The 113,402-nt window shown below is 43.5% G+C and overlaps 10 protein-coding genes and 1 long non-coding RNA gene across 25 annotated transcripts; 8 read left to right on the forward strand and 3 right to left on the reverse strand.

The window, feature by feature from the left end:
- The first annotated feature begins 501 nt into the window (after nt 1–501).
- On the forward strand, nt 502–16,934 carry LOC135248871 (sterol regulatory element-binding protein 2-like). 3 transcript variants are annotated; one of them, XM_064323888.1, is made up of 20 exons: nt 502–957; nt 2,071–2,535; nt 4,364–4,518; nt 4,899–5,051; nt 5,502–5,789; nt 6,187–6,301; nt 6,838–6,962; nt 7,938–8,136; nt 8,942–9,117; nt 9,628–9,877; nt 10,119–10,288; nt 10,431–10,605; nt 11,156–11,273; nt 11,669–11,778; nt 12,055–12,187; nt 12,293–12,455; nt 13,373–13,549; nt 14,038–14,152; nt 14,873–15,009; nt 15,572–16,934. In XM_064323888.1, exons 1-20 carry the CDS (start codon nt 867–869, stop codon nt 15,782–15,784), a joined length of 3,528 nt encoding a protein of 1,175 aa, XP_064179958.1. In that variant the 5' UTR covers nt 502–866; the 3' UTR covers nt 15,785–16,934. The 3 variants fall into 3 exon arrangements, with proteins under 3 accessions (XP_064179958.1, XP_064179959.1, XP_064179957.1); XM_064323889.1 differs by having other exon boundaries at nt 503–957; nt 4,899–5,045; nt 7,935–8,136; XM_064323887.1 differs by having other exon boundaries at nt 504–957; nt 7,935–8,136.
- A 7,361-nt stretch (nt 16,935–24,295) lies between these two features.
- LOC135248608 (TRIO and F-actin-binding protein-like) lies at nt 24,296–33,310 on the forward strand. The gene is made up of 13 exons (XM_064323432.1): nt 24,296–24,687; nt 25,714–25,770; nt 26,695–26,763; nt 27,021–27,110; nt 27,450–27,559; nt 28,285–28,474; nt 28,525–28,653; nt 29,017–29,242; nt 29,764–29,887; nt 30,533–30,800; nt 31,385–31,501; nt 31,665–31,751; nt 32,187–33,310. Exons 1-13 carry the CDS (start codon nt 24,682–24,684, stop codon nt 32,346–32,348), a joined length of 1,635 nt encoding a protein of 544 aa, XP_064179502.1. The 5' UTR covers nt 24,296–24,681; the 3' UTR covers nt 32,349–33,310.
- A 285-nt stretch (nt 33,311–33,595) lies between these two features.
- On the reverse strand, nt 33,596–36,147 carry LOC135248873 (essential MCU regulator, mitochondrial-like). Its single transcript, XM_064323890.1, has 3 exons — nt 35,917–36,147; nt 34,621–34,760; nt 33,596–33,856 (listed from the first exon to the last, which is right to left on the reverse strand). The coding sequence occupies exons 1-2, from the start codon at nt 36,139–36,141 to the stop codon at nt 34,623–34,625; spliced, it is 363 nt and encodes a 120-aa protein (XP_064179960.1). The 5' UTR covers nt 36,142–36,147; the 3' UTR covers nt 33,596–33,856; nt 34,621–34,622.
- Nucleotides 36,148–37,779: 1,632 nt separating this feature from the next.
- LOC135248874 (putative RNA-binding protein Luc7-like 2) lies at nt 37,780–45,199 on the forward strand. The gene is made up of 10 exons (XM_064323891.1): nt 37,780–38,447; nt 39,144–39,238; nt 39,397–39,495; nt 39,728–39,838; nt 39,936–40,079; nt 40,880–41,056; nt 42,504–42,670; nt 43,271–43,300; nt 43,414–43,563; nt 44,324–45,199. The coding sequence occupies exons 1-10, from the start codon at nt 38,387–38,389 to the stop codon at nt 44,559–44,561; spliced, it is 1,272 nt and encodes a 423-aa protein (XP_064179961.1). The 5' UTR covers nt 37,780–38,386; the 3' UTR covers nt 44,562–45,199.
- Nucleotides 45,200–46,562: 1,363 nt separating this feature from the next.
- LOC135248875 (polymerase delta-interacting protein 3-like) lies at nt 46,563–52,877 on the forward strand. Of its 3 annotated transcripts, none has more exons than XM_064323893.1 (10): nt 46,563–46,722; nt 47,255–47,355; nt 47,675–48,105; nt 48,732–48,791; nt 49,054–49,098; nt 49,508–49,741; nt 50,213–50,290; nt 50,653–50,782; nt 51,210–51,276; nt 51,672–52,877. In XM_064323893.1, exons 1-10 carry the CDS (start codon nt 46,658–46,660, stop codon nt 51,895–51,897), a joined length of 1,437 nt encoding a protein of 478 aa, XP_064179963.1. In that variant the 5' UTR covers nt 46,563–46,657; the 3' UTR covers nt 51,898–52,877. The 3 variants fall into 3 exon arrangements, with proteins under 3 accessions (XP_064179963.1, XP_064179964.1, XP_064179965.1); XM_064323894.1 differs by having other exon boundaries at nt 48,735–48,791; XM_064323895.1 differs by lacking the exon at nt 46,563–46,722 and adding an exon at nt 46,874–47,013.
- Nucleotides 52,878–54,061: 1,184 nt separating this feature from the next.
- On the forward strand, nt 54,062–57,410 carry rrp7a (ribosomal RNA processing 7 homolog A). Its single transcript, XM_064323896.1, has 7 exons — nt 54,062–54,183; nt 54,951–55,093; nt 55,806–55,931; nt 56,021–56,144; nt 56,291–56,385; nt 56,676–56,886; nt 57,186–57,410. The coding sequence occupies exons 1-7, from the start codon at nt 54,123–54,125 to the stop codon at nt 57,269–57,271; spliced, it is 846 nt and encodes a 281-aa protein (XP_064179966.1). The 5' UTR covers nt 54,062–54,122; the 3' UTR covers nt 57,272–57,410.
- Nucleotides 56,381–59,686, reverse strand: LOC135248877 (uncharacterized). The gene is made up of 2 exons (XR_010328512.1): nt 59,500–59,686; nt 56,381–58,974 (listed from the first exon to the last, which is right to left on the reverse strand). It is a non-coding gene; the product is annotated as an uncharacterized LOC135248877 (long non-coding RNA).
- A 4,297-nt stretch (nt 59,687–63,983) lies between these two features.
- On the reverse strand, nt 63,984–69,450 carry mb (myoglobin). Its single transcript, XM_064323897.1, has 4 exons — nt 69,315–69,450; nt 65,341–65,426; nt 64,808–65,027; nt 63,984–64,551 (listed from the first exon to the last, which is right to left on the reverse strand). The coding sequence occupies exons 2-4, from the start codon at nt 65,421–65,423 to the stop codon at nt 64,414–64,416; spliced, it is 441 nt and encodes a 146-aa protein (XP_064179967.1). The 5' UTR covers nt 65,424–65,426; nt 69,315–69,450; the 3' UTR covers nt 63,984–64,413.
- Nucleotides 69,451–73,185: 3,735 nt separating this feature from the next.
- serhl (serine hydrolase like) lies at nt 73,186–82,029 on the forward strand. Of its 7 annotated transcripts, none has more exons than XM_064323902.1 (15): nt 73,186–73,377; nt 74,131–74,207; nt 75,920–75,991; nt 76,735–76,878; nt 77,030–77,143; nt 77,531–77,572; nt 77,764–77,783; nt 77,938–78,012; nt 78,212–78,321; nt 78,542–78,621; nt 78,858–78,892; nt 79,195–79,271; nt 79,762–79,846; nt 80,158–80,300; nt 80,676–82,029. In XM_064323902.1, exons 1-15 carry the CDS (start codon nt 73,361–73,363, stop codon nt 80,680–80,682), a joined length of 1,098 nt encoding a protein of 365 aa, XP_064179972.1. In that variant the 5' UTR covers nt 73,186–73,360; the 3' UTR covers nt 80,683–82,029. The 7 variants fall into 7 exon arrangements, with proteins under 7 accessions (XP_064179972.1, XP_064179978.1, XP_064179976.1 ...); XM_064323908.1 differs by having other exon boundaries at nt 73,187–73,377; nt 75,927–75,991; XM_064323906.1 differs by lacking the exon at nt 74,131–74,207 and having other exon boundaries at nt 73,187–73,377.
- Nucleotides 82,030–82,182: 153 nt separating this feature from the next.
- LOC135248882 (small integral membrane protein 45-like) lies at nt 82,183–85,130 on the forward strand. 2 transcript variants are annotated; one of them, XM_064323910.1, is made up of 3 exons: nt 82,183–83,568; nt 83,991–84,048; nt 84,198–85,130. In XM_064323910.1, the coding sequence occupies exon 3, from the start codon at nt 84,202–84,204 to the stop codon at nt 84,406–84,408; it is 207 nt and encodes a 68-aa protein (XP_064179980.1). In that variant the 5' UTR covers nt 82,183–83,568; nt 83,991–84,048; nt 84,198–84,201; the 3' UTR covers nt 84,409–85,130. The 2 variants fall into 2 exon arrangements, with proteins under 2 accessions (XP_064179980.1, XP_064179981.1); XM_064323911.1 differs by having other exon boundaries at nt 84,201–85,130.
- Nucleotides 85,131–88,879: 3,749 nt separating this feature from the next.
- Nucleotides 88,880–101,365, forward strand: septin3 (septin 3). Of its 4 annotated transcripts, none has more exons than XM_064323898.1 (10): nt 88,880–88,990; nt 90,838–91,059; nt 91,969–92,097; nt 94,281–94,362; nt 94,821–94,958; nt 96,105–96,222; nt 97,076–97,171; nt 97,540–97,636; nt 98,600–98,651; nt 99,057–101,365. In XM_064323898.1, the coding sequence occupies exons 1-10, from the start codon at nt 88,960–88,962 to the stop codon at nt 99,193–99,195; spliced, it is 1,104 nt and encodes a 367-aa protein (XP_064179968.1). In that variant the 5' UTR covers nt 88,880–88,959; the 3' UTR covers nt 99,196–101,365. The 4 variants fall into 4 exon arrangements, with proteins under 4 accessions (XP_064179968.1, XP_064179970.1, XP_064179969.1 ...); XM_064323900.1 differs by lacking the exon at nt 88,880–88,990 and adding an exon at nt 88,997–89,141; XM_064323899.1 differs by lacking the exon at nt 88,880–88,990 and adding an exon at nt 89,876–90,033.
- Nucleotides 101,366–113,402: the final 12,037 nt, after the last annotated feature.

Here is a 113,402-nt window from a genome sequence, read left to right on the forward strand (position 1 = left end):
GAGAATATCGTAACATGCTCACTGTACATCCAGACCACTTAAGTGTTAATGCGTCTTTTATTTTAATTTTATTTTGATCTAGTGAGACTGTTTATAGTAAATGAATGGATCTTGTACAAACTCTGGAGCTGTGGTTATTCAGACAGAACAATCACGTTAATTCTGATTATTTTTTCACCAAGGAGTCCGGAGTTTCATATTAACCAAGGCAGGTTTTTTTTTTCTTTTTTTTAAAAAACAACTATATTTTGAGAGGATTTTTGCAACTTTTCAATAATCTCAGTCTCTGTACATCTACAAAATCCTTCGCCAGATCTATTCTCCTTTTGAATTAAAAATTTTGCCTTTGGAATCAATGACCTATGGATACGACACATTTATATAATTCAACCAAGTGCTAATATTTTACAGCCTCGCCTATTTAACCAACCAGTTTCAGATACTCCCATAGTTTTCGGTGTTCAGCAGTCGGAGCTACGTATCTTTCAGAGGGCCCTAAGTAGCACTGAGTGACAGCAAAATCAAAATGACTTTAATCCATGACGTACAGTCAGACCATGCTATCGGGAGCTTTTCGGTTGGATGGTAGTATCCGGTCGTATGACAACAACATGCACGCTTAAACCAATCGAGAACGCTGCTGAAGTAAATGTTTGTAAGTTGCGTCATTGACGGTGAATCAAACGTGCTTTTCAAGTCGTTGCAAAGGTGGAAATGGGTCCTGCAAAAAGTCTCGGAATGTTCACTGTTTTCTTCCCAATGGGACACGTTTCTTAAAACTCAAAGACCACACAGACTCACTCGGCGCTGTGCCAGATCTTAATGTTGTTCTGAAAAGAAGTATTGGATAAGAAAGACGGGCGAAGATGGATGGTGGCGAATATTTAATGTCAGCAGAAAACATGGATCCGACGTTGTCAGAACTTGGAGTGGAGTTTACTTTAGGTGACATTGATGGTGAGAGATTCCGTCAGCGTGCTCGACCCGTCACTTTGCAGCTACAGTCCTGTCAAGTGTACTGTGGTGATTTCGACGTAGGCTGGCTAGCTGTGCTTTCGGTTTGTGGACGTTAGCTAGCTATCGAACGTAGCGCAACATTTCCTAGATGGCTGGACAGAAGTTAGTTATACTAGTCACAGTCTATGGTTATAGTACTTGCATTCATTTGGTTGCTAAGTTTCCCTCGCTAGGTTGGTTGTGGTGACCAAACCGATACTGAGTTGCACAGTTCTGGATGAGCGTGGTTCTAAGGATATGCAGCCTATTGTTTGTGCTTACTAGCTATCGTTGTGAACACATAATGTAACGGTAATGTTCAAACTAAAAATATGCCTTAACTATACTTACATAACTTGCTTTCTGGGTTATTTGTTTAGGTCACAGGCTGTGAATCAATGAGCTTTCAGTAAACTGTTGTGCGATATTTTTCTTCTGGCTGTTTCTCTGTTGGAGTTGCTAAATTAATCAGTGAAACTAACAGTATTCATCTCTATCACACCAGTTCCCCTTTCCCTGAGTTGCACAGACGCAGTGTGTGGCAGTAATACATTAAATATGTGAAATCCGCACATGACCGACCAAATGGAGTTAACGTTAACTTAATTGACTCTGTAAAATGACCCCCATAACAACCAGTATGGTAGACACAAAATTAAAACTTTTTTGATTTTGAGTATATCATATTTGATTCTGATTAATAGTATATAGCTGCATTAATTCTGAAATAAATATTATAGTGTAGTTGATTACATTGATTCTGACCTTGCTCTGTTCAAATGTGTGTGAGTTCAAGGCTGCCGTTATCATCACTACTGTGATACTGATACATTCTTTATCTCCCTGACCTGATGTTAAACTGTGTCAGTCTGCTACAGTATCGATGTTGTAATCCACAGCAACATATGCTGAAATGTCCAAAGCCAACAACACACCACAGCCAGATTTATTTCTTTTCCTGACAACTTGTTCAAGCATTTATTGTCAATGAGTCAAACATTGCAAAAAAAAAAGAAGAAAAAAAGTAATTTCTGTCTAAATCATCTGTGTTTTCCTGTCCCTGTTCATTTACAGAAATGCTCCAGTTTGTCACCCACCAAGTAGATGACCTTTTAGAAGACCAGAATGCACTGGGTTGTGTCCAAGGCAGTGGGCTGGGAGCCCTGCAACAAGTCTCTCAATCGCCAGCACAGACCTTCCAAACCAGCCCCTCTGTGCACACCCCCCACACTGTCCGCCTCACTTCCCCTCAGACCCCCGCCCGAGTGTTCTCTGCACAGCCCCACCCCCGCGCCCCACCCCTGCTCCAGCCAAAGCCCTGGCCCGTCCCACAGGTCCAGGTGCAGCAGGCCCAGGTCCAAACTCACGTCCTGCCCATGAGCTCTCCAGGCCTGCCAGGCCAGGCCCAGGCCCACGGTCTCCCGGTGCAAACTCTGGCCCAGAGGGTGCTGTTCACACCTGGCCTGACCAGCGGCTCCCAGTCCCATTTCATCCACAACTCCCTCATCTGCCACCAGAACCCTGCGCCTGGTTTCCAAGGTGAGCTATGGATCCGTTATGAACATATGTATGATAGGCAGGCATGTATGTACAGTAGGTGTAAATCCTCTCCGAATTCATTGCACTAATTGTTTGAATTCAAGTTAAAGTAGTTTTTTTGCTGTTTGTATAACATACATTGTACCGTTCTTAGTCACATACTTATTGTATGTCGCTTTGGATTAAAGCTTCTGCCAAATAAATGTAATGTAATGTAATGTCACATGTCTCTCATTATTTCGAAGACATTTAAGTCACATGAACAGCTTAGGCAACATACACAATCAATACAGTACAGGAGTTAATAAAGCTCTGTGATGTCACTGACTGAAGAACCGAACTGCCTCAGGGTAAAAAAAAAAAACCTGTTCCTGCATCTGTTTGGGTGAACGCTTTGCTTTGCAGTACCTGTCTATCCAAGTAACGGTCCCAGCGGTAGCGACTTCCTGATGGGAAGGAAGTAATCGGGCTGTTGCCCAGATGCCCAGATGGTTAGCGTTTGCTGCTGTCTTCTGGGCTCTTCTGGAATAAACGTCACCTACGCGTGGCAGCTCTCTACCAATAATTTTGCGCTGTTCGCACAATGTTTTCAACCAATTTTTGTTCGTTGTTAGAAACATTTCCATACCATACCATTATGCACCCAGTGAGAACGCTCTCCATTGTAGATCTACATTACATTATTACATTACACGCATTTAGCAGACGCTCTTATCCAGAGCGACTTACACAACTTTTACATTATATCCATTTATACAGCTGGATATATACTGAAGCAATGCAGGTTAAGTACCTTGCTCAAGGGTACAACGGCAGTGTCCTTGCCCAGGAATCGAACCTGCGACCTTTCGGTTACAAGTCCAGTTCCTTACCCACTGTGCTACACTCCATCTATAAAAAACCGACCAATGTCTGGGTAGCGTAGAGGTAAAAGCACTCGCCTACCACCGCGGAGACCAGCGGTACTTCTGGCTCGGTCAGACGTTCCTACGAACACAGTTGGCAGTGTTCGCGGGTGGGAAGCCGGTGAGGTTATGAGTCCTGATCGTTGCATTAGCGACTCCTACTGGTTGGTCGGGGCACCTGTTCAGCAGGGAGGGAATCTGGGGGAGATAGCGTGAACCTCTGCACGTGTTACGCTCTCCCAGTGAAACTCCTCGCTGTCAGGTGAAAAATAACTCCACAGGTATCGGGAGAGCCATGTGGTAGTCTACACCCTCCCCAGAACAACAGAAGGATAGTGCATCAATCAGGACCGTGATACACACGGGGAATTGGTGTAACGACTAAATTGGGAAAAAATGGGAGCAAAATGGCAAAAAAAAACAAAAACGACCAATGTCTTGGTGGTTACACCGAACATCTTGAGGCGTCTCAGAAAATTAAGCTGATGCTGGGTCTTCTTGGTTGAGTGACTATTTGAGATCCCTAGAGGTCTGAATTCCTAAGAATTTAAAACAGGCCACTATCTCAACATTAATTCTGCCCCATTAATTCTGTTAGGTATGCGCTGTTCTCTCTTGTGAAATCACACATTAATCTCCTTTGTCTTAGTGACGTTTAGATGTTATTGTCTCATTCAGTGAGACTTGCAGCCTCCTTTCTGTAAATTTGTCATTTAGCTGAAGCTCTTATCTCAGTTAGTGTCTTACATAACAAGAGGGTGCATCCAGTTAAGTTATTCTGAATATACGTATATGCTCCCACAATTTGTAGAATAAAAATAAAATATCTTTTCCAGGAATTTGTTATTTAATATGACCGTGAACATGTTTTGATTGTATGTTAATGTGGAAAATGTTTTGTATGTCTTATATGCTCTTCACAGTCCTCCAACCACAGATGCAGAATATTGTGACCTCACCCCACGTCCAGCCAATGGCATTTCAGCATCAGAGTGTCCTGACGCCATCGGGCCAGGCCATCCAGACGCTGACCACAGCCCAACCGGCAATGCAGGCCATGTCACCACAAGTCCAACAGGTCCCTGACAGTTTTGCATCATGACACCTTTCTGTGATGCAACACTGTTGCAATGCCCGTATGCTGAATATTCCTCAGATTGGACAGTGTGCAAACTCAAGAAAAGGCGAACATATTTGACAGGTGTTGAGCCAGAGAGGCTCAAGTCTGTAACAGGGAGTATGTATGGAGTTTGACCTTAATATAGTCCTATTTGTTATTGTTGACCTCTCAGTCAAACCAACTTTACTTTTCGTTACACAGAACTCCTCGTCAACTGTCGTCATCTGACATAATCGTGTTGTTGTGAATTCGGCCAAAAGCAGCGCAAAGCATGCTGTGCATTAGGCCTGTACATTTTGGGAGCAGATCCAATCTGTCTTACTCCCTGTATTCTGCAGATTCTGATCCACCAGCCCCAGATGATAAATGCAGATTCCCTGGTGCTGACCACTCTGAAACCCAATGTGACGCAGGTTCTGTCCAGCGTGCAGAACCCAACCGGTATCGCCGGTTTCACAGGCCCCATCCAGACTTCTGCCCTGCAAGTTCCAGTATGACATCATCACTTTCTCCGCACCTCACACTGGATCTGCTCAGATTGCTGTCTTGTGTCTTGCCTACTGTGTGTTGCCATTGTGTGGTCATCCATTGCCTTCTGGGAAATATAGTACTTTTTTATTCCTGAGACTCATATTCTACACTTCTGTGAGTCACTCTGGATAAGAGCGTCTGTCCTCTATTCTTCTCTCAGAATTTGGTCAGGATTCAATCGACAATTGTCCATAACTTTCACACATAGTTAAATTTGGTAAGTTTAGAAATGAAAGTTAAAAGAAAAAAGTTGTATTAATCTGGAAAAAAATTGTTGCCTTTACTTTAACATTCACGGCAAAGGAATAGTATTCAATTGAATCCTGGCCTGCATCTGTCTTTGCTTCATGTGTTTAATAAAATGTCTCTCTTCCTCTCCCACCCCACTCCCACCCTTTCCATCCTCCCAGACCCTATTTGGTGGCAGTGTTCTAACCACCATGCCGATGATGATGGGGGGCGGAGACACGGTGCCAGTCAATCAGCTGTCTCAAGGGACACCGCTGTGCGGGAACATGGCGTACATTGGACAGGAGCAGGGGGCGGGCTTAGGGATGGGGATGGGGATTGTGGCGGGGCCAGGGGTGAAGGAGGGAGAGAGCAGGTCCACTCACAACGTCATCGAGAAGAGGTACCGCTCGTCCATCAACGACAAGATCATGGAGCTGAGAGACCTGGTCATGGGCAACGATACCAAGGCAAGTTGGGATGGGCGGGGGGTTAAGAAGAGTGAACATAGCAGGGCAGAATGTGGGTGTGACCTAATAATAACTGGTACCACAGTGCCATTATTCAGTTGCATTACATTACATTACAGGCATTTAGCAGACGCTCTCATCCAGAGCGACTTACACAACTTTTACATAGCATTTTACATTGTATCCATTTATACAGCTGGATATATACTGAATTTTGGTTAAGTACCTTGCTCAATGGTACAACGGAAGTGTCCTACCCGGGAATCGAACCTGCGACCTTTCGGTTACAAGCCCAGTTCCTTACCCACTGTGCTACACTCCGTCTGTTGCAGTTTATTATGCTGTAGATTTGGAGTTGACATGGTTTCTTTTGCCCCCGTGACTCCCATCTGTGTAGATGCAAAAGTCGGGGGTTCTGCGGAAGGCCATTGACTACATTAAGTACATGCAGCAGGTCAACCAGAGGCTGCGGCAGGAAAACCTGGCCCTCAAGGTGGCCGGCCGGAAGAACAGTGAGCGTACCTTTTTTTTGTTCTACTTCCGAAACTTACGTCCCGGGAAACGGTCCGGAATAGCATGTAAAATATATTTCAGGAGCAAAATGTTTACAGGAAAGAAACAATTCGGACCCTTTGTGTTTTACAAACACACTTCATATACCCTTATCTGCTGTGATCAGGTCCATGGGTGTGTGTGTTAGCGCAGTTCACAGCTGGTGAACCCTGGTTCTGCGTTGGCTGGTCGGGGTTCTCTCCATTACAGTACATTACATTACATTACATTACAGGCATTTACTGTAGCAGACGCTCTTACAGCAGTAATTACATCACAGGCACTTAGCAGACGCTCTTACCCAGAGCGACTTACACAACTTTTACATAGCATTTACATTGCATCCATTTATACAGCTGGATATATACAATTGAAGCATTGCAGGTTAAGTTCCTTGCCTAAGAGTACAACGGCAGTGTCCTACCCGTGAATCTAATCCGTGATTTTTAGGCTATACTACACTGCTCTACCTCTGTCTGTGTGTGTCTCTCTGCAGAAGGGGAGGTTCACGGGGCAGTGACGTCCCCCCCAGCCTCCTCCTCAGGCTCCAGCTCCCCCCGGAGGATCTCCCCCCCCTGCACCAGCGCAGAGTCAGAGAGACCCCTGCTGGCACAGGAGCAGGTGAGACGCCACACAACCGCACACCCCTTACCACCCCTAACCCCTTATCACCCCTAACCCATCCCACCCCTAACCCCACACACCCCTAACCCATCCCACCCTAACTAACACACCCACCCATCCCACCCTAACCTACACACCCCTAACCCCTTACCACCCCTAACCCCTTACCACCCCTAACCCTTCACACCCCTAACCATCCACACCCCTAACCCTACACACCCCTAACCCATCCCACCCCTAACCCTACTCACCCCGAACCCCACATACCCCTAACCCTACACACCCCTAACCCATCCCACCCCTAACCCTATCACCCCTAACCCCACACACCCCTAACCTACACACCCCTAACCCATCCCACCCCTAACCCTACACACCCCTAAACCCACACACCCCTAACCCATCCCACCCCTAACCCATCCCACCCCTAACCCTACACACCCCTAACCCATCCCACCCCTAACCCCTTATCACCCCTAACCCATCCCACCCCTAACCCCACACACCCCTAACCCATCCCACCCCTAAACCTACACACCCCTAACCCATCCCACCCCTAACCCTACACACCCCTAACCCATCCCCCTAACCCTTCACACTCCTAAACGTTCACACCCCTAACCCTTCACACTCCTAAACGTTCACACCCCTAACCCTTCACATATAACTTTTCAGTTATACACAATAGATATGTTTCAGTGGTCAGAATACAGTGCCATGAAAAAGTATTTGCCCCCCCTTATTGCATATTTGTCACTGAATGGTTTCAGATCTTTGGACAACATGTAATATTAGTCTAAAAGAACTGGAGTAAACACAAAGCAATACAAAAATTTCATTATAATAATTTACATTTTAATAATTATGATACTTAAATGATTTTTTTTTTACAGTCACAAAAAAGTATGTTTTCTGTATTTCTTCTGTCTCTCTCTCTTTGTATCTGTCTGTATCTCTGTCTCTCTCTAGAAGAGTGAGCCGGACTCGGAGGGAGTGATGGATCGCTCTCGTCTCCTCCTCTGCGCTCTCACCATCCTCTGCCTCTCCCTGAACCCGCTTCCCTCGCTCCTGGGGTCCAGGGCCCCGGCTGGGCCCAACTGGAGCTCAGTAGAGACGGGACACGGACCCTCCAGAACCACGTTTGGCCTACCTGGCCAATCCCAGAACCTTGGTGAGCCTTGAGTCAGTCTTTGAGTGCAAATTTTAAAAATGGCATCTAAGCAGAACAACTGGTATGTGTATGGTTTTATGTTTTTCATAGGGCTTGTTATGGATTTTTATTAAAGATTTACATTTTGGTTCTTGGTCAGTATAGTTTAAACATGTACTAGAGCATTAGTAATGTTGCATATATATTCACTGGTCCGTGAATGTTGTTTGGCAGGCCTGGTACTATTGCTCATATAGATCAGGTGAAGTCCCTCTGGATAATAAGAGCATCTGCTAAATGTATGTGATGAGATGTATTGTAGCCTGTGTCCTTCCTGTGTGTGGTGTAGAGTGTCGCCAGTGTTTGTCACTCTCTGAGTGTAGTATGATTACGGTATCGCTCGGTTCTGACCCCGCTCACGGTTTGGACCCTGCGTGTGGTTCTGACCGGTTCTGACCGGTTCTGACTGGTTCTGATTGGTTCTGACCGGTTCTGACTGGTTCTGACTGGTTCTGACCCTGCTCTGACCCTGCGTGTGGTTCTGACCGGTTCTGACCCCGCTCACGGTTCGGACCCTGTGCGCGGTTGTGACCGGTTGTGACCGGTTGTGACCGGTTCTGACCGGTTCTGACCCTGTTCTGACTGGTTCTGACTGGTTCTGACCCCGCTCACGGTTCGGACCCTGAGTGTGGTTCTGACCGGTTCTGACCGGTTCTGACTGGTTCTGACTGGTTCTGACCCCGCTCACGGTTCGGACCCTGCGTGTGGTTCTGACCGGTTCTGACTGGTTCTGACCCTGCTCTGACCCCGCTCTGTTGGTCTCCAGCGGGCTGGCTGTGGGCGCTGCTGCCCTGGGTGGCCGCGTGGGCGCTGAGCTGCGTGGGGGCGCTGTGGGGCTGCGTCCGGGTGCTGTGCCTCTGGGAGCCCGTCACCCCGCTCCACTCGCCCAGGTCCGTCTGCTTCTGGAGGCACTGCAGGCAGGCCGAGCTGCAGCTCCACAGGGTGAGCACGGAGCTGTGCGTGTAATGGACACCCTCTGCGTTCCTCTTTGTGTCTCTAAACTCTGTCCGCACCTTTTTATTTTGCTCCTTTTTTTTTTCCTGCTCTTGATTTGTAATTATGTCTTTGTCAGGGTGGTGGCAATTCTCTAGACTTTCTCCTTTTAAGGGTGCTCCATGAAAGGCCTCACTTTTTTCCCGTTCAGATTTTGCGTTTGATTGATTGCCGTATCCAGGGAAACCCTTTTAACCTTACTGAAGGCAGTGCAATTTACACATAGAAACCAATCAAGTGCAGTTCCGCCTATAGTGTGCATTTACCTACAATTCAACACCCATTTTCCACACTGAAACACAAATCTCAAGGGTTACAGGAGGGAAATGCTGTCCAAATCAGCATCATCTGATGTGTTTATTTATTAATATCATAATTGTCCCCCTATCTCTCCCTCTCTCTCTCTCTCTGTTTCTCTCTCTCTCTTTCTCTCTCATTCTTTCTCTCTGTGTCCTGCAGGGTGACTACGCAGCTGCAGCTGCCAGCCTGCAGTCCTGCCTCTCTGACCTGTCCAGAGAGCTTCCGCTCTCCTCATTTGACCTCGCCTGCTCCCTCTGCTGGAACGTGATTCGCTACTGCCTGTACTGGCCGGCTCCACTGCGCTGGCTGGGTCTGCAGATTGGAGGGGGGCGCGAGGGGGAGGAGTCTCAAACCAGTTGCCGTGACGCTTCTCTCGCCTATCACAGGCTCAGCCAGCTACAGCTTACGGGTGTGTTCACTGCTTATTTCAGTTTGATGAGTGGTCAGGTCAATACTTTATGAGATCTGAGCACCATGTTATAAGTCTATGTGGGTGGAAATGCAGCACTGTGGTCCTCTCACTTGAATTTCCAAGTTTACATGTATATTTCCAAATTTACATATATATGTATATTCGTACTGTCCTAGTTGCAGAGTGTGTGCATGCGGTGTGGCAGTGCTGACTCCTGTCCTTGGTCCGGTGTGTTTAGGGCACCTGCCCCAGCACAGCAGCCTGTGGGCTCTGTCCCTGTCCCTCAGCGCGGTCAACCTGAGCGAGAGCGCCCGCGGGAGGGTGGCCCCGGCCCTGAGGACTGAGATCTACGCGACCGCGGCCATCGCGCTGCGCTGCGCCCTGGGGCCCCGGCCCCTCTGCCTGCCTGTGAGCCTCTTACTGCCGCTGCGCTTACGGAGAGACCCACACCTGCCACTGCTCCACACTTACACTTTCTACCTCTCTCTCTCTTTCTGTCTCTTCCTCCCTCCCTCCCATCCGTCTCTTTCTCACTCTTTATCTCTCTCAGGGTTACCTGCTGAGCTGTGCAGAGAGTGTGGCCTTTTCCTCTTCAGACAACACTCCGCTCCCCGATTGGCTGCACTGGCTCTTTACGCCACTGGGAAAGTGGTTCTTCCTGAGTTGTGATTGGTCCGTGAAATTCAGTAGCCGAGAGGAGGTGTACACTTCTCAGAGAGGACCAGGTGCTCGCTTAACGCAAGTGAATGTGAATGTGTGCTGTTTGACATGTCGTCTAGGAAGCGTGAAGCTTTGTCCTAATAAATAGCAACAGTGCATCCAGTTTTCCTGGCACTGATTGTCCATTTTGACTGGTGATAACTAACATGAAGGTCTGAGCTTTCGCAACTTTTTTTTGTTGTTTTTGAAGCAAATTACTCCCTCCTCCTTACATCTGTACGCATTTAGATTTTTCAGAATTCCATGGGAAGCTCCTAAGTAACACTTAAGAGAGTGGCATTGCTGGCTTTTAGTTTCAACCAATTACCTTTGTTTTAGTTTTCTGACAGCTCTACACTGGTTCTTCTCCTTGAGCGCAGTAAAATCTTTAGGATACACTTGCCATCTGCGGCTGTAGCTGGAGCCTATGCGGATGTAAGGTAAAGATATAACCCAGGTGAATTAAATAATTAAAGGCAGAATTTGGCACGGAGTCCTGAAACGGATATGCCCTCGCTGCTCACCCCTGCCGTGATTGGTCGATGTCAGGCTCTGTCCCTCTGTGTGTGTGCCCAGCCGACCCCATCGCCCAGCTGCACGGCTGCTTCTGCGAGGAGCTGCTGGAGCGAGCCGTGCTCGCCCTCGTCCAGCCCGCGTTCGGAGGGGTCCCGGACGCCAGGCGAGAGGACCACAGGTACGACCCCCCCCCCCCACAGCGCGGTGCTAATCTCACCCGGGTCAAATACGTGTTTGTTTTGGATTCAAATACTTTTCTGCGCTTTACTGAGCTTGACTTGCGGCATTGGAACCTATGAAATACTATCAAACAGGGCAAACACGGCCTTCTGGTTCTCTTGGCAGGCTCAGGCGCACCAGGAAAGATCAATAGAGCGCGGGAAAGTATTTGAATCCAAAACAAATATGTATTTGACCCTGGTGTGGTGTTAATGCTGTACTGAGGGAACCCAGCTCATGCACACAGATCCCTATGACAGCGCAGTGCCTGCATGCTGTCTGCACTTAACGCTGCCTTATGGTTATGTTAGAGCTCATGCACTGAACCCCTCAAACGTCCTGTTTACCTGTTAGGGAGTTTGTGGGTGCCATGGAGTATCTCCAGCTGTTGAGCAGCTGTACAGAAGACTCACTCTGTCCCTCTAGCCCTGTCCCTCACCCAGCCAATCACAGCTCTACTGCAGGTACTGTACAGTTACCCTCCAATCATGTCCCTGCCACATGTCCGGCGGGCTCAGTCTCTGCGCTGTTATTGGCTGTTTCTTCAGTTGTGTGTTTTTGCATGTTGCTTTTGCGACACTGCTGACTATACATCCATGTATAGTCAGCAGTGTGTTGAACACTTCCTGGCTACAGTAGGCTATAAGGCTTAAATATTTTTTGTAAAAGGAATACGTCTCTTTTTAAAACGATGTATACATGTACATGTACACCTGTCTCGCTGTCCCTGTTTCGCCCAGTTGTAGACCCCGTGTGTCGGTGGTGGGCGTTGGCCCTGAAGGCAGCCGTCCATTGGCTGCAGGGTGACGATGCGGCGGTGAGGTCATTGCTGGCTGAGGTGGAGCTCATGCCCAAAACCCTGCGTGCACTGAAGTTAGTATTACTGCAGGTGCGGTGTATGTCTGTATGCCATTGCTCCAGTCGTGGACGTGGTTATTGATAATCTCTGTGTTCACTCTGCTCCACCCTGTGCTGCAGTCACCCTTTGCCCAAAGCTGTGCAGCAGCTGTGCAGGGCTGTGGATCTGAGTCTGGAGGGGGAGGGGGCCCTGGGCTGCCTGTCCCACTGCGACCGGGCCAGCGGCCACCTGAGGGCCAGCATCTCTGTGAGCCACGCCCAGCCAGGGAACTGGCTCACCAAGGTGCGCATCTAACACTGCTGTAATACAACGCTGTGCATGCTGAACAGGCCTTCCTGTACATGCTGTGCTTCATAGTGTTTCATGAAACAAACTTCATACTGATACACATTACATTACATTTAGCAGATTCTCTTATCCAATAAATGAGAAACAGGACTGTACACTCACACAGATACACACACACATACACATGCACACACACAAATGCTCTGGATAACCTTGTAGTGGTTACTGTCAAGGGTTTTTATCACATTCCCTACAACTCCTGTGAGAGGGTTTGTACATGTGTTTCACACACACACTGTAACAGTACTAGTCAGCAGCGTGCATTGCCGTGGATTGGCTGTGGATTGCCTGTGTTTGACGGCTGTGTGTGGATTGGCTGTATCAGACGGCTGTGTGTGGATTTGCTGTATCAGATGGCTGTGTGTGGATTGGCTGTGTTAGACGGCTGTGTGTGGATTGGCTGTTTGTGGATTGGCTGTAGATTGGCTGTGTCACATGGCTGTGTGTGGATTGGCTGTGGATTGGCTGTGCTAGACGGCTGTGTGTGGATTGGCTGTTTGTGGATTGGCTGTAGATTGGCTGTGTCAGATGGCTGTGTGTGGATTGGCAGTGGATTGCCTGTGTTTGATGGCTGTGTGTGGTTTGCATGTGTTAGATGGCTGTGGTGTAATAGCAACCCAGTGCAGTGTACCCACAGCCTCCTCCTTCCTCACCCACAAAAACCTCATGTGCAGCTAGTCCTGAGCACTTCACTCTGCTCAGTAACATGTAGAGTTCCCCACAGGTATGCAGTTGTCTTCACAGACACTGACACTGTAAACCGACTAAACAGAGTATCATTTTCACATACACCGTGTACTGTGTCCTAACCCCCCCCCCTCCTCACTCTCCTCAACCTCTCTCAACCCAAGGGGGTGGAGCTCCTGGTGTGTGACCTCTTGCTGACCCTGAGGACCACAGCGTGGCAGCGAGGAGGTGGCCCCGTTGGTGAGCCTGGCCCCGCCTCCGGTTCCCAATTGGCTGGATTTCAGGCGGACCTCAGCTCTCTGCGCAGACTGGGACAGTGCTACAGGCAGGCGCAGCATAAGGTGCTGTATGGCCCCTCCCTCGCTCCAATGACATCATCACTGACATTAGCACTAGCATTAGTATTAAACTGACAATTATAATAATCACAGTCTAATTGTAAGGATTGTGTAACTTATGGCTTATTTTTCTTCAGTGGTAGGCCACAGTTGGCCCTGTATTGACAGGGATGGGGTGGGCTTATATTGCCATGGATGATTTGAGAAGCAGAGCTGATTATAAATTTGAGACTTCAAAAGGCAAATAATTTACAAAATATACATAATGGACCTTTATTTTCCATTATAGATAGCTAGTCAGCATGCACTCTTAATAACATTTCAGTGTCTGTATTATCAACCAGTCCGGTACCGAACTCTCAAAGTACTGTATTTAAGTACTGGTGTCTCCCTGAAAGCTTCTTTCAGCCTGGCTGTGATGAAGCTGCCCGACAGGCACAGTAAATGGATATTCATGTTGATGGCGAGCCTGGCCTCCTCTCCTCCCGCAGGTGTTCCTGCACGAGACCACGGTGAGGCTGATGGCGGGGGCCAGCCCCACCCGCACTCACCGCCTGCTGGAGCACCGCCTGAGACGCCGCGGACCCCGCCCCGGGGAAACTACAGGTAACCCCCCCCCCCCTCCTCCTCCCCCGTCACCGCCCCAGGGAAACTGCAGGTAAACCCCCCCGCCCCTGTGACCACTCCATGGAGACTACAGGTAAACCCCCCTCATCACAGAGTGCATTATCACAGTACTACTAAATATAAATCACAGCGATCGCAAGCTACAGGAAAACACCCCCCCCCCACCCATTACAGGGTGCGTTATCACAATAATACTAACTACAGTGATAGCAAATTACAGGTGAACAACCTGGAACAGGGCTGCTAATCACAGCGCTAGCAAAACTACAAGTGCGCCCCTCAAAACAGGGTGAATGCTGGCAAAACATACGCAGGTAAGAAGACACCTGTGAAAGGGCTGCAAATCGCAGTGCTGGTGGAAAATCAAAGTTCCGGCAAAATAGCCCTCAGCAATATCAGTAACAGGGCTGCAAGTCACCACGTATGCGGAACAACAGGTAACTCACCAATAACAGGGCTACAAACGTTGCTCTATATAAAGGGTGCCAGTTAGAGCTCTGTGACTCTGTGATTCTCACCCTGTGTTGTCTGTATCCATGGTAATGTGTACAGTGTTAATGCCTGCAGTACAGCCACTGACCTCTGATGCGTCTTCCTCGTTGTCCCCGCACCCGTTTTCCTCCCTGTTCCGTCTCCCTAATCCCTCCATCCTCCTAATCCCCGTGTCCTCCGTGCCTCCTGGATTCTCCCTGTCTCCAGGAGAGGACTGCGTGCCCGGGGAGAGGGAGAGGGCCCACGCCATCCTGCTGGCCTGCCGCCACCTGCCCCTGCCCCTGCTGACCCCCCCGGGGCACCGCGCCCGCCTGCTGGCGGAGGCCAGCCGCACGCTGGAGCGGGTGGGGGACCGGCGCTCTGTGCGGGACTGCCAGCGGGTCCTCCTGAGGCTGAGCGGGGGAGCCACCATCGCTGCCTCCTGAAGGGAGCGCATGCATGCACGCACGGACGCACGCACACACGCATGCACGCACGCACGGACTAGCACACGCACACATGCACGCACGGACAAGCACACACGCGTATGCATGCAGGCACGCACGGACGAGCACACACACGCACGCACACTCGCATGCATGCACACACGCACGGACTAGCACACACACACACGCACGCACGCATGCATGGACGAGCACACACATGCACGCACACTCACATGCATGCACGCACACTCACATGCATGCACACACGCAAGCACACACACGCATGCAGGCACACACATGCACGCTTTCACACAGGCACACCCACGTGCTCACAGACTGTACACACGCACACACACACACACACATATATGCATGCATACACTTGTGCACGTGTGTTAGGGGAAAGCCTCTGTCGCCGCGTTTTGCAATGAATGAGAGAGTCAGAGGTTTAGGCCAACGCAGGTTTCCAAATCTATTACAGTATACTCCACGTATGCAGTCAGAGATTCCAAGCAAGATTGCACACTCTTGGGTTACGGATCAGCTGAAGTCCAACTGTCTGTATGCCAGCCGAACCACCCGCCACTCTTATGGTTATTTCAGTGGACCATACCAGAGTCGGGCATCTGCTGGTTTCCATGATGTTTTCATCTTCCACACGGGAACTATTTCCAGTTATGTTGTTGGGTCTTGATTATTAACCCTTTCCCATACATGCACATATTACTGTGCAGGAGGCTTAAGAAACCATTTGTAGTACAACCTGTGTGAAGCATTACCAAAATGTATTATTTAACTGTATATTATGCATCCAGGGCTGTACATCTATTAGGAGCTGACTCTGGAGAAACAAGTTGCACTGAACATTTGCCGAAGTGTGCTGAAAAGCTGAATTAGCATTTATTCACTGAACTGTTACACCCAGATAAGCTTGGCACTGCGTATGTGACGTTGTATGTAGAAGTTAGTGAAAAAGCTGAAATATTTGAAACTTGAAACTGTAAAAACTGAAATGTTTTAAGGACGTGTAATGTTGGCCAGATAACCAGCTCTATCCATCTAAAAACGGAGAAATGAGGAAAAAAATTAAAGAAAAAAAAACATAATTTGATGCCACAGATTAGGTATGGAGCCAAAAAATAGCCAGGGGTATGCTGCATGATGTAGATTTGCAAAGTAGCGGTTTACAAATGACCTTCATTCACAAAAATGCTCAGAAATGACTGTTATCATGTTTTAACTTCACTACAATGCACTGCATGCGAGAAGTAATGCACTGAAGCACTGGTCTGCATTGATCTCAGAGATTGTCTCCATTCCTTATTCCTGCCTGAGAGGTCATGCTGGCAGGAAGTGTGTGTGGTGTAAATATGTACGAATGAAAGATGAGCTTTAAGGGTTTTACTTAACCTTTCCCTGCTGCTGCTGTCTGTATCAAGGGACCATTCTCCCAGTTCTGATTTCTTTGTTCATATCTTGTTTGTCTTTTTGTTCTGCATGAAATGTTTTTTTTAATTTTTTAAATAAAGGCATATACTTAAAAAAAATATATTTTATCACGACTGGCATAAAAGCAAGTACATTTACACAAGCTGATTGATACTGGTATGCATTTTTGTATTCCGATAATGTGTATTTTCTCATTGTATATAATTCTCATAACAGCTTGGCTTATTTGCAGTACCATCATTTATTGGTTTCTCAGTCTGTTGTCAATAGAAACAGTGATGTTATGAAGTTACAGAGCAGAGCCTCTGTACCCTTATGCCTCTGATTTCCCTGTGTTTGCAGGTTCTGATCGCATTGGTGCTCTTTCTTTATTAATAAAATAATTTTACAAACCATTGTGAATTAATGACATTTATTTACAAAATATTTTATTTACTGGATTGAAAATTTGGAGAATTGAGCAATGGCTTGTTTGTGTGAACTGGATGGTGGACCACAACAATACTGTACCGTCTTACTGTATGTGTACAGTCTGGCTGTTCAGCCACTGTGGGAGGTACCTGTATGTTTTCGTAACATTTGTGTGTATTTTTACATATAATCTGAACTTGAATGCCAGTGAACAAACACTGTGGACAAAATGTGTGTTTACGTGAATTGTCTTGCAATTTCAGGCACACATTTGCTTGAACAAAAGCAGCATTTTAAAGACCGAATAATTGGCTGAAAGAAGATACTGATATATTAAGTTAAAATGGTAAAAGTGAACAGTGACTAATTAACTGGCCATTTGTTAAAAAGAGTGTGGCACAGTTGTAACTATTGAAAATTTTGCAGTTTACCATTCTGGGCAGTGGTGACAATGTTCACTCTGGCTTTCAGCTTTGGCTTTTCAATTTTTGGGAGGTTTTGTTTTCTAAGTGAAGCATTTATTTATTTTAGCTATGTATTACCGTGGTGTGCTACCACGGTAAAACACAGCTGTGATTCATGAGTGTATGACCCTCTGGATGTGCTCTGCACAATTCCAGACCAATAGTTTTTATTCTCCCTTCTAGTGTCCAAGCCCCCTGTACCCCAGGTGTACAGCAAACAGAACCTCTGTGAAGAGCTGCTAGATAAGAAGGAGCCAGAAGCAGGCATTGCACAATATTTTCTGGAAATGAAAAGTGAAGGAAACATGGCATTTGGGGACAAGCTCCACACAGATGTGGCTGAACGTTTCCCTGCCTAAGAAGCAATTGACCATGTTGTGCGCATGTGAGATTATGGTACATAGAAACAAAGGCTGTTTGATAAAATGAGTGGGGCCACTAGATTTCAGGAGGTAACTAGTAGATATGCTGTCAAAGAACATCAGAACTGCATATCTACACACAGTGTACACGGTGTACAGTGGATAGAGAGAATGAATGAGAGCCTGTGGCCTCATGAATAATTAATAGAGAGATCATTTACAAAGCTTTGAGAGTAGTTGGTAATGTAATGTAATATGCGCAGGCAGCACACACACAACCTCCATGCAATGAATTTCTTAACCATGATGCAGTAGCAAATATTCTGAAGATGTCATGCTTGATAAAGAAATATCCAGTAAGAGGCCAATAGTCCACTTTCATATTTATTCCTACCACACAAAAATAATTTTCACAAAAACAAAGTTTAAGAATGTAGTTCAGCCATGGTCAGGGAAAGGCATTGTTTGGGGGAAAACGTGTTTTAAAAACGGAAGGAGTTTCCATTTGAATAAATGCAGAAAGACATAATAATTAGGAATTTACCTTCATTCAAGGTTTAAAGAAAAGAGGAAAGGAATCGACTATCGTCCGTAAGTGATAGATGAAAGAGGGACCAAGCAGTGGATAAGAAGGGGTGGAGCCATGTTAAAGTTTCACGAGCCAGGCCATGATCTAGATTAGGTTACAAACGTGTAACCCTAACCGAACGACAAAGAGAAGGAAGGAGAAGGAGGAAAAGACGAGTTGAAGGGGATACAGAAGGGGAACAGTGTGAGATCTTTGGATGAAGTTGTCTTGGCAATGGATTTCACAGAGGAAAACCAAGACCAGTAAACAGGTTCATTTAAAACTGTAGATGTGATTTAAAAAGTAATATGGTGGTCTGATGATGCATATGTGATTATGTTACGTAGAAACATCATAGAAAGGAGCAATACCTATAATTATACCTGTGAATGCTGCTGTGTTGTACTTTCCCTGATGACTACTATACTGCTAAATACCTCCAGTGTGATTCAAACATTTATCCATTTGGACTGTTAAGTATATTTGCATATTTCTGTATTTTGACTATAGCAGTCTTTGCGATTAGGTGATATAATTACCATCCTAGAAAAAACATAACGTAAACTTAGTTTGATCATTCCGGTTATTTACGATTGGTCAGAAGTGTCGTGTTTTCCTGTTCAGGAACAAACGGACAGCCTCTGGCTAGTGAGGGACGACTGTGGCATCAATGAGCATGAAGAGAGCTCTCTTGTTTACAGCTTGGCAATAGTAAAAACCACAGCTACATTGCAACAGGGTAAAAGTCCTTCTTTGTACACGGAAATGCTAGTCTTGTGTTGCCTCTTCTCTTTGTAATGGCTGATGCTGTGTAAGAATATGATATTTTGCATTCGACCTTTGTCCATCAGTGCAGTGTACGTATGCATTGTTTTTTCTTTGGTGAATATTGCATCAAGCAGTTTTTTCCCCTCCCAGTCACATTTCTTCACTCTCTCCACATCACTTCTCCTATTTGTATACCCCTTCCCTATCAATCCATGCTCCTCCCTTACCCCCTTCCTCAATTTCTCTATCCCACACCTTACCCGACACACTCTTACTTGCTCTGCCTCTTGTAATACCTCCGCACTGGCCCTTCTTTTCTTTCTCCATCTCCAATCCTGATTCCTCGGCCCTTATCCATCTCCCCAACTGCTCCTTTCCCCGTTGGTCTCTCTCCCAGTTCTCAGGGTCAGTGAATCTACCCTGTGTGCAGCAATTCCATTGGCCCACAGGAAAACTAACCGCCCCTCCAGGACAAAACATTTAGGCCGACCATGACTCGGCTGGACCCCTCTCCTCACAGACTGACCCCCCGAGCCTGGGGTGAGGAGTCCAGGGGCAGGGAAAATTCCAGCAGACACACAGGTCAGGGAAGTGAATTGGCGCAGGTTCCGTTGGTCTTATTTATACACTACATGGCCAAAAGTATGTGAACACCTGACATCCAACATCTCATCCAAATTCATGGGCATTAATATGGAGTTGGTCCATCCTTTGCTGCCATAGAAACCTCCACTCTTCTGGGAAGGCTTTATACTAGATGTTGGGGCATTGCTGCTGGGATTTGTTTCCCTTCAGCCAGAAGAGCATTAGTGAGGTCGGGAACTGATAGGGTGATTAGGCCTGGCTCGCAGTTGGCTTTCCAACTGATCCCAAAGGTGTTGGATGAAGTTAAGGTCAGGGCTCTGTGCAGGCCTGTTCTTCCACACAACCATTTCTATATGGACCTCACTGTGTGCCTGGGGGAATTGTCATGCTGAAACAGGAAATGGCCTTCCCCAAACTGCCGGGGAAGCACAGAATCGTCTAGAATGTGATTGTTTGCTGTCGCATTAAGATCTGCCTTCACTGGAACTAAGGGGCCTAGCCCAAACCATAAAAAACAGCCCCAGACCAAAGGGTGTCCAGATAGTTTTGGCCATATTGTGTATATTTTCATCCCACCATGTTCTCAATTTGGAATGGCTCATTAGTGAACCTCTACTATCCAACTGGGAGATCACAGACAGGCATGTGCTCTCCGCTGAAGCATGTGATGTCAGCTGCTGCTTCTTATCACACTGTAGTATGAACATTTGGGCTTGCACAGACATGAGTTGGAAGTCATTTCATGTGCAGTTCAGCAGCACCTTCACTGTTATAATTAATTATAAAAATCACTTTTCACCTAGCAAAGAGGGTTCCAGAAATAACTAAAATGGATTCCTTTATGGAGACAAGCCAAAGAATCTTTTTTTTTTTTAAATGTGGAATGTTTTCAGTTATATCAAAGCCCAGTTATGGTGCAAAACTTCCATTCAACTGAAAAAGAATCTGTGATGGACAAATCATTGATCTCAATGACACTCCCTCATTTGCATATATTTCTGTTACTTCTATCAATTCCAGCTGCGCGGGAGAAGGGAGGTGAGAGTGGGTATCTTTCCCTGAAGAGGGCAGAGAGCAGAAGTTCCCTTCGAGAGAGCAGTCCACCACCACCTTATCGACACAGAGAATTAGGACGCCCCCTCCCAAGCACTCGTAGTCCAGAGCCCAAAGCCTGCATCCCTTTCAGAAACCCTGACCTTGGGGTCCCCTCCAAGAGGCGAAACTCGGATTCAAGTAATGAGCCGCTGCTGACAAGTCCGCCAAAGTACTCGCAGCACTCAAATTTCAGACGGGGCCCTCGCTCTCCAAGTCCTTACACTTCCAGCCCCTATAACACAAGCCCCACCCTTACTCGCTCCTACTTGTACTCTCCATCCAATCACCAGTCAAGACACTCCAGCTCATCGCACAGACGAGGTTCCATCCTTTCTCCCTCCTCTTCTCCATCTCGGAGCCCCTCCCCGTTCCGACACAGTGAATACTCCAACTCCTCCTGCAGGAGACATTTTGACTCTGAAGATTATTCCCAGGGTCGTGGTCGGGAGTACAGAAGCCCCTCCCAACACTCATATGAGCGGGGTTTGGATTCCGAAAGGCTGTATAAAAATCTCAATTCCATTGCCAGCTCCGCTGACTTCAATCAACGGTCCGGCTCCTCTGCGAACTGGAAAAGCAAAGCCGACATGAACGGGTACCCACACAACCGTGGCCGAGACAGCCGAAACCCCTCCCCATCCAGACGGGGCTGTGACACACCCAACCATCCCCTCCAGAGCAAAACCTCAAATAGCAACTCCAGATGCGATTTAACGGCATCTTACTCCCAGAGGTCCCGGGACGGTCAAGCTAAGACGGACCCAGGCCATTCAGCAGGGTCCTGGGGTGGATCCCCCCGCTCCCCCTGCAGCCCTGCCCTCTCCCGGGGATCCTCGCCACACAGGAGGGGCCTGGACTCTCCCCCTTCCCGGCGTGTCTCGGAAGCCCGGAGCCCCTCCCCAGAGTACAGGAGGTCATCCTATCGCAACAGAAGCCCCTCCCGTCGAGTGCACGGGCACACGTCCTCCCAGAGTTCCGTAGAGTCTGAGGCCTGCAACGTCTCTGGGGGTTCGGACACGGCGGGCTTGATGGAGGAGTACGTTGTGATGGCAGACATCCCCAAAACCAAGCCCATATACCTGAAGGAAGGACCAAGGCCAAGGGGGAAGTCTCAGAGTCACAGGACAGAAGTGGAGGAGATTCACAAGTCATCCAGGTATAATGGAGAATGAGAGGGCAGCGTGAGCTAAGGGAGTAGAAAAGGGGACAGAGTAAAGTAGGGTACAAAGGTGTGTGTGAGAAGGAAGGAGCTGGAGTAAAGAGGGTCTTGATGTTACTGTGATGTCGTTTCCAGTCAATTACAGCCAAGTAGTCAGTATAGAAATATCCCTGTTCTCCGCTCTCCTTATTTTGCCTGCTCTCTCCTCTTTGAGGTACTCTCACACAATCGATGGCCACAGGGAGCCGGAGGATTCCAGGGAGCGAGGGAGAGGGAGGGAGAGGGAGAGGGGGAGAGACAGGAGGGAAAGGCTGGATGTGGATCGTGGGAGACGACCTCGAACCCAGTCCACAGTTTCACATCACTCACAGGTAAATGCACTAGCAGCACAGAAACACTGAGCTGGGAAAACTGTGAATTCCAACACATACAATCACGCTACACTCAGAGACATTACATTCCAGGAGACTACTACTCCTCAAACGTATGTGCTACAAATATACTCTTTCTACATTGTGATGCATTCAACAACTGAGTGAAAAATATGTTATGTACTATAGCTTAATACATGAAATACTCTTTATAGCACGATTCCTTGCATTATAGCTATATCTCTCCATAAGACTCACAGCACTATATAACCCGGTGTGATTGATTGACAGCATTCACAGAAATCCAGCCATCACCCGGGAGAAGGAGTCAACCCGCTGAATGCACAGCAGCCCCCTGGACACACCCAGACACAGGTCCAGCTGTGTGACACTCCTGGGTGGCCCTGCACTTCTCCATCTCTCTGTCTGGTTTTTCTCCTCTGTCTTGATGCCTGCCGTGTTGACCTCATAAACATCTCAACTAATGTTCTGCGGTCGCATACAAGCATCTGAATGTGTCTGCCTGTGTGACCTCCAGCCTTTGATGTTGTCTTAACACAGAGTACGTCCCAGGTGGACAAAAGGACAGTGAGTCTGTCCTCCAGCTACCGGACCGATCTCTCGGCGGAAACCCTCAACGAAAAGGCATGTTACCTCTGTCGTGAATGGACCTTTCTGCTGTGTTTCTGTGGGCCTACTGAGGTGTCTTTCCTCCGCTTTTTTTCATTCATCAATTTTTGCGATAATAGACATAGATATAATCACATTTTAATATGTGCTCGACCCACGCTTGTGTATTTGAGTCTCTTCTCGTGTGGCCACCTCTCTGTAACTGCCTGCTGCACTACATAGCATGATCACTTCAAACTCTTCTTTTACTCTGAGTCACTCAGTATATTTTATCTATTGATTTTCCTGTCACTTCTCAGAAATCACATTCATTCTTTAAAGCGCCTACAAATAGTTTGCAGCGGAGTTTGGAAGCATGAATCAGCATATGAACTTCAGCTGCAGAAAGAATCAGTAGAACTGTACTATTAGTTGTGTTTTTAGGCATGATTAGCTTCAGACCATCAACAGTGGGCTGTGATGTGAAAGTTACCACAACAGCAGGGCAATCTGAATTCATGCTGAATAGCTAGTAAATTTCTTATTGACAGTGGGGTACAATATTTATGGTAATAACACTTAATTAATGTCTAACTTATTTAAAATAAATAAATAAATAAATAAAAACGTTATTTTGCCATTTGTAATTAAGGTAAATAAGAAAAGAGCCACTACAATACAAAAGTAATTTTGTTGATATTCCATTAAGAAGATGATTAGTCTGATTATTCTCTGATAACATTGAACTCTCAGTTGTTTTATGGTTGTATGGTCTGCTCCCACTCAGAGAACTAAATAAAAGAGCAGAATCCAGCACAATGTAGTGACTCACTGGCTGTCGGACATGTTGTCATCACTCAATGACTTTCACTGACACACATCTCGCATACTCCAGACTCCTGCATGCATGCCCTACGGACATGATTGTGAATGTGTTTCGTCAGTATATTGGGCAGGGCTGTCTGGGCTTGTGTTCAAAATTCCTGAAGTCAAAGCCAGAGAGCAGATGGGGAGGATTTTTCATCATCAGCAAAACTATGTGGAACTAACACATGGGGGGGCAAAAAGAGCTGTAGCTATTTCTCATTTAAAATGTCAGTTAAAAGGGTTCCCTTGCGTTGGAAAAATACTTTAATTTAAAAACGTTTAATCACAAAACGAAGCCTAACTATGCAACTTTCAAATGTGTTGAAATGAATCATTTCCTGATAATCGATCTTCATAAAGGAAAGGTTTTAACGTCAGTCTTCTTAAAAAAACAAACAAAAAAAAAACAAAAAAAAAAAAACAGCGCTGGTTAGGGGTCGAAACCCCAAGTGACTCTTTCGTTGGTTTTATGCGATGTTTGCAGTCGTTTACTTTGAGGACCCGCCCAGGAAGTAGACAGGTTTTGACGAGAATGGCTCGGTGTAGAAGTTGTGAAAGAGAGAAAGAATGCACGTTGTTGTTCGGAAATGCAGTGCTACCAGTGCGTCGGTTTAACACAAGTTAACTGCCAGATATTCCAAGCAAAAATGAAATCCTAAACACCTGGGGAAACCTGTTAGAATGACAATTACAGAACGAGCCGGGTGATATATTTCACCCAGCATTGCAATGTCAACGCGGAGCAACCAACCTGCAGAACGCCTGACAGTGCCACCTTAAATTCCCGCTTTATTGTCGATCCAACATTTGACTAATCATTATTTCGCTATGCTATGTTTTGCTCCTCTTTCATCTTCTGTCTGACGGACCTGGTCCTACAAACATGACGGTAAGTCAATTAATATGCGTCGATACTTAAAAGTGATAACCTGAATTGCCTATATCGTCAATAAAATTAACCGACTAACATAGCCTAACTACGAGTTTTATTTTGTTTCCAGTTTTTTCATGCTGTAGCCTACTGTATTTTCAGTTCTGTTCGAAATCGTGTTGCGGGTGGATGGATGGGTGTGTTTGTGTGGTTACTGGTTGGTTCAAAGCTGGTACAGTTTTGCATCCTCCACCTGCCCCCTCCCGCCTTGTTTTTGTTGTCTACGTTGGATTTGTTAGTGTATGAATGTAGGCTACAGGGTATCGTATGAAGGGGTTATGTGTCTTAACGTGTCGGCTATTTGGCGAAGCTCTGCACACATCAGACGCATTTAAACCACTCTTTCTTACCTATTTTAAATTTACACCCTCCTCTCCAAAAACAGGAAAAATGTCAATGTTAGACAGGAGACTATTAGACTATTATACTGTCAAAAATGTTTATAGGGGATTTTTGTTAGTTAGTCTCTCTGGTGGGCAAAGAAGAAGATAATGACCAAGTAATCCCAACCTTAAACTAGTATTTTTAGCTGTGAAGTGGTTTCCTGTAAGTGTCCTATCTGTTAAATCCTGGGTGTGTTCATCTCTACTGTGGTTTTCACACTTCTTTATCGTTCGCCTTCTAATTTAGTGTAAACGCACATAGCTACATGCACAGTTTGTGCTTTGCAAATTCTCTGGGCTGGATACATGAAAATTGCATGCAAAACAGTCTAGTGAAACAGGTGAAATAACAATGCTACAATGATCAAAAATGGCTCGTATTTGTCACAATGTGTTAATCACATTCACTTAAAGCATGGAGTAAAGTGTGCTCAGTCAAGAAAGAATCAGTACTAACAATTTCATGGTGTAATCATGTAAACGACAGTTTGTCATTTCTGTGTGTTTTGCATGTTTTTCACCAATGTCATTTGTTTAGCTGCTCTTCCAGTTGGTTGATTAAAAGAGAAAAAGCCATCTTGCATTTACTTCTCCCCTACAGCCTGACCTCCTTAACTTTAAGAAGGGATGGATGTCGAAGCTGGATGAGGATGGAGAGGTAATGGGAACTTTACTTCTCCTTGGTTCAGAGACATCAGCTCTGAAATTTTGAATTAAAAAAAAATCTAATTGGATCCTTTTGAAAAGTGAATTCAAAAATGAAATTCTAAACCATTGCAGTTACAGTTGCTGCAAGTTGTTTGAAAGGTGTATGTGTCATTTATTTTAAATTTACAGTACAGACAAAAAGTATTAGGCCATCTGTGGTTTTTTAAAAGTTTAAGATTTCCAGGTGCAGTGTTCAGTACACACTCAGAAGGGTCTAGCTGATGGGCAGTAATGTTATCAGGAAACCAGAAAGAAAAAAGATAATAACAGAGGCAGAAGACAAATAGCTTGTGGTGTCTAGCAACAGAAACTGTCGAAAAGCTGCACCACAACTACAGGAAGAACTGGCTTTCCCTGGCTATAGTGAAATGGCAACTACGATCTGCTGGTCTAAAAGGATGTGTATCTGCCTTTTCCTAATCTTTTTGGTCCAGTGTTGATGGTTGATGGTAAAAATAGTAATGATATGGATGCTATGTGAGTATGTAATATTCCATGGCACTGTGGTTTCTGGGCAAAATTAGGTTGAATTATTTTGGCTATATTTTTATTCATTTGCTAATGAAATGCCTGTATCTAGTTCATACTGTCTGTTGCACAGCTGGATATTCATTATATCAATTCAAAGTTGTGTTTCCTTCCTCGAACATCCAACCACGTTAGCCCTGCCTTGTACTGATTCTTTCAGCCTTCCAGTTGCCTAACCTTCAGCACGTCCTGCCTTTCTTTCAGTTAACTGGTGTGAGTACAGACGGTGTAGCCAGTGTTTACATACCGGGGGTTTTCTGGTGAAAGAGGCTGGTTAATTCTCTGAGTGTGAGCAGAGTGAGGTGAGGCTTTGGTGTGATGCAATGTTTCCTGTGTGTCATCGCAGTGGAGGAAGCACTGGTTTGTGCTAACAGACACCAGCCTGAGGTACTACAGAGATTCAGAGGCAGAGGAGGTAAGATCAATCTGGTTTATTTTTACAGCTCTTTGCTGAATTAAACTGATGTAAGTGCTGGTAATTTACTGAAAGCAAGCATGTTAAATCATGTTTTGGTCTTTTGTCTTTTAGGTATTTTTGTGTGGATGTGATTTGGCAGTTGTTGTTCCAGTCAGATGGTGTGACGGAGAGAACTCTGAAGTTTATCGTTTCAATATAAGTTTGTAATGGTTTTTATTTTATTTCCTTCTTCGTCACTGACTGTCATGTCCCAGAAAGATGATCTGGATGGAGAGATCAGCCTGCTGTACTGTGTGAAGGTTTCTGAGTGTGATGTGGATAAGAACTATGGTTTTCAGATAGAGGTATGCACTATTTTTAATACAAATTTAAAAAAGAATCGTTTGGTATTATTATTATCATTATTATTATTGTTATTATTGTTGTTGTTTTGCCCTGACCTTGGACAGTTTACAGAGGCTTTTGCAAAGGGTATGTTAAAAAAATGCGAACAGAAACTAATCAAGTGTACTGCAATCTGCTACATGCAAGTATGCATGCAAAGAAACAGATGTGAAACATAAATCCAGAGGACAGAGGAGGAATGCAAGTGCTCACTCCTGGTCCTGTGTATCCTATGTGCATTTACTGCATTCAATATCAATATGAGCATCAGTATCTCTCTCACACATGCATGAACCCAGACACAAGAGGCAGTGTTCACTCTGTCAGCGGTGACCTCAGGAATCAGGAAGAACTGGGTTGAAGTCATTACGAAGACTGTACTGCCATGCAGCTCCCCTGACATCACACAGTGAGTGCACACTTACATTTCCCCTTCTGTGCACACTACACTTACCTCACACAGTGAGTGCACACTTACATTTCCCCTTCTGTACACACTACACTTACCTCATTCAGTGAGTGCACACTTAAATTTCCCCTTCTGTACACACTACACTTACCTCATTCAGTGAGTGCACACTTACATTTCCCCTTCTGTACACACTACACTTACCTCATTCAGTGAGTGCACACTTACATTTCCCCTTCTGTACACACTACACTTACCTCATTCAGTGAGTGCACACTTACATTTCCCCTTCTGTACACACTACACTTACCTCATTCAGTGTGTGCACACTTACACTCTGTCTTCTGTCCACAGTACACATGCATCACACAGTGAGTGTACACTTACATTTTCCCTTCTATATACAATACACTTACCTCGTTCAGTGAGTGAATCTTCATTTCCTTCTGTAACACAGTACATTTCTCATTCAGTGGGGACACTACTTGTCTTCTGTATAGAACATGAACATGTGATGGGGTACACTTTCGAGTTTCCTTTCTATACTATCAATACATTAGCCTGTTCCGTGAACTTAGCTTTCACTTCTCTGTTGTCATAGTTGCAGGATCACATCAAATGTACACTCTGCCTTCTTACCGAAAGTGTTCTGTGGCCCAAAGCCTTCCTTTACTGCAGACAAGGCCGTATCCTGGCGAAGCCTCGCTTCCTCCTCTGTGTTTAAGGCGATCCCGGGGTGGCCCGGGTCAAGGCGACCCCCTGCACGCCCCGCCGCCCAACGCCGTCCGCGCGAGGGCGACTTGGGGAAGGGCCCGTGACAGCGCGACAGCAGAGCGGCCTGGAGGGAGCAGCAGCCGCGGCCAGGAGGGGAAACTCGAGAAGGGCAGGCCGCCCAGCAGCCCTGGGAGCGCCGTGGTTCAGGAGGAAGCTGGCAGCTGCCCCGCGCCCTGGACCGGTGCTGAGAGGGCTGGTTAGAGGAGGACGTCGAGAAGAGGTGGGCGGAGTTTGAGAGGCGGCCCCTGAGGGAGGCGGAGTCACCACCACTGATGGTAACCCTTGGAGACCATCCAGATGATGAGGCGCTGCAGAGAGAGGTAGTAAGAAGAATTCATTATTTTTCTTTATTTATTTTTTTGGGATGAATTTTACCAATTTTTACGGTTTGAGAAATGGGAAATAAATGGATTATGGTTGTTATAAGTAATTAATTTCTGAATTTTTATGTTAGAAAACTACACTGTCCAGTCAGCAGACCTATTCATTGAATAATTCCTTTACATATAATTGATAGCTGCAACATGCCATTTCTCCCAGGATTTTGACCGTGACATTACACAGGTCCTGAAAATGGTGCAGTGTGCCCATAAGCATAACATTCAGGGGCTGGAAACCGTGCAGCCAGTCCTCCTACAGAGGGTTCACCGCATTGTTCTGTGTTGCTCTCTTTTCTCCACTAGGTGGAGACTCTAAGGCAGCAGCTGGCAGGTCTGCAGAGTGATGGAGACGTGGTGGAGTGTGGACAGTGTGGCCCGGGGGCCGACTGGGGCCGGAGCCTGGAGGTGATGGAGAGGGCCCACAGACAGGCGCTGGAGGAGCTGCAGCAGCGGCACGACCAGGAGCTGAGGGAGCTGCAGAGAGAGAAGGAGAGGCTGCTCCGCGAGGAGACTCAGGCGACTGCCCAAGGTGCGGGAGAGAGAAAGAGAACTAAAATGATATTTTTACTTATAAATCTTTACTCAAACGTCTGATTGTCTGTAATGTAGATGCTTTCATTGTGACTGTTTATTTATATTGCATGTATATGATGATTGGGAAATATCAGGCCTGTATGTGGTCCAGGAAATAAAGAATATTTGAAATTGAGTGATAAAGAGAGAGCGATAGATGGATTGATGCCAGTGGAGAGAAATCAGAAGATGCAGCAGCTGGAGAAATTCTATCACTTGAAAATAAGATATTTTGAACGACATTTACAAATTTAGTGACAATGGCAGCCTTAGGCTTTGTGTGATTCAGCTGCTGAGTAACAGGAGTCACCAGAGGGCGCTAGGAACCCTCCAGTGTCCTTTCCTTCAGCCTTGCATGTACACAGTTTTAGCATTCACACGCACATACACACACAAAAGATCGTGTGACTTGCAGTGCAGTTGGCTGTATTATAATGATGATGATGATGATTATTATTATCATGCTTTCCCACACAGCGATGGAGGCATTGAAGAAGGCGCACAGGGAGGAGCTGGAGCGGGAGATAGAGATAGAGCAGCTGGGGCGATGCGGGCCACAGACTCACAAGAGCACAGTGGTCTCACAAGCAGCCTACACACTGTACACATGACACACCTGAGCTACACACACACTACTGTACACAGTACCACCACTGAGACTACCAGCCCACTACTGTACACATGTACACACGAGACTACAGCCCGAGCTACCTACTGTAACATGTTCCACACACTGAGACTACCACCACACACTACTGTAACATGTGACCAGCACTGAGGACAGCTCTCAGCACACTACTGTACACATGTACCACACACCGAGACTACAGCCCTGCAGTCTACACTACTGTACACATGTACCACACACTGAGACTACAGTCCTGCGGCCTACACTACTGTGCACATGTATCACACACTGAGACTACAGCTCTCCAGCCTACACTACTGTACACATGTACCGCACACTGAGACTACAGCCCTGCATTCTACACTAATGTACACATGTACCACACCCTGAGACTACCACCCACACTACTGTACACATGTACCACACACTGAAACTACAGTCCTGCGGCCTACACTACTGTACACATGTACCGCACACTGAGACTACAGCTCTCCAGCCTACACTACTGTACACATGTACCACACAACGAGACTGGAGCCCTGCAGCCTACACTACTGTAGGATATGGTGCAGATATGGGATAATTCATGCTACATGGTACTGTTTTTTTCTCAAGATGAGTCTGTTTGTGTGTGTGCGTGCATATGCGTGTTTGTATGAGAGTTTGTGTGCACACGCGTGCGTATCCGCTCTGTACGGAGTGTGTTTCTCTGTGCCGTCCCCTCAGGTCAGAGACCCTGGGCCTGCAGAGGGAGCTGGACGACCTGTCCGAGAGGTACTCCCAGAAGTGCCTGGAGCTCAACAGGGCTGAGCAGAGCAACGCAGAGCGGGAGAGGGAGATCAGCCGCCGGGAGAGAGAGATGGCCCAGCTGCGGAGGGAGAACCAGGTAACAGAAGCTTAGCTGAGGGGCAGCATTGTGACATAAGCCTAGGTCTTATGTAATGGAACTGTACTATAAGACAACGATTTTTAATATCATTACATTAAAAGCACAAATTTAGCAGATACGCTTAAACAGAGAAATTTACACTACCTTTGCACTTTTTTCATAATACCCATTTATACAGCTTGAAATATACTGTTAAGTACCTTACTCATGGGGACATGTCCTACTTGGGAATTGAACCTGCAACCTTTTGGTTATAAGCCCAGTTCCTTCACCATTATACTACACTATTATTTTGTCCCACAGTTTGCGGCACAGACAGTAAAAACAACCTTGAAACAATGACAGTCTTAACTATTTCCATAGGTCAATCATCCATCCATCCGTCCATTCATCACAGCAAGAACATATGGTAGATTTATGGGGTGTATCAAATTCTTAAACACAAGAAGTGTAATCTGTAGATGTGTGTGCAGCCTTCTATTGGTCAGACATTGAAAGGAGGAAGACTTCTGCAGTGCTCAGCCTCATCAGTCATCACATGGGTACTGGGTAGCATGGCCATTTATCCCTGTCATTCCCAGGAGCTGGAGTCTCGTCTGAAGGATGAGATTAGTCACGTGAGCCCTTTCATCACCGGTCAGGGGTCAGGGGTCAGTGTCTCCCTCAGCAGCCATGAACTCAGTTCCTGTGACCTGGAGGTAAGGTTTACCTGGTGGACAAGTTAGTAAAAACTGTATACTACCCTCAGGTGTCTCACACCATTTTGCTAACATTGACACCTGGTGGTATTGTGCAAGTGTTACACTTGATACAAACATTTTTGGAATGAGTGAAGATCCTGTTCTTTGTGTTGTGATGCAGATGCTACTGCGAGTTAAAGAGAACGAGCTGCAGTACCTACACAGGGAGGTTAGCTGCCTGAGGGATGAACTACATTCTCTCATTAAGGTAACTGTTTGGTATGTATGTGTGTTTGTGTGTGCATACCATTTGTTTTGGAGACTGATGGATGAGACGAATATGTATGTTTCCCCCTGATGTGAAAACAGTGCAGAATGCATTTTAACTTAGTATATTAGCATGCGTAGGCCTACTGCTCATTTTCAGTCTTATGGCAGGTCTGTAGGTTTCTGAGGTTTGATTTAGAAAATACTGTTGAGCAAACAAGTCGTCAGGTTTTATTCGTTTCGTAACCAGCCCCCAAAATCAGCCAAGCATTTCTAACATTTTTCCTGTTTGAAGCCTGCATTCTGCCGTAGTGATGCTTGGTTTCTCTGGTGCTCATTGCATTGAGCGTTCAGACTCCCCCTCACACGTTTCGGAGCCGTGGCTGAGCGTCCCTGCGGTTTGATGGTACCTTCCACTCTCCCCCCCTTTGCTTAGGAGAAGCGGTCGGCGTGCGACCGATACAAGGAGGTGTACACGGAGCTGGGCCGGATGAAGAGCCGCAGCGAGCAGGAGATCGAGGCCCTGAAGGAGCACCTGAAACTGGCCATGGCCGCTCTGCAGGAGGGGCAGCAGCTGGAGAACAATCTGGAACACTGAGACGGGTGGGGGTGGGGGTGGGGGTGGGGGTGGGGGGGGGGGAGGGGGAGGGGGAGGGGGAGGGGGAGGAGGAGGGGAGGAGGGGAGGAGGAGGGGAGGGGAGGGGGTGCGTGCCGGGGAGTGACTGACAGAGAACAGAGGTTTTTTAAAAAAAAAAATTAAGATAATATATTCATCGTTTCTGTTTTGGTTCCAATTTAAAGCCTGTTGTCGTAGTTAGCCTGGCAGAAAGACCACCTCACCAGATTGGAGCAAGATCCTCAAAGACGAGAAAACACCCTTAAAAATAAATGAGTATTGATTGTATCAGCATAACAAGCACAGATTCAGCCTTTCCATGGCATATAACAGAGCAGCGCTATGTTAGAAATCTAGATGTAAGATTTTTTTATGCTTCAGAGCCATTGCAGTTTTTATCGTTTTTATCTAGCAGCAGTAACCCACTTCCAAAACATTTTTGCACGGTACTGTCAGAAATGTATAAGTGTACTGTGTGCATACACCGTAAGGGACAGCTATTTATACCAGGAAATAGTTTCTGTTTCACTCATTATTTAAATGCTGGGTGTTCTGCACTTCCTTTTGAATGAAAGCAGCTCTAGTTCATACTGGAACAAGGACTACTTCCTGCTTCATAATAAGTTCATGGAGTTGAGGATAGAGGCTCAACAGAGGCCTGATATTTTGGATTTACTGTAAAATGGATTTAATAATAAATAAAAATGGTTGCTGTATACAGTGAAAGGCATTTACTTTACAGCTTGGATCTCGTATACAAAAATTATGTCATAATAGAATAAACTGTAAGAGACCTACCAGTTCCAAATTTATGTAAACAAATAATTTCATGGTACCAGAAAAGCTATGAATTCATAAGTAATTTCACTTTTAGCTAACCTGTTTGATTTATCATTTCATTATTTATTTTATTATTAAACTACTATTATGACTTTTTTACTCTCCAGCCTGCGGTGTTCTTGATTGAAAAGTATCATGGTCTTGTGATCGATTACAAAAAGGTTACTTCTACTGTAGCCTTTTGTGTTCCATTAATTGAATTTTAATTAATTTCGTGTTTTTTGACAAAAGAATTTCACATTGACTCCTCCCAAATTCTTTAAGGTCACCTGTCCGTCATTTCATTAAAAAAACCATCTCCGCCTAACTTCTCCACTGTACACATTTTCAATCCAGAGACGAAGCAACATTTCCACAGAAGAAAGTACTGCTGAAGTAAAGCACACACATACAGACACTCAGACACACTGGACATAGTTTTATTCGGTAAAGCTCTCTGTACATGCCATAGAAGGAGGCCTAAGTGGCACCGGCCAAAAATCCCAGTTTCCCAATAACTGGAAAAAATAGGAGAGGACCATGGGAACGGAACAGTGGAGATAAATCTTAGGAAGTCAAAACCGTCGTTGATCACTGTCGAGTTCTCCCGTCTTTTGTCCCTTTTCTTTTCTTTTCCTTTGCTCTGCTTGCCATCATTACTTCAACAAATGCTGTTGGGGCAAAATAAATCACAGTCAAAGTACACCTGAAACTTTTGAGAGTTAAGAATAAAGCAGATACAATGAAGGGAGAACACATGGAGAAAAACAGTGAATAAGGCTATCAATGAAACAAAGGTATACACTATGAATAAGGCTTACAGTGTAACGTTTAAATATACACTATGAATACACTAAATTGAATACAAATATACACTATGACAATTACGTTAAGATATTCACAATAAGGCTGACAATGATGCATTTCAGAGGGGTATGTCTTGTTATTATAAATTTGCTATAAACAATCAAGATGTGATAAATTCAACAAGAACATGGGACTGCAAGTTCCAGCCATGCACTTAACTCCCGGATTTAGTAAATCAGTCTTGACTGAAATTATTTAGCTTTGCCAAAACCAACAATTAAATGTGGCACCCAGGGTGTTTTTCGGGGAGGTGCAGTTCATTTATTGGGTGTGGGAACCAACCCTGGGCTCCCACTCAACATTACCAAAAAACTAAGCCTTTTGGCAAGGCGGTACATGCCACAACAAATGGATTATTTACAGATGTCATGCTGGTTGACAGGTGTGGCCTACAATAACAATAACAGTATCTACAATACAAAACCATATATTTTCAGTGTGGCGCTTCAGTAAAACATTTGCACAACCCTATTGCATCTGCGGGGCATTTATTTACATGGTATAAAAGACAATTTTACTTGCTGTGGGTGTGATAAAAGGAAAGAGCTCAAGCGTCGGACAAACTCACGTTCAGTCGTCGTCGTCGTCGTCCTCGGGGACAAAGATATCGTGCTCTTCCAGCAGGGCGGCGAAGTTCTTGCTGATCAGCGTGCCCACGTACAGGAAGGGCACGACGACAATGGTCATGCGGATGAGACCAAAGGAGGTCTGAAAAACAGCCGGCAGAGGACACTTTAAGGATGCAAGGTGCCCCATCTAACTTCAGCTTAGGTAACCAAACCCTCAACAGTTGTGCTGATGTAGGTTGAGAGTGGAAGGTACCATCAAAATTTAGTTTACACATTTGAATTACTGTCTAAGACCAGCATTGCCAGTCTTAAGGTTTTTACATTTGACACCATTAAAGTGGAGTGCACCCCCATGAACCTGAAGCATTTAAAAAGTGCAATGAGGAAACAAAACAGGAGCATGTTACAGATTCATAAATTATATTCATAAATTTTATTTTTAAAAAGCCAACATAATGGATACTTCTACAATTTTAAAACATCCTGACGTGACACCTGAAGGGCTGAGGCGTTTATCTGAACCCCTGGAAAACACCACAAGGTTCAAAATCACCCGGGAGAACAATCATTTGGAAAACGACTTCACAGAACGTTCTGCAGCCAATTACAGAGGAGGAAACATATCCCTTGATTTTCAGGTTTAGCTTCGTTTAGGGCGTGACATTCAGCATGCCTGACATTAATATAGGAAGTAAATGAGGCTAGTCCTTCCACTTGACTTGATAGACAATTTGTCCCATGCAAACGGTTTGAGAATTTGATTTCAAAGCGGGATTGTGGTTTAGGCTACTCGTCTGTGTCTAAATATAAACGTTAGCTGCCTTTAAATGATAGAGGCACGTAAGGCTAATTTGGAAAAAGAGTTACTTATTTTTATTATAAACGGCAAGTCGCCAACTGAACGCACAATGACTGATAACAGAGAATGGGTTAGAGTTTTATTTAGTCGAGGTCTAGGACAGTAACTGGATTACTAGAAATAACGTGTTTATTATTAAGTGTTTCAGACTTAATTTCTCCCCTTATCAGTAGGCAATGCATTCACCAGCCACATTCCATTTTTCGCCTTTCTGTCCACGCGATTGCCTCTTCCGCCTAAGCTATATTTATAAATAGGCCTATCTAATATTTATTTTTTTAACTGTTAAATTTAGCCAAAAATCGGAACTAGTTGATGAGCCAGGCCGTCCTGGATCATTGTTATCCGCAATGTTACCAAGCCAAGGTATGCCGTTTGCATCGAAATAAAAATGTGTCACCAAGACCAATTCGTTTTGTCATGCACAAGAACTTACTTTAACAGGCTTAGGGAGAACGGCGCCCGAAGACGTTGTAACTGCATTTCGAATCGAAACCTTTGTGCCGGTGTATTTAATGTGATGAGTCAAAACCCGGGTGTTTTTCAACACAAAACGCCTTGAAAGGCTGCACACAGCCGACGCCATTGCCATCTTCCTCCGCATTGAAATAGAAAATAAACAGACGGTAGGTGGTGGGCTTGAGCCTCGACCACAAAGCATGTCGGTGCGAATGATATCATTTGACGAGAATGAAATTGTGTAATTACATAGGCCTATACAATGCTTGTGAACACTTCTATTTTCTGCGGCGGCAAAACCTTAAAACTGTCACATCATGTCTAATAAATAAAAATTGATCTTAAAATACATTATTAAGAATAATAAACGATGTCACTGTGTGGTCAGCCATAATTTTGTGTTCATTGGTTGATTTGAACAGACAACGCAGGATATATAATAGGAATCTATGTTTCATCATAGAATAAATGTGCCTCTCACACACATATCTGGGTTTCCTTTAGGCCTACTACTCTCTTCCTGACTTACAGTAAAAGCTCACCTATTCTGTCTTTTTTTTCCTCAGCTGTTACTTTCTCTCCAGCCATCTTATATCTCATCTTCTCCTGTCCTCCATGTCCTGCCATCATGAAGTTTACTTGCCCTGCATCAATGTAGCCTACTTTCTCCCTTTCTCCATTGTGGGTCTATTTATCTTTCTCAGTACATCTCGGTAATTTAAATTTTCATCCTCACTTGCATGTTCTTCACGTTATGAGTGTTTTCCATCTGAATTTAAACATAAATATTCATATGATAATCATAGAAACTAAGCGGTTTCAACCGCAGACCGTATAAAAATAGGTTTCAACACGCGTATCAAAATGCATTATTATTGACCAGAGGTCAGAGGTCAATATAAAATAAACTTAACAGTAAGGGTGACGCATTGCTTCTGTCTGTGCTGACGATATGATTACATTATCGACTGTACATGAGAGGGATGTTCAGTTTCTTTAAATTGCTTTAATTACCACACTGCTCTCTAATTTTAGTGACTGTGTCTCCAGAGGGTAATGCGGCTATTATAATTATAGGTGACAGATTTTCTGACGCACACACTGGATTTTGCTAGCGTATTAAATACGATATCTAGACAATGTATAGAGTATACGAAACTAATTAAAATTCAATTAATTAATCGAAAAATGCCCAAGACGTTATGTGGAGATTTTAAAATGTATTAATTGAATCTATTCATTTCCTGATTTGACTGAATTGAAACAGAATTCGCCACAGGCCTTGTATATGGTTTTGATCAGTTAATGTTAATCCCAAATTCATACACCAGCAAATCATACAATTTGCAACATGCATACAATATAAAAGGTTGGTAAAATATTTATGCATGTGTACTATTTTTATGGACTTGAGCAGTACTACTAATGTTTTTTGGAACGAGCAGTTGATCTTTCTGAAGTCCCATCAAGAAAGCACTGACGACATTTGATGTTAAACAGGCAATATTTCAATTATGTATGGTTAAGCATATAAAATTCACATCTATCCACCGGGTGAATGGCTATGCTGTTCTAAAGCTATTTATACATATACATTTTAATAGTTTGGCTGACATATTCAGAAGATGTAGCGTACAATATGTTTTCAGCATACAGAATTTTCAGCGATACAGTGTATTTTTCATTGTGATATGTCTAAGAAATTTAATGGGCACAGAAATGTACTGCCCTCAAAATACTTTTGACCGTATCTATTTTCAGATCTATCCTCCACCACAGTAGTTGGCGGTGTTCAAGTGTATCCTGGAATATGACCCCGTAAATCCACCGAAGAAGACAAAGAAACTGTCGTAGCTGTCTTCGAGCCGAGAATGAGGAGCTCTTCCCTGTACTCCAGAAGGCTCTCCGCGGTATCGACGATAAGGAAGCGTCGAGCACTTCTCTTCGAGATTTAGGGCATCGGGAAAGATAGCTAATTAGCTATCTAGTTATATACCAGATATAAAGCCATTCATGAACAAATTTAAATTATTATTTACGGGAGGATGTGAGAAAACCCCGGCTTCAACAAAGTTCATTTTCTGTATTCAAGAATAAAGCTTTCTTAGTTAGCTGGCTTGCTAACTTTTGATAAGCTAGCTAGCTACTCGCGCCAACCTGCTTTCACTTTCACACTGAGCTGTACATTATGGCCAGCAATGCACTCAAATAGATAGTTGAGTTAGCTGTGCAGATTTGAGAAATATACATTTATATAGGTGGGAAAATAGGATCTGTTAATTTATTAAGTGAGGCAAACGTGGACGGCTGTAGCTAAGTAAGCTAACCAGTTAACATTAGTTAGTTGGTGCTTCATAACAGAAAACTTATCAGTCCGCCACAGAGGCCTGTCTGGTGAGGGAGTGTATTGTGTATGTATTCTACCGGCGTGGTCTGTCAGTGGAAAGATGTCGGCTCAAGCGCAAATGCGAGCAATGCTAGACCAACTAATGGGTACCGGGAGAGATGGTGAGTAGCTAACAGGAAAATGTGTGAAATAGTTCAGAGAACTTGACTTTGTTAGCTGGCTATCTGTACATACCGAGCGCCGTCAACGTCGTAAAATGTAGCTAGCTAGCTAGCCACGTTAGGTACTGCCACAGTGTTACTCGAGTACGCTGAAGTTATCTCGGAAGATGGCTAGCTCAAAACGTCCTCATTTAAGACGTAATTTGCTGTTAAGCATACCCAAATCCGAAGCTAAATGGCGACGTTAGACCAGCCTAACTGCTTTCAGTTCCGTTTCATTCAGTTGCAACTTGATACCTGGCTAGCTGGTGTGTGCAACACTACATTTAGACTAGCTTGTAGTCTAGTAGTAGTGGTAGTACGAATGTCATTTACGGTCATCGCGATCGATGCTACAGTTATGCGTGAGTAAGTTATAGTATATAGCACTGTGCTGTACAGGTTTCAGGTTTTATGATAGGTGGAACTGTGGAGTTGGGCTGCTGCCACTGGCAACTTTACTCTGTGACTGACTGTCGACCGAGGGTATCGATCATTACAAGCGTATGAATGAGCATTACTTCTCACATTCAGGGTGGTTTGCTTGTCAGTGTTTCTGACTGTTCCGCGGCCCATGTTGTATTGGACATACGCGCTGTAATTTTATTTTCACCGGCGTCTTGTTTTCTCGTTTACCGATTTGTTTACTGGTTGCAGGGGACAGCATGCGGCAGAGGATCAAGTTCTCAGACGAACGAGTGTGCAAAAGTCACCTTCTTGACTCCTGTCCTCATGACATACTTTCAGGCACGGTTAGTAGACTGCCCGACCACTGTGTGACTATTAGGCCGAGTAGGCTTCTCATTATGCTAATTGCCCTGGAATGCGAGCTTAGTGGGTAGCTGAGACAGGGGGATGCTGTCTTGTCCGGGGGTAGTGTACATGCTAACGTGGTGGGTTGATATTACAGCGCATGGACCTGGGGGAGTGCGTGAAGGTCCACGATCTGGCTCTCAGGGCCGACTTTGAGATCGCCTCCAAGCAGCAGGAGTATTTCTTCGAGCTCGACGTGAGTTACAGTGCCCGCTCTTAACTCTTGCCCTCTGTAACACTTTGTGTTACCTCGTCTGTTACTGTGTTTTGTTCCATGCTGCGTGTGAGTCTGTCTGTCTGCTGCTGCTGTGTGGTCTATCTCACGTGGGCCTTCTCCGCGTGTCCGTGGGCTCGCTGCACGTCAGCCCCCCTCTCTTTGGCGGCGTAGCCGTCGTGCTGACCTCTGACCCCCCTCCTCTGTGTGTCAGGCCGCGGAGCACCTGCAGTCCTTCATCGCGGACTGCGACCGGCGGACCGAGCTGGCCAAGAAGCGCCTGGCCGAGACGCAGGAGGAGATCAGCGCCGAGGTGGCGGCCAAGGTGCGCCCGCGCCCGACCCGCCGCCGCGCGGCGCGCCCGCCAGGCCCGGCGCGCACGCCGCCTTCACCCCTCTGCCTGTCTGTGTGTCCGTCGCCAGGCGGAGCGAGTGCACGAGCTCAACGAGGAGATCGGGAAGCTCCTGGCGCGGGCCGAGCAGCTGGGGGGCGAGGGGAACGTGGACGAGGCGCAGCAGGTGCTGGAGAAGGTGGAGAAGACGCGAGCCATGAAGAGAGAGGCGGAGGTGAGAGGCGTGTCCTTTCCTTCCCCCCCCACGGCTTGTGTGGAAATGTATATACCGGTGGTAACTAACCAGCCCTGCACCTGGAGATCTAGTAATAAAGAGGCAATCCAGTCAGGGAAACGCTTCACACTAGATGCAGTTAAAGGGTCTTAACTTCTGCAGAGAGACCACGTCTGCCTAAAAAATCAACAGCGCTCTAAAATGTATTGTTCACAGCTATCCTTTATAACTGTCCTGGGAAGGCTGTGCAACCAAGGAGAACCCCCTCATTAGGTAGAAAAGTAAAACTTATTTTCCCACTGTCCAGCTGCAAACTCCCTTTGTGCTTTTCGCTCCAAGCCTGTAGGAGTTGGGGATTGGCCCCTGCTTATGATATATTAGCACCTGACAAACGATTACTCAGCCAACCCTTATTGGATGAAAAATAACAAGTGAAGCTGAATAGGTCAGAATACATCTTAATATTACCTGTCAAGTAAACTATAGCAATTACATGGATAAAGCATGTTAACCCTTCAAAAGAACGGAATCTCTCATGTAAAATGTATAGTAGTTATTACTGGACAATAAAGAGGCTATTAGGATTGCGTCTAGGTATAGACAGAATCATGTGATGCCACAGTGTATTGATTCACTCGGTGTTCTCTTCTATTGAAATGCATCACAAGCAAGATGCTGCGTATACCTGGACACTCATGGAGCCAATAATACTGTCAATAATAGTTATGAGCACTCCCGTGTTCAGCTGTTCTATCAATATTAATGAGTTGTGTCTTATTCTATGTATTTTTTTCCCACAGGATATATATAGAAACTCAATGCCAGCTTCCAGTTTCCAGCAGCAGAAGCTCCGGGTCTGTGAGGTTTGCTCCGCCTACCTGGGTCTCCATGACAATGACCGTCGCCTTGCTGACCACTTTGGCGGGAAGCTGCACCTGGGCTTTATTGAGATCCGTGAGAAGCTGGAAAGACTAAGGGTGAGTGATTTCACAGTGACATCATGGACCTTCTCACTGTATGTTTTTACTGCACGTACACATGTCTGACAGTACCAGACCTGGGTCAAACGTACTTGTTTTGGATTCAAATACTTTTCTGTGCTCTATTGATCTTGCCTGGTGGAATTGAGCCTGCCAATACGACTACAAGGCAGGGTTTGCACTTTTTGAGAGTATTTCATTGATTCCAATACACCAGACACGATCAGAAAAATCATAGAAAAGTATTTAAATCCAAAACAAACAAGTATTTGACCCAGGTCTTGACAGTATATAGGATAGTTTGGTACGTTACTCTCTTTATATGGTGACCATGTTTCACATTTGCGTTTGTTAATACAAACTATTTCCATTTATAACTAATGTGAATCATTAATTCATAAAACTTCCTCCACTGCTAAATCTAGCAGGCACTGAGAGTTTAAACATTTTAACTGAATATTGGCCAGCATGTTTACAAGTATGTGTGAAGATAAAGAAACCTGGATTGGGGTTTACAGTGATGAGTTCTGTACATTAAATAAAGTCAAAATCGACCGTTAGAAAGTTTCTAAAGGTATCTGACTATCTGTCTATATGTCTATAGACAGATTTTTAAAATCTAATCTGTCTGTTAGCCTGGACAGACCTAAGACCTGCTGCTGTAAGCCCCAGAGAACAACTGTTGAGCCTGTCTTTGACTGCAAAACAATAGTCTTCAATCTGTAATCCATCACTTCTCTAGGACAGTTCTTCCTCTGACTCGCCCTTCCTCCCTCTCCGGCGAGATTTAGAACGTGGCATTTAATTCCTTCCTTAGCTGCGCGCTTGTCGCGGTCGCTTATCCGAATCTGCTGCTTGTCTAATTCCGTTCCGCCCCGCGCCGCTAGCTTCGCAGGCTCCCCGCGGCAGCGTTTGATCCGTTCACGTCGCTGCTAATGTACCGTGTCCCTTTGTGCCCGTTCAGTGTCCTCACACTCCCTCAGATAATCCTCCGTGGGCAGGCAGCCCGCGCTGCCTCGCTCCTCTCTCATATGTAATAATATTTATCTGTCTCCTCCTCCTGAGCCTCTGTCTTTCATTAGCTGTCATGGCTGCTAAAAATAGACACATAAATTTTAATCCCTGCTGTCATCTTTTGCGCCAATTAGCCCATTCTATTTTTATTTCCCCCACTTGCTTAACTCAGTTGAGTTGTGTGAATTTTCCAAAGGATTTTGCAGCAACGCGGTTTATCGGAAATGTTTGGAATTAGTTGCTCATTGATTTAAGTTGCGTTGTAATTCTAATTGTTTTCCTTGGAATGAATTTAACTTCAGTATTGTGTGCTAGAGATTGTTTATTTTACTCCGCTTAGAGCCTTGCACATTGTAAATAAACTGAGTGCATTTTCTTAATGATGTGATTTTAAGGATGTAGTAATTTTCTCTCGTTTTGTCTTCAAAAGAAAGCAGTTGTCGAAAAGCAGGAGCGAATGCGAATGAGAAGACGGGAAGAACGAGACCGAGAGGAGGAGAGAGAGAGACAGAAGGAGTGGGAACTGGAGAGGGAGAGGGAGCGCGAGAGGGAGAAAGAGCGTGAGAGGGAGAGAGAGAGAGAACGAGAGAGGCGGAGGTAAGCTGTAGAACTCGTGGTGCACACTTGTGTGCTTTAGAGAATCGAGGGTAAACATCCATACCTGCTGATGCATTGATTTTTTCCACCAGTTGCAACATGCAGCAGCTCACCAAAAGTTCCTGTTCTATTTGAAATATGATAAAAAAATATTGTGTATGAAAAATAACCTATAAATTACTGACCATGTTTCTATTTTCCTGCTCAACCTGTATAGTTTGTTTTACTCTAATTGGCTGTTTTCTGTTATGCTTTTCTTAATTACGTGGCTAATCTGAATTAAAATGGAGTCTGTGTGGTAATAGATACTGGATACTGTTGCTGTTCCACTGCTTGTTATGTAAATTCTGAGGAGGTTCTTTGTATAACTTGAATTGCCGATCTTCGATTCAGATGATTGAAATTTTGTTCAGGTTAAATGCCTACGAACTACCAACATGATTTAGGTCCAAATCCAGCAATCCCCCTCAGGTAGTAATCAGGCATTTTGTAGTTTTCTGTATAGAAACTGTTTGAAGTTGAAGCGTAGATTGCTGCAAACTAGATCTCTATTCAGCTTTCATTCGGCTGTGTTTAACTTTTTTAAAATGATGTTTTCAGAACAAGGTCAAGAAGTGGAGAACGATACAGGTAATGCAGAGATTACTCCTATGCAGTGTCAGTTGTTCTCGAGCAGTGTCAGTGTCTGTGATGGCAGGCTGTGTACACTGCTTGTGTACATTATTTTCATTTTTCTCTCCTAGGGATGGTGGAAGCTCGTCCTCCCATCACCCTCGTCGCCATCATTCCTCCCGTTCCCGGGAAGAGGGAGGAGAGAAGGATAGAGAGAGGAGGCACAGGCATAAAGAGAGACATCGTTCACGTTCCCACTCCCACAGGAGCAAGAAGAAGAGGTACAGGCCTTGAGAGTAGAATATTGTTATAGTGTCTCTGCCTCTGCTTCTGTTTCTGGTGTCTGTGTGCCTGCCTGCCTGACTATCTGCCTGCCTGTGTGTGTGTGCATGTCTGTGTGCATGTCTATGTGCGTGTGTGTGTTGTAAGGGAAATATGAGAAATTACTTATTTTACATATTTATTCGCTTTTATGTAACCTTAAGAAATCATTTTAAATTGCTTTTCTGTCTATCTGAGAATTATTGGAAGTGCATAGCCCCTCCTGCGCATGTTCCTATTCTCCCCAGAAAGCTGTCTCTGTATTTCTCCATTGTTTTTAGTCACTGTGACATGATAGCCTTGAAGAAGTCAGAACGTGTGTGTGTGTGTGTGTGTGTGTGTGTGTGATAGCACGTTCTCCTCATGCACTAGAATCCTCATTATTCTCTGTCCCACATTAGTTTTTCTATTAATACTCACGCTTGTGTTACGAAACAGAAGTTTTTATAACTTCAACTTTTAAAAAATGATGTCAGCATGCCATATGACCCAAGGAAAATACCAGTAGTCTAAATGTCACATTTGTAAACGTGTTAATCGGCAAAACTGATAATAAAAACAGGTTCTGTGTTGTGGGTAACTGTAGCTATCACAACTGAAGAATCGCGCAGCGTTAACTGTCATGTTGCTTTGGGTCAAGAACAGGCACTGCCATTTTGGCTCCTTGGGTTTTGCGCAACCTGGTGATGTCTGTTTCTTTTCCCATCCTCGTCCTTCCAGAGACAGATCCCCACACCCCCGCGAGAGGGAGCAGTCGCCGTCCCAGGACAGAGGGAGCGAGCGAGTGATGAGGGCGGGAGCAGACTTTTGGAGGGAAGGCGAGCGGACGGAAAGGGAGAGGTCCGCCTCCCCGGACATGGCGAGGGGGAGGGACGTGCCGCGGGAGAGAGAGCGGTCGCTGTCGCTGGAAAGAGAGCGGCAGTCCAGCTCTGAGGAGAGAGAATCCGGGGAGATCTAGAGCCACTGGCAGCTTGGAGGATTGTGCGGGGAGTGGGGTTGGGGTGGAAAATAGAAGTGGGGGAAAGGGGGAGATGGGAGAAGGAGCTGTGTGAAAAACGTGTAGTTACACTGTTGAGAGGAGGAGGAGGATAAAGTGCAGTGCGGAAAGATGGGGAGGGAATTAATTCACTGGAGATGGGATGAAATGAGATGAAGGCCCTACAGGGCTGTGGAGGGAAGGATGTAGCTCAGTGTGTGAGAGGCAGAAAGTTGTACCTCCTATCCCTGATAGTTTATTTCATATGGAACATATGTTTCTTTTGTTTGTTTTTTTACTATTATTGTTGTCCTTTTTCTGATCCCTTTTGAAATATAACATGAATCGTTTAGTGGTTGTATAGAAAGGAATTTGCGCACATGGACGTGAAATCCTACAGACAGGGATCCGATCCCCCAAAGTGTAGAAAACCAATCACAGCCTGATTTATAATGATTCAGAATTGCACTGCACACATACGAAGACCAGCACACATTAAACACACAAAGGCCTGGACAAAAACTTGTCTCGTACACAGACACACACACGCACACACTTTTGGGGACCCTGTATTTGCCATGGTCTATACCAACTGAATAAATGTTCCGCTTCCATTATAACCCTCAGACTCTTGTCTTCCTTGTTTGGTGACGACTGCTGTGAGTTCCGAGGTTGTGAATGCTTGAATGTGCATGCGCTGAACTTTGTCATATTTTAATTTGACACATTTCCATTTTGTTAAGAAGCACTGATGCGTACTTGTTTCTTAGATCTTCTCTGCGTCACAAAGGTACTAATAAATGTGGAGGGCACTGTAAGTTGCCTGAATGAACTAGCCCCCCTTGTTTTCCCTTATATTTTAACTATTGCCTCATCCTACAGTCTGCTATTCCTGGCATACGGCGTTTGTGTTGCTTGTTTGACAGGGTGTGGCTACACATTCAAACAGTAGCAAAGTATCAGTTGCTGAAGGGAGTGGAGGGGCAGGCTTGTAAATCTTGTTCTGTGATGTTTTTTCACTGTGCAAGATGAGGTCGGGTTAGGGAATTCACACAGTGTTTTCTTCGGCAGTGATTTGCCTGACCCAGCAGATACACTTTCCCAGTGGAAAGTTTGTATTGATTTACCTACTGAAGGTTGTATCGATGCTACATTTTATTTATTAACCTTTATTTAGCCAGACGAGGCCCATCAGGCGAAAAACCTCTGTTGCGAGGGTGGCCTGGCGAAAAGCTCAGCAGGACAGTAAAACAAATTGGCAAGTTACAACCAAGCAATAAATAAACAACATAAAGTCACAATTTGAATCCTAGGTGAAAGCAGATATGGCTGTCACGTATACAGTGCTCATTCAGAGCCTTAAACTAAGGAAGAGACACTTGATCTGAGGGTCTCTCGCAGTGCATTCCAGGAGGAAGGTGCATTGTGGGAAAAGGTGTATTTGCCCATCTCCATTCTCACTTTTGCTACAGTGCATTTCGGCAAGGACTGTGAGCGGAGATAGTAACTCTGGAATGGTCTTACCTAATTAGAGCATGAATATGAGTAATAAACTAATGACAGCTTTATGTTGAAATACAAACTGTACAGTACACAGCCTCCTAGTATCTAGAGAAGTCCAATGCACCATGGCACATAAGTCACAGCAATGAGTAAGTTGTTTGGTATTGATACAATGATACAATGTATCCAACAACTTAATGGTACTAGAATAGGTGTGCATATAGATCACATTGCCAAAATCTAAAACAGTACTTTGCACAAGATCCTTTCTTACTGCAAAAAACAGAACCTGTTCTTCAAATAAAGACCCAGCTTAAATTTCAATTTTGTTTTAAGTGTTATTTAAAATTTTTTAATCAATAAAAATCCCCAAACACATATAACCCGAAAACCCTTTCAAACTGGGTGGCCAAAGAAGGTTTGAATCTGCAAGTGGCTCTCCACTTGTCTGGGTAATTTCGCTCTCTGAATATAGGCTATGAATCGCCTATTTTGACCCAGTACGGCCACCATCACATACCCAGCTTCTCCCCCTATCTTGTAGTTGCGTCGCAAACACGTTGGAAGTGAGTAAGATGGCGGATCTTTCTTTGGACGAGCTCATACGCCAACGCGGCATAAGCACTAGAGGAACAGCCAGGTAAACAAATTTATAATGTGCGATTTTGATATGGTGTGAACGCTTTGAAAGTGAACACTGAGCGGTATGCTGTGATTGCTCAACAATTTCGTAAAACGAAAACTAAACTAACAGCCCGCCCCCACCGTGTCGCCCATTGGCTGGCGGATTTTGAAGCAACCTTGCGATTGGTCTATGCTTGTGAAGTATCCGAAGCATCCGGTTTGTTTAGCCAACGTTCTTTGTAGCTACAGTTATTCATATTTTTGTTTTAAATGGATTCTACAGTTATCAGTCAGACCCACGGGAAAAGTGTGTATAACTAGCTCGCCGGCTAAGGGGTAAAACCCCCCACAATTGTTCGATATATAAAAGTTCTGTATATAGTCAGGAGTATTTCACCATTTAATTATTTTTGTAATTCTATTGTTTCAGTTGTTCAATTGTTACACAAGAATTTAGAATAACAGTTTTTAGAGAACATCAGTAATGTCTAAGCCATAAGGCACTGCTATAATTAATATTTTTCTAATGAATTAATAATTCTTTTCAGACCCATATTTAGAAAGGCCACAGGAGGCGTGGGAAGAATGTTTGATGCAAGACAGAAAATTGGAGCAACTGAGATCAGGCAGAGAACTGGTGCCGGGGAAGGTAAAGCATCCAATTAACATTTTGGGGGTGGACTGTGGATTGTATTGATTGCTGACTGAAAAGTGGCTTAAATCAAATTCATGTAACTCTTGCTGTATTAACCTCTGGACAGCCCCGATTTGGATAGGTAATCATTTGCAAAAGGTGGGGCACTGAAGTATTTGATCCGGAAAGCAACTTGCCCAACCTGATTACTTTCCCCAAGAAAACCCTGCAAATATTGCCTCTGTAGTGCTGTGTATTCAATACAATTGTCTTCACGATATGTGTAGTACTGCAATAGTGTTACACCCGTAACCTCCCGTGTCTGTCTTTCTAGGCTTTCAGCTGAAAGATGCTAGGGAGAAGCTTGTTCAGAAAGATGCCCGTTTTAGGATTTTTAGAGGAGGGCCCACCGCGGGAGGTGTTCAGGACGCCAGGCAGACGATAAACTCACGCAAACAGCAGCTGGGACAGAAGCAGCTGCGCAGCACGCCGCAGTCACAAGCCCAAAACTCCTCACAGGGATTCCTGCAGACGCAAATGCCTCAGACACAAACTGTCAGCCAAAGCAGTAACGTGGTCGTGCAGAGCTCTGTGAATGTGAACTCAGCTCAGGGATTAACCACCAGAGGAGGGGCTCTGGGACACGGAGGCGGGCCAAGTAAATTGATGGATGCCCGTGATAGGCTTAGTCTAAAGAGAAGCATTGCAGTGGCCTTACCCACTCCTGGGTCACCGTCGCCCCTCAAGATCACCAAGACCATCCAGGTAGGATTGGCATACGGTATTCATATTGCAAGTTGCAGTCACAGTTGCAACCATGTACGAAATATTACAACTTTAAGATTATGTTAATTTGTCCAATTATGTTTGGTCCCCTAAAATATAAAAAGTGCTGTAAGTGTAATTTCTACACAGATGTAAGTACTGCAGTTTAACAGTCTGACTGCCTGCAGTTTAACCTCTTATTCATTGTTTCATTTCAAATCCAATGTGATGGAGTGCAGAGCCAAGACAACAAAAAATGTGTCACTGTCCAAGTACTTACAGACTACACTGTATCTATGTACTTATTGATAATGTACATGTTTTACAAGATTTTTCATGCCTAGAAGTACAGATATAATAAGTAGTATAAAATACAATCTATATGCATTCCTGTAAATGAGCACAGCAATACTGTGAATCAAAGTAGCCAGTGTTGTCAGGGTTCCCTCCTGCAGTGTAAGTGAAAGCAGTAGTTCTGTGTTCCAAAATGGAACCTTGATTGTGTCCATGGCGACTGGCTGGGGGTTCCATGGCTTACCGCATGATTTCTCAGCACATTTAAGTTAATGCTACTTATGAAGTCCCCGGTGGTCTCACCCTCTATATTCCACTCCTGTTTATTTTAGCAGAGGCCGGTTGGAATGACGAGTGGAGTCCGCATCACCGTTCCCAGCAGGGATACCCAGGTGGGCTGGCGGGGTCTTTTTGAGATTAGAGGAGAAGAAAGTAAAATCGAGGTGTTGGTATGTGTGTGCCTGTCTGCATGCATGTGTGTGTGTGTTTGTGTGTGTGTGTGGGGGAGAATATATAACAGAAAGCAGAGTGTTTAGTTATGGAAGGTAGAGAACCCTGTCATTATACTTTGTAAAGTTAATCAGGAAAATAACAAACAATTTGTCAGTGAGTAACTTCTTTTGTAAGCGTTGTTTTCATGGTTGTCTCTCTCAGTCTCTCTCAGGTGAGGATGATGTCATCCCCGGTAAACAGATGAAGGTCAGTACCACCAAGAGGTTGCTTACGTAGCCTCTCATATGAGTGATGCTGTTTCTTTTTGCTTACTGAAAAATAAAAATGTATTTTAATGTCACTGTGCTACCTTTAACGTATTCAGAAGCTCAGTAGTATTATTCAGCCCTTTAAGCTTTAGTGTCTATTGAGTGAAAATGTGAGATTGAAGCAATAAGTGATGTAATTATGATGAGTTTGTACAGGTTGATACTAAGAGTATTCTCATGGAAGGTCAAGGAAACCTTAGAATATAATAATGAACCCCTTGGCATGTTTGTATGTCCACTATACAACCATACTGCATCGCATTGTATAAATACACTGTCTTTGCGAACATACATCAGTTACCTGCTGCAGCCATATTCACCCCAGTATCATTCTGCCTCTCCAACAGCCTGGAGTTCCTGGTTCTCTCTTTTCTGGCCCTATCACCAAAGTTGTCAAAAACGACAGCTATACTGCACCCCGTCCTCCTGTGCCTGAAGCCCCCTCCAGGCCCACCCCTGCTCTTCCAGCAACCCGTTTCGCGCCCTCTGTCCTGAAGGCAGTCTCTCGAACCCTGGCCACCGGACAGGCACAGCCGGGAGGGGGTAGTGGGGATGCCAGCTCACATCCGGCGACTGTACAGGTGTGTACATGTGTCTCCTCTCCATGGGTCTACACTATTTGTCACCCATCTATCAAATATAAATGTAGACTCAAGTAGGAATGCTGCCCCGCCATAGACTACAGGTGACACCTGCGACAGGTTTCCTTTGGTAATCAAGCAGCTCTTAAAACACTTGTCCTTGGGGAGTGTCCTTGGAATGTGCTATTTTCCCCAAACAATAGCAGTGCCTTCATTGTGCCACCAGGTGGCAAAATATCAATAGGCTTCAATATGGACAGACAGTACAGTAGTTAGAGCCTCTAAATTGTGCCTGTTCTGGTTGCTTGTGTAGTTCATGCCAGATAACTGCCGTTAAAAGTGAAAGAACCTTCACTGCCAGTTTTGATTTTGTGAGGTTCCTCATGTTCCGTCCTCTGTTTGTCTTCCAGTTGAGGTTGTAACGTGTATTCTTCTTGTATGCCTGTTGACTCTCCTCTCATCGTTTTCCAGCCAGCTTGCAGTCCCCTGGAAGGGACTAAAATGACGGTGAACAACCTTCATCCACGCGTCACTGAGGAGGACATTGTGGTGAGTCTTTTTCTGTCTGTATGTAGCTGTTTTCACGGTCGAAAACGTGAAAAGTGGGTTTCCTCTACTGTGCAGTATCATACAATGTCACCTTAAATATCTAGATACTATTCTAGATGGATACACTAGATACAGGTCTATAATACACTAGGATTTGATGTAGCCAACTCATTTTAAATTTGTTCTGATTTTTATGCATGTCATTTAACAATTATTGTTAAACTTCATTTTTTAGTCATGTTGTTTTTAAACCAGTAGATGTTTAATACCTGTCTGCTGCTTTCAGTGGAGGTGGCTGTGAGGTTGGCTGGGGGGTTGCTTCTTACACTAACCGGCGTGTGTGTTGGTCTGTGTCCTCGCAGGAGTTGTTCTGCGTGTGTGGCGCCCTGAAACGGGCACGGCTTGTCAAGGCTGGGGTCGCGGAGGTGGTGTTTGTCAGGAAGGAGGACGCTGTCGCAGCGTACAGGAAGTACAATAACCGCTGCTTGGATGGTAAGCATCAGGAGGAGAATACTGGCAGAATATGTGTGAATAATAGTTATGCAAAATATTTCTGAAAAAATATTGAAATGCATTTCAAGTGAAGTTATTTGCATTTCCAGAGTAGGAGTTCAGCTCCGAGCTGCGGTTGCATTTGGGAACCATACAGGTGTTTGTGTACAGAGCTTGGAGGCAGGTCTACAACAACCAGGGCTGCACACTCTCTCAGAGGGGTAGTTGAAGGCCAGAATTATGAAAAGGTGTTCAGAGAATGCTGAACTGGTTTGGGGCTGGTTGGAATCTGAAATGAGTGAGAACAGAAAGGCTGTCCAGTGCAGGTGGTATTTTACTGTGTACTCTCTGTAATCTGTGGGTAAAAGTGTTGAACAGAATACAGATGTTTGAATGCGTTGAATTGTAATCGTCTCCCTTCCTGCAGGTCAGCCAATGAAGTGTAATCTTCACATTCAGGGAAGCGTCATCAGCTCAGACCAGCCAATCCTGCTGTGAGTCTCCCATGCCTCTCTGCCTCTGTCCCCGCATTCATGCCCTTCCTTGCACACTTGTGTCTGGGGTCTGTCTGCTTGTCTGTCTATCTGCCTGTCTGTCTGTCTGTCTGTCTTCCTGTCTGCCTGTCTGTCTACCTGCCTGCCTGGCTGTCTGTCTGTCTGTCTGTCTGTCGTCCTGTCTTCCTGTCTGCCTGTCTGTCTACCTGCCTGCCTGCCTGCCTGTCTGTCTTTCTCGCTCTGTGTCTCATCCCGTCTTCTGCTTACCTCTACCACGTTTCTTTCCATCCCTCGTTCTGTCACTTGCTTTGGGCTGCGTCTCCTAACGAGCATCCCCAGCGTGCGTTTCCTCCGGGTCTGTCTTCCACTGAAAGCCGCTCTTGTGTCTTTGACAGGAGGTTGAGTGACAGTCCAGGAGGAGGAGGAGGAGGGGCTGGGGGAAGAAAGGAGGGACGGGCGTCCTCTCTCTCTCGCCCCGACGCCCGTCCCAGGTCCTCTAAGCCCACGCCTGAGGTTGACCCCCAGACCATATTAAAGGCCCTTTTTAAGTCTTCCTCTCACACTGCCACTTCCACCCAGTCCGCTAAATCGCAGTCAGCCGCCTTTAGCATCAAGATTTAACACACACTGCCGTTAACACTAAACGCACACGCACGCATCGGTACTCAGTGACACAGCCTATACCAAAGCACACATTGCTCAAGAGTCATTTATTATATGATTATCCAAATGTGGTGCTGTAATACACATGGTCCTGTAAAAGAGTGATTGTGAAGAAAGTTTTATTTCATTTTAATAATTTTTGGAACCTTTTAGTTTGTGTCTTGGTATGGACAAAGGATTTGTTACAAGTAATTGGAACTTTTCAGAATAGTGTTCTAGTTTATTCGCAGACATGTTCAGAGACATGTTTGCAGCCAAGTGGCCTGAAGCCTACAGCTCATGTTTGCATCTCTTCAAATTTTTCACATTGAATGCTGTTGAGTTTTGAACTGTGACTGTTCATGAATGAATTTCACGTTTGAAACAATACATGTGCAGACAAGACTGGCTTAACAGTCCAAATGAAGCCATCCTTCCATTCTGTCCCTCTACTTTTTTTGTTCAAAGTTTATCTCCTTTTCTTTTTTCTTCTTCAAATGGCATTCGTTTTGTTTTATAGTAACAAAGCCCTTTATTTGCAACTCAGCTCACAATGGTCTTTCCTTCAGTGTGCTAACAGGCAAAAAGGTCCACTAACATGCCACAGAACGTTTAGACCAGACCAGCGAGAACCACCGAAATGAATGTATGTGAAGTTACGCTTTTGTTTTGTAACTTTGCTGCCCTGAAACACTATTTCTGTGTATTTCTGACCTTGTTCCCAGTTACTGTGTTAGGGGCTGCATGTTTTTGGGGATTGTTCAGGTGACTACTTTAACTTAACCTTGCGATGTTGCTATATTTTAATTAGTTTAATACCCCTTTATTCTGAGGTGTAAAGTGAGGTGCAGCTCGTTTTTGTCTACACATTGCTCGGGTGATTTGTTTTGGTTAATTGAATGGGCCTCTGAATGAGTGTGAAGAAATTCTCCAATAAACGTTACTTTATAGAAAACTTATATTTTTAGTGTTTTGTCTTGAATGCGGTCACTTGCATTTCTCTTTCTCTCCCTCCTGTGGCAGCTATTCTCACGTCTAGAGCCACTTACTGTATGGATATCTGTTGTGAACAGACATACTTAAGAAATGAAGTTGTCAGTCAACAATACATACACAATACACGTATGCTGCAAGCAATATTTGTTCCATGAAAACATTTTTAAAGCCAGTTTTAGTGTGCCTACTTAACAGGAAAGTCAACTCAATGAACATACATTGCCAATACTTTCCTCTCAATTTCAAGGTAATTTTTTTTTGGTGATTTCCCCCCCCCGCCACACCAAATAATCTGCACTTCACTGTTAGAAATACAGTTATTAAATTAATTGACATCTCTAGTAATACATCTTGGCCAGAACATCATATTTCTTTGTGTATAAATATACCAATATCGGTGTGCTCCATTGCATATAATTGATGTTACAGTTTCTCTGTCTTTGATGTTCCTGTGAATTTAGCAACCTGTCAAGCTGTGTTGCTTTAAATACATTGGAGGCTAGCAAACTGCCTAATGCTACAAATTTCTACCCTTATTAACAGTCTTTTTTTGGCTAATTGTCTAGCTTGTTACAGTAGCAGGTGACAAAACGTCCCCATCGGTATTTTGAAAGGCTGTTGGACGCAGGTTTAAGGGCCACATTTTTGTTCATTTGCTTGTTTAAAAAGCTATGAATGTGAAATTCTTGTTAAATACGCCAGCTTTACAATGAGGAGACTTGAATCAGGTAATGGAGTAATGAGGCTCGCAAAGTACTCTTAGGCCACATTACTGAATCACAGAATCAAGCATGGCCACTAAATTGGTTAAACTGCAAACTGTAAAAAAAAAAAAATAGAAAAAGAAAATTTAATATCTACCACAGTGTGTACAGGGCCTATTTTTATACAGTCTATGGTATAAGGCCTACTACAGTCATTTGCAGCCATGTTGCCTTTTACATTAGACCATTGAACATTGAATTTATTTTTTATTTTTTGCAAATTGTACTGGTTTTGCAAAAATAAAAAAACGTCACTGAAAATTGAGATTAAAAAACACCGACTCACAGAGAAGATTTACTGCTTCTAACTTGCTTGTAATGTCTGTTATAATGTCATTCTAACTTTAGGTGGCAGTATTTCCCCTTTCTTTTGCTAAATATGCGTTCAATTTTAAGCGAAGAAAATGATCACTTCCGGTTAATCTCACATGCGATACAGTCAAGATGGCGCCCTCCAAGGCAAAGCGCTCACGAGAACCTTGTGTTATTCCAGGGGGATTTACAGGTAAGAAAATCGGTAGTCGTTCTCGCTACTAGGAATTTAGATAACGCCAGTTTTTTAGTTAACTAACAAAGTCATTGAGAGCCAGATAAATTGCAGCACGTTGTTGCTACACATGGGAATTTAACATAATCCGACTCCAAAGTGCTAGGATCTGTAGTGCTGCCTGGAAACGTGACGTTTTACTGTAAATAACACATTAACTCGCTAGTTCGGATATATTTGTTTTAGGTATATACTATGGAAATAGATGTCGTGTTTTTAATGAGGTGTAAATAAATTACATATGCATTACGCGGTCCGTTATGGCTAAAAACTTACAGACGTGGTCAGTAACGCAACTGCCCCACGTTTCCTCTCGTTCTCTCTTGTGTGGGATGCCTGTGGTCACTATTCCTCACCTCATATGTACATGGCCACCGATGTTTAAGGTGGACATCCTAAATAAGACTTCTGAAAGACAGCGCTAGTGTGGTTTGAGGCCAGAGACAGGCACAATATTCAGTTTATTGATGATGGTCACAATAAAACCTCTTAAAACATTTGCTACTAATGTTAGTTTTCAAGATGCTCGAGGTCTGCCATTGACATCCAGCAATGCCAGTGAATGTTAGTGGTTTGAAAATACAAATTCAGTGCGGAAATGTCTTTAACTGTCTCAACTGTTTTTAACTAAACAGAGTAATCTCACCGTTCGTTTAGATTGACCTATGTGGGTCAGGCACTCTGCGTTGTTTTAGAATGCTTACTGATTTAAATCTCTCTTTCAGTGCTCCCGCTGAAGTTCAGTACGGACAGCGTCAGCTGCCACAGTGTGTGTGTAAAGGAGCACAGAGTTCGGGCCGAAAAAAATACAAACAGACCGCTTGACAGGACGTTGTTTGCGATCAACATTCCACCATACTGCTCAGAGGTACTTCATTTTGGTTTATTCTGTTAACAAGACTGGCGCTCAGAATATAGTAGCATGGTGCCTATGCTCTGGGCTCTGGGCTTTGCTTCCCTGTCAGCTGTTCTTTTGATCCGTTTTTATGATACTGTCCTGTACTTTAGAGATGATCCTTTATTAGTCCCACAGCAGGGCAATTTGCAGTGTTACAGCAGCAAAGGGGATAGTGCAAATAGCAAGGAGAGTAAAAAAAATATAATAGATATAATATATACAGACAATATACAAACAATGCACAGTTTGGTACACTTTATATTGCACATGAGTGGATTGCACCAAAAAGTGAGTGGGTTGCACGTGAGTGGTGTGTGTGGTCTACTAGGAGCAGTGCTGATTATAAAGTCTGAGAGCAGCAGGAAGGAAGTCAAAAAGGTCCTCAGGAGTGCCCCCCGCACTCCAAAAGACCTGAGTCTCCTCAGCAGATAGTCTGCTCTGTCCTTTCTTGTACAGTGCATTTGTATTGTCAGTCCAGTGCAGTGTATTATTCAGGTGAACACCCAGGTACTTGTAAGATTTCACCATCTCAATGTCCATTCCCTGGATGTTCACTGGTATGGGAGGAGCAGAGTGTTTGCACCTTCGGGAGCCCACCACCAGCTCCTTGGTTTTCCCTGCGTTGAGCTGGAGGCAGTTAGCGCTGTGATGTGTTTATAACTGCCAGTCTTCTCTTTTGCAGGCGGTGGTGAGGGACCTGTTCTCGCAGTTTGGGCCGATTCAGTCTGTGGAACTGAGGGAGCGGCCCGGTACCGCCGAGCCCGCAGAATCAAAACTGTCAAGATATTTCACACCAGCACAGAAAGAGGTAAAAACATCCATAAGGAAATCTGCTCTGTGTCTGTGCTCCTCTTTTGTGCACCGAGCAAACGCCTCCCTCTCTGTTCTGTCTCTCAGGGATTTAAAGTAGGTTACATTGTTTTCAAAAATGGCTCCGGTGTGACAGCTGCCAAGTCCCATCCCGCTGACGCTCCACTGGTCGTCTCCACAGAACAGCGGCCTGTCAGGACAGGCTTGAAGAGTGAGTGTCGAATGCTGTGATTTAAGTGTGCTTTTTGATCTGCGGAAGATGGTGTTCTTATACATTTTTGAGAAATGTACAATTTTTATTATTGTATTATAGTGATGTCTTGTTTGCTTTCTCATTACTTTTTCTTTCCCTTTAAGAATGGATACATCAGTACAGTAACTCGTTAATTCAGCCAGACAAGCTTCAAGCAGACGTTGACCGCTTCATGCAAGAATATGACAAAAAGAAAGAGGTCAGCCTTTTATTTTGTCTTTCCGCCTCTATAATTTTCTATAATTTTCAGCCCTGGATTTTCTGCGGTTGAGCATTCACATATTTATGCGCAATTTTCTTTTCCCTGTCTTTCGTGTGTGTATGTGTGTATACTCAGTTGCTCCACTGAAAATTCTTCCGTTCAAATGGGCTTTGAAAGTTACAACTGTATGCAAATAAATGGCACGAATATGGCTGTGAAGTTGAACTTCAATGTAGATGGTTATACACACCACTCGTTTAATGTGTTGACCACTGTCTTTGGACCAGGAGTCAGAACAAAAGAAGAAAGAAGCAGAGAAGCAGCAGGAGGAGGACGAGGAGGGTTGGGTGAAGGTCACAAGGGGCGCGCGAGGGAGCAAGGCCCGCCCTCACAGCGAGGCAGCCAACCAGAAAGCTCTGCAGAGGGAAAGCAGGAAGAAGAAGAGGAAGGAGCTGCTTAACTTCTACACCTGGCAGCACCGAAACACACAAAGAGAGCGTGAGTTACCAGTATAGTTGTAACTTTCATGTGAAACTGACATATAGATGGTGGAGTAACACCCCATCAGTTGCAGTTTGCAGATGATGTAAGAAATGAGACTAAGGGCATGAAATAATTTACTTTTATGAACTTTTCTCCTGCAACAAATATTGAAAAAAAAAAAAAAAGTTTAATGTTAAGGTGCAGACTGCATACTGTATACTGCATATACTATACCTGCATATGTCACTTTTTCAGTAAGCCGAAGGTATGTAAGGGTGTATGCGGTATTAATACTTTGTCATTCTCCTTTTCAGACATTGCTGAGCTTAGGAAAAAGTTTGAGGAAGATAAACAGAGGATTGCAGTGCTGAGAGCACAGAGGAAATTCAAACCTTATTGACTTGGTATCCCATAATCCTCTGCTTTTCCATCTGCACCGTCTTTTTTTCCAGAGCTACCGGTTGTCCCTGACTTACTAACATTTACTGTGTGTCAGTGCATGCTATCCTTTATATTAAAATGAAATAGGAAAAAATTCATTTTCTTTAGTATTTTTTTCTAAATGTTTAAAAAAATCTGCTAACTTGTCCCAACGCTGTGAAATCTTATCCCTTGATCTGAATGTCTGAATGATATCTTTTCATGACATGGCAGTTGAGTATGAAACCCCCTTTGGGCGGTAGAGGCCTTGTTCGAGAGCACAATAGAAGTGTTCCTCCGGGACTTTAACCTGCAACCTTATAGCCCCCACCTCACAGTCGTAACAGAAGAAGGAACTGTTCATGAGAAGGATTTTCTTTGAATATCCAGGACCGCCAGCCTAGGGCCACTGTTCAACATAGAAACCTACAGTGCTGTGAAAAAGTATTTGCTCCTTCTGATTTCCTATATTATTGCTTATTTGTCACATTGAACAGATTCATATCTTTAGACAAAATGCCATTCCTAACAAAGGAAAGTTGAATAAACACAGAACAAAAAAAATAAAATAAAAGTTCATTAAGGTTATCAAGTTATTAAAGTTATTAAACATTTTAAAGTTATCGAACACCCATATCACCAATGTGAAAAACTAATTGCCCCCTTGGTTACTCAATCCACTAATTAACCAAATTGGTCCGCCAAGGAAAACAACTGCAGTTGATGACTGAAGAAATCCTAAGAACTGTGAAGAGAAACCCTAAAACAATGATAAGTGACCAGCAGTCTCCAGGGGACAGGGGTGAAAATACCGTTAGTCACCATTTGAGTTCCACCACCTCTCACCAGCAGGAAGACTCTGAAGGCCAGTTTAGAATTCACCAAAGCAGACTGATATGAACCGGAAGAGCTCTGGAAGTTGTGTGGACAGATGAGACCAAAATAAACCTTTACCGAAATGACAAAAAGCTGAAAGTGTGTAGAAAGGAAAGAACAACCCATGCTCAAAAGCACCTCCGCATCATCTGTGAAATATGGAGGTGGTATTGGCCGACCGTCTTCAGATGTACTAGGTTTCACCTGTCGGTTGGTATGTAATTCCCCTGGTTGACCAGAAGATGGAACCAGTGAGCAGAGAGTTATTGCAGCAGAGAACACTTAAACAGTTATTTTTTGTATTTTATTTCATAAGATAAATATAATATTAAGGGTTTAAAACATGGTGCAGTTGAATTAGCATACAAGTAGAGGAGACTAAAAACTCTCTTTTTTACTTTGTCCTATTGACTGTCCTGACCTGTGTATTTTGCACGATTAATAAGCATACATTTTTCTAATGTATTTGCATTATCATAATTATGTCAATATTATGTTATATATCTCAACCTTTTCGTAGGGATTCAGATGATTGAGTATTAAGTACACAATGGGATCATAAAGGTAAACTTTATAAACTTCCTGAAAATGTTTGTTTTTTTATTTAAAAAATTGAGCTCACCTCAAAGCACCTCAGATGGTTAAAACCGAAAAGAGAGTCGATGCATATGAAATAAGTGCAAACATGAAGATTACTCAAAATCACAATACATTAACTGTTGAACAATGCGGCGCATGTACTCATCACTGTCGGGTGAAGACAGACAGTTCCCCAGTGTACCCAGTGGCGTCTGTGGCCAGGACTCACTGGAGGGTCCCATGGGGGGGGGGGGATACGAGGGAATGCAAAAAAAAGAAGAAATATTTCATCTTATGTTTAAGGTTACATTTGGGTTTCCAGTTGTTTTGGATACTGCTGCTATTTCAGCCAGCAGTGTCATTGGCTGAGTGGGTTGATATGCTTTCAAAAGCACAAGAGTTTCTGCTTGTGTTCAAGGCTTGTGACTTAAAAACGTTGCCAACAACCGGTGCCATTTTCCCTGGTGGAAATTCCTGCTCGGTTCCAGCCTGGTTTTAAAGTGGTCCAGCTGGTTTGGGCAAGCTGACAGCAAAATGGTTGAGATAGCAACCGTGCTGGCAAGACCGTGTCCAACTAGTGGGCCAACTTTGCACAGACAACAGATCACCAAATTCTAAGATGCTATCCAGCTGGAGCAGAAGCTGATCCCAGCTACAGTCCATCTTAGGCTGGCAGCTGGACATTCCGCCAGTGCGTATTGTGCTTTCAGATTGAAGCAAAAAAAAAAAAAGATTTAACAGGAACGTACATACCTCCATCAAATGAATCCCTGTAACACATTGTTCTAGTGTGTCCTGGCCCAATAGCAGCACTGAGCGTGCCCACCTGTCACCGTCCCAAATACACAACAGAGCTCACTCTCGCGTCCTGACTGCGCGTATTCTTTAAGTTCATTTTGACATTTTGCCTTTAAAACGTGTTCCCCTCCCTGTGTCTGTCCAGCCCTCCCTGCCCTCCCTGTATGACCTCTCTCTCTCTCTCTTTCGCTCTTTCCTCACACCCCCACACCTTTTGACTGAGTATGCAGAGCTTCTCGTGACTGATACTGGCCACTGGGTGACCTTTGAGTTAGTCATTTGTTATATTTGGATGGAAGTTGAAGTTGCAGCCAAATCGGTTGTGTACTGGTGCTCACATGCACGCACACACACACAATCATGCAAACAGTTTAACAAAGGGAGATGTGATACATACTTGCATGGGGTACACACACTAATGAATGGATCATCAGATTGTGCATTGATATATACACTTGAATCACTTTGTCTTGTTCCTATGCAGACTGCAGTTGTAATTGCTGTCTACGTTTTATCAGAGAACCTCTTAAGAGGCTTCTTGTGTTTCAAAAGTGTGAAGAATGCATGCATTATAAATGTAAGTATGGAAGTTTGTGCAGTTGCTTTTATTTTTGAAAAAACAAACCAACCAACAAACAAACAAAAAAACTAGGATATATCCAGAATTATTGTTCCTCTTTTTAGAGTAATTGTAGTCCTGATGGTAATGCACCGTGGCAGTATCACACTGTACTAAATTATTCAGCCCGCATTGACTGGCAGGTGGGTTCAAGGGAGACTGAGTACCTGACTAAGTGCACACATTGGTCTTGTTTACCCCACTGAAGGACTGACAGTCAGACAGAGAAATTGGGGGAGATGGAAAACGTGTTTAGGGTTGCAAGTGCAACTGAACCGTTTTTGTTTTACAGGTGAAACGGATACAAGAATAAGGACAAGGCAAAAGGAAATGAGGAGTGGGGCTGTTCTGTTCGGGTCTCGATGCTGATTTTAAAGTTTGGTATTAAGTTAGTTAAAACTGATATGCACAAGTGTGTTTCAGCCATGTACAACTACCCTTTCTGTGAATTCTCTCTAGCCTTCAGTCTCAATACATTCAAGCTTTCATTTTATAGGGTTCACCTTTTAGTATAAAAAATCAAATAATTGGATTGACCATTATTACTGACATCAAGAGTATCAGGGAATAATCATTATTACTGGTATTACCAGCATCAAGAACCGTTTGTTCACAATAGGGACAATTATCTGAATTAAATTTGGCTGGAAACAAGTCCAGAATTGGTTGAGCAGAGTAAGGATTGAGAATTTCTGGACTACCTGGCTTGCCAGGTTAGTAATGGATAAACAAGCAAATGAACAAGCAAGCAAACAAACAAACAAAAAAAGCTAACTGTAAATACTAACAAAAACTATGGATCTACATAATTGTTATTCTGCAAAATCCTCTTGCATTTATGTACAAATATATTCCACTATATCAAAATATATTTTAACCCTAACCCTAACCCTAACCCTAAAATTACAAAATGCGATGGAATAAAATCAACACAATGTGTTTAATCGATTACCAGGTCGTATACGAATTTTAAAAAATACAAAACCATTTTTTTTAAAGCTTGGATGCTAGTGTTTACGTGTTTTGAACAGAAGGGTAGAGAGATAATGGTTCGTATCGGTGTGCATCAAAGAGGGCGTGTAAAGTGTCAAGGGAAAGTTGACCGGCCCAGGCCGTCCTGTGGGAATCTGAAGGCTCCCTGGCTTCCTGCTCTTTTGACTGTCCTCACAAATGGAGAATTCATCTGGAGCCCCTGGCAGAAGATAATACAGCATTCACACGCATATAATGCATTATTAGGGAACGGGGGGCTCAGGCTGAAACCCGAATTGTCACTGTGCAACGTCTCATAAATTGAATATCACAACTGATATTTCGCTCTGACCGCGGTCTTTCTTCATTCCCGCAGAGCTGCGAAACCCACGGCACCGGATTTCGTCGCTCTGTTGCTACACTGCACTGTTGTTTATATTTCCTTCACCCTGTTGTTTACGTTTCAGTCTTTGGACCGATAACGGAGACGTGCGACCGTTGGCGGGCATACTGAAATGAAGGCAGATAGAGCGGGATGCCGACGGAGGTGCCTTGTGTCACGTCCGCAGTGACAGACAAAAGCAGATGCCCTGTTCATCGAGACTGTTACTCCTTCGACAATAATGCGAAAATGCTTCTGGCTGGCAAGTTTACAAAAGGCACCTCCCTTTGTACATGTATTAGATTAGAATTTCTGGTGGTGTTGAAGCCTCAGTTAGCAGCGTGTGCAGCTATTAATATTTCTTTACTATGAATAGCATGCCAAAAATTAGTTTTGGGGCAATTCCCATGATCTTAAATCAAGCCATGAATGATGCATTAGTTATTTATGGCAGTGCTTATGAGGTTCACCCTTTACCAGGTTCACCAAGCCTCAGCACAGAAAAAGGCCATAATCAAGTAATTAAATTTAGGCTGAAGTACAGACATACTTTTGTGTTTAAAAATGGTCTAAACCTATAAGACATCCCTGCGTTGTTGGACACACAGGGTGAACACAAAAAGAAAAGACCAACTCTTAGACAGAGTTGATGAGGTGAGCCAAGTCACGTCCACAGTCATGTCCACAGAGACAGATAAGGTTTCATGACGTCAGAGAGAAAGAGAGACAGACAGATAGAGACGGAGAGAGAGAGAGAATGAGAGACAAAGCATGCAGGGAGAATTAGGACGATTTCCATTGGCTATCAACACACAAAAAAGGGCACTCAAATTCTGGACGCATCTCAAATCAAGTTCCAAAACAATGCTAGTTTCATGCACTTCAAACCCAAGAACTGACTCCTTTAAAAAGAGTCTAACATATCATCTAACACCAAACAATAACGTATCTCAGACCAGCACTTCTTCACAAACACTGCTTCACAGTGACCGTGTAGTAAACCTTGGCAACAAATCAGAATAAAGCAAACTGTTAAACAAAAGTAAACAACTTATCTGAAACCCTGGAACAGACAAACCACATCGCAGAACAAGCTGAACTGCTACCAGGCCCTAAAATGAGAGTAGGAAATTAGCTGAATATCTTGTCACTGTCTTGGCTATGAAGCAAGTCAGGCAAGACAAGTCCTTACCAAGTACAGGCTCAGTGACCACAACCTAGCCATTGAAAAAGGAAGGCATAATAAAGCATGGATACCAAAAGAACTGAGAATATGTGGCCACTGTGTGACAGGTGAGATTGAAACTGAGGTGCACTTCTTTCATAAATGCCATAAATATGACAAAATTAGGGAAAGATATTTAATTAAATAAATTTTAAATGGGGTTTACAGAGATTGGTCCAAAAAAGAGAAAATATCCAGTGAGCGGCAGTTCTCTGGGCGAAAATGCCTTGTTGATGACAGAGGTCAGAGGAGAATGGCCTGACTGGTTCGAGCTGATAGAAAGGCAACAGTAACTCAAATAACCACTCGTTACAACCGAGGTATGCAGAAGAGCATCTCTGAATGCACAACACGTCGAACCTAGAAGCAGATGGGCTACAGCAGCAGAAGACCACACCTATATGTATATTATTCTATTAAAAATTCTATTACATTATTCTATTGCTTTTTGTCCTCTGGTGTTTCACATGTTCTTTGCCATGCTTTGGCAATACAAAAGTAAATTCTGTCATGCCAATAAAGCACTTTGAATTAGAATTTGACGAGAGAGAGAGAGAAAGAGAGAGAGAGAGCGAGGGAGAGAAAAGCTGGACACGAGGGCCACACAGTGAGGGCAAATATCAAATATTATAACAGAGGGTAATGGAGGTGAAGACTAGGTTTGAAAGCAGAGGGGGAACGTGGGATATGTCAGTGAGGTCAGCGGGACTGTAGGAACAAATGTATCATGGAGCAGATTAGGTCCCCTTATCTCTTCTGTCCACTCACATTAGTGGGACTCAAATCCAAAGTCCAGTCATTCCTGAGAAAATGCACGTATTATTTAGAGAAGTGGAACCTCGTGTTGGTGAATTAGTTTTTTGATTTTTGGTTATTCACTTCCACACTACCTTTGCTACCCTACCTTCTGGTAGCTGTGACAAAGTTCTGAAGCTGTGGAATCCAACATTGCGAACAGCAGAGGAATGTGTTGGTAATGTGAGGGGGGAGGGGAGGATTAGGCTTTTTTAAAAAAAAACCCTGAACAATGTCAGGGTTTTTAGGTATGCATTTCAAGAGAAGAGGCAAAGGTGGAATAATGCTGTCTTGTATTGAGTGATCACCTTTGTTCCTCTATCAAATCTGCTGCCCTAATAATAACACAGACTTTAGAAATACCAACACAGGACAAACTGTGGACAGAGGAACAGATTGATACTGTGAAGGTAAAATGAAAGACAGAGTAACAAAACAAACACTCCTTTGAGCAGCTGCTTAATTTTTATTTTTTTATTTCAGCATCTCTCAAAAACTGGAACACGCAGTACAGAGAAAATAGTACTGTGATCCATAGAAATGACAGTAGAAACCCATTAAATCTGTTTATGATTAGTAAGCGCGTAAAACAGAGAATCGTTTACAAATTGCTGAAAGCTCTATTGTATCCTTCATTTAGCTTTTTAAAAATTATTTTTCATTTCATTTTCATTTTCTTTTGTGTGTCTGTACATTAGATTGAATCACAGTTTGAAAGCATTCAAAAGCAGCTGTTAGTCACAGCGAATGGCGTTGCAGCGGAATCTAATACATGGGCAATGAGGCTCCCCACCAGACCGTTTTGATGCGAGCGCCTTTCACGATCCGGTTATCTTCATTCGTCCGTAGGGCTGCCGGTAAGTTGCTGCGCATCATCTACCCCTGGAAGCCGAACTCCTTGTAGAAGTTGTCGATGTCGCCGATGACCGCCTGCATCACCTTCCTCACGGCCTCCTGCCCCGCTGCGTCCACCCCCTTCTCCCCCATCAGCTTCACGATGACCTCGGTTATCAGCTGGGACGGACGGAAAGAGAGAGGGGTCAGTGCGGAACGTGCACGCTGGGTCCTTACCAGCCGGGGTCACGGTGCACCACCACGAGTGTCTCCTGCACGGCTTCTTCGCTCCCTGCGCTGATATTGGTGGCAGAATAAGGAGGGGGACTGAGAGATGGAGAGAAAGAAGAAAGAGGGGAAAGAGAGAGCAAGAGAGAGAGATAAAGGTGTGTGTGTGTGTGTGTGTGTGGGGGGGGGGGTGGGGGGGGGCTCTCACTTGGAAGTTCTGGAGTTTGATCTTGTGTTGTGTTGCATGGGTTTTGGCCAGGGGCTTCAGGATGTCAGCGTGGTTCCCCTTGGCGTGCAGCAGATCTCCCAGCTTCGTCAGCACTGTGCACCCGTGTTCTGATATGGCGGCATTTCCTGCCAGGTCGCCCGGTGCTATCGCCGCAAACTTGGGAAACAGCTGCTGGGTTTCTGGGTGCTCCTGGAACAGACTGAAGACAGAGCGTCTGACTGTCACAAATGTTTATAATACTGACATTACAATAGTTCTCATCTATTGATTTGTTTTTTTTTTTAGTCATCTTTAATTTTTTGTTTCTGAATTTGGTACTTTTTTTTGTCGGGCTGTGTCAGTGGAGTACAGAGAACAGTCTGTTGTAAAACGTGATTATGCTTTGGCAACAAATGTTTCCTTGCTTGTGCCAGTACAGCTACAAGAGTCCCACTGTTTCCTGTCCATTATAACAGGATACTGTCGCGCCAGTGGGGCAGAGAGATGAGATGCTGTGGCGTCCGTTAACTGACCGGGTGAGAACCACTCCTCCATTCCCTTTTAGGTCGGCCTCAATGGGTTTCCAGGCCTTCAGGACCAATTCAAAATCAGTCATAGTCTGAGAGAGAGTGAGGGAGAGAGAGAGAGAGAGAGAAGGAGAGAGAGAGAGAGAGAGAGAGAGAGAGAGAGAGAGAGAGAGATTACATTACATTTTTGTGACTCCGACTCTGTCCCCTCAACTGGCCAATGAGAGGGGATAGGAGAAACTGAACAAGACTCCAAGCCCCCCCTGTCACATGGAAGCTGGGAGCGGGGGTGACAACAGATGGGAAGATGGCTGTACTGAAGTGTGTGAGGTCAAGCAGAGGTACTGAAAGACGAGAGGTGGTAAGTATGTAACTATGCAGCTGAGGACACGCGGTCATGGGACCAGAGTTTTATAGTGGAACCGGTTGTAAAAACTTACATCTCACGGTTAGTGGAGAACAACAAAGAAGGAAAGGAGGAAGAGGAGGAGGGGGGCTCACAGGGAAGTGAGTGACATTGCTTTTTACTGCCAGACATATGGAGGGAGAGAGAGAAGGGGGAATGACAGAACATAGGTGGACTACACTGAACTGGACTGCGCAGGACAGCACCACTGCGTGGAGAGAGAGAAACACAGAAGGACAGAGCAAGGGGCAATGAGCCATGAGCTGAGTCACCAACGCAATCATAAATTTATCCTGCTATGATATCTGTCATACCTCAGTGTACAACACATGTCACAGCTGTACGTTGAAGGGATTTGCACCATCGTACGGTAAGTGATGAGGTAATAGCAGGGGTACCGGGAGGTCCCCGGGAATAAAATAGTAAATGAATCTCCCTGTTGTTACACTGGATAGAGCTGGTGTCATAATAAGCTATTACGAATGAAACAGTGATACGTTATCCATTCATTTGTACAGTGACCATGTTGTAAACTTCGGCATAGTTCCCAGAGTCTTTAGTCCTGCACAGTTTCCCAGTCCCCACATTGCCCTGCCGGGGTCAGTAAACTTGATATTTGCCATTTGTTCTAGTAACACCTTTCTTGAGATGAGGTCATAATCAACGATCTGGCTCCAGCATCATTGATAAAAAGTGGGTTGTGTGCCAAGTTAAACGTTTTGAATTATTGTGGTTAACAATTTGTGTTGAGATTTGATCTCTGTAAAAACGTATCAAGATAGATTTGAGATTGCAGCTTTCCACATTGGAGTTTGCACAATAGCCGTTATTCATTCCAGTGTTTTTGCCCCTCCGAGTCTGGACCAGAGTCAATAACACACGATACTCTCTCCAGGGATGATGACAAAGGCTCAATGAATCAATTAACATTTTCAAAGAGAAAGAAAGGCTGATACAGTATACGCACCCTGACGGATGAATGGCTGAAAGTCTAGGTTACACCTTTCAGAGAAAGCTTGTCCTCTGTCCTCGATTCACCCCAATTCACCCATGACACAAAACCTTAGTGTATTCTGTACACAAATGTTTCAAAGTAACATTACAAAACTTTATGTTCATTTGACACAAATACTCATCCCTTGTGAGGTTACCATTTTTTATGTTAAGTCAACATAACGCAAGTTTTGATTTTTGATTTCATACCACTTCATTTTTAATGTTGATCATTTTAAGTACAATGAACAAAACCTACATCATGCCCTTAACACATAATTGGTGGTTGTGACAATGGACAATGGAGTGAAACACATATTTTGAATTATGATGAAGCGGGACTGTTGTACTAAGTTCACAAGGCATTTATAAGTTATATTTTTCAATAATTACCAGGTATTTACTATTAGTTATGTAATTGTGTAAACAAAGCATGCAGAAATGAAAGTGTTTCCCTTTTAACCTATACTCAAATTATTTTGCCTGCCAAATTTGAAAGCAAGTTTATTTATACATCTCATCATTTATTTTTGTTTTCTAGTGGTGTGAATGTGGCAGTGCAAGGACTATGATGTCTTTGGTCGTTGGGTTATGGACAAAGTGTTTCCTTAACTGAAACCCAGACCCGTAAGACTGTTTGTAACCAAAACTTTTTCTCACAAGCTGGTTGTTTACTATATAAATTTAATTTGTATGTAAAACAGCTACTTTTGTCCAGTGGGGCAAAATGTTTGCTTATCCATGCTTCTTTAATTTGAAAATAAAATTATTTTTGAATGAATTTATTTTCCTTTTTTGGTAAGGTGGAGTGTAATTTAACTTAAAAATAATTTACTTGGAGTTGAGTTGAATTCACTAAATACCTTTTGTCTTTGAAGTTACTTAATAATATTATGGACAGTAGGTGCATGCAATTTATTTAAGTATTTGTATAAATCAATTTTTAAACTTAAATAAATCTAATCTTATAGAAATTAGCCCACCAACACTAGTGGTGTCCAAACAAATCAATTGTGTTCATAAGACATAAAATATATTGTGTACAGTTGTGTTAAAAAATAATTTCAAACATGACATTAATAACATTAGTTATTCGTACTGAAAATATGGTTGTTGAAGATCGTGACATGTAATCATTTTGTCAGGAGTACTCAAAACTTTTTTGTTGCAATACTGGGTTGTTGCGCACGCAAGCCGTCTCCTATAAACTTTTGAGTACAGTGAGCACATTGGAGTACATTAGACTTTACGGTGTTCATCCCCCATCCCAAATTCACTCATGTCAATCCAATATACAGCTGCACTTCATAGCCGACAAAAAGAATAATTTTGCAGTAAAAGGTTTTTGAGAAAAGCACCTCATTAATACTTATTTGCTATGTTCCCCCAAGTATTTTTTCGCTTTTTTCCACCTCTTCCCATCTGTCCTGATGCGACCATTATGCACACTTATGCAAAATGCTCTTCGCACACTCCTATTCAGTTTTTAACAGAATATACACACGTTTGCATTCACACAGGGGTCCTTTACGGCAGCAGTGTTAATTGTGTTAATCATCGTGGCTGATAATTTAGTTTGATACGATATTCGTTTGTAATGATATTTGATCACTGTAAGATATATAAAGGCAGATTTGAGACTGAGGTCTTCCACACTGGAGTTTGATCAGTGAAATTTATTGATTCCTGTTTTTTTTGTCCCTTGTTTGTTTAAATGCACAATCTGGCCCAGAGTCAGTGACATGTGATACACTCTGCAGAGATGGTAACAAAGGCTCAATGAATTTAGACTAAGACTAAGATCTCTTTATTGCTGATTAACACAAGGTAACTGGAATTTAGTTTTTAGTCGCATATGTCTCCCAGATGCATACATACACACTATGGTCCCCCTACATTTACAGTCCCCATATATACGTGCACTCTGTCATCATTAACGTTTTCAGAGAGGAAAGGAAAGGGAGGCTGATACAGTATGTGCACACAGACAAATAAGAGGCTCCCCTTTCAGAGCAAGTTCCCTTTCAGAGAAAGTCCTCTGTCCTCATTTCACCCCACATCCATTCCGCTCCTGTCAATTCACCGTGCCGCCGCATTTCATAGCTGGGAAAAATAATAATTGTATAATAAATTTAGGTTTTTTGAGAAATGTCCCTAATTCATACATACTTCTTCTCCATGCAGAAACAAAATATGAAGTTGTCTGTTTCTGACCCCACAGGGTTTCCCCCCCCCTCTTTTCCATAACATCCCCCCTGTTTTGATGCGACCATTACATACACACAAAATGCACGTCACGCACTGCTATTCAGTATTTAACAGAATACACGCATGCTTACATTTGGACAGTGGTCCTTCATGGCTATAGTTTTAGCAGACTCAACCAAAATTCCTGCACACTTTATCTGGCATAAATATACAAACATTTAAATTCAACCCATCTCTCTCGTTCGCACACGCACACACACACGCGCACACACACACACAATTATGATGAGTTTGCCATCACAGACTCTACGCCATATGATGCTACGCCACAGTCCTTAATCCAGAGAATTTGAAATCAACCCATATACTATACCAGTCGATTTATGTTCCCGGTGAAGTTGCAGGAGAGTCTTTTTGAACTACGAAGAAACCGTTGCGATATTCTAATTTCCCAAGCTCACCTTTTATACCCCTCCCTGCCTCATGCATCACATCCCAGATATCAATCAATCCGTCCCTCTCCTCATAAAACGTTGACTCCACCTCTCTCTCTCCCCCCTCCCTCTCTGATATCAAAGTTTGCGATGGCTTGGTACCATTCCACACATCTCTTTCCTCGTGATTTGCTTGACCTGTTTACTGTATATGGGCATCTCTGCTTGAGTGACAAGTTCCGCTCTTCAGTCAAATACCAACCGCAATCTGCACTGCTCCTGCATGCCAGTGTGCCTCTGTCCGTCTAGGTCTCATTGTCTCTCAGAACAAAATTAGCCTTTTCCATCATGCTCTTCTCGTGTATTCTTCTTTCTTTGGTTTCAAATGAACATTTGTCATTCGACACGTGCATCAGTTCAATTGAAGTGTCTATTTATTCACATGCGTAGTTCGGCAAGTTCATTTTGGTGATTACTGAACTTGCCAAACTGGACTTTTGAAAAAAACAAAAAACAAAAAAACAAAACAAATAAAAATCACATTTAATTGTGAGTTAAAGTTAAAGACAAAGGCTGACAGAATCCATGTCATATTTCTCAGCTGGGTTCGTAGCTTTCTACAGTATATCCCCATTGTGGAATTTGGCAAAAAGGTACTCTCCCCATCTTTCATGTTGAATGAATTATTTTTTGAAATGTGCTAATTAGAGAAAGCCCCTTGTTGAGCTTTAGTATTGGGCATTTGCACTGATAATGTTATTTTTGGAGGTGCCTGTTAAAGTATTATCAAAATGTCTGCTGTCTAATGGAAATCGATTATTGGCATGAGCAAAGACAAGCGCTGCCAAAATGTGAAAACGACAACATCAGTGTTTTTAAAACAACAGCCACAATCACAGACACGCACTTGTGTGTCGCGGACTTCCCTTCAGCCACATTGAACCATAAAGGGTAAATGAGACTCAGTATTTCTCTCGCCCTCTCCCTCTCTCTTTCCCTCTTAGTCTCTCTTCTCATTAATCTCCTCACCGGCCTCCGCATGGTTACCTTGCAGCTTTAAAAACCAAAGTCATTGGCTTAGCACATTTATGTGAGTTTTTTGGCGACGCATTCAAACGCATTTAAGCCGAGTTTAAGCCAGGACCAGTGTTCTTTCTTTAGATCAGGTTCAGGGTCACGCAGGTTCAGCTTTATTGAAAATTTGAGAAGAAAAGATATATGTTCAGACAATGTTAATTGCATGTAAAAATGTGGCAAATAAATGTAATGTAAAATCAAAAAGGCCAATTGTAAAACCTTCCCTGGGAGAACCAGGTGCTTTGTCAAATGGAGAGGATGGGGGTTAGTGGAGGGGGGGAACCGGCCTGCGTCCAGGTGAAGGTCTCATGCAGGGAATTTTCTCTTCAAAACAAGAATACTGCACTCATTCTATACTAAAAAGTGCATCTAGCCCAATCAGTAAATACAAAGCCCATTTAAAATACTGATTCAGAATACTTAATCCTTTCAATTTTTGCTCCCAGGATATGGAAATTGCACTCCATTTTATTGATTGTCCGACCCTTTTTAGAAGTTAAACTCAGCCCCAGCCATTCTTATAACCCTGATATCCATTCCCCAATATACAGCATGTGGTACGGATGGAGGGTATTTGCATCATGGCCAGATAGGCGATGATGAAGTCAAAGATATTTTAGAAGAAATTATGACCGTTAGTGACTCCTTTCCGTGAAACCCGACAGTTGTCGCCGGCATTCTCAACTTGTGCCCTTTGTGGCCACCCATCTGTTCCTCTGGGAAGTCTGGAACCTGTCTGCAAAATGGCCCCGTGGAGTAACTGACCATTCCCCTCAGATATAAAAGAGGAACAGCAGGACACAAGGACAGAGGAGGTCAGAGAGGAGGGGAGAGAGAGCAGGGCAGCGATTCCGGCGTGCTCTGGACGGGACGGGACGGGACGGGGGGGGGGGTTGAGGTGCCAGACGCCGAAGATAGCCGCTGGCAGAGCAGACGGGAGTTCTCCCTCAGCAGGCTCGTCAGTCATCGTTACCGCCTGACAGTCTCGCTCGATGGCGCTGCCGAATGATACGGCCCGGAGCCGAGGCATTCGCACAGATACGGTCGCGCCGCAGGAGGCGCACCGACGCCGTCGCCGCCCGACCGGAGGTGCGCGCCCGTGCGCTTCTGCACCTCTCTCGCACGCATGACATGCAGGCAGTGAACCGTGCTTTGCTGAAACTCCCTTTGTTGACATCAGCAAAGGCCCTGAGAAAGTGCCCCGCTAATGAATGATGGTTAACGAACCATCGGTTTTGGTTCTCGTCGAAGTTTTTTAATACTCCTGTGTCTTGCTGAAAATGCAACGTGTATAGTTCAGTTTTTCTTAGTCCTCTCTCTTTTAGTCTCAGCATTGACCATATGTTATCGACTACATCTAAGACCTGTAGAATAGTATTATTCATTAGTTAAGTTAGTATAATTTGTATATTGAATGAATGAATGATTACATTTTTTTAAATGTGTGTTTTGGGTTCACCACCCCTCTCAGGATCCAAAGCGCAATTGTTTTCACCTGTTCACAATGTTGCAGAAAGATCTCCCCACAATCATACATGCAGAAGGACAAGCATGCAGAAAAGTGCACAGTATCATTCACTAGAATGTTAACACTGTGGCACATAATAAGAAAAATACTCTCTAATAACATTTTATTTGTTCATGTGTTGCAGAGTTGCGTACAAATAGACCTACGCTGCAATACGCTGCCAATTTCAGCCTCGTTAATGAATGTGTCCTGATGTCCCCTGCTGACTATACAGAGAAAGGACACTTTATATTGCTTGAGACTTACTCTTATTCTTTTTATATACTACATCTATGAATATAAATATATATTTATATATATTTGTGTTGTACGTGCTTTGGAAACATACCCATGCACATAAACCACGTGAATTTAAGTGGAAATGATAGTAATGTTACAATATATGATAAAACAAATATCTTCCAGTAAGAAAAACATGCAGTACAACTCTAGGAAACTTAAAGATTAGGGGAAGGTAGAAAAATATTTAAATAATAGCCATAATAATAACACAAATATATATTAAAATGGTCTCAACTGAGAAGTCACACTGACAATTGATTGAAACATATTCCCAGTTGTATTTTTGTCCATTTTGTATTACTTTTGATAATGATAAAGACTCTTTCGACAACCATATGATCCATGTACGTACATTGCTCTGCAGTGGGAAGTGACCATGTGTATGAGAAAGGTACTATACAAATAGAAGTTTTAAAAATTACTTTTATTATTATTATGATTATTTTCAAAACAAGCAGTCAACACTATAAAAACAATAGGTATAGTATACAAAACACCTGTGGTGTGGGGATGGCTGGTTTAAGCAGCCACGCCTGCCCTGGGTCAAGCTAATTAGACCTGGCTAGTTAGATAATTGGTTATGAATTAGATAATTGGCCAGGCTAATTGGGCCCAGGAACAGGGGTGGCTGCACCTGTGCGTAGTGAGGTAATCAGTGCGCACAGGTTAAATCTGCCATCCCCACCCACACAAGGAGAGCATCAGAAACCTAGCTTTGCTTTCTTTGGCATGGATCTCTCAAACACAAGCACTGTTTGCACTGCACATTTTTAAATGGTGTTGTGTTGTGGGGATGGCTGGTTTAAGCAGCCACGCCTGCCCTGGGTCAAGCTAATTAGAAATTATCTAATTCATAACCAATTATCTAACTTGACCCAGGGCAGGCGTGGCTGCTTAAACCAGCCATCCCCACAACACAACACCATTTAAAAATGTGCAGTGCAAACAGTGCTTGTGTTTGAGAGATCCATGCCAAAGAAAGCAAAGCTAGGTTTCGTGAGGTACACCATCGTGGAATTTATACCAAAGCCTTTCAAGGTGCTGTAAGTACCAGCGAACGGGACAATGCCCGGCAGAACAACGCAGGGAAAAGATTAGATGTGCCGAATGTGGAGGTGAGCGTGTGCATGCTAAACGTGGGCCAAACACAAAAATCTGATGCTGTAGGAATGGAGCATAGTGCAAATTTTGGAAGGTGCGAGGTGCAAAAAAACAAGCCAGGGAAATACAAAATCATTAAAAAAGTGTCGTGTGCTGAGGCAGTACAGAAAGGTGACCGATAAAGGTCAAAATAGATCAAGTCATAGCCCTGACACGGCAGCAGCCGACGTATCACATGGGTCAGAGAACATACTGCCTCTAAAACTTTTCCATTGCAGACCAGTAGACTGCTGCCTATTGTTAGTGAACTTAAATGCAAGGTGATGAATGATGACGCGTTGCTAGTGAATAAAGTAAACTTTGTTGCCTTCATATGCACAGCTGTTAATTTGGTAATGCAACTGACCAAGAAACATGACCGAATTAGATCAATAGTGAAAGCAAATGAATTAATCTAGAGGAATGAGTTCCTCTGGATTAATGATATTAAAGCAGACCTGATACCTGAGATTACATGCATGATGGATCTTCTCAGCCTGATTAATTTTGTAATGTATTCCATATTATTCAATGTAATGCAAGAAGCCTAATAGCCATTTAACAGGAGCTGAACATAAAAGTCGTGTCTGATATTTTCATACAAGAAACTTGGTTAGGACCACACTTGGATTTTGTCATAACAGCATACACTGCAATTACATATGACAGGGCCAAAAGTCAAGGTGGTGGTGTGCTACATTCATAAAAGATTGTCTGGATTTCCACAGAGTGGCTATTCCAGCAGGGTATGAATGTGTAGTAGACATCTGTAGACCAGGAGGATACTTTCGATGCCCTAGAGAAGGTAAGCAATGAAGCAAAAAAAATAAAACAAACAAAAATAAAAAAACCACACTTATGGCCATAAATTAGTGGCCAGGGGATGAGATCAGAAATATGGCTAGTAATTCACCCTTTTTTTTAATTTTTTTTTTTTTTTTTTTTTAGCTATTTGAATATATTTACTGGTTTGTCTAAAGACACTAAGACTGAGAATGTAGGGACTGGTATATTTATTCCGGAATTTAATGTATACATTTGTAAAAGACTGTTTTACAGCCGAATTGCAATTGGATTACAGTGGGAATAGGAAGTGAAGCCAGACAGAGTTGTTTATCTTCAGACGCCGTATTAAAAAGCATACCATTGACAAAAACAAGCCAAGGTCAGTTACAGTTGGAAGCTTTCATAGTTTTATTAAGAGTATGCATCGATATACATTTTTGTTGGGTCCCTGCACATGTTGGTGTAAATGGGAATGAGGTTGCTGATAAAATTGCAAAGAGGACCTTGCCTTTACGAGACAATTAAATATTAGTTACACATACCATTTTGGAGGGTTAAAAGAAAGGCTTTAATCAAGCATAAAATAACGGGCATATGGCAAAATAAATGAGATATTGAAAATAAAGGACAGATGTATAATAATATACAGAAATCAATGAATGTGAAGCAGTTTAAAGGGAGTGCACAAGAGCAGAGGTAATATATTATCATACAGGGCTCAACTCAACCCTGCTTTTGATGGGTAAACGTAATTCGGATATGTGTGGAAAATGTCAAAGAAAATATTGAGCATGTATTTTTTCAATGTACCAAAGTATAAAAAAATAGTTGCTCACAAATTGCTATATTTGAAACTACAACGGTTGTCACGTGAATGCGGGCTAATATAGAAACTTGAGTGGGCGCTGCCAGCAAGCGACTGTTGTTGGAACTTGTTAGCAACTCACTTTTTAAAGCACATAACGGCTTCGAAATTCACGGTTGAGAAATTAATTAATTGTTATTTACCTCGTAGAACAAAACGTTTTATTACTGAACGCTATATTGAAACTTCCATAGGGATTTATCTTCTACAGTAGGCGAAAATATATTTTCCTACCACACAGACAAATATATTAATTTTGTTTTTATTTATATACACACGCTATCCTCGTTGCGATTTAGTCATGTGACCATGGACACAACTGACCATGTCTGTTGAGCGAAAAAATAGTACTTCCTGGTTCTCATGCGCTCACCTTCGGTTTGTATTGGCGTCGCTGTCTTTACATATTATATACTTAACCTCATGATAGACCGGCAGTGTTCTCATAAGTTACAGGAATTTGGTCACTGAATTTATGGGTAATGTTTTTATTGTACTCTTGCATCTAAATTCAGAGGTAATATTTTACAGTAGTGATGTTTCTGTTAGTACCGCTGTTTCGCACCTCGGCTGGCGTTTGAATTTTGAACTGTCGAAGTAGTGTTAGGGAGCCTGCGTGCTTCTAACTAGCTACTTCTAGGTCACTTGGCAAGTTGTGCTGAACTTCGCTGACACTAACCGCCACCCCTCATCCTTTACTGAATACGGTTTTAAAATAACACAATGTTCAAATGATCATTAACATTATATGTTATCATAGCACTGTTGTCATCTGTAGGGTCTTCATGGTTTTAAATGCAAGTTGGTGTATGACCTCTGTAGAAAATGTCTTGGGCAGGCAGCTAACCTCTTTTTATTCCGTTCAGGGCTTTTGAGTATGTTTAAAACCCTAAGAGCTGTCAGACATTTGTCTACCGGAGGTGCAATGCAACAAGCGGGTGAGACCAGCTTAGAGATCTCTTGGTTAATCTCGCACGTTCACTTTAAATAAGCGTATTATTTAATGCATTATGTAATATTTTTATTTGAACATTGAAGCATGAGTAGTCTGTTTTTTATATTTCATTTCAAGTCGCCTTGTGTAACGTTAAATTTAAATGGAAGTATTCACAGTATAAACATTGTAATAGAAGTGGGTTGTCACTCAAAAAATAAGCTTGGTATTCCTTAAAGAAAAATAATGCGAAAAGTAGAACAAACACACGATTGCACAGACACACACATTGATAGAAATTGGATTGTGTAGCCTGTCTGTTTTATTAAAACAATCCTATCACACTATGCCCTGCAAGTCATATTTGAATTGAACTTATAAATTATAATAAACATCATTATAAACTTTATTCCTTAGCCAGCTATTTATAAACTAGCTATACAAAGTGCAAACAGTCTAAGGTTTATTTTTTGTATAATACGTGATATGGTTTTATTTCTTATTTATTGTCTGTATGAAAAGTATTTCTTGTGTGAGACTGGCATTTTGCATGTGTATACATCTGTTTTTAGCAGTGCAGTGTGCTATAGCCTTATTCATTAAAGCTTCCTAGTCATAGGCAGTAAGTGGCTGTTAATTTTGTTGCCGTTTTGACACACTGGTGATGCACTGTCGTGCTGTCATGCAGTTTCTGGTTTTAAACAGACAGTTTGAGTCTATTTTATTAATGACTGTTTCATCTTCCAGTTTCAGAACTGTGTGTACCTGTTCCATGGGGACAAATAAGGGGACAGGTCTGGGGTCCTGACCATGGCCGTCCAGTGCTCTGCCTCCATGGCTGGTCTGACAACTGTGGGTCTTTCAAAAACCTAATTCCACTGCTGCCCAAAGGTTGTATACCTGTATGGAATTAAATTAGTACTGCTATTACCACAACTGCAAAATGAATGAATAAATAAATAAATGTTAGTGTCTGTCGGTTAGTTTTGGCAGCCACATATGTGCCTGTTTGCTTGTATGACTGTGTCTCTCTGTCTGTCAGAATGCAAGTATGTTGCCATGGATATGGCAGGCCATGGTCTGTCCTCCCACAGGCCAGACGGAGTCTTCTACATGTTCAGTTCTTACGTGGCTGACGTGTACCGTGTCATAGACGGTAGGGTAACTTAACTTATCTGTCATTGTATTCATAACACAAATATGCTATGAACAAAACATGATTTTTGTTGTTTTGGCTCTGCCCTCCAGCACATTGAATTACAAATGAAATGGTGAATGAGGTTGAAGTACATTTACTGTACTTCACATTTTATGTGAGGTTCTTTATGTTCATTTCGGATGCGACTTGTAGGAATTTCAGCCTTTTTTTATGCAGAATATCAGGGCAACGACCCCAAACATACAGCTGAACTGCACTGTATATTCATCCAATCCGGTCTTGTCCAGGATTAGACATGCAAGATGTTACTGTTGAAGAGAAATAGGAAGAGTAATTTGTAAATAATAATTCTGAGGAGAGGAATAAATGGCCATTTTGTTTCAGCTCTGCAGTGGAAGCGCTTCTCAATCATTGGACACAGTATGGGTGAGTGGCTCTCTCTGTTTGATCTGTGTCTTTGCAGCCAGCCCAATTCTGGCCTCCCTCCTCTGAAGTTATTTCTGTGGTGAATGTTTAGTTCAATAAAATATGGTTTACATTATATATTTCAGGACAATATAACCACACATAGTAATCACTTGTGCGATTAAAAGCATTTTTTTCCTTCTGTTTCACAGGAGGCAATGTGGCCAGTTTGGTGAGATGTGTGTCTACAGTTGTGCATTTGTGGGTGCTTTATAGAAAGCATCTGTGCTCTGTTGCCAGTTAGCTTCTGGGCTAAAATAATCCCAATGTTGGAAATGTTTCGGTGGGTTCTTTCATGTCTTACGGCAGCCTCTGTCTGTTCTCAGTTCAGCGCGTTGTATCCTGAGATGGTGGAGAGACTCGTGGTGCTGGATCTCTTCGGTTTCTTTCCCACAGAAGTGGTACGGCCATGTTTCCTTCTCTCACATTCAAATTGCTGTATTTCCACTGACAGACAGGCTCTGGGCAGTCCCGCCTGCTAATGGGAATGGGCTGCGCTAATCGACGTGCCGACCTCGGCACTTTCCGTGTCCCTTCACACGCGTGTGCCGTTCAGCTAATGGCTCTCCCGCTCCTGTCGTCCTCTCTTCCCCTCTGCAGGAGAAAATTCCTGAGCTGATGAGAAAGGGGATTGATGAAATGGTTCAGTATGATAAAAAGAAAGGAGAGAGGGCAGAAAGGGTCTACACGTATGAAAAAGCAGTGGAGAGGTACTGAGTCCGAGTCTCTTTCTGCCCTGTGTGTAATCTGCTCATTTCCGTGGTGCAGGGATGTGACTTAACACCACTGCAGCTCCTTGCATGAGTTCCATCTTAACCTCTCTCATCATGGCAGAGTCGTATAGAACCCAACAGAAAATCTCATGCCCTTCCTTATCTCTCTCTCCGTCTCTGTCTGTCCTGTCTTGACTGTCCTTCGTTCGTCTTGCAGGTTGAGGGCAGCGAACCCCTTTCTGTCTGAGCAGTCTGCACGCATACTTTTGGAGCGAGGGAGCACAGAGGTTGAAGGAGGTGTGTTTTTCTGTCTCCCTTGTTCTCAGTTACCCTTGTCACTGTCGCTCTGTGCCTTTCTTTGTCGCTCTGTGCCTTTCTTTGTCGCTCTGTGCCTTTCTTTTGTCGCTCTGCACCTTTCTTTGTCTCTGCGTCTTTCTTTTGTTGCTCTGTCCAGCCCTTCACCATTCCTCACACTGCGCTGCAGTTGTCCCCTGCTGGCTAACTGGGCTACATCCCCTGTCTCTCACTCATAGGTGTGGTGTTCAACAGGGACTTCCGGATCAATTTGGTGAGTTTGTCTCTCTCGCACCCCGAGAGTCTACTGATCGAGGGCCTGATGTACTAAGACCTTTAGCCTGTGCAGATGCTTTCAGCACACGCAAAACCAATAACATGACCAATGATTGGTCGTGGTATTTGTTTTGCACCAATCACAGGGTGTGTTATTGGTAAATCAGGCCCTGATTGTTTGTTCAGGTGGTCACTGAAGCATAATCTCTGAGCACAATCACGTGGTGTTCAGTGCTCATGAATATTGCGCAAACGTATCATTTTGACCTGCCGACACCCTTCGTCCCCTTCCTCTCTCAGACCAACATTACTCGACTCACCTTGATGCAGGCGTTTGAGATGTTGTCCAGAACCCAGGCGCAGATTCACCTGGTGATGTGAGTCACTCCTTCCCTCACTTTCCCCTTCGGCGTGACGTTCACGCCAGTGCGCCGCTCTCACGTGCGCACCCTCAGTGCCAGGGTGCATTCTGGTCCCGCTACTACAGTCAGGCTGGTGATTGGTTGATTTGTTTTCTTATAACTGGACCCCATTCACTTAGGTACCTGTGAATGGCTGTGTTTTTACTGTAGCGCTGTTTATACGCTTTTACAGTATACTGTGTACTGACTGAGATACTGATACTCTGTCCTGTGTCGGTGTTGCTGTTTATCAGGAATTGTATGGCCTGGTCTGTTAGTCATTTGGAATAAGAGTGCCTGCAAACTGCATTAAATGAATAAATGAAACTGTAAAATGCAGCAGACTTTATGCCCCCCCCCCCCTTTTTCTTTCATCCCTCACTCTTCAGACTTTCAGAGGTCCCCAGTACTGGAGAGGATGTCTGTTGATGATCTCATGCTGATTTAACTCTGCTTGTCCAATCAGGGCGAGTAACGGGATCCGTAGATCACTCAGCGAGCCAATGAAGCAAGTGTGTGACGAGCTGCTGAAGGCCTACGCTGACAAAGGGGTGAGGGGGAAATTCGTAACGCGCTCTCCACGCGCATCACGCACTCACCGTTACGCAGCTCGCGCTCGTACGCAGAGAGGCTCACTGCTGGGCGACTGGCCCGTGCGCGCACAAACACACACGTGCATGTGTACGGAGTGTGTGGCAGCAGTGAGCTCTCTGCAGTCTTTGGCACACTCTCCCACACCTGTTTGTATTAGCGCGCGTTAGCGTGCGCCCCTGAGCGTGGGTGCTGATTAGCGTGTGTTGGCGTGCGCCCCTGAGCGTGGGTGCTGACGCGCTGCGTGAACTCTGCCCCCTGTGCGCCTCAGGCCAGCGTGGTGACGGTGGCGGGGGACCATCACGTGCACCTGAACCACCCGGAGGCCGTGGCCCAGCTCCTCACCGACTACCTACAGCGCGGGGCTGTCACGCGCGCAGACGGGCCGGCAACCGGCATGGACGCAGCTAAACTGTAGGGACACACACACACACACACACACACACACACACACATTCACACAGGTGCACTGCACACACACCTACGCTCCCACAGGCGGCACAACAGTGTCATATAACCAACACAACTTTTTTACAACTTTTACAACATAACTTACACAACTTTCACGTTACCTTTACTTACCTTTTTTGTTTGCTGCAGATCAAGCTTTTACAAAGTGGGGAACGTGCTTCTGTTTTGTTCAACAAATAACCTACCTCTTCAGAACACGATTTACACTAGATTTGAATAGATCGACGTGTTCTTCTTATAAGACCGCGATAGCAGCTACAAGTTCTCAGAACGACAAAAGTTGAGTATTAATGAGCAGTATCTTTTGTCACCCCGCAGTGGCTGATCTGCCATCCTGTAATAAAAAGGCCAGCAGTCCCCCTCTCCTGTGCAGATTTCACAGTCCGTGAATCCATGGAGTTCGCGAATCCATGTTCGTATAATTTGTTTCTTGTCATTATGGCTTTAATACAGTGCAAATCCTGTTTTAATGATTGTTTGAGGGTGCCTTAATAATAATACTAATAATAATAAAACATATCTGATATATATGTAGCTCATTAATTGGTAGGCCTATTTTGAATCATTCTCTTTATAGGCCATATCGCAGATTTTAAGCTTTTCAGTTAATCGATCGCCAGGTAATCTCTTAATAACGTTTAAGAAAATTGCACAAAGTTTGCAGCCCTAGTGTGCACACGTACACATGCATACAAGCAGGCCTACACACAAACGCACAGACACACACTAATAATAACAGTAATAATAACAACTTGGTATAGCATCTTTCTCAAACCCACATTCGCTTACATACATATACATACAAAGAGGGGGGGAATACATAAACATGTATGCAGTGATGTGTAAAGGAAAGCAGGTCTGTAAGGATTGGGCCAGAATTCCTGCTAAGATTCTTTTTGTTGTTGTTATTGCTATGTAAGACTGACAAACTCGTACAGAATGCATTTGCTGCTGGTTATTGCTGCTAAGCTATGGGGTTCTGCAAGCTACTGAATCATGGGATGAACTTGAAGGCGTCTGCTTGCTGGCTTATTTCTGGCTGAATAAATAATAGCGAAGTTAAATTTGTGTGTTATGAGTCACGTGAGGTTAGGTTTATCGACTGTTAAGATGTGGTGAGGATGAAATGAGGGTTATTTATGTCCTGATATGTAAAACCACAGGAAGAGGGTATTCTTTCTTAACATCACTGTTCATGTAAACATTAAAAGGTAAATGGAACAAAGTCAATATAAGCAGGCGGTGGGGAGATCAAGTAGTGAAGTAGTGTAGTGTTGCGCGCACAAACACACACACACACACACACACAGCTTGATAAATTACAATGCGTACTTGGCACACACATACTGAATCTTTGCTTTTGATATTAATCAGTCCTCTGGCTAATTAACAATCTACAAAAGTACCTTTATATCCAGTATTCTGAAAGTGAACTGCTGCAATTCATAACACATACTCCATATTTTTCTCACTGGAGGCAAATGGTCTGTTTTTGTTACTTTTTTTATTATGCTGACTAGTATGTGTTAACATTTAAAATGTACTGAAATAATGTACTGTAGGGCCAGTGACCTGTGTGGAATGTTTAAAGGTATGTCAGTACCACTTGTGTCTGATGAGAAATCTGATTGAATTGTATTAAACCTATTAATAAAATGTTATGAACTGTTAATATTATGAAATGTTTGTTCATTGTTATAATATGATTTGCTTGAATGAACGAAAAGGAGAACTATTACAGCAAACGCTGTTAAAGAGTGATTTATACAGCTTATATCCATTTATAGAGCTGGTTATTCAATGAAGCAGTTCAGGTTAAAGATTCTCTTGAAGGGTACAACAGCAGTGTCCTATGGGAGTCAAACCTGCAGTCTTGGAGCTGTAGGCCCAGTCCTCTAATCATTAAGCTGCACTGCCACTGCTGTGATTATCATTTACTGTATTCGTTTCAGGCCATTGCATTCAGATACCGCAAGTGCCAACTTAGAAGAGTTTATACAAGCACGTCAGCACCCACAGGCCAGCTGCAAGATGTCACTGGTGCCAGGGAAATGACACTATTATTCTTCTCCTTATTATTAATAATTCCAATGATGATTGATGATGATGATAATAATTTATTATTATTATTATTATTATTTTATTATTATTATAAAGGTAGTGCAGTGGGTAGTACTGTTTCCTCACAGCAGGATGGTTCTGGGTTCCCCTCTCGGGGTACTCTGGTTTCTTCCCACATTCCAAAGACATGCAGGTCAATTGGAGAGTCTAAATTCCCCCCAGGGGTGAGCGTGAATGCCCTGTGATGGATTGTCGTTACTGCCTTTTGCCCTGTGCATTCTGGGATAGGCTCCCACCCCCTACAACCCTCAGCAGGAATAAGCGGGTTAGTCGATGGATGGATGGATGGATGGATAGATGGATAGATATATATATTTTTTTCTTACTGAAGTGTGTCACTTTTCACTTTAAACTGAAATGTACTGAAATGTACTGGGGAGAAAACTTATGTTTTGAGCACCCTTACATTCTCCAGGTTGATTGCTTAAGTGGCTGAATTTTAACTGGCTGGATTTTTGCTGGTTGAGACAGTGCCCCTCCCTGCTGTCCTGTGCCCTGCAGGGGGGCGGAGCAGAGGGCCCGTGTGTCCCTCTCGCCCTTAGTAAAGTAGGTCAGCCGTGACACGCGCGGCTCCCTGGACGTCGTCGCACGTTAGCTCATTAGCGAGCGAGGCCGGGACTCTGAGTCTGCAGCGGTCTGCGGGGGATGTGCTGTTCCATCTTCCCCTCGCATCCCACCATTTACACTGACTCGATGTCTGCCATTTCCAACGCCGTTAAACGAACCAGAAGCGAACCAACCTGGCAGTGTGCAGAGTAAATGCCAGCGTGGCCTTACTCTCCTTGAAGATTTGAGGGGGGAGGGGAGGGGAGGGGATGGTTATATAAAGCTCCCTTCCTCTCCTACTCCCTTCAGCATCATCGAACCGGTCTCCATGGAAACCCCTCCTACCCCCCCCCCCCCCCCACTCCAGACAAGACGTCATCCACAGCAGGACAAACCTGTGTGCAATTCAACATTGTAGCACGTTGAAAAAATACCCTCGCTTTTTAGCTGTTTGTAAAAAATTTTACTCCGTTTTTTGGATTCGTTTGGCTACCCTTGGATACTGTGGACGTGCATGAGGACGACACTGCAACAGACGTCACTGGTATGTACAGTCCAGCTGATATGCATGTAGGCATGCATGCATGTGCCTTTTCTCTAGACAGTCTACCGTGCCGTCGTTACTGCATGCTGGGTAAATGCAGTTTATTGCATGCCGTTTCAATGATGGGGATCAATTTTATTCTTGGTGCAGCAGTGCCTTGCTTCGTGTTACTGCGAGTCGAAGGAAAAAAAAAAAGCCCCATTAAACTTGGTCTTCCAATCCGCACCATTACAAAGCTAGTCTTGTACAGGATTGTATGAGTATAAACCATGAGTATGAACCTGTGCGAGAGTGAACTGAGGTTAAATCATTTTATAGTCTATTAACTATGCCTGTGAATATTTAATTGCAAATTGTGTTTTATTTCAGACATATGTCTGTGACTGTGTATTTGTAAAATGTGTTTTATATTGTATACTCAGGGTGTCCTTGTGAATTATCTGCGGCAGTTTTACACTTCCTACAGCTCCACAACTGCAGGTAATGTATTTTGTCGTTTAGCTTACCGCACAACATAACTCAATGTCTCAAATGTGAAATGGAAAGCTGTTTAATATGTGCTTGTATAATAATGCAAAAAATCTGTCGATTATATGCTTTCTGTTGGTTTCTCTGCCCACCTCCAACAGAAGCATGCCTTGGTTGTTCCTGGACTGGTTTGTTCCCGTGTACCTGCTTGTGTCGGTCCTCGTTTTGGCGGGTTTCGGTGCCTGTCTGTACTTTCTGGAGCCGGGACTACAGGACGCACACAAGTGGAGCTCTCAGTCGGCACACCGTCGCCCTCTAGTGGCGAACGATGAGAACTGCTGTAAAGACGACGATAACAATGCGCTGATTTAACCGTAGCGAAGATCAGTTGAAAATGCTGTACACACGCTGTACTCACTGCCTGGACTGGACAAGACACCTTCAGTATTCAGACCCTTCAGGGAGAACAGGGTTGAAGGCATGAAACGATGTCAGGAGTGTATGAAAGAACAGGGCTCATCACAGTAAACTCTTAGAACAACGAGACCACATTGCAGTGCCATTGACCTGAAAAAGAAAGAGAAGTTAAACGTAATCTCTATCGTAACAAAATCAAGTATACTTTTTTAAAAAGTAGTTGAATTTTTACTGGTCATAACTGTGCCAAATCTGTGCTACATTTCTACACTGGTTAAGTCTAGAACATATTGTCCAAGTAAATGCTTTTAATTTGAAAGTTCATAATGGTATTTCTGTCCCGGCTTATCTCTAAGTCTGTCTTGCATGGGATATGAACATGATGATAATAGATATCCTGGATCTTAGTAATAAAACTGATATGACTGTGCTCGTGTACCAAATCTATGTGTTTCCCTCTTTTTGTTTTCAAATCAACACCAATAAATGGACATGAGATGCCTGAATGAAAGACTGATTAAGATTTTTTTGTTTGTTTATCATTTAAAGAAACATATGCTGTTTGTCATCAAATGTAATTTGACAATATACAGATGTTGTACTGTGGGGAAAATGCTTTGTACATGCACACTGCGCACTGTGGAAGAAGCATAATAAAATGCATTATTTTACCATCAGTGGAAGAGTGCAGCTGTCTTTTTGCTTGACTGTTGGTGTCTCCTCTACCTTTCAAAGCTTCCGGCTTCTTTCCTTTCCTGTTTTCCTCAGTGTCCCCGCCACTCTCACTCCATTCTCCTCTCTTGTCCAAGAGGAACAATGCAAGTCACAGAAAAGAGAGGGATCAGAGTGGGTGATGGACACAGAGAAAACCTTATGTTACAGGAATGGAGAGAATGCGGCTTCTGCACCCATTGCTTCCGGTGGCCCTGCCTCCTTCCCTCTCTCTCTTTCTCTCTCTAATTCTTCCTCTCCGTCTGTCTTCCTCACTCCTTATCTATCACCACCACAGGCCAAGAACATCTGGGTCGTCTGGGACAAACAGGTCAGCTCTATACTTGCCGTTCCGGAAATGTTCTGTCAGTGAAATGTAATTGACAAAATCAAACATACTTTAGTCGTTTGGAAAAAATGTATGGTGTCAAACGTGTGTGGTAGAGCAGATGTTAAAATATTTATGGAAGTGAAAATGTTAGAAATAAAAAATAAGACCCTATCATTGAAAGCACATTAGACTAAGTTGACTGTTTGGCAACCATGTAATGTGATTCACTATCCATGTAAAGGACATCCATGTAATTGACTCTACTTCCTCTCTTCTTCTTCAATAACCCAAATCTAATTTATGCCTTTGGTCTTAGCTGGATCGGTGTTGATTGTCCATGTGGGTGTGTGGCTCTGTTCCTTCATCAGCTCTGCTACCAAATTATCTGCACATGTTCTTTGATAGCTTAATTCAAAAACCATTTTTATTCTTTTCCCCACCCTTCATTTAACTGTTCCCTCTCTTATCCTTTTTTTGGACATCGGCCTCCCACCAACTGCTGCTTGTTGGTGGGAAAGGATTTAACCCAGAAGCTGTGTTCTTCTTGTCATATGCCGCACCCCAGTTTCCCTTCTCTACCGAGCTCCTGCTGCCGGGACTGTACACACGATGAGCACAGGCAAACCGGAACCCCGGACATCAGCTCCTCCAAAAGCGCCACCAACACCTCCCTCTCCTCGACTGCCCCTTCCCCTCTCCTCTCCGGTCATCCGAAAGAGGGCCATCCAGATATCGTCCTTCAGTGACAGGGGATTACTTCTACACAGGCCCACTCAAAGGCAGTCTCCCACTGTCAGGTATATCTATTTATCTCAACTTCAGGCTTCAGGGGAATTTGAGGCTGTGTGCACCTGCATTATGGAAGGCTCAATGAAATTGTCCAAAACTGATAATGTCAATATTTTGTATAACCCTTTGAACTATTATTGAATCTCCCTCTCTCTCTCTCTTTCTCTCTCTCACTCTCTCCCTTACTCACTCTCTCTCTCCCTCTCTCTTTCCAGCAAAAAGGCATTTCCATCACCTCCTTCCTCTGAATCCTGCCTCAGCTCTTTGCATCTTGCCAGTTCTCCGGATTCCAAATGTAGCGCAAGGACTCAGTCAAAACCCAAGGTTTCAGCTGGATCAGCACAGGAAATTGAAACGCCTCAACCAGCCGTTCACGTTTCTTCATTATATCGCCAAAATGCAGCTCCAAAAAAGGAAAGACCCTCGGCCCTTCTTACTCACAAAACCAGAAAAAGCGCCGCTCTTCAGGCAGGCCTAATCGCAGCAACTAAAAACCAAGACTCATTAAGATTAAGTCCCGCTCTCTCTAAAAAAATGAGGAGTGTGCCTATTCCTGTCTTTGATAACGGGGGTCAGGGAGGCCAAACCAGGGAGCAGCTGCTGGAAGCAGCAGATTGCAAGACAACCGGTGGCCGAGACCTACCCTTACAGCTTACACAGTGCGGGCTTGTCAACAGCAGCAAGGTACCCATCGCCAGGCAAAGGTCCTTCTCCCAAAGCCTAAATTTCAGTGGTGAACCTCTGAAAGGATTTAACCCAGAAGCAGAGGCCTGCCAGACCAAGAGCAGAGCTGAGAGTCCCGACCTGAATCAAGCCCTGCCTGGGATTATAAAAAGCGGGGGAACCCCAGAATCCACCCCTAAACCTCTACTTCGCAAAGGGTGGAACCTCCAGGAGCAACCTTCCAAGAGACATTCTGACCGGGGAACAAAAGATAGAGACCATCAGCTTTGCCTCATCCAGGCTGGCAATACAAAAGCCAAACAGCACATTCTGAGGAGTCAAGGATGCAGAACTTCAAAATCTGAAGCTCAGGATTCCCAAGGGAATCCCCACTCTCCCCATTTGCCTTTTAAATCAAAGAGGAGTGAACACATCTCCCATTTGAGCACCAGACTTCCACAGACCGTAAAAGAAAAGTTTGTTGAAGGACTCCCTTGTCCAACAGTCAAAATCCTAGACACTAAATCGCGCCTAAATCAGGGCGATCCTTCTAAACAATCCGGTCCAACTCTGCGTCAGAACTGGCAAGATGCAAAAGAGCAGAATCAAAAGAATCCACTCATGCCTCAAACAAATGAAAAGTTCAACAAACAAAGACTGGCTTTAAATTCTGCTTCTAGCCAAGAGTTAACATCAGTCCACAGTCAACCACAGGAGACAGCCCCCGACTCTGTAGCTCAATCCTTTCTTCATGCTGACAAACAAGACCCACTGCCTCTGTCGTTACAGAGTGCAGGTGTTGATGGGCGTGAGATGATTAGTGATGGAGAACACATGACTTTTAAACAGCTGCCCCACACTCATAAGAAAAGTGAGTTGTTTAGGTACAGCAAAAACACATACAGTGAATCAAGCTACCGTGACGCGACAGCTCAAATCAAAGACAGACACACCGACAGGGAACAAGACTCACGAGACACCTGCTTCCCTCCTTCTGAAAGAGGACACACTGTCACCTCCAGTCCTAGGCTTGAGCATGGCATGCAACCACAAACAAAAATTCCAGATTCCAGATTTTCTGAAAGTAGAAAGTTCCGAAGAAGGAATCTCCACCATACTGATGGTGTGGAATGCCGTGGATTTCTCCCTTCCGTGGCTCCCAGTGGATCGCGGTCAAAAACAATGGATTCGGCAAGAGACAATATTAAACAAAATCAACTCACTTTAAATACTTTCAAACAAGACCATTTGTTGTGTGACCATTTTGGCCCTACAGTTTGTGATAGTAAGCCTGAGCATGTCATGGGCCATAACCCTGAACACAAGCCTGATTTCTGTCCTAGTACGTATGCCACAGACATAATTAAAAACAACAACAGTGTCCTGAAGTTGTCTCAGTCTGAGCCAACCCAAACAGGCTCTCAATCCTACAGTGAAGCAGACTACTCTGCAAATGAGTGGACCCTCAGGTGGCTTCTTTCCATTGATCAGAACCGACCCAAAACTGTGCCCCACAGCTGTGCTGGTTCTAATGAGGTCTCAAAGCAACGTACCGATGAGCTGAGGTGCTCTCCGCTGCACGGGTCGGGTTCACCTCCGTCCAGCCGTGTACCGGCCTCTGAGAAGTCCAAAAGGTTCCCCGCACACGCAGAGGGCCGTCTGGCTTTGGAGGGTAAGTACAGAGAAAAGTCGGGGCACAAAAAGGGTCGTGGAATTGTGAGTTGCACTTTTTAAGTGCTGTTTTAAGGCCAAATCAACTCTCTAACCTGCAGTAATGTGGGATTTAAACATTTGACGGCGGTTAACACGAAACGTGTCAAAGTGCACGGAAGTATTTCGAGCGAGCAGACACTTAAGGGGAGCCTTCGAGGCACGCTGCGCATGTCTTATCACTCGAGAGGCAGGCTGCTCGCAAACGCGAGGAGATAAAGACCGAGGGAAGGGGGAAGAGAGGCAAAGAGGGAGGGGAGACGCTGACAGACATCGAAAGAGCCGAAAAACACACATGCAAGATGGCTTTCTACAGAGGACACTATAGAACACGTGAGTGCGAAAGGTCAATGCGTTGTTCTTGGCTCTGTGAATTATAACCAGTGAATAATTTTAATCAGTTCATGGACTATACTGACCAGTTCATCTCAGCGTAAAGCGACGCACAGTGAAGTCTCTGGCGGATCTGTTTCAAAGTGTTTACGTAAGATACTAATTTCAGCTGTTGTATACAGTGTAGAGTGTGCTTGGATTTTTTGTTTTGAAAGTTTAACTTTTTACTTGTCTGTCAATTTAAATAATTGATTTAATCCATAATATAGAAAGAAGGGAAACGAAAAGGCTTGCCTATCTGTTTATAATTTCGCAGGTTTTTGGAGAATTAGTTCAATTCCATTTTTGCTCAGATGTACAATTAAACTTGATCTTTAAAGGTAGTATTACAATGCCAACGTAATATCAAATGTAACTGTGGAAAAAGGGCTTGAACATACAATAGTAATAAAAAATAATAATGACACATAATAGTAGAATGTGCAGTCACATGTAAACCATCTTAAGTTTGACAGAAATTAGTAACAGTACTGGAACTTTTCTGTAGTGATGGTTTTTCCCCCTTTTGTGCTGTCAGTATCCAGTAGATCAGCGTCAATGTTTAAAAGTGTTCATTCAGTTTTTGTCGTGCTTGTGAAAATACAACCGTTGTGGGGAGCAGATAACGACTGACAGATTGCCCGGCTCGAATGATGACGCTGGAAGAATTCGTGGGAAAATGGCATTTTGTGAGCAGGCGCACTGCATCCCTCATCTTCTTTCCTCGTAGCCTTGACAACGGAATAGAGAGAGAGAGAGAGAGAGACAGAGAGAGGGAGGGAGAGAGTGAGAAGGGGGAGGGAGGGGGCAATTTACTGCGTAGAGAAAGGGAAGGAGAGGGGAGAGAGGTACCCAGACAAGTCACATGACACGTCTTTTGCGTAGCCCAGAATCGTGTTGGACATCCTTATTTATTTATTTTTGGGCGGCAGGGACAGGAATTCCAATTCCATAAACAGCTAGAAATATAATTACGAGGAAAAATCGACTGAAATAAAGAATCGGTAAGTAGTTAGATGGTTTACAGTAGCGTCAATTAACGAATTAGCTACAACTTAAAATGAATGAATCCATTCATTTTATTCGTTGAAAGGGACAATAGGCTAGAAGGAGTGGGTTTACCTGGCTCACAAAAGCTGTTATTCGGGTTGCGAGGAAAGAGAAACCAGAATGAATAATGTTACAAGATGAACTGCTACATGCGAAGCTGTGTGCAGCAGTACCTGAGGCTGAGCAATATAGTCTTGCTCGCGGGCAGTTTAGAAATGGGCTACAACTCGCAAACTGATGAGCCCACGTTGATGCTACGCGGACCAGAAATAAACAAAGGAGAAAAAACTGCAGAATATTGTAAAGGATGCGTAAAGCATAAAACGGGTCAAGAAGCCGAAGTGGAGTGCATACTGAAAAGCATTAAACGGCTTGATTAAAACCGGATGGTCGGCGTGAAAGCGACTGCGAGTTGCAGGAAAGAGGAGGGGAATATCGCCCTCTCTGAAAAATAAATGAATATTATGTATAATTTAGTTGTAAACTGCCGTCGTGAATTTCCGTTGCTCCAGTATTTCATTTTAAAAAAATTGCGGATGACATCTAAGGTGTGTCCCTGCTGAATCTTTTCATAAATTAATGGTGTGTGTGCGTGCGTGCGTGTCCGAATGCGCGAACGAGCGTGCGTATTTCTGAGGGAATGTATGCACCCATGTGTGTATATTTGTGTGCATACGTATTTAAGAGTTATTTATGAATATGCCATGTATAAAACTCCCTTCTGTTCTCTTATCAATATTCTATGCCTCGCTCTCCAGACATGTCGGAAATAGTGCCCCCAGAAGTGAGACCCAAACCGGCGGTCCCAGCCAAACCTCCGCACGTCGGCCAGCCGCCCAGCTCGCAGGGATCAGGGGTGGGAGGTCAAGGGTCTGGCGGTGGATCCGCCTTGTTGGGATACATTGGGATCGACACCATTATTGAACAAATGAGGAAGAAGACCATGAAGACTGGGTTCGACTTTAACATCATGATAGTAGGTGAGAGTGAATTAAAACCCCTTTAGATGGTTTCGATCCCATTAAAGAGGTTTTAAATTGTTAATTCATTGTTAATGTTCTGTATAACACAGACACCCAGTGATCAGTAATAGTATTGCACAGAAGTGTATAATTGTGGGTTTACATAACCTTCAGGGTATTGGAACCCTATATTTCCCCATTCAGTTCAATTATATGTGTGTATGTGTATATATATATATATATATATATATATATATATATACAGACTACACTGTATATATAAGTATTTTCACAGTGAACCTATTTTAACATATTTAATGTTTGGCACTGTACTCCAAGGCAAGACATTAGATTTAAAACGAAGGGATGAATATGAGATTAGATTGCACACTGTCAGCTTTAATTTAAGGGTAACTCCATATCCTGTGATCCATGTAGCAATTACAACCCTTTCAATACATATTCCAAAATTTTAGGGGGCCAAAATTAATTGGACAAGTTATAATAATCTTAAATAAAGTCATCACATTTAGTATTTGGTCGCAAACCCTTTGCATTCGATAACTGCCTGAAGTCCCTCAGTCACCAGACGCTGGGAATCTTCCCTAGTGATGCTCTGCCAGGCCTTTACTTGGCTCAGAAAGACTTAATGGCTGCTTTTGTAGTTTTTGCAGTTTTGGGTAATTTTCCTGCTGCAAGGCGAATTGCTGTCAAATGTGTTTTTGATGAATTTGGATCTGAGCAAAAAAAAAAAGGATGTTTCTATACGCTTCAGAATTCATCCTGCTGCTGCCGCACAGTCACAGTACATAATTAGACACAGCATGTGACTAATATGTATGAGTGAATAACGACGTGCATGCATATTCATAATGTGATAATATGAAGCTTCACCACTCTCCATCACTCCCCCCCCCGCCCTGTCAGGTCCCTGTGGGCTGGGGAAGTCCACCCTGGTGAACACGCTGTTCAAGTCTCAGGTGAGCAGGAAGAGCACCGGATGGAGCCGCGATGAGAAGATCCCCAAGACTGTGGAGATCAAGAGTGTGTCCCATGGTGAGAGAGAGAAAGAGAGAGTGTGAGACAGAGAGAGAGAGGGAGAGAGAGAGTGAGAGACAGAGAGAGAGAGATTGAGAGACTGAGGGAAATTGAGAGAGTGTGAGAGTGAGAGACAGAAAGAGAGAGAGAGTGAGAAAGAAAGAGAGAGGGGGGGCTTTACTGCATAGAGAAAGGGAAGGAGAGGGGAGTGAGGTACCTAGACAAGTCACATGACTCATTTCTTGCATTGCCCAGAATCATGTTGGACATCCTTACTCATTTATTTTTGGGCAGCAGGGAGAGAAATAAATAGGACCGGTATTAAGAAGACAAAATTGTCTCACAGATACACACACGCATACAGTCATACCCTGTACGCACATGCAACACCCACCCCACACACACACACACACACACACACACACATGAAGCGATTAATCAATGTGACTTCATGAGGACTGAGAGATGGAAATGTGTGTGGAGTCATGCTTCGGCTGACAGATGTTTCCTCATTGAGATTGGCCATTATGAATTGTATAGATTGGCCATAAATTCTGTACACGAATGGGCATAAATTCTGCATGTGATAGATTATTATACAGGTGGGCCAGGCTGTGCTGTTCTGTTGCACAAATTGAGAATAAAAGAGTGTGTCATGTCATTCTCAGCATTTTGTAAACTTGACTTGTAATTCATCCATCCCTCTCAGTGTTTGAGTGCTTGGGTGTCCTGTAGGTTTTCCCGGCAGCGTCCTTGCTTTTTCCCCCATCATTTAACTCCATTCTCCTGCTGTCTAGACCTGCAGTAGTGTGTGGACTGTTGTTTCCCCCTGCCCCGCCAGCTCTAAACTCTTAAAGCTTGCAAAGCGTGTGCACTTGGCCCACATTTATCCATGTTAGGATCAATAGACACGCTCAGTTTAATCTCTGGCGTTAGACAAAGGTCAGTGTGCACGCACTGTCTGAACCGTCTCATCTGTCTCAGGGGTTTGGCTGTTAGACGCTTTGTTTCTATTCACGGAGGCCTCCGTCCATTTGGGGCTGGGCTCTGCGCCGAGGGGTCTGGCTCAGTCTGTTTCGTTACCCCCCTCTGCCTCGGCCAGAGAGTCGACCAGAGCACCGACGTCCCGTAGACTGTGACCCGTGTCCTGGGGACTGGGAATCGGCTCCATCACGCCGAGCCACGCCTCCTTCGAACACCTCATCCCACCTCCCTTTCTCTTGGGCACCTGGAGTGATTGTGACTGTGTTTGCCATGGCAGGTTTAAACCTGTGCTGCAGTGGCAGCGCTCACATGTGCGTGTGCTGTCACCTTCGGTTCCTTTAGAGTCCCGCGTGCCAGGCCGTGTGTCCGACCAGCTCTCCAGAGAGGGTCTCTCCCATCCAGTCGGCCGTTGGTCATGCTGTTAGACACTGCCACATCATGGCTGCCTGCTGAACTGCTTGCAGAGGTCACACGGATTACCCAGGGTTAAGAAGTGCCTCTGTGCGCGGGGCCAGCTCTCCATGGCAGTCTGCCTTTTGCCGTGATCGTACAAATATGACAGTTTGGGAGGGCCTGGAGAGGGTGGCCGCTACTCTGTGCTGTGATGCGGCACCCCCCCCCCCCCGCGCTTCCGAATCTAATTCTGACCGCGGCGGTACGGGAACGCGGTCGAGAATCCTGCGAAGCGACGTACGGTCGGCCAAAGCGTCGCCCAGGGAGGGAGGATTTCGATTGGCTGGACCTCCTTACGCCTTTGGTCAGGCGAGTGCCTGCAGTCTGCCTGCGGTGTGCCTGTGCCATCTGTACACGAGCTGCAGATCTGCAGCAGAACTGGGCTGCTCCGCTGGTGGGCTGCAGAGAGAGAGAGAGAGAGAGAGAGAGAGAGAGAAGAAGCTGTAGGGGACCCCGAGTCTCCGGTCTTAATCTCAAGAACCATATATTCTACTATGCTGAAACTCCCTCCAAGGGACAGTCAATAAAAATAAAGTACATTTTTGTTGTAACAATATTCTCACTGCATTATGTTTTTGTTATCCAAGGCACTTGCGTTATGTCAAAAAAATTAAAATGCTTGAATCTTTTTTTCTGCCGGGTTGGAGGAGCGCATTGCACGCGTTTCAGAGGAAGTGTGTGCAGGTCTGTGCTCCATTCATTGGGTAAAACTGAAAAATGTGATGAAGACAGTTTAAAAAAGGACCTGTTTCTGAATATTACAGTGATCGAGGAAGGAGGAGTGAAGATGAAGTTGACTGTGATTGACACTCCCGGCTTTGGAGACCAGATCAACAATGAAAACTGGTGAGTCTGTGTCTGTTAGCTTGAAAGACAAGGAAAGAGACAAGTGACAGTTGGTGAGTTGTATAGTAGCATGTGTGTGGATTGGGTAAAAGTGCAGTATGTATTGTACTGTAGGAATGATAGTACGTTTTGTAAACATGTGGACTGTCGTGAAATATAGAATTGGAAATACAGCATTTAAAAAAATATAGCAAGCATTTTCATATAAATATTGCTATTTTTAACCTTTAACCCAGAGGTAACCAACCCTGTTCCTGGAGATCTACTGTCTTGTAGGTTTTTATTTCAACCCTGATGTGGCACACCTGATTCTACTAATTAGCTGCTGAACAGCAGATCCCCAGCAGTTGAATGAGGTGTGATTTTTTAGGCGCGGTAGATCTCCAGGGACAGGGTTGGTTACCAGTACTTTAACCTTTTTTTAAAAAAAACATTTTCCTGTTCCCTCCGCTCTGCAGCTGGGAGCCGATTTCAAAGTACATCAACGAGCAGTACGAGAAGTTCCTGAAGGAGGAGGTGAACATAGCGCGCAAGAAGAGGATCCCCGACACCCGCGTGCACTGCTGCCTGTACTTCATCTCTCCTACCGGCCACTCGTGAGTGCAGCATTAACACACACCCCCGATACGCACACACTGCTCTGCTCCCCCCCCCCCGGGGTCTGGTGCGGACTCAAACACACCCACACACACACAGCGGTCTGCGTCTCTCGAATAGTTTGAGCTCAGACCCCCCCCTACTCACCCAGGAACACAAACCGTCTGTGTCGCCCGCTTTGACGTTAGTGTTCGGCGTCTCTGACGCACAGTGAATCCACACCCTCGTGTGCTGCCTCAGTCCACCCCGGCTGTTTTCCCTCATGCGTTTAAGTACAGTTGTGTCTGCCTTGCCCCCCCCCCCCCCCCCCTCGCGAGGCGTCCCTGAATCTGTAAGTACCCGCGCTGTAAGTACCGGCAGGAGATGTGCTCTGAGACCCTGGGACTGGATGACCTGAAAAGCGTTCTCTGCAGACACCTCCCTCTGGGCCTTCAGCCCAACATGGGAACAGCGATATCACAGCCATATCAGTGCTACTCAAAATTTATTTTAGAACTGTTAAAAATATATTTTAAAAAAATGTTTTTTCTATAGTGTTTTATCCCTCCCCAGCACATAAAGTACATAGAGCGATGCAGCCAACGTCAGTCTCTCCTTGCTTCCTTTGTAAATGTCATCCTTATTTCCTCTCCAAATTGACAACTGCTATGATCAAACGGTCTCTGGCCTCTGGACCTGGATTCATCTCTGCTCTATCAAAAGAACAAGAGTAGCCTGTTCATTTTCATAAATGCATTGCTTAATTCTTAAACAATAAAACAAGCAATAATTTTTTTTAAAAAAAGGTTGCTCTTGTTCATTTGGGAAGTGCACACCCTTATGATTCAGCCATTTGGTTTTTTTGTGCCCCATATCAAATATATGCAAAATATATAAAAGCAAATATATGAACTATATCCAAGCCATTTTTTTGAATAAGCTGTCTCGTGTTTTTGTCTCTGTTTAATCCTTTATGATACCATGTGTTTCTGTTCGTTGCATGGTCATGTCGCTTGGCCGTGTCATATGACGATGCGAACCCTGTACAAGCTGATCCAGCTTTAAATGCCAAAAACACACTGCATGTGTTTTAAATGTGTTCATGCCGACCTTTCTCCAACAACCTACTAATGGTGAATTTCTTCCCCTCTCCACCTGGATCTCAGGTTGCGGCAGTTGGACATTGAGTTCATGAAGCACCTGAGCCGTGTGGTCAACATCATCCCTGTCATCGCCAAGGCTGACACACTGACACCGGAGGAGAAGATCGAGTTCAAGCAGAGGGTGAGAGAGGGGGGCGGGGAGGGATGGTGCCTGAGAATTTGCGCTGTAATGAATGAGACCCTGCTGCGTATAAATGCACAGCACTGCTCAATACTTTCGCCACTACACCTTTAAATATGTGGAGGGTGTGAATAACGGATGGGCAAGGAGGGCCGTATCTGTTTCTGGATTTCCTTCCGACTCCAGCCATTAATTGTCTTATTAGTCCAATCATTTACGCGTTCTGACATTCTAGCAAAATGTCTTGATGAGCCCATGAGTCACACCTGATAATTTTCTTGTGTCTCCACGGGAAGTGTTTCACTGTGATCTAATATATGAGGCATCCGGCGTAGGATCAATTACAGTAGCTAATTGAGGCGTGGTGATTTGTGGAAGCCAAAACCTGCATACTCACTGGACCCTCCAGAAATGAGTTCTGGTGTGAATTGGGAGTCTGTTCCACAGGCGTGCTGATGGGAAAGCTGGCTAAGAGATACAGGAGGCCGCTGGGAAAGCTCATTACTTCTAGAACAACAGCATCAATTGTTAAAGTACATTTTGAACATTAAGCAGACGTTCTTATCCTTTTTGTATTTTTTAAAATACGTAGTATCCATTTATACAGCTGGATATTTACTGACGCAATGCAAGTTACGTAGCTTGCTCAAAAAAAGGTAGAGTAGCAGTGTCCTACTTGGGAACCGAACCTACAACCTTTAAGTTAGAAGGCCTTAGCCACTAGCATGGTCAGGATTCAGCGGATTAGGGGTGTGTCATTCATACTGAAATTCAGTGTTTTAACTGAAGACCTATCTTTGGAGGACATATCCTTGATGCCACTGTAACTTATTTGCCACTCTTTTATTTAAAGGTGAGGAAGGAATTAGAGATGTGTGGCGTAGAGTTTTACCCTCAGAAGGAGTTTGACGAAGACATGGAGGACAAGAGCGACAATGACAAGATTAGGGTAGGCTCTTTAAAACCCTTCTCACATTACCAGGTTTTTAAATGTAGTTACAATGTAACTGAGTTACTGATTGCATCACTTTTATTTGTATGCTATCACACTGAATTAAATTTATATCATAAAACTTGGCCTTTCCTCTTTCTCTCTTTCTCTCTCTCTCTCTCCCTCACACACACACACACACACGCACACACGCATGCAAACACACACGCACGCACACACACACACACACACTGACACACACACACACACACACTCACACGCATGCAAACACACACGCACACACACACACACTTCTTCACTGTGCCTGCTGAATCAGGTCCTGCTGTCTCATGCATTCCTAATGCTGAGCTGTGCTTTGCTCACAGGAGGCCATGCCCTTTGCAGTAGTGGGCAGTGACAAAGAGTACCAGGTGAACGGCAAGCGGGTTCTGGGGAGAAAGACCCCCTGGGGGGTGGTTGAAGGTGAGATTTTTTTCACATCATTCATCCATTTTCAGTACCTTTTTTGCTCAGAAAATAGGAGAGAACAAGTGCTGAGAAGAAGAGAGTATAACTTCCAAAAGAGATCTTCTTGCCTGGAGATCTTTTGAATTGTGCGGTAATTCTGCATAATCAACATCAGTAACAACTATTTACTTTGGAGTATTTAGAAGGGGTTTGCAAAACACGGATACTGGAAACACACGTATGTCACGGTCTGACAGTTGAAGCTCACTGTTTGAGGATTAAGGCTCTGTGTTTAAGAAGGTCTGTTAATACTGGTGCCTCTGGAGTGTATGTGTTGGGATCTGCACGTATCATACAAACCTGATGCTTTGTGGATCAGACGGCATTTGAAAGCCACCAAACATGGTTTGATGGCAGTGACTAATTTTATTGTGTCCGACCCTGCTCAGGAGATACTGGCCTGACATACTGACAGCTCCCAGTCTACAGCAGTGGCTGTTCTGAATGATTATCTATAAAATCATTCAAATTACTACGTCCAATTCCCCAGCAACAGGGAAAGTGTTTCCTGGTACACAAGGTGCCAGCCATCCATGTTTTAATTGACTGCTATTTTAATGGCAGCGTGAGGATGACATCTTTATTTCTCTGTCCTCTTGCCCTTTACTGTGTGAGACAGCTTCAGTTGTGGGGATGATTAATTGTAGGAACTGCAGACAACCCAATTACTCTTTTGAAATATCTTACGGGCAGCTCTACTAAACCATACAAAAATAATGTTGTTTTCTTTCCTTTTATTTTCCTTTATGTATGAATTTTTTGGTGTGAGTAAATCAGATGCTGTTTGCATGCAGGCAGATTGATGATGCTCATTTTTGATAAACTGCCAAAGAGAGGACAGATTTTTAAAAAAGCAAAAAATGTGAACAAAATCAGTTTCATAGTGAAGGGCAATCTTTTTCCTTTCCCTTTCCTCAGTTGAAAACCCAAATCACTGCGAATTCGCTCAACTACGAGATTTCCTGATCAGGTAAGGTGGCTGCTGTGTTTAATTATTTACTTTTGTTACTAGCCTGCTATTAGCTGTGCGCCAGAAAAACATGTCTGTTCGGCAGCAAGCGAATCCCACGGACTCTCAGTGCAGAATATATATTCAGCAGCATTTCTCCAGGCCATTCAGAATGTATTGAAGCCTATTGCAGAGTAAATCTGCATATAGTGGCAGTGCACTGTAAAATTTAAATTGTTAAATTTATCCCTGCCAACCTCCCAGAAGCAATGTCTGCAAGGCTCCTCTGAAACCACTAAGAGCTATCTGAGCTGTGGGCAAGACGGCTTTAAATGTCCACGTCAGAGGAGGCGCTGGTGCTCTCTGATTAAAAAGTGCGTCTCCCGTGAGCTGTGCCGATGGCCGCCCTTCTCTCCCCCCTCACAGGTCCCACCTGCAGGACCTGAAGGAGGTCACGCACAACATCCACTACGAGACGTACCGCGCCAAGAGGCTCAACGACAACGGCGGCCTGCACCCCGTCGCCACCTCGGCCGCCAACGACACGCAGGAGAGCAACCTGTGAGCGCGCGGCGGGAAGAGAGCGGGGGGGCGGGGTGGGGGGCGGGGGGGGGGAACGGAGCAGGGGGAGCGGCGGAGGTTCCGATCCCGGCTCGTGTTCTGATCGCGTCACTGCATGCACGGGACGAGTTCCACGGCGGTAAAGATCTGTCACACCGTATTTCTGAGAATATATTTTACTCCGTGTCCCTTGATCTCTCTCTCTCTCTCTCTCTCAACAACTCTTTTTAGCCAATTAACTTACACCTCCTGGCCACGCCTTGGAGGATCCTTCGATTCATGCGTGTGAGAGTGATTGAGAACAGACGGTGACGTTGAGAAAATAATAATGGTCACCTGAAGTTTAATTAATCATTGATGTTCGTTTTTGAAAATGATTTCAGTACCACAGCATGGGTGAAATGGTGCAGTTAGATTCTCCCCTCCGTTGTTGCTTCTACCTTGTTTCATGTTTTTTTTCACCGTTTTCCCTGAACAAACTCGAATTCTGCTGTCTACATCTTTATCCTGTAGCGTTTCATTCCTGTTTTCTCAGTCACTGCCTCAGTTTTCCTTCTGTCACTTTTATTCAGTCTTCATCGGAAGACTTTCTCATAACAAGGTTACAACCGTCTTCCATGACTTAAGATTATTCCATGAAGGTTAGTAACACAAAGGTAAACTTAAACTATTAGTTCTTGTTGCATTGCAATGTACACTACTCACAGTACAACCAATGTTGTGTAATAGTAGACTTCGCCCCTTTTTTGTTGTAGAGCTGGAACCTGGCTTCCTTAACTGATCAAGCTACACATTTCTGTGGCATAATCAACAAAGATCTACCATTTGTGCGTCACATCACATTTTTTTTTCAGAAAGTCAAGCAGTTTTCCCAAATGTTTCCGGTGCACTGTTTTGCACTAAAACTCAAGTCAGACATCAGTATATGGATCCTTTCCGTTGGAAAGTGTCTATTCTAATGGCTGATGGCTTGCAGCTGCCTTCCCACGTGAAGACGACTGCGTGAATTCAGTCTTCAGTCCAAAGTTTAAGCTGCGTACGAAACAAAACAACAAACAGAAGAGGATTTTATCACTGCCTTGGATTTTCCCCCCTTCATTTATTTATCTATTCTGGCTTCCAGCACAAGTGTTGTTTCAGGTATTCACTGCCAGGTTGCTCCAAACTTGACAAAAAAGTCATGGAAAATCACCCTGAACCTGAACTAAGCATGACACCTTGGTTCCATATCTACATTAGAGAAGAAATACATCCTACATAGACAGTTTGTTTAATGATCAACATTTAACCAGCTGTGTCACATAAGGGTGAATAATTTGGTACAATCACACTGTATGCACGTGTGTGTGAGTTTGCAGCTGTTGTCTACTATATCTTGTCTTGTAATGCGTGTTATCTATTGTGAACTTGGTCATTGTTTTTCAAGGGGAAAGACAAGATGTATTTTAACGAGACAAGATGGTTGTATGGGATATATTTTGTATGTATGGTGGAGCTGCATTGCATTTTGTACGTATCTGCATTGCTTCAGTACACTCTTTTATAGCTATCCATACATTAATTTTCTAATACTAATGTTATATTCATGTAATACAGTAGTGTTATCTTATTTCTATATACAATTAATCATTTGTAAATGTGAACTCTCTTTATCAGATAAACCACTGTTGAATCCATTCAGTTAATACCAGAACATCAGTGACTGCATTACCTCTCTCTGTGACAAAAAACAGACTGTCCATATCTGTATCGGTCAATATATCAATTAATATAATTTGTATTTATTTATTTATTTTTTGTTACCACTGTAAATACTTGCTTGTAAATATTATTGAAACTTGTGAGTGTAATTGTAGTGTTATTAGACTATTATTTATTGTAATCTGTATTTGATTTCATGATTCCATGTTTGGATTTTTTCACTTTGAATGCCCCCCAACCCTCTATTCTCTTGCTCCATTTTCTGTGTCCCCTCCTTGTAGGCACACGATCCTTCTGTGTCGTTTTTGCCAAATCATGTGTGTTCAACGACAAATACAAATAAGACAAGACAACATGTGTTCTAAGTATGACCGATGCCGTTATTGTCACAGTTAACATTGTTTGTAAGAATTTAGATTTTTTGTAAAAAAAAAAAAAAGAAAAGGACAATAAACCATGCACCTCTTTGTTGACCTTCTTTGAATGAATATCCTGCATGAAAAGGTTATTTTTATAATTTCTTTAGTTATACAAATATGTTATGTTAGAAAAATTAAAATTTTCCCCATTAAGATTAACCCTTGAATAAGAACTTAGCTGGGTAGCACAGTGCTGCAACTGATAACACATGCTTGTGGGATTCTGTGTGAAGACTGTGTGAAACAGTAAAGAGTGGCTTGCCAGTCATGGAGAACCATTACCAGATAGTGAGCTATAATTTTAAGTCCAGCTGCTAAGCAAAACAATTGTTCACTTTGGTATACAGGTGTGAAAGTTTTGTATATTTACCTCTCAACAAAAAATGTTTTCAGCATACAAAACTGGCAAGTTACTCATGCACACAAAGACCTGTCTATACGCCATTAATTGAAACTTGCAAAATCTAGGCCTGCCATTAAAAGTATTAATATCAAATTGAGGCCAAGTTACAACAAACAATATTGGTTTTCAAAGCTTACACAAATTGAACAAGCACTATTCCAAAGCAATGCTGCCCAATGTCTCCTAAATTATTTCATGTTACTTGATCCAGTGTTTTTTCATCTTGTGGGCATTCAGAATTTATACCCATCCCTAGTCGATTAAACAATATTATGTGGGGTTTACATATGAAATGATAGAATGCATTTCAGAAATATACATTCGTTTCCCACAGAAATTATACTGCTGTACAAGCAATAGTTTTCATTTTTTGGCAATTATTAGTTAGCAATCACAAAGTTTTAAAAAATGTGTTCAATTGGCTGAAATAGCATCACATTTCCTTATATGTCCATTTTGCCTGTGTATCTCAGTATCCTGCAATCCTCTGAGTATACTTTGATCAGACTACTTTGGTCAATGTTATTGGCTGATTTACTTAAATGTCCAATGGAGAGAACTGTTGATTGGGGACTTTACTGTGTGGACATGAGAATTGTATCCAAATTGTGTGTGTTTACATGAGGTCAGAAGGTACATAAGGTAATGTTCTTGAGGGCTAAGAGAGTGTGAAGAAAACCCTGAAAAACGGCAAGCTCTTGGCACTGTATAGGTATGGGGCAACCTGCATCAGCAAGCTGGAACTTGGCGGATGGCATACCTGCCATCGCAATATTTTAAAAATCAAACAGTTTGAAATAGTGTCAGTTGGTCTGGTTAGCATGGTTGCCTGTTGTACCCTTTACTTGTCTCGTGGTCTCTATTCAACTGACAGTGGGCTCACATTTTAGTTCTGAATTAAAAAATGTTTTAGCTTAGAATTCTGTCTCCTTTGTCTTCCAGGACCCATAATAGCTTACAATGGCCATAATAAGCAATAACATTGTTTTCCCATTATTTGTGAACCAAAACATCTGCAAAAAATTTGCATCATGACTTGGGGCTTCTTTCTTTAAAGTTGGCGATGAGATTCCCGGTCATGACGCAGCATGTCCGTGCAATGCTAACTGCCTTTCCTGTATGCGTGTATATAGTTTCATTCTGAGAGTGCGTGAATGTGGAGTCGTCTTTCAGTGGTGTGACCAGCAGGACTGAGTTACTGAGGGGACGTAGGCCACTGTGTACCTGAGTCTGTACAGAGTAACTCAGCGTTTTCCTGGTGTGGCAGGCAGTTCTATTACTCTACTGGAGCGTTCAGCGATTTTAGCTGCAGTGTACCTTTCATCTTTTCTCTGCTCAGATGGTGTCTGTGTCGAGCCACAGTGAATACAGTTTGACCTTAGCCATGTTTCCCTTCAACCTGATGGATGTTTGCAGCATTGAGCAGCTGGTCTTCACTGACAACTGTGTCAGGATAAGAAAATCTACCGAAGCCAAAAGGCAGGTCCCTCTTTAACTCTGTCTGACTGAAGCATCTATTGAACAAATGCAAGATGCGGTTGTATCAGTACCTTCATCATATGTTCCCGTGCTGAAATTGAGCTTCATAATTTCTGCAGTATGCAGATAGTGCTGTTTTTATATTGATCTATGTGTTGCATGAAGTTTCCTCTTGCTTGTAGAAACTCATTAGTCAAATCATAAATCAAATACATGTAAACCATCTCTTTTCTTACTTCTTTCTAAATGGGAAGACAAGTACATGTCATTACTTTTTCTGAATTAGAAATTTAATTGTTTTTTGTCTTTACAATTTGTAATCATATTTTTTTAAACCTTCTTTTAACCCCTCCCCTTTCCTCCAGTATTTTGTGTCTTCTTAGCACAAAATGGAGGTGCCTCATCTAGTTGTCCCTCTCCTGAGGTATTGAAAGAATCTGACCCTCTACCAGAATCCTGCAATTACCCTTATGCCCCCCCCCCCAGATTTCCATCAAGGCCCTCCCTCACTGCATGGAATGATGGGATATCCCCACCCCACTGCATCTGCAGGTTTTGTTGCTACTCAATGTATGATTATAGTGCATGTTTACAGCTTAGCGCTGCTTGACATTTTGAGATGATTTTCGAATTTAGTTAATAATACATTTAATCAGTATATTAAAACTGTTGAATTTTGAATTGAATTTTCATGGGATTTATCTCATATTTAACGTTTCTGTGTTGGTTGACAGTATCACTTTAAGGAGCTGGCAAAATTAACAAATATGTAGTAATATCCAGACTCCTTGAAGTTTTTATTTCATGTTATTTTTCCCGTGTTATAAACAGGCCGCTGCATACCCCTAACCTGGACCCCCTCTGAGCTGGGCTCCCCCCCCACCCCTCCAGGTTTGTATGATTCTCTATAAATCCACAAATCCACATCTCTGTCGTGAGAGAAAAACAGCTGTTCTGCGTTATTTTTCATCTTTATACAGAATTTGCAGACCATATTATCACTGAATATGTTTATCCATGCTTAATGCCCAAGGCACAGCAGGCGGTCTGTGGGATGTAATTTCAGTACAAATTTAGCCTTCTGGCAGGCTAGGACTTTTTAGTTTGTAAATAAAGAGGAAGATTTTTTCCCCCCTACCCCTACCAAGCTTAAAGAATTCCAAGTTCACTGTGGAAACACAAATGGAAAAAGGCCCAGCTCTCACATATGGTGTAGGATACAGTGGACGTACTGTACTGGATGTATGAAATGTCTATAGACACCTACAGTTTGCATACTTGCATGTGTCTAGTAATAAGTTGTCAAAGAGCATGCCTAAAAATTGCAAATGTTTCCACGGCCATCTGCTCACAAAATCTGAGCTCTGAATCAGAAGTAACTCGTCCCACAACGTTCTACGCTTAGGAGGAGGATAAGAAACAATTCTGAGATGTGAGATGGAAAAAAAAAATCGTCAGATTGTGTGTGCGCGCATCCACTTGGTTGCTTGCTTACTCTGTGGGTGTAGTTAACCCAGGCTACAGCTGGAGTTACATAAGCGCACATCCAGGTAAATGCATCATGTATTTAGAAGAATATGATTTATATCATTGCCAGTGAAGCAGACAATATGATGATACATATATTAATCAGCTTTAGGGTTGCTATTGCTTTTTTTTTTTGCAATACTAGTCCTTGACTAGACAAATACCGTTGCCCCATTGCTGAATTTGTCATTATTTTTCTTCTTCATACTGTCTTTTTTTTCTCTGAATAAAAAAACTTATTTTGACTTTAATACTGAAATGCGACCATTGATAATTTTATATATTGAGCCACATTGTGGGTACAGGATTCATGTGTTCTCCATACAGCTTGAAGGTCAACAAACCAGAGTGAATACAATGCAGTTTCACATGGGTGGCTCAAGATTGGTAGTCATGCTGCACCCAAATTGTAGCAATTTATTATTATCGGCAGTATTATATACATTTTATAATACATTATAAAATGTATTATTTTGTATACTAAACTTTGTGAACTTTTCTCTGGACCAGTGTTTAACCCCAACAGAATAAGATGCCATAATAACGTATGTTTTGTATATGAAGTTAAAAACTTAGTTTGAAAATGGTGATGGACTAATAGATTGACTTGTAAATTAATGATATGGAAAACTGTGGATTAACTATGAATACTATATGGTGCAGTGGTAACCCACCCTGTTCCTGGACATCTACCATCCTGTAGGTTTTCACTCTAACCCTTAAAAAGCACACCTCATTCAAGGGCTAGAGATCTACTGTTGGCCAGATAATTAGTAGAATCAGGTGTGCCAAATTAGGGTTGAAATGAAAACCTACAGGGCGGTAGATCTCCAGGAACACGGTTGGTTACCACCGCTATAGTGTATTGATTATAAAGGCATATGTGGAGAACCAATCACATTTCCAACATAAACACAGTATCTAATACTGCAATAAAATGGGTTAAAATGCATATTAATGGATCAAAATGTCAAATATATAAAAAATACGACGAAGGTTACATAAATAATTCAGTTTATTGCAGCGTTTCATGGGAGAGAGAGGCTTAATCACACTGTGTGGGTTGGTGTCACATGGATCAGAAACAATGAAGCTGGGAACTGCTAGCTCTGCCTGGAACAAACATCCAAACCTGCAGCTACAAAATGGCGATGGTCCGCCATCTCAAAGCCACCACAATACGACACTACGCTGTGAACACAGAGTAACCTTCCTCTGTTTTTTTTTTTTTTTTCAAAAGAGAGATTCTATTTAGCAATATTACCTTGACGACTCTAAGCCTCTAGAAGCAGTTATTGGACATGTTTCATTCAGGTTTCCTCACATTAGGTTTATACACACACAGCTACACTGTTAACTTCCACATCTTTTTCAATCTGAGCTTCGTCCAAACAAGGCTGCAGCCTTTGTCTCCTCTCTAACTACCAGCCTGACCAGGGTCAAGTATGTATTTGAAAACACTCCTCCAGTTCCCAGAGAATTTTCAGTGATACTTACCAAAAATGAAGTCAAATGAAATTACAATTTTTTATCTGTATGTTGATGAGCATAGATGTTTGTTTCAAAATTCCAGCAATCTGAGGGAATTTTACTGGAATTTTACCCTTCAGGTTCAATATGTCAAATCATTATTGGTCTCAGGTCTGCTCGACCAGTTCATATGTTATGTGAAATCCACTTTTTGTGTTTCTCCAGTATACGCACTCATCTGATGACAAACAAAACAAACTTTGTTTGCATTGTTCCTGACTGCTCTGTCAAGCACAAAACTTGGCTGTACACACAAATCACACAAATCAATACAATAGAGTTCGAGAGCTAGGGCAGAAAACTATTCTATCAATTTTTTAAATATGAATTGTATAAAAATTTAAATTCACCCATTAGATGAATATGCTTCTGGCAAATTTATCATATTACATGCAGTCTGATTGGGACAGGTTTTCAGTTATTAAATGCATCGCTTTCTGATTCATCTGATCTAGTGGCCCTACTAATGCATTGCCCTATATATATCTATATAATGCACTGAATGCAATCAGTTTCCAAATAAGGAAATAAACAAATAGGAATTTAGCACTCAAACTGTCATTACTGACTGAGAAAGGAAAACAGACACCATGCCTGGAAAACCACACCGTTCTATTACAGGCATCAGTCATTACAGTTGATTAATTATTGTTTGAAAATTATTCAAAATTATCTACCAATTAGGTAACTAAAAAGGCTACTCTTTAAACTTTTCACTTACAGTATACAGGAGAATACTTAAATGCACGTTATCCAGTAGTGGTGTTTTTTTGATAAGCAGTTTCTTAAAAAAAAAAACCTTTAGAAGATTGTACTCTTTTTTTCCCCCTCTAGATATAGGGAACTATAGGCTGGCTTTCCTGGACCAGCAAGGACCCAATATATAGCTAGGATTTGTCAGGAGAACTTTCTGCATTTGATGGTCTGATGGAATGAGGCAGCATTCAGCTTGTTCTGGGCTCAGGTGTCTACAGAACTTCAAAGACCTATATCATATCAGGGCAGTGAACTCATGAACTGGCTTATGGTTCATTGTTAAAACAGGATGTAAAAAATTCCCTCCAGTATTTGAGGAAGTATTTATTTTTTAGTGGAGCATCATTGAAGCAACTTTTTGCAGATTATCTTAATTGCAGTCGTGGAATGTTTTATGAATAGGCTGCACACGCATTTAAGTGTCAACAGGGGGAAGTATAGCATTGTAGATAGAGCATTACAGGTAATGTAACTGTAACCACAAGATGGCATCATTTTGCTGTCTCAAAATTCCACATAGCTTAGTATGCCAGTGTAAAGAAAGCTTGAAAGGTCTAGTTAAGCCTTGTGTAACAACACACACACACACACACAATTCTGCATGTCGGCAACAATTATGTCATATATGTCCACAATATATTTATATGTAGTAATTGTGACCACTAATAACATATTAATATATAAACATACATTTATTAACATCAGTTTTAAAATGAACGAAAGTTTCCATAATCCCAGAAACGCCACGGCAATGTGCCTAACCAGCTTCATATTGAAGATTAACGACAGCTTGAGGTTGGAGGTGTCCTCACAGACAAAAGAGCGAAAATAGCTGAAGAGTGGGCAGAAGGTTATTAAGTAATAATGTGCTCAGTCTGTTATGGTTGCCTTGCATCGGCATGCAAACCCTGGTGGAACTGGCTCTGCGCACCCAGTGGGACCAGCTTCCCCAGCCTCGCCCTCAGAGATGATACTCCTTGGCATGTGCCCACGGACCTGGGGCACCACAGTGAACGCCATGCATGTTTTAAAATACTCTGAGAAGGAGGGCACAAAAAACAATTCACAATCAACGAGCAATCCCAGCCGAGAAAGAGAGAAAAAAACTCTTTCCCCAGCATGTCTTAACTGTCAATTACACGTTTTCTCTTGTTCAGAGTGAGAGTTTAATGAGTTTTAGAAAGCTAAGAAAAACGGAAGGAACTACAATTCCTTAAATCTTCCTGTTTAGGATGCTTTCAGAGACGATTAAAAAATAGCTAAGTGCATTTGTTCTTGAAGAGCTGGCATTGTCATTACTCATTGGCCATTTTAGGAGTAAGACGAGTAGCTGGCTTACAAAATTAATATGACATGGAATACCAACGACTGCTGTAAATAACATCCTAGATTATTTATTAAATGTCTATTGACTGACTATGATTAAATGATAATTTAATCTGACAACCATACCATAATCTATATTGGTTGATATTGGTAGATTTGTAACTTTATTCCGATTTCAGACACATGGCCATACTTCTTAGTACCATATGGCAGGCTGATTTCTAAATGGGAGCTCATTACGATTTGCCAGCTACGTAGATATAACAATGAGGAAGATATTTCCATTAAACTTGTAAAATGTGGCATGAATCAATCAATTGCTTTAAAAACGTAAGCGTTTCCAAATGAGTTGATGCATAAAGTTTAGCCTTAGCGACCAAGCTATTCTATGCAAAGTTCTGTGCATGCCCTGTATTTACGTCAGCACTTTTGGGGTAATGTCCTCTTCATTCCGCCATTTGCCCTGCCATTTTATACACGCGCTGGAATAGGACCTTGCAGAGGTGAGGGTGTCCTCATTAGGCCACTGCGTAGCCATGCACTCCACGGTTGCCGACTATCTTATTTGTGCTGAGGAAACCACTGGCAAATTTTTGCTGTGTGTTAGATGTCGGATGCATTTTGGTGAGCACAAGAAGGGCTATTTGTGTCAGGCTACGTGCGTGGCAGGAAAAAAAATCTAAATCTGGACCCTTTTGCTTTTGGACGTAAGGACAAAAGTGGCACGAGTCACCTTTTCAGGAAGGCCCTAAAGGAATGCGCTTCTTCAGTTTCAATGGGATAAGACACTTAAAACAGATCAGAGCAAGAAGATATTGATATCCACGCTATTTAGGGCATTTACATTTGTATTCAGGATACTCACTACTTACAGAAATGAACTGACTCAGGAGAACCAGAAGAGGTTGTGTGGGATTCCATGGGAACTAGACACAGAGTCTCAGTAATTATTACATTACATTACATTACATTACAGGCATTTAGCAGACGCTCTTATCCAGAGCGACTTACACACGACTTTTACATAGCATTTTACATTGTATCCATTTATACAGCTGGATATATACTGAAGCAATTTCGGTTAAGTACCTTGCTCAAGGGTACAACGGCAATGTCCTACCCGGGAATCGAACCTACGACCTTTCGGTTACAAGTCTAGTTCCTTACCCACTGTGCTACACTCCGTCCATTATGCTGCTCTAGCCATGAACCTGGGACAGTACTTAAACGGCAGTTGCCTCAAGGCTGCCTCGGCGAAGGAATCTTGTGGGACTACGCATAAATCAGGTTTGTCTTTGGTTGGTACAGTAGGTATCCTTCGCCTCATTGCTCACTGGTGTCACCTCTGGTGAACTGAGAACCCGCCTGTGCCAGGAACATTGGTTACACTGTCCTCTATCACAGGAACCATGGAAGCTGAGTTGTTGGACTCCAGGGCAAAGAGAACACATGGCTGACTGCCTGTGTTTCAGATTATGGGCGTGATAGCTTGTGCGCTAGCAAAATTGACAGAGGATGTTGCGGCTAGATACAATTAAGCATTCAATACTGGGTAGGAAAACTTGGAAAAAAAAAAACTATGAAAGAACAATTGGGGGCTACTGGGGTGTTCATCCTGTTAAGGCACTGTTCCAATGTGTGCATAGGCCCCATGGTCTGATATCTAATCTGGACTGGACTCTGGACTGGATGATGTATAACTGGCATAGCAAGGGATTCAATTGGACAGGTTGACTGTGACTCATCCCTCACCAGTGACCACTTCTGGTCAACTGGGCACCCTCAGTATTCCTGCTGAAGCTGTACATGAAGATGCAGTGTCTTCCTGTGACTCTGTAAATTCAGTTTATGGACTAAGCAGTGACTGAGTGATGTGCTTCAGAGGAGGGGAGCATGTGCTTGTTTGCAATCTCCCAGATGTCTAGCAGAGGTTGCAGCACTGAGTGTGGCTCCACTGCTGATACTTGCATGAAAAGCAGCATTCCGAAGCTACTGATTCAGTCCCCTCAGTCTAGGGTAAGTTGGTGTTGTTTTCTGTACTACTTGCTCATGTCTTTTGACAGTTTCACATCTTTCTCCAGCAGAAATGAACTTGCCTTCAGCAAGTGGGCATGAGTGAGCACATGGTTCCTTGCAGTGTAGACCTTAGTGCGCACTGGGATTCAGCATTGGTGCCCCTTAGCATACCGCCAACAGAAGCCGTGACTCTGTATACCGCACTTCTCCCAGTAGATATGGGGTTGTTGAAAGACATGTCCAATGACTGACTCTTTTTCATCTGGGTTACCACAGTATTTCTGGGTCAGTCCTCCCGGTCTTCCTTGGTGGAATACCAAGAATTTCACATCTACCATTGTCCAGCTATCCACCTATTAGCCTATAATTCAGTTGGTAATATTTTATTTTCTGTGGGTATTCAGTTCCAGGTTCAGTTTTATTGCTTGATACAAGTTTCCCCAATGATTAGACATATAAAAATGTTTTCCTGTGTAAGCCTTCAGTTGCATGCTGACATTTTAATTAAGCTTTAAGAGGCCTCCGGTCAGCATATCTGTTATGATTCAGTGATTCTCTTTCAGGTGAACACCATTCCATCTTCAAGGAATGTGGAAATGGAATGCATTCTGTTTACACCCTAATGCATTCCTTAAATTTGAGGAACATTTATGTTTAAATATCTGTCATTTGTACAGCAATAAAAGTCTCTTGATAGCTGTAAAATCCAATGCATCTGAAAAGGTGATCTTTTCCTTTTTTCCCAAGCAAATTTCCCAGGAATTGAAAATGAAAAATCCAGAGCAATTTATAGTAACTGAAGGCGTTTTGGACAATTTTGGAACAGGCAAGACAAGCAAAAAAGATAGGCACTAAATTACTAACCCACAACACCTAGCACAGACACACACAACGGCTAAACAATTTGCACACACACGAGCACTGTAATATTTCCTGTACTTTACTGCCTCCCCCCCCTCCCCCAATCAGCCTTTGTCTCCTTGTCTCTCTTGAATCTATTGTTGTAGGCTGTTGAGACAGACCCTGACTGTTCCTTTCCGATTGTGTCCTCCCGCCTGTTTTCCTTTTTCCTGTCTGCCAAGCCGGTGCAATCAACACCCCCGGCACCCCCCCCCCCCCCACCCCGGTGACAAAGGGGCGGAGCATAAAACATACAGTGGTCCTCTCTGTCTCTCTCTCTCTAGCTCTCTCTTTGTGCTTATCAGTCCTGAATTTTATGTAGTGTACTGTCCTGATTTTGGATGTTGCTTACCCTTCTTTAATTTCTTCCTTAATTTCTTGATTCTTGCCTGATGGTTTTGGCAGGGAGAGGAGGGTGTTTACACAAAGAATATGGGTGAAAGAGGGACACAAAAACACAAGTAAATTGCTTTACTGATGGCACAGGAAGATATCATAACAAATAAGTTTGGACATTAAAATGATAAATTAAGTTCTATTCAGTTTGTGAGGTACGGAAAAAAACACAAAGAGCATCCTAGTTATTTTGTGGCTAATACTGTTTTAGCTTTCCTGAATGATTTTCCAGCTGAAAATGGAAAACAGATTAAACGTGTGAGACAGATTATTCTGAGTGATAAGGTGGCCCATGTTAAGGTGACTAGTAGACCTAAATTAGTGAAATAAAAAGTATTTGACGACTGTGTTCTCAGCTCTCCCTCTATGGGTCAGCAGGGAAACTGCAGTGTAAAATGCAGACATTTTAGGAGGCAAGGATTCAGACAATGAAAGGTTGAGAATATACAAAATGGCTGACCTGGGAAAATAGAATATTGATTGTATATGTGGTTCTGGGGGGGGGGGGGGGGGACATTATACTGAGCCACTATACAACAGTACATATATATGTTTCTACCCTCATCTCCTGCTTTCATGACAAATATATCCTGCTTATAAATCTGCATGCTGAAAACCTACTACAGCTGCAGGATGCTGATTGCGTAGTTCTTGGAAATGCCAAAAGATATTTAACGGGGGAAATTAAATTATAAGGTAAATACTCATTAAGTAAAATGTAGAGCAAGGCATCAAGAATAAAATATAGATCTTGAGAATCTAGATGTCAATGATTTCATATAACAAGATGAAATAATGAGAAGATAAACTTGCATTAAACTTATGTATGTTACAGTCATCCTGTTATACTGTTTGATGGACAGAAAATGTGAAGCGTCATAATTACACCTTAAACATTAAATAGCTGAATGACTATGGTAAGACCAATGGTATCGGTCATGTCTGCTTTTAAAAGCTACTGCTCTCACAAAAGACTGCATGAATCCCCTGCATAGACTCCTCCTACTCTCCTGCATGCTCAGCCCCTCCCCCCTTCTCTCTTTTCCCACCCCTCCCCCTCCGCCGGTCTTTAGAGTGCTGGCTCTCTTGTGCCCTCCCCTCCCCCTTCCCTTGATGTTTTTTTCTCCACTCACCACCATCTTTTCTTCTAGCTTGAAGTTTTTCTTGCTTATGTCTTACTTGTTTCTGTGCTTTGATGCTATATAGTTTCGTTAAAATGTTTTGTTAGACTCTGTGTAAGGCACGCACACCTGCCCTCTATCGCATTCATAAGAAGACAAGTACTCAGGAACCATTTTGTGAAAATTCTAATGTAAGGTTACATTCTTTTTTTTATTCAAGTACCAAGTCCTTTTTTATGCAACATTCAAGGGTTTCGATATTTTTGACGGTCAAAGCAAATTATACACACACACACACATATATGCATATGCATATATGTATATGACATATATCAGTAATTTACTGTTATTGCATGTTGTAAATGTAGAGGATTGCTTGTGTTCAAGAAAGAGCCTGGTGGTGCTTCTGTTTGGTACACATTCGGCATGCACATAAACACATGTTCAAAAACAGACAGATGAACTCACTGTCTGATACCACACATGCATGAATATTTCTGTTAAATGTGCATGCGGCGTGGGAAAGGGAGGGGCCAGAGAGAGAGAGAGAGGGAGAGAGAGAAGGAGGTGTGCTGAAAAAAGCGGGAAAATAAAGGAAGGAGGGGCACTGTGGGGGACAAGGTATGCAGGACATAGT

The sequence above is a fragment of the Anguilla rostrata genome, chromosome 2 (genome assembly GCF_018555375.3).
Source record: "Anguilla rostrata isolate EN2019 chromosome 2, ASM1855537v3, whole genome shotgun sequence".
Taxonomy (NCBI): domain Eukaryota; kingdom Metazoa; phylum Chordata; class Actinopteri; order Anguilliformes; family Anguillidae; genus Anguilla; species Anguilla rostrata.

Coding starts and splice junctions, on each gene's coding strand:
- serhl (XM_064323902.1), top strand. Junction 75,992..76,734: donor AGGTGCAATGCAACAAGCGG/GTGAGACCAGCT, acceptor TTCATCTTCCAG/TTTCAGAACTGTGTGTACCT. Junction 78,322..78,541: donor TATGAAAAAGCAGTGGAGAG/GTACTGAGTCCG, acceptor TTCGTCTTGCAG/GTTGAGGGCAGCGAACCCCT.
- LOC135248871 (XM_064323887.1), top strand. CDS start 867: ATGGATGGTGGCGAATATTTAATGTCAGCAGAAAACATGGATCCGACG. Junction 5,790..6,186: donor TCATGGGCAACGATACCAAG/GCAAGTTGGGAT, acceptor CCATCTGTGTAG/ATGCAAAAGTCGGGGGTTCT. Junction 10,289..10,430: donor CCCGGCCCCTCTGCCTGCCT/GTGAGCCTCTTA, acceptor TATCTCTCTCAG/GGTTACCTGCTGAGCTGTGC.
- rrp7a (XM_064323896.1), top strand. CDS start 54,123: ATGGCGCCCTCCAAGGCAAAGCGCTCACGAGAACCTTGTGTTATTCCA. Junction 54,184..54,950: donor TATTCCAGGGGGATTTACAG/GTAAGAAAATCG, acceptor TCTCTCTTTCAG/TGCTCCCGCTGAAGTTCAGT. Junction 56,145..56,290: donor TGTCAGGACAGGCTTGAAGA/GTGAGTGTCGAA, acceptor TTTCCCTTTAAG/AATGGATACATCAGTACAGT.
- LOC135248875 (XM_064323893.1), top strand. CDS start 46,658: ATGGCGGATCTTTCTTTGGACGAGCTCATACGCCAACGCGGCATAAGC. Junction 46,723..47,254: donor AGCACTAGAGGAACAGCCAG/GTAAACAAATTT, acceptor AATTCTTTTCAG/ACCCATATTTAGAAAGGCCA. Junction 47,356..47,674: donor GAGAACTGGTGCCGGGGAAG/GTAAAGCATCCA, acceptor CTGTCTTTCTAG/GCTTTCAGCTGAAAGATGCT.
- mb (XM_064323897.1), bottom strand. CDS start 65,423: ATGACTGATTTTGAATTGGTCCTGAAGGCCTGGAAACCCATTGAGGCC. Junction 65,028..65,340: donor GGAGGAGTGGTTCTCACCCG/GTCAGTTAACGG, acceptor CTCTGTCTTCAG/TCTGTTCCAGGAGCACCCAG. Junction 64,552..64,807: donor TCAAACTCCAGAACTTCCAA/GTGAGAGCCCCC, acceptor CGTCCGTCCCAG/CTGATAACCGAGGTCATCGT.
- LOC135248882 (XM_064323910.1), top strand. CDS start 84,202: ATGCCTTGGTTGTTCCTGGACTGGTTTGTTCCCGTGTACCTGCTTGTG.
- LOC135248873 (XM_064323890.1), bottom strand. CDS start 36,141: ATGCTTTGTGGTCGAGGCTCAAGCCCACCACCTACCGTCTGTTTATTT. Junction 34,761..35,916: donor TTCTCCCTAAGCCTGTTAAA/GTAAGTTCTTGT, acceptor GCTGTTTTTCAG/ACCTCCTTTGGTCTCATCCG.
- LOC135248874 (XM_064323891.1), top strand. CDS start 38,387: ATGTCGGCTCAAGCGCAAATGCGAGCAATGCTAGACCAACTAATGGGT. Junction 39,496..39,727: donor AGTATTTCTTCGAGCTCGAC/GTGAGTTACAGT, acceptor TCTGTGTGTCAG/GCCGCGGAGCACCTGCAGTC. Junction 43,564..44,323: donor CACAGGAGCAAGAAGAAGAG/GTACAGGCCTTG, acceptor TCGTCCTTCCAG/AGACAGATCCCCACACCCCC.
- LOC135248608 (XM_064323432.1), top strand. Junction 27,560..28,284: donor AGCTCCCCTGACATCACACA/GTGAGTGCACAC, acceptor TCTGTGTTTAAG/GCGATCCCGGGGTGGCCCGG. Junction 29,888..30,532: donor TCACAAGCAGCCTACACACT/GTACACATGACA, acceptor TTTCTCAAGATG/AGTCTGTTTGTGTGTGTGCG.
- septin3 (XM_064323898.1), top strand. CDS start 88,960: ATGGCTTTCTACAGAGGACACTATAGAACAC. Junction 91,060..91,968: donor CTTTAACATCATGATAGTAG/GTGAGAGTGAAT, acceptor CCGCCCTGTCAG/GTCCCTGTGGGCTGGGGAAG. Junction 97,172..97,539: donor GCGACAATGACAAGATTAGG/GTAGGCTCTTTA, acceptor CTTTGCTCACAG/GAGGCCATGCCCTTTGCAGT.